Raw genomic sequence first — 139,045 nt, 5'->3', positions numbered from 1 at the left:
ATAGCACTAAGTGTCAGTCAAATCTGTCGAATTGTTTGCAGGACTCGCTTTTTTAAAAAGATTGATTTTTTTTCCATAGAGAAATCGTTTCTGACGTAGTGGAATGGTTAGAAGATGAGGTAGTTTGTTGAGTTTTTGGAAACATATACCAATTCTGGCAACCCAATCGTTTCAGCAGCAGTTGCCTAATGTTCTTCTTCCATACAAATATGATAAAGATACAAGTGTGCTGCGTCATCTCCAGCGCACATAAAGTATACCAAACTGTTAATAACGTTTCATTATGTGCCTTTTCATTAATCTCATTATCTTTACTCTCATCATAATATAAATTAATACTATACATAAACAATTTTATGCAAACGATAATAAATAGTACCCTTATTGCTTCCAAGTACAGATTAAACCTACAAAATAATTAAATAAAATAATTAAATGAAATAATTGAATTATTAAAAACAATAAATATTTTATATCTTCGAAGGTTATGGCAATTGATAAGTTTATAATTGAAAACATTCGAAGTTATTTATGTTTAACAAATATAAATATTTTCAAAAAATCATTTTTATCTCAGTTTTATATAAGTATCTTTAAATTATAGCAATAAATGCTATATATTAATCGAGTTAAAATTCAAAATTAATATAAGTTTAAAATTAAAAAAAGAGAAAAAAATAAAACAAAGAGAGAAAAGGAATAATCATGTTATTATTAAAAAATCTATAAAATTTGCAATATTATTGCTTCTATAAATAAAATGAGAAAAACATATTCACACCTTGAGTTTATTTTTGTTAAATTTACGCAAATTTTTCTGAAAAAATGATTAAAAGAGAGGTGACGATGTATACTTTTTTAAGATTAGATATAAAAACTATAAAAATTACCACACACAGAAATGCTCGTTCCAAATATTATGTATTATATATAATCATTTCAAAAACGGACATTATTGTGTGTAGTAATTTTTATAGTTTATTTTTTTTGTGATTAATACATATATATATATATATATATATATATCTTTTTCTATTGTTAAAAAGAATAATGTCATTGATTAATTATTTATTAATATTTCGGCACATATATGTCACTAATAAAATAAATTATCACACATCAATAAAAGATGTTGTTGATGTACCATTGCTTTTTATCATTGTAACGTCGGCCATCCGAATCTCTCAAACGATTAGCAATGTCCTTTTCATAATGCGCAATTTTTCGTGCTGTACAGATGGATAAGCAAATGCTACTGATTATGGAGATAACCACAACTGCTTAAAAATATAACTAAAAAATATGCTATACCGTCTGAAAATGTGATGTCAGAAATTAAATCTTTATATTAAATCGTTTTTTATATTAAATTATTTCTTATACATATATCTAAATTGTTTCTTATATTTGTGTTTTAATCTTCTTAATGATTAAGAATGCACGAAACATATTTTTAATTTTATCAAGAATATTTCAAGTTAAAGTTATATAATATATTGTGTCAACATTAATTAAATTATCTATTAATGTAGCATTCACTTACAAAACCGACACCCATTGACACCAATTTTTACAAGTCGGGTATAGTCCTTCGGTACAGGAATAAAATTTATAATGCTATAAATAATAGCAAGCATAAAGGGGCTTCCCCACGCGAAGACAGAATATCTAATTAACTTTCTTCGCTCTTGTTCCTCATTTCTTTGTGATGACAGACGCATTGTCTGAAAAACACAGTTTACACTTTACATTTAGGTAATAAAAATAGAAGAAATCGCAAATAAACATTCTTTTATTCTAGGTTTTTGAAAAAAATCTACCGTATATAAATAACTATAAAAATTTATTTTATCCAACATTACCACATGATAAAAATTATGTCTTCATAATGAGAAATACAAATAGAAAAAATGACTCTTAGAGGATGTCTATATTAGACATTTGTAGAAAAAATGGACAAATCTGTCTTCAACAAAATTATTATAGAAATTTTAGAATATATAAAAAATATTTATACGTATTGGCTTATAGAAAGTGCAGCCTATGATTTCTATAAGCGTGCATGTGCATGTGTATGTGTGTGTGTGTGTGTGTGTTATTTTGTCTAAAGTTTAGTATTAATTTACCCTTTCAAGCAAAAAATGAAATAATAGGATATATCTTATATCATTATATTAAAAATATTATGTTGTTTCCTGTTGCTATTTTTAAACATTGTTGCAAATACATATAATGTGAAGCATCTGTTTGAATATTATAATAAAAACGAATATAATGAGTGTATAAACATATATACAAATATATGTATTTGTTTATGTGAAACTTTAGAAAGCTGGACCCAATCTCAATTAGCTATATATTGTGAAGGTCATTGTTCTAAGTATCCTCCAAAAGGTTTTAAGAGCGTTGATTGTTTATTAAAAAGCTATTATCAAAATTTTCATGAATTATATGTAATTTGTAGATATTATGTACATTTTAAAATGTATTCTTAGCATATTTATCCATACATGTGTATTTATATATATATGGCCATTGAGGCTAGATTTGTTTTCCTAAAGTTTTACCATACGTTGTTATATTGTATAATATGAATCAGTTTTATAAAAATTTATATTATAAATAAAATATAATATGAAATAGTCAGTTGGTAGTTTACCTAAATGCAAGCCACATGTAAAAACACATTACATTTAATCAGAACCAGCTTCCCAAAAAGAAATAGTATTTGACATAGGTTGAAATAATAAAGAATAAAGAACGTGTAAATTAGTATATTTCTTTTAAATGCTGATCAAATTCAGCTATATTATGTACATTTATGATTATAAAAATAACTCTACATGGACTGTATATACAGGATGTCCTGTAATTTGTGAAAAACCTGCTAATAGCAGATTCTTGAGGTCATTTGGAGACGATTTTTTCTCAGCGAAAATGTCGAGGCGTCAATAATTTTTGAGTTATAAACGATTGAAAGAAGGCGTTTTTAACAAATTAAATATTTTGGAGTTAAAAAATTAAAACTACATTCTTTAGTTAACTTCAGATAAAGTTTACACTAATAGAATTTTAATTTAAGGCTTAATTACAAAGATGTATAATGACAAAAATTGAAAACTTGCAAAAAATGTTGTCGCCTCTCGATATTTTTGCTGAGGAAAAACCGACTTCAAATGATCTCAAGAATGTGCCATTAGCAGGTTTCTCACCAATTACAGGACACCCTGTATATACACATACAGACACACACACACACAATTTTCGGTACTGCTAAATAAAAAGTCTTAATATTTAAGAAGTATATATTAATATTAAATTTAATGATTTTTTTAAATTTAAGATATAATTTTGCAAAATTTTGATATCATAAAAAATATGTAGATAATTTTAATTTGATGTTAAAGTATACAAATATTTTATTAACTCTTTTCAAAGTTATAAATTACATTATTCAATTTTATCAAAAAGTTATTAACCCGTATCGATAAACGCGAATAATTCTAACAGATTTAGATGTTACACTACATTCTTTGTTATACAATTTGAATATACTGTTCCAGATGCGACACAAAGACCAGAGTTGCTCAAAACATTTTTCCCGATTATTATGTCCATCAATTCGATCGCGTGCCCGACGACTAACAAGCCGCTGTATTTATGCACTATGGAGCCATATATATTACGGAGTTTGGACACTATGGAGTATACTATGAATATTATCAGCGACAACAACATTGGCACTAGTGAATAATATATACTAATAATAGTAAGTGTCAATGAAATTTCGAGTTGAGTATTTATCTCGTTAACCTGACTATCTGAGTTTTCATTAGAAAAGGTTTCATTGAGCATACTTATTGCTTTATTACAAACGGCAAATTTCACAGTAAATTCATTTTCAGCATTACTGAAGCAATACGATGTTGAGTTAATAATTTGTTTGTCATCATACAGATACAAAGAACTATTAGCTTATAATGATATGTTTTTGTCCGCCTTAAACTGATATCCAGTCTCTTGACACGGATTGTCAATGATAAAAAGAAATTGTTTGTTTACACTCTTTTGCGACCAATTAGTATATGCATACACGTTTTCAAACCGATAATTAAATTTATACACATCTTGGAGAATCAAGTTATCATGTTTGGCAATGCATTTTCTTTGAAACAGGCGATTACCAAAAGGATAGCATAATTTAATGTAGCTAATATTGTCACATGTTTTGTACGAATTGATATTATTTTCATTATTATCACTATTGAAATTTGTGGAGAAATCGTGTGACGTAAAATTGTCCTTGCGTTTTATCCTCTCCAAGATTTTATTTGTATTACTCTGATTTGCATTTTTACTAGGAATTATAATTTTATTCATGATTTCTCCGGCAATTTCAACGCAAACCTTCGCAGCAAATTGATTTTGTTCCACAACAACGATGCAATAAGTATTTGTTTCAATGATTGTGGTGTAATCACGTAGATATAAAGCGCTGTTAATGAGAAACTTAATGTCATAGGTATGAAACAAATAGTATCCATTCTCTGGACACGGATCGTGAACAACCAGAAGAAATAGTTCGTCGACCTTTTTACTTTCGTTTCGCAATAAATCATTAATGTATCCGTTTATGTTTTTTAGGTAAATAAAGTTACCTTGTTTTGCAATGCATTTTTCGTTAAAAAGATAACTACCGTAAGGACAGCATAAACGAATGCAGGTAATATTGTCGCATATCTCGTAAAGAACGATACTGTCATTTCTATTGAAATCTTGTAAGGAATCGTGCGATGTACAATTGTCCTTGTCTTTGCTCCTCTTGAAGTTTTTATTTGTATATCTGTGATTTCTAATTCGAATTGCCTTCTTAATATGATGTGTTGGACGAGGATGATTTTTTCTGCGAGCATTTTTTTTTCTTGATGGTGTCGTGGTTAATGGAAGTATATTCTTAACGCAAACCTTTGCAGCAAACATGTTTTGCTCCACAATAGCGAGGCAATAGGATTTCTCAATCATATTATAATCAGGTACATATAAAGATCCGTTGACGAATAACGTGCTGTTGTAGAAATTAATAAAGTAAGAATTAATATATTCCCAAGGATAAATAGCCTTTTGACACGGATCTTCAACGATCAAAAGAAACTGCTCTATCTTTATATTTCCGTTTTGCAACGAATTAGTAACGTATCCATTTATATTTGGCAAAAAAATAAATTCTTCCTTTTTGGCAATGCATGTTCCGTTAATCAGATATCTACCGAAAGGACAGCATAACCGAATGCGGGGAATATTGTTTTTATTATTATCGCTATTGCAATTTTTTGAGGAATCGTACGTCATAATACCATTCTCGTTTCTCATGGTGCTTGTGACGTCGTTATATGACTCCGTCGAATGTTTTTCTTTGTCGTCCCTTGTGGAACTTGTGTAATGTTTTGTAGTTGTAACAATAAATGGAATCATACACCAAAGCGCGAGATTTTTTCCATACATTGTCAATTATTTGACGTGTTGAATTTGCTTAAGAAAAAAACTTGATATTGATAAGCGGATATATTGATAATTCAAATTTTTGAACGTAATATCTTGACAAATATCTTTATTAGTCTCAACTTTTGATTTATATATTTTTAAAAATTTTTAGCCTTTCTTAATTCGATACATCCATTATCAGTTTATTTAATAGTAGTTGCGAGTTTAAATATTACAAACATGCTTTATCTGTCAAATAAATTTATTTCACACTCTTATTTTCTTTGATGTAGCATAGGTAAAAATTTTGAAGATTTAACATATTTAACGTAATTAAAATAATTAAGCGATCAAAAATCAATTGTACTTAGTTATTATCTCATCATTAATTATTACGTACGTCTCAAATATTTAAAATAATATGCAATTGGACAAGTTTAGCTTTATTTTGTGCGTATTTATATTTTAGTTATTTTAATTAAATGAAAGAAGCTATACTAAACGCACATGTTTAAGGGCAACAAAGTTAAATTGTTGTATGTTATTTTAATGAATCATTTAAATATGAAAACTTAAATTAGAATCATTACATACGTGGTACATAAACACTTACGAGAGGAATATTGTAGTGAATTTCTAGCTTTCTCACTGAACTTAAAGAAATCGATAATGTTAACAATTTTGTCACAATTTTTATCTTCGAGATGTACGGAAGAAGATCGTATGAAAGACACAGTAAGACTGTTAGAAAGTGAAAGAATCGATTATCTGCTACTATAAGCTATGTATGCAGGGTGAGTCAAACAAAAAGTTTTATTAACAAACTTCTACAGATAGTATCTTGATTAATCACGTGATAAAATAATTTAAAAAGAATTTTTTTATTTAGACATTTAGTCCTACAGTAAGTGCAACATTTTTTAAAAATAATAGTAGGTAATTAAAAATAGATTTACATGCAGCAGTTAACTATCATTCAAAGGGAATAAAATTTTTTGTTTGATACTTATACACAATCAAAAAAGTTGTCTGGAAAAGCAAAAAATCAATTATACAATAAATACAGCAAACATTTTATTTTTTTTTTCGGCAACAAGTTTTTCTCAATTTTAGTTATTATCTTTTTGGTCTACAAAAGGAATACAACATTCAAAGATAAAATTATGTCGGCTGTTCTCCTTAAAATGTATATGTTCCGATTTTGAAAAATTTTATAGGCATATAACTTATATTAAATATAGTCAAATGCCACAAGAGTAAATATTACAGATGCGACGTGTAGTTTCTGAGAGATTTAAACTTAAATTATCTGACTAAATAAAGAATTTTTAAAATTTTTATATAAAAATGAGATTATGTAATTTTTCGTCTTTTTTTTTAATAAATGATATTTTGTCTCGTTGAAGTTTACGTTTTGTAACATATTAATAAAATAAAAAAAAAAATATTTTTAAATTTCAATATTTTTTATGTGAAAAATTGTTTATTTAGTCAAATAATTTAAGTTTGAATGTGTCGGAAACTAAAGATTGTTGCACATTTGCACTTATTGCATTTGACTACATTTAATAAGTACTACGTGCCTTTAAAATTTCATTAAAATTGGAGTATGGACGTTTTTGAAAGTTTTGCCATTATTTTGAATATATCGTTTTATTCATTAATACTTTTATTGCACTCTATTGATAATGCTGCTTACTAGTATAAAACCTGATAAAGGAATATGTAAAAACCCGTTTGTATTCTGAAGTGTTTATGATTACGTCGTTAATATTAATAGACATAGCAGTGTCTCCCACCGAATCACAATGACAAAGAAGGAATAAACCAAATAGTATATTATATTTTATTTGATCCTGACCTTCGTAAAAAACACCCGATTGCCTTGAACTATTTGAAGTGTGGCAAGACAAATGTTAGTGATTAATCGTTCCAGAAGATATAGCATATAATTACACTTATAATCACAGAAATGTAAAAACTGTGTGTCTACGACTGATTCATGTCTATATGATTTATGTTCTATTTATATTCTATTTATATTTTATATTATTCAAAGGATTAAATAAATATATAGATATGTTTTACAATATAAAAATATTTATTTTGTGTTATAATACGTGTCTATAGTATATATATAATAAAAAATGTTTTTGTTTTAAATATTAAAATATTAAATTGTATATAATACACTAATTTTTAAGAATAATAATATAATAAAGTAATAGAATATCTATTCTTTTTTCTTTCTCTCTCTCTCTTTCTCTTTCTTTCTCTGATAGAAAAAGACGAACACACATGTAATATATAGGAATAATTAAATAGATACGACGAAAGAGAGAGAAAATATTTATTTAATGTAATATGATAAATTTCTATAATAGCATAGAGTTATACTTACAATTAGTTTAATTTAGTAAATGTATTTATAATAGTAAATTTCTACATATTTTTCACTATTAATTTACATTTAGTTATGTCTAATAAATATGTGCATGTGTGTCTAACAGAGATTTTTATTTTTTATAAATAATCGTTAATAGTATTATATAACTTTCATTACAATGAATGAATGATTTATTATAATAAATATAATAAAGATAATATAGAATTGTTGTATAGTTATAAAATTGCTTTGGTTAAAGTACGCGTTATATTTTGTAATCGCTTTTCACGTACTTTAGAAAACGCGTTAAATATGTCAAATAATATCATTTTAGTTCCGGAATTTTACGTGTTTTAAAATCGTTTCATGTACATATTTTAACGTGTCAAGTTTTATCATGAAGTATGTGCGTATTTGTATTGTTTTGGCGCGAGGAGAAATAGAGGGCACATTCTTCCTTCTCCTTGACGTCATCATGTAACGTAGTAAGAGGTGGAAGGGATATTAGCGCAGCGCGTGAGCAGCTGTGACGTCCATTCATTCCGATTCTGACGGGCGTAGTGATAACACGTGCTCTCCGGCGTGTCGAAGACGCGCGCTCGGTCAAACGTCAAAGTCACCTTAAAGTCGAGCGCGCCGTACGATACACATTCTTTCTTTCTCGTTACGATAATACATACGCAACAAATCTAAACGCGTTAAAATACGTAACAAACGATATCGAAATACATAAAATAATAATATGCATGGCTTGTTTAAAGAATTGAGGTTGAAGCGATGAATGGAATCATACAACACCAAAGCACAAAATTTTTTCCACACATTGTCAATTCTTTGATGTGTTGAATTTACTTAAGAAAAATACTCGATGTTGATAAGTGACTATTTGATAATTCAAATTTTGGAGCTTAACATCTTGACAAATCTCTGTAAGTCTCATTTTTCAATTTATTTAGTTTTAAAAGTTTTAGTTTTTTAGCGTTTTTTTTAAGTCGGTACATCAATTTACTGTTGGTTTGTTTAATAGTATTTGTGAGTTTAAACACATGCTTTATCTCTCAAATATATTTATTCCACACTTTTATTTTCAATGCAGCGTAGTTTAAAAGTTTTGATTATACATATTTAATGTATTAAAATAATTAAGAAATCAAAAATCAATAATACTTGGTCTTATTATAACTATATCATTAATTATTAGGTATGTCTCAAATATTATGCAGTTTGAAAGTTTTACATTTACGTTATGCATATTTATATTTTAATTGTGTTAAGTTATATCAAGTGTAAATATATGAGCGCAACAAAGTCAAGTTGTTGCACTATTGTTTCTTTATTCTAATGAATCATTAAAGTATGAAAGATTTTTTTAATGAAATTTAGAATCATTACAAGTGTGAAACATTAACAAAACGTTAAAACTTATCTGCTACTATAAAGCTATTTACAGAGTGGTTTAAACAAAAAGCTTTATTAAATTACAAATAGTATTTTAATTAATCCAGCGATAAAATAATTTAAAAAATGTTGTTATTTAAACATTTAATCCGATAAATATAATGGTGTTTTCGAAAAAACTACAGAAAGAAACTAAAAATAGATCAACATACAGCGATTAGCTAACGTTCAAAGGGAGAAAATTTTTTATTTAAATAAGATACTTATACACGACTAAAAAACTTTTCTGGAAAAGTAAAAAGTTAAATTTTCTTCTCAACACATGTTGTGAAATATAACGAGAGAGTAAACAGCATAATTAAAACAATTGTTAAACAATTATAATCAATTATGCAAATAATATTCATGTATTCAAAACTAATTGTAAGATATTATTTATATAAATGTTGATTAGAGAGAAAAATATAATAATAAACGTTCATCTTTTCAAATAGAACGTTATATCACTACCTTACAGAAAGTAATTCTGAATATATCTATTTATCATCATAATTATAATATAATAATAAATAATATATAAATTAATTTAATACAAAATAGAAAAACAGCAAGTGCAAGGAAAAAAAGAAAATAGTAATATCGTTTACTTAATTAACATTAAAATTATTTAAACTGCAAAACAGTCAACATCGTAAAATTTAAATATTTTCAGATTAATTAAAAGAAAAACATCATGAAATATTGTATATAAATGTACATATGTATTATGTTATACATCGAATTATATATGTATACTAACTAACAATAAATATTTTGAAAAATGTTAAATAAATTTGACGAAGACAATATATATATATATATATATATAAGACTGATCTCATTAAATAAATTCTTTGTGCCATGGTACGCTTTTCCGTAATTGATATTTTTCCACAGAAAGATTATTTCTGACGATGATGCGACTGTTCAAGTTTGTAACAATTCCTGCGTTTCGAAGTTTTGGAATCAGATCTGCGATTCTGAGAGAATCGCTTTAGTAGCAGCTGCATAATTGTCTTCTTACACACGAATATGATGAAACTACCTATATTATTCATAGTGCTAATCACAAATGAAGTATAAAGAATGTTTAGTTGCGCATAATGATCATTTACCAGCCAAAAATATATTAATAATATCCAATTTATAGCCTTTAAGATAAACTGCATGATATATAATTTTCGATACAAATTGAACCTGCAAGTAAATATATATATAAATATTTTTTTTTTTTGTATTTCCTGAAATAAGAATATAATTGTAATTATAAAAGTGATGTTAAAACAAACATATTGTAAGTAACTGATGCTGTACATAAAGATAAATAATTTTTTCGACAAATCATAATTATTTTATATTTTCAGATATAAACAATAATAAAATAAATATTATTATTTAAGTTAAATTAAAATTATAATCAAATAAATTTCAAACTTAAAAAAAGAGAGAGAGAGAGAATAAAAGATAACATTTTTTTGAACAAAATTTTAAGAAAAGTAATTTTCATGTTAAAAGAATTAATAAAAATTAAAGCATTTATGTGCACTTTTTTTCATTCAATGTCATTTTTCTGAGAATAGCAAACAACACTCTTGAGAAAATGCATGCGCAATTCAACAACGATTATGTTTTTGTACAAGAAATCTCGTCATTTTGAAAGCACACTGTCAAAAGGAAAAAGTCTAAAAACAATCATCATTCTGTCTCGTGTCTGAAGTGACTGAAAACGATTAATTTTGCAATGCCAAATGTATACAGAGACATAACTTATTAACAACATAGACTATATACATCGGTATAAAGATGTTTGTACGAACCATTGCTTGTTGTCATTATAACATCGGCTCTCTGAATTTTTCAGATGACGAGCTGTATTTTTCTCGTAGCGCGCGATCTTCAATGCTGTACAGATAGATAAGCAAATGCTACTAATAACACAGATATTACTAGGCGTATTATAATACAATTCAAACGCCACGTACGCTAAAAAAAATAAACTTTTTACATTACATCATATGTTGCAAATATACAAAAAACATATTTTAACATGACTTCTCCGATAAGTTAATCATAATTGTATTGTTAATAAAATTATATTAAGTGCCATACGTTCATCAAACCAACAAGCATTTACAAATCCTGGTCGGATCAAGTTTTTCGACACGCTGGGAACGAAATCCATGATAACACAGATGATAGTGAGAATGAAGGGGCCTCCCCAGGCAAAAACAGAATACATTAATTTCTTTCTCTCTTCTTGTTTCATATTTCTTCGTAAGGGACGAAAGTCTCTGCAAAAGAACGCAGTTTAAACTATTTAACTAATATAAATGATACAATACCAATTTCGATTTAGCATTTGAATAAAACAATTAGAAATCAATTTTTTATATTATTAATCAATACGATACGACGTAATAATATATTTATTCAATTAATGCAAAATCACGATATTAGCCACACTTTTATTTTAAATTATTTACATTGTTACAGTAATTTGTACTGAAAAAACCATACGTCTGTATTTATATAGATGAATAATTTATTGTAACGTGATCTGCCATAATATAAATCAGATTCTTCTACAAATTCATGTTATAGTTAAAATATTAATACATATTATAGATAAAATATAGCGTGAGAAATATGAAAATTTACCTAAACGTACACCACATGTCAAAACTCATTACACTTAACCAGAATGAGCTTGCCATACCACAAAAATATCTGACTAAACCTGCAACAATGAAACAAGCAACATCAATAATAATAATAATTATTAATAATTAACTATAAATTAATTAAGTAAAAATAGTAAATTTTAAAACGTTATTATGTCAAATACTACTGTATCTCTCTCTACAAAGAAAAAAGAACAGATTTATTTTAATACATATTTTACACTAAGAATTATAAGAAGAAACAATATAATTAATAAATACTTATTAATATTACAATAAATTGAATAATGTTTCAATTTAAGAAAGACATAACTCTACAAAATTTTAATAACACAAATAAAAAGGTATTTATTCGAATAACCTAAATTTTATAATTGTATGTTACAGTGTATACAAAATTTTAATTTTATTATTAATCCTTATGTCTCTAAAATTTGTAAAACAAATTGTACATTCACACAATTGTATATTTTATCGGTATGAGAATACATTAATAAGCAGTCAATGTTGAGACTGAAATATTACATGATTTGACTATACCTCCCATAATACAGATGAAATTTATCTGACTTGTTGGTTTGATTATTTTTAGATATGTCATAACATTGATCGTAGTTGTGATAAACGACATACTGCTATATCTGCGTAACGTAAAGCCATGTATAGTACGAAGTTCTGGCAATATAGAGTATATTAGAAATGTTGTCGCTAAACACAACATAGACACTATACGACACCAGAAAAGTATAATGTAAAGTTTTATAAAAAGCTCATTAAAAATATCCTGTGCTTGATTGTTCATAAAATCAAGTAATATTTCATTTATTTTGTTCATAGTTTCCAAACAGACGATCGCTTCAAACTGATTATGATTTGCGACAGTCAAACAATAGGATGTTGGTTCGACGAATATGTCTAGTTCGAAATCAGGAAAATACAAAGAGCCATTTGTGAGATATATGTACTGCTCGTCGTGTAGAAAGTAACTCGAATAAAACGATAAGTGTTCAGTTTCCTTGCACGGATCTCGAACGGTCAATTGAAAAAATTCGTCTACTGTTTTATTTTCGCTTTGCAAATCATCCGAGTTGTTATACACTTTTGGGAAATCATATTCATCTGTTCCAGAAATGCAATCATTGTCAACCAAGCGATCGCCAAGAGGACAACAAACTGAATGCAAATAATATTATTACTCATCTCATATGGAATAATATAATTTTTATTTTCATTTGCATTATTACTGGAATTCTCCTGGATCTTTGTCAAATTCACACGAAACTCCATCAACATTTGATTACCTTTTTCAGGATAATTTAAGAAATGCGTATTAAATTCATTCTGCACTGACAATAAGTCATTATCTTCGTGATTGTTATTTCTGAAATTAATGCAAAACGTTTATCGTTGTTTTTAAAGAAATTTTCTTGCAAATCATACCTTATGAATTTCATCTCGTCGTCATGATTCCTAATAGGGTTTGCGTGATATTTTCCCGTCGAATTGTCGTTCTGCTTGTTCTCATGCATGGAATTCCGTAGAGATTTTGAGGATGAAATGAAAAGCAGAAGTGCACAACACCAAAGAGCGAGATTCTCATCACACATCATCAATTTGTGCAACAAACTTAGTTCTTTTCTGCAATAAATTTTTAATCTAGTATTTTACAGCTACGAGTTTTCAAAAACGATAATACGTGATATTTTTTATTTGCAAATATATAGTTATAATAACACTCTTTCCAGCAAAGGACAAAATTGCTACTTTAAGAATGTATGACAAGAAAACGTATGTAGTTACGCAAGCTATAAGAGAAGATTATTGTTGACAACAAATTATCATTAATGAAGAAGAAGTAATTTAACTATAATATGTAATTAATATATACTTAAAGTAGCAATTTTGTTTTTTGCTGGAAAAAGAGTGTTATATGTGTATATGTATATGTGTATATATATATATATATATATATATATATATATATATATATATATATATATATATACTTTAAAGCCCTTGTTTTATTATATTTATGTGTATATATATATATATATATATATATATATATATATATATATATATATATATATATACACATAAATATAATAAAACAAGGGCTTTAAAGAGTAACTGACTAAAGTATAAATAAATAAATATAGTTAAAATTTAAAAACAAAATTCTATTAATTAAATTTAATCCGTTTTCACTACAAGAAATTTTTACTACTATAAAATAAAATTAAAAAATCATAAACAATTTCCTTCTAGGTGACTTTATTGTGACTCTTTGTTTTTTTGTCAATTTTTGTCACAACTTTGTTGGTGGATATTTGAATGTTGAATTGATGTGATTTGCTAGTGGAAAGATTCTACGTTATTAATAACTAACGTCACGATTTAACTGACATTAGAGATTTTAATTTTTTATATTTTATTTAACTTTGTTAATCATATCATATTCTATTATTAATTTATCATTATATAATTTGTCACTGAAGAGAGTCCAGTCAAAGACCGAAACGTTTGTGCTTTAATTTTTTATTACATAGGTTTTTTGTATTTTTTATGTTTGTTTTTAATCTACGTTGTCCCCTCTTTTGTATTTGCGATTATTTCTATTTAATTTTCTTCGCATATTTATAACTGAGTTTTATGTATTTTTAATATTTTTATAAATTTATAATATTTCAATACATTAAATTTTGCGTTTGTTTTAGTTTTTAAATTATAACTGTATTTACTTATTTATACTTTAGACATTTGTTTCTGAAAGCCCTTGTATATCTTGAATAATTTATTTTTTGGGAAATTTTGTATGTACAGAGTTTTGTACGTATATAGTGCTGAAAAAACTTTATTGATAAGTTTCTATAAACTGAAAAATAGATCAATCTTGTATTATCGTAAATTAGACTTATTGTTAACTGTTTTAAAAACTAGAATTATTTTCGAGAGTATTATATAGTATCTAACAATAAGAAGAGTTTTACAGAGCAATTAGATAATAAATAATGCAGATTTTTTTATCTATATTAAATATAAAGTCGAAGAATTTATTTTAGAAAGCAACTAATCAAGTATAGTTATAAGAAAAATCTTATCCATTCTTTTGCTTCATTTAACAGATGTGCTGGAATTCTACACAAAATCCGGTTTGTAGTTACTCGTGTATTTCGCATTATGTATCAAAGAATTCATTCACACTTATTTTTTACGAGATATCAAAGATAGCAACGGCTTAAATGTGTGTGACGCCAATATATTCTAGGTTCAAGTTTGATTTAATTTTTCTATATATATATATATATATATATATATATATATATATATATATGTGTATGCATATTGTTATGTCAATCTCAAAATATGTATATCGAACGTGCGTGACGTCACTCGCGTGCCGCGTTAAATAAGAGAAAGACTTTTTAAAAGACTAATAACTTTAATAAAGAACACACAACACAATACACAGCAGATATTCGTGGAGCTGTCAAAAAAACGATTACTCCGCTTGACAGCTGATGTTCGAATATCCGATCTCTGATGTCTGCTCTTGTTTTTTAAAAGACTTGCACATCACCTGGGCGACAATCTTCTTATTATACCGTAACGAGTAGTATAACATCGCGGAACAGGAATAAGGATGTGACAATATATGTATATGTGTATATATTGTGACGTGTTGACGCCATCCCCCTCGTCCATCCGTGTGGGGAGGATAAACATCTAGACACCGTTGATTTCCCTACGTATTAATTACGTTGAAAAAATCTTTTTTCTTTCAAAAATCTGCAAATTAATTTATAAAAAATATTATTATGAAAATAATTAAAATTGTTTATAAACTTCATGTGCAATGGAACTATATTATAGGTGCATATGTATATTGTGATGAGACCGATGGTTAATTAATCGATTTTTAATAACTAGTACCATGCACGCGCGCATCCACCGTGGGAAGGAAAAAATAGACGCGCGCGTACGAAGTAGTTATTAATAATCGATTAATTAGTCATCGGTTTTATCGTCGCAATATATACATATGTACCTATGTATATATACACCTATAATATAGCTCCATTAAGTTTATGAATTTTAATCATTTTCATAATTAATATTTTTTATAATTTATATTTTCTATATCATCTTTTTCATAATTAATATTTTTTATAAATTAATTTAAACATTAAAAAAAAGATTCTTTTAAAGTAATTAATACGTAGCGAGGTCAATGGTGCCCACAGACGTTTATTGAGCAGAATCAAGACGAGGATAATTATATTTGTAATTTTTTTTATTTGCATGTTTTAATTAATATCTATATACATATATGTTCATGTCGAAAAACTATCAGATAACGGATGTAAAAAATTTTCATTTTTTTATTTTGCATTATTGATGATAATATGTCGACATACTAAGATAGAAGTTGATATTAAGATAGAAATAGTAGAAATAGTAGAAATCAAATATAATTTTAAAAGTAACGTTGGTAATGCGTTAAAAATGTATAAAATTTACAAAATGACATTTATATTATAAAGAATATTAAAGAAAAGTTTATAAACAATATTGAAAAATTAAAAATTACAAAATAAAAAAAGTGAAAGATAGACATGCCTTTTCTATCTGAAATTTTGAGCTAACAATAGTGAAGATTAAAATAAAAAAAGATTAGTGCATGATAATATAAAGTTAATCCTTAACTTGAAAAGTTACACTAGAATTACTTGCTGATTAATAGCCAACTCTTGATCTACAATACAATTTGATTTGCGCATTGTAACATTAAAGCTTATTGTTAAGTTCACATTGAAATATATCTTGTAAAAATTCGTTTTCCCATAAGAACATATCTTTTGCAGCATCGGTATACCTTCTGACATGGTGATGCCGGTGGATGCATGAGGATGTTGCGTGTACATGTCGAGTTTCCGAAAACAGAATGCATTTTTGACAGCCAAATTGCTTCAGCAGTAGCTGCATAATTGTTTTATTATACACAACTATAAGAAAGATAGTAAAATTTATTGAGAAATTCAGTACATAAATAATACATTTCTTGATTTTTCTATAATATTGATCATACTAATACTTTTGACCATGACTGTATATTTAGCATTATAATTATGTTATATGAATAAACAATATATGAACTAATTTAATACAGAATACAACTGAAAGGAAAAAAATATCATAATACTATTATTTAATTTAATTTTAAATTAATATTAATTTATTCAAGATGCAAGCAGTTGATATCATAAACTTTGACAGTTTTCAAATTAATTGTAAAATTAAAAGAAAAAAAGCGCATAATGAGATGCGAGGTATATAAGATATATACATGTTGTACATAAATGTACATACACATTGTGTTATATGCATCGAATTAAATATGTGTATTAACTAACTATGTGTATTAATTAACAATAAGTACCTTCAAAAAAGTTAAATAAACTTGACAAGGACAAATATATATATGTATATATATATATATATATATATATATGTATATAAGACGGGTCTCATTAAACAAATTTTTTGTGCAACGGTATTTCGCAATCGTGCAATTGATATTTTTCCACAGAAAGATTATCTCTGATGACGTCGTAGCTGTTCAAATCTGTACCAATTGCTACTTTCCGAAGTTTTGGAAGCAGATCTGCGATTCTGACAGACTCGCTTTAGTAGCAGTCGTATGATTGTTTTCTTACACACGAACATGATGAAAATACCTAGGTTTTTTATAGTGGTTATAAAAAATGTAGTATAAAGGATATACATCTGTTGCATAAAAGTATTATTTGACTGCCAAAAGTATGTTGATAATATCCAATTTAAGGCCATTAGAATAAACAGCACGATAAACAATTTCAGATACACCTTGAACCTGCAAGTATGTAAATATATCTTTTTTATATTTCCTAAAATAAAAATATAATTGATTATAAAAATTTTGCTAAATAACTGATACTTTATAAGATAAATATTTTCTTCGAAAAATTATAATTATTTTATATTTTTAGATGTAAGGTATATAAACAATATTAAAATAAATGCTATTAATTAATAAAAGTTAAATTAAAATAATATAATGCAAGTTTCAAGCTTAAAGAAAGAACAAGAGAGAAAGAAAGAAAAACAGAGAGATAATGAGACGTAGCATTTTCCTGAAAAAAAATTTCAAGAAAAATGATTTTTAAATTGTTATTTGTAAAATTGTTAAAAGTATTAATAAGAATTAAAGCATTTATCTTAACTTTAGTTTTATTGGTTGTTATTTTCTTGAGAATCACAGACAACTCTTGAGAAAATGCATGCACGATTCTACAGCGACTACGTGTTTGTACAACTGATCTTGTAATTTTGAAATCACATTGCCGCAAGTAAAAAATCCAATAATAATCATCACTTTGTCTCTTGTCAAAAGTGACCAAAAGCGATTAAATTTGCTTTAAATGCTTTAATTCTTATTAATACTTTTAACATAAAAATCACTTTTCTTGAAATTTTTTTTTCAGGAAGATGCTACGTCTCATTATCTTTCTGTTTTTCTTTCTTTCTCTCTTGCTCTTTCTTTAAGCTTGAAACTTGCATTGTCACTGATAAATGTATACAGAGACACATATCTTATTATATTACACACCGAGACTATACATCGATATAAAGATGTTTTTACGAACCACTTTTTGTTGTCATTATAACATCGACTTTCTGAATTTCTTAGATGACGAGCTGTATCTTTTTCGTAACGCGTGATCTTCAATGCTGTACAAATAGATAAACAAATACTACTAATAACACAGATACTATAGGGCGCATAATAATACAATAGATATGCTGTGTGTCCTGAAAGAAAAAATGAACTACTCATATTACACCATACGGTGCAAGTATTGTATAAAAAAATATACTTAACTTTTAATATGAATTCTCTCATAAAGGCTATAGCCGGATAAGTATACGAAAAATACCTCCGACGAGTTTTCAAATAACATTTGGCCTGTCATGTCCTCACTATAAAAAAAAAATCTTTCTCAAAATTTCAGCTCCCTAACTCTATTATTTTCTGAATTATCGAGACAAACGTCGTTTTCAGTTTTTACTTTTCTTTTTTGTAAATATTTGAGATGATCCCATATCGATTTTTTTCTAAACATTTATCAACAAAAGACAGAAAAAAATATTTTTTTATTAATCTCAAATAAAAACTCGATTTTTTAAAAAAGAATATAAAAATGGCTTTTTTAACATGTTCATTTCGAGGTTCAATCACCAAATTTTTATAGAATACTATTTTTATATGTCCCAATACTCTCAAATTTTTCGAGTTGGTGCAATATGATAAAAAAATAGAAAATCTTTTTTTTTTTTTTATTTAATATTTTTTGATAATAGGATGAAAAATTATTTATTTTTTTTGTAATAAGGAAATGACAGGTCAAATATTATTTGAAAACTCGTCGGAGGCATTTTTTGTATACTTCTCCGGCTATAGCCTTAATCATAATTGTATTGTTAATAAAGTTATGTTAAGTGCCATACCTTTACCAAACAACAAGCATCTACGAATCCCGGTCGAATCAAGTTTTTCGACACATTGGAAGTAAAATCCATAATAACACAGATGATAGTTAGAATGAAGGGGCCTCCCCAGGCAAAAATAGAATACATCAATTTCTTTCTCTTTTCTTGTTTCACATTTCTTCGTTCTCGTAAGGAACGAAAGTCTCTGTAAATTTTAATTTAATTTAAAGTTTAAATTTTAAAATTAGTTATTAACAAATAGAATAAAAAGCGATACAAATGCACACTAAGCCAAATATACTTTTAGACAAAGTCCTTGAAAGTTTGTAACTATAAAATGTTTTACGTCATATAACGTCTCAACACGATAAAATGAATAATTATATATATATATTATAACTAACAAAGTACACTAATTTTGATTTAGCAGAACGTTTGAATAAAAAATTAGAAATCAATTTTTTTATACTCTCAATCAATACGACACGACATAATAATATATTCAACTAACGCAAATTATCATGACACTATCCATTTTTATTTTACATTATTTACATTATTGTTGTAATCTAAAAAAAGGCATACATTTATATAGATGAATATATAAACTCTCTTCACACAATTAGAAGACCACCTGAATTTTTTTAAAAACTAGACAAAACCAGCTGTAACTTCTTTAAAAATAAACAAAATTTAAATTTAAAAAAAGAATTTTAAAACTTGAAACCTCTACTTTTGAAAACTTATCAATATTTATGTTTCTGTGAGTTTGGTAATTTTTACATGTAGAAAACGACGAGCTGCGACAAAATGAGAAATTTTTTTTTCATTTTATGGGCCTGTCACGTATCTAAAAAAAATCTGCGAAAATTTTAAATTTTAAATTTTCTAATGTGAAAGCTTAAAATCTTTTTTTTTAATTTGTCTACGATTTTTTTACTGACAATGAGTTATCATCGATCAAATAAAAAAATAAGCCTTTTGACTTTGATACTCATAACTTCGTCAAAAATCATCGTACCGCTATGAGCAAAAAAACTGAAACTTTGCTCCATCAAATGATACAATTGTCAAATTTTTTTAACAAACATGTAAACATACTACAATGCATAAAGATAAAATAAAAATTATCGATTTTTTCTTTTTTATTTTGATCTAGAAAACAATTGTGTGGAATAATAAAAAAATTAGTTCTTCACGTTTTTTTATTCTTTGAAGTACACTGAATTTGACAAAAAATTGTTAAAATAACAAATAATTTTTTTTTTCATTGTGACCACTATGTTTTATGGGACAAAATGTACAAAAAATTGTGAAATTGCTTAATTTCAATAAGAAAAAAATGGGAAAAAAGTCAATTAAAGTAAGACACTTTTTTTAAATTTAAATTTCGTTTATTTTTAAAGAAGTTACAGCATTTTTAAGAAAATTACAGCTAGTTGAAATTTATCTATTTTTGTTAAGAAAATTCAAGTGTTCCTCTAATTGTTGTGAGAAGTTTAGTTTATCATAACGTGATCAGTTATAATATAAATTACATTATAAAAAAATTTATATTATATATAGATAAGTATAGCGTGAAAAATTGGCAATTTACCTAAATGTCCACCACATGTCAAAACTCATTACACTGAACCAGAAGGAGCTTGACAAAAGAGAGAAATATCTGACTAAAGCTGCAACAATGAAAGAAACAACATTAATAGTAATAATTAAGTAAAAATAGTAAATTTTAAAAAGTTATTATTGACAAATACTGCTATATCTCTGTCTATAAAGAGCAAAAAACAGATTTATTTCAATATTTTACACTAAGAATTTATAACAAGAAATAATATAATTAATAAATACATGTTAATATTAAATTGATTAATGTTTCGATTTAAGAGAGACGTAACTCTACAAAATGTTGATAAAACAAACAAAAAGATATTTATTCAAATAAACTAAATTGTATAATTGCACGTTATATAAAATATACACACTTGTATAATTGTACGTTATATAAAGTATAAACAAAATTTCAATTATATTCATTTCTAAAATTTGTAAAACAAATTGTACATTCACATTTATCGGTAGATAAATAATTAATAAAAATATTGACTGCTTATATATTGGTCCATTTTTCTATTAATTACTATTAATTACTATATGCTATGATTGAGACTGTAATATTACATGGTTTGACTGTACATTGTACATACCTCCCGTAACACAGATGATATTCATCTGATTTGTTGCTTTGATTATTTTTAGATATTTCATAATGTAGATCATATATGATCATATATAAACAACATACTGCTATATCTGCATAACATAAAACCATGTATATTACGAAGCTCTGGCAGTATAGAGTATATCAAAAACATTATCAACAAACATAGCATAGACACTATACGGCAACAGCAAACTATAATTTGAAATTTATTAGCAATTCTTTTAACAGTCTCATTTATATCATTTATAAAATCATTTAGTGTTTCATTTATTTTGTTCATAGTTTCCAAACAGACGATCGCCTCAAACTGACTATCGTTTGCGACAGCGAGGCAATAGGACGTTGGTTCGACGAATATGTCTAATTCGAAATCAAAAAAATACAAAGAGCCGTTTGTGAGATATACGTATTCCTCTTCTTCCAGAAAGTAGTTTGAATAAAATGATAAGTGTTCAGTTCCCTGACATGGATCTCGAACAATCAACTGAAAAATTTCGTCTACCGTCTTATTTTCGCTTTCCAAATCATCGAAGTTAAGTTTATACACTTCTGGGAAATCATATTCATCTGCTCCAGAAATGCAAGTATTATCAACCAAGCGATCGCCAAGAGGACAACAGAGCTGAATGCAAGTAATATTATCACACATCTCATATGAAACGATATGATTTTTATTGTCATTTGTATTATTGGCATCATTCTCAATCTTTGTAAAATTTGCAAGAAACTCCAACATTTGATTATCTCCTTCAGGATATTTTAAGAAATGCGCATAAAATTTATTCTACACTGAGTCGTCATCTTCATGATTGTTATTTCTAAAATTAGTATAAAACATAATCGTTATCTTTAATAGAATTTTTTTGCAAATCATACCTTATGAATTTCATCTCGTTGTCATGATTCTTAATAGGATTTGTGTGATATCTTTTCGTCGAATTGTCGTCTTGCTTGTTCTCATGCATGGAATTCCGTAGAGATTTTGAGGATGAAACGAAAAGCAAAAGTGCACAACACCAAAGGGCGAGATTCGCATCACCCATCATCAACACTTTGCGGAATAAATTTAATTTCTTTCTGCAGCAATTTTTTAATCTGATATTTTACAGCTACGAATTTTTGAAAACGATATATTAAACATAATATTGTTTGTTTGCGATGGTTTAGTTATAACAACTCTTTTTTCCAGCAAAATCGCTACTCATAAATGCATAACGGGAAAACACATGTACTGGCGCAAGCGATAAGACGAGATTACTGTCGACAATGAATTATCAATGTTGAATTATAATGCTGAGGAAGTAATTTATCTGCTAGAAAATTTTACATATACAGAAAGCTATAAAGAAATAACTTCACTGGTAAATTTTTATGAACTAAAAATAAATCAATTTTATATTATCGTAAATTATGGTTATTGTCAGTTGTTTAAAAAAATCTTTAGTAGAGAATCATTACGTTTTCGAGAGTACTATAGTATCTAAGAACAGTTTTACAGAGCATTAGATAACAGATAAATAATGCAAATTTTTTATCTATACTATATATAATATATACTCAAAAGATTTATCTCAAAAAGCAATCAAATATGGATATAAAAAAAATCTTATTCAATCTTTTATTTCAGTTTATATATGTATGAGAGAAGCTTTGGAATTTTACGCAAAATCTGATTTGTAATTATTTTTACATTTTGCATTGTGCGCATCAAAGAATTTATTAACAATTATTTTTTACAAGATATCAAAAATAGCAAATGCTTAAATATATGTGACATCAATATATTCTAATTCAAGTTTAATTTTTATTTTTCTCCTGAAAAGAACTCTTTCAATCGCAATAGATTTTTCGAAATAGCGCTAATCATATATCAAAAATTAAATTGTATTAGAAAGTGTATTATCTAATTTTAGATGTATAAGAGTTGCAAGATTTAGAAAAACGTACACTTACCGTAGGTTTATACCTATTGTATTAAATAAATAGGTATTGCTACCTATTTATTTATATTAAATTTTAAAAGGCGAAATTGATAGCATGTATTTTATTTTAATTATGAATTTTAATAATGATTACTTGTAATGTAGATCGAGAGGCAGAAAGCGTCTTCTCATGTACATAAATCGTTGCTCTTTTTTTTAATTTTATTGTAATAATCTTAATATACTGATGTCACAAATCACTTTAACAGGTATTTAAAAAAACAGATGCGTGATGCAAAAGATAATTCCAAAATTTTACATAACTATAAAACAATTCTATCGCATCATTAATCATTATCTTCCACGTTTTGCTAACAAGTTTTTTAATTCCAGAAGCATTATTAAAGTAAAATTGCAATTTTATCATATAAAATCCTGTATATAACGTTGTAATCTTGTATATAATATATAAACAAAAAATATATAAATTAATTTAATGTAGGATAAAATAACAGTAAGTAAAGGAAAAAGAAAGAAAATACTAGTGTTTAATTTAATTTAATGTTGAATTAACATTAAAATTATTCAAACTGCAATACAGTCAAATATAATAAAATTAGTTTTCAGATTAATTGTAAAATTAAGAAAAAGAAACACATGAAAAGATACGTCATACATAAGATATATGTATATATATATTGTATATATATTATACATGAATGTATACATATGCATTATGTTATGGGCATCGAATTAAAATAAGTACCTTCAAAAATGTTAAATAAATTTGACAAAAACAAATATATATAAGATTAATTTTATTAAACAAACTCTTTGTGCAACGGTTCGCTTTCCCGTAATTGATATTTTTCCGCAGAAAAATTATGTTGTACTCTCTAACATGGTACAATCGCTACGTTTCGAAGTTATGGAAACAGATCCTCGATTTGGACAGAATCGTTTTAGTAGCAGTCGCATGGTGGTCTTTTTGCACACGAAAATGATGAAAATACCTATATTTTGTATAGTGGTCATTAAAAATGTACTATAAAAGATGTACCTCTGTAGCATATAATTAGTATCATTCATCTGCCAGAATTCTAATCCTGTTGATACTATCCAATTTATGGTCATTAGGATGAATAGCATGATAAACAATTTTAGATACAAATTAAACCTGCAAGTATAATATATAAATATATTTCTTTTATATTTCCTGAAATAAGAATATAATTGATTATAAAAATTATGTTAAAACAAACATATTGTAACTGTATAAGATCGTAATGCTGTATAAGAAGATATATATTTTCTTCGAAAAATCATGATTATTTTACATTTGTAAGATATATGAACAATGTAAAAATAAGTACTATTATAATTAAGATAAATTAAAATTATATAATCATGTAAGAGTCAAGCTTAAAGATATATATATATAGAAGCATAAGAGAATGAGACGTAGCATTTTTCTGACAAATAATTTTAAGAAATGTGACCTTTATGTTAAAAGAATTCAAACATTCATCTTGACTTTATTTTCATTGTTCGTTATTTTTTTGAACCTTAGTCACTCTTGAGAAAATACCTACACGATTCAAGCAATGTATTTGTACAAGAGATCTCGTAATTTTGAAAGCACATTACCACAAGTAAAAAAGTCTAATCATCCCTTTGTTTTGTGTCGGAAATAACCAAAAACGACTAATTTTGCAATGCCATTGACAAATGGATATAGATATATATATTTTGATTAACAAAATATATTATACATCGATATAAAGATATTTGTGTACGAACCATTGCTTATTGTCATTATAACAACGGCTCTCTGAATTTCTTAAATGACGAACTGTGGCTTTCTCGTAGCGCACAATCTTCAATGCTGTATAGATAGATAAGCAAATACTGCTAATAATACAGATACTTTCAGGCCCATAATAATACGTTTGATACGACTCTTCATCTGAACGAAAAAAATGAACTTTTCACATTATATCATATGTTGCAAGTGTACAAAAAATATACTTTAACTTTTAACATGAATTCTCCGATAAATTAACCATAATTAAATGTGTTATTAATAAAGTTATGTTAACAATGCCATATACCCACTAGCAAACCAACAACCATCTATAAAACCCGGTCTAATCAAATCTTTCGACACGCTGGGAACGAAATCCATGATAACACAGATGATAGTGAGAATGAAAGGGCCTCCCCAGGCAAAAATAGAATACATCAATTTCTTTCTTTCTTGTTGTTTTACATTTCTTTGTAAGGAACGAAAGTCTCTGCAAAACACAGATTAAACTTAGTAATCAATAACAAATAGAAAAAATTGCGATGCAAATGCATATTAAAATAAATATGTTTTCAGGCAAGGTTCTTGAAAATCTATAGCTATATGTATAAAACGTTTTACGTCATACAGCATACAATTTAACACGATAAACGATTTACATTTATATACGGTAATTGGTGGAAAACCTGTTAATGGCAGATTCTTGAAATCATTTGGAGTCGATTTTAATCTCAGCGAAAATATCGAGACTCGTCATCATTTTTTGCAAATTTCCAATTTTTATCATTATATACCTTTGCAATTAAAATTCTATTACAATAAACTCTATTTAAAATTAACTCAAGAATGTAATTTTTAATTTTTTAACTTCAAAAAGTTTGATTTGCGAAAAGCGCCTTTTCTTCAATCGCTTATAACTCGAAAATTATTGATGTCTCGACATTTTCGCTAAAAAAAAATTGTTTTTAAATGATCTCAAGAATCTGTCATTAGCAAGTTTTTTAATAATTACCGGACACCCTGTATATTTGTATCTAACATAAACATATAACTAATGTAATACCAATTTTGATTTAGCAGACTGTTTAATTAAAAAAATAGAAATCAATTTTTTATACAATCGACACTACAGAACATAATAATATATTTATTAATTAACGTAAAATATTATGACATTATTCATTTTCATTTTACGTTACTCATTTTTAATAACCTTGCTGTCTAATCTGAGAAAAAGGCACGCGTTTATATGAAATAGTTAACTGTAACGTAATTGGCCATAATATCGACCATAATATAAAATCAATTTTTTATACTATCAATCAACACAACACGACATAATAATATATTTATTCAATTAATTTGAAACATCATGATATTATCTACACTTTTATTTTACAATACTTACGTTACTGTAATTTATAATAGAAAAAAGACATACGTCTATATTTACATTGATGAATATTTTATAGTAACGTGATCGGTCATATATAAATCATATTCTTATAAAAGTGAATTCATATTATGGATAAAATATAGCGTAAAAAATAATGGCAATTTACCTAAACGTCCACCACATGTCAAAACTCATTACACTTAACCAGAAGGAGCTTGCCATACCACAAAAATATCTGACTAAACCTGCAACAATGAAACAAGCAACATCAACAATAATAATAATTATTAATAATTAACTATAAATTAATTTAGTAAAAATAGTAAATTTTAAAACGTTATTATTGTCAAATACTACTGTATCTTTCTCTACAAAGAAAAAAGAACAGATTTATTTTAACACAATACATATTTTACACTAAGAATTATAAGAAGAAACAATAAAATTAATAAATACTTATTAATATTAAATTGAATAATGTTTCGACTTAAGAGAGACATAACTCTACAAAATTTTAATGACACAAATAAGAAGATATTTATTCAAATAACCAAAGTTGTATATAATTGAACGTTAAAGTACACAAAATTTCAATTTTATTCAGTATTAATTCTTATGTTTCTAAAATTTGCAAAACAAATTGTACATTCACATTTTATCAGTAGATAAGTAATTAATATGACAATACATCAATAAACAGTGAATGTATTGAGAATGTAATATTATTATACATGATAGGCCTATACTGTACCTTCTGTAACACAGATGAAATTTATGTGATATATTTCTACGACTATATTTAAATATCTTATAAAGTATATTATATACGCAATTAACAACATACTACTGTATCTGCGCAATATAATAGTATGTAAATTACGAAGCTCTGGCAGTAAAGAGTATATTAAAAACATTATGAACAAACACAACGTAGACACTGTATGGCAAAATATAATGTATGATGTATTAATATCATGTGCGTTTATATAATCAATTATAGTTTCATTTATTTTGTTCATAGTTTCCAAGCAGACAATCGCCTCAAACTGATTATGATTTACAACAGCAAGGCAATAAGATGTTGGTTCGACGAATATGTCATATAAATCAGGAAAATACAAAGAGCCGTTTGTGAGATATACGTATTTCTCTCCTTCCAAAAAGTAGTTTGAATAAAATAATAAATGTTCAGTTCCATGACATGGATCTCGAACAATCAACTGAAAAATTTCGTCTACCGTCTTATTTTCGCTTTCCAAATCATCGGAGTTAAATTTATACACTTCTGGGAAATTATATTTATTTGCTCCAAAAATGCAATCATTGTCAACCAAGCGATCGCCAAGAGGACAACAGAGCTGAATGCAAGTAATATTATCACACATCTCGTATGGAACGATATGATTTTTATTGTCATTTGTATTGTTACTGGAATTATCCACAATCTTTGTAAAATTTGCTTGAAATTCCGTTGACATTTTATTATTTTCTTTAGGATATTTTAAGAAATATGCACGAAATTCATTCGGCAATGAATTATTGTCTTCGCTATTTCTGAAATAAATACAGAACATTATTGTTATTCTTCATAAAATTTTCTCACAAATCATACCGTATGAATTCCATCTCGTTGTCATGATTCGTAATGGAATTTGCGTAAAACTTATATCTTGCCAATAAATTATCGTTCTGCTTGTTTTCATGCATAGAATTCTGTAGAGATTCTGAAGATAAAACGAAAATCAAAAATGCACAACACCAAAATGTGAAATTTCCATCACACATTATCAACAATTGACCGAATGGTTCCTTTGTGCAGAAATATTTTAATCTGATATTTTACAGCTATGAATTTTCAAACACTATAATACACATGATATTGTTTGTCTATAATGGAGTTAATCATAACAAAAAACGACACTCTTTTTTCTGCAAAGAATAAAATCACTACTAACGAAATGCATAACGGAAAAACATATATATATGGCACAAACGATAAGGCGAGATTACTGTCGACAACGAAATATCAATAATGCTGAGGAAGTAATTTAGCTGCTAGAAAATTTTTGTATACAGAATGCTACGAAAGAAAACTATTAGTAAATTTCTATAAAATAATAAAATTAAATTTATTTTGTATTATATATTATATTTATTGTTAGTTGCTTAAAAAAATAACTCTTTAGTAGAAAACTATTACATTTTTGAAAGTATACTATACTATTCAAGAACAGTTTTACAGAACAATTACATAATAAATAAAGAATGCAAGTTTTTTTACTTATATTAAATATATACTCCATGAATTTATCTGGAAAAGCAATAATTCAAGGAATTAATTGTAAATTTATTTTATTTTGCATATTTTAACTAGTATGTATATACATGCACATCTACATATAAAAACAATTAATTAGATACAATTATAAAAAAAATTTATTTTGCATTATAGACGATAATATATCTACATATTAAAATAGAAGCTGATAATGGAAACCGTTATGCAAAATTTGGTTTACAATTGTTCGCATCTTTTCATATTGCTCAAAGAATATGTACGTATTAATAGCTTGTTCAAACTGTAAAGAAGATTTAAAAAAAAGCTTATTATAAGTAATTTATAAAGAATAAAACTCAAATTAAAAAATCGAGAAAGACGTTCGTTATATAAAGATCTGAAACACTACTGTTTTAAAACCCTAAACTCAAAGACCAATGCACAAGAATTTAATATTAATGTTCAAATGGAAAATTAATTTACAATATATTAATTTACAATTTAATCGTTGATTCTTACTCTACGATAGAATCTTTTTGTTGCGTATTCATTAGCAATAAAGAATAAAAAGTTAAAATTCAGTTGAATGGAACAAATCATTTGGGCGACAGTTTCACTTGTCTGCTAAAACTCATCTTATGTTGCATTAATATCCGTTTTAACATACTAGTAAATACTAGAGCAAGCTGCAACTGTTGTTTACTAACTGAGTTTTTCAAAAAGATAACGGAATTATGTTTGAGTATTGCAACACCTTGCAACTTTTAATTTGATTGAAACCCCTGAAGGGACATGTTCATCAAATTACCGCGAGATACTGTATTTTATATCATTTTTTAGTTTTTAAGTATATATATTCTTAAATTTAATACGTTATAAAGTATACTTTTTTAATATTTTGTATTATAATAAAAAATTTGCGTTCTAATTACCGCTAAGCTCTCATTTGTTTTCACTTGGTAATCATTACTTAAATTTTTTTAAATTGCAAAATTATTGTGTTAATAATTAATATATTAAGCCTTATATAGTACATAGTTTTAAAAAAATAAAGAATTTTATTTAAAAAGTAAAATTCTATTATACAAGTACTTGCTTCTCAATACAAAATTGTAAAATATGACAAAAGAGTAAACAGAAAACAACTTTGATAATTACAATCAATTATGCTTATGCAATAATGTTTATGCATTAAAAAGATATATTTTTTATGTAAATGCTGATAAGAAAGAAAAAAATAAACGTCCATCTCTTCGAACAGAATGTTGTATTACTATCTCGCAAAAAGCAATTCTAAAAATACATTTATCATCATAATTGTAGTATATAAATAAATAATATAAAAATTAATTTAATGCAAAATCAAAAAAATAGCAAGTGAAAGAAGAAGACAGAAAATAGTAATTTAATTTAATTTAATTTAATGTTAAAGTAACATTAAAATATTCAAACTGCAAAACAGTCAACACCATAAAATATAAAACTTTTCAGATTAATTGTGAAATTAAAAGAAAAAGAGACACATGATAATGTACGAGATATATACATATTGTACGAGATGTATACATATAAGACATATATATACATATTGTACATAAATGTACATATGCATTATGTTATGTGCATCGAATTAGATATGCGTGTTAACTAATAATAAGTACCTTCAAAAATGTTAAATAAATTTGACAAAAATAAATGTATATAAGATTAGTCTTATTAAACAAACTCTTTGTGCAACGGTCTGCTTTCCCGTAATTGATATTTTTCCACAGAAAAATTATGTTGTACCCTCTAACATGGTACAATCGCTACGTTTCAAAGTTATGGAAACAGATCCTCGATTTGGACAGAATCGCTTTAGTAGCAATCGCATTGTTGTCTTTTTACACACGAAAATGATGAAAATACCTATATTTTGTATAGTAGTCATTAAAAATGTACTATAAAAGATGTACATCTGTTGCATAAAATTAGTCTCATTCATCTCCCAAAATTCTACTCCTGTTGATACTATCCAATTTATGGTCATTAGGATGAATAGCATGATAAACAATTTTAGATACAAATTAAACCTGCAAGTATAATATATAAATATATTTCTTTTATATTTCCTGAAACAAGAATATAATTGATTATAAAAATTATGCTAAAACAAACATATCGTAACTAATGCTGTACAGAAAGATAAATATTTTCTTTGAAAAATCATGATTATTCTACATTTGTAAGATATATAAACAATAAAATAAATATTATTAATTAAGATAAATGAAAATTATATAATCATGTAAGTTTCAAGCTTAAATATATATAGAAATAGAAAGAAAATGAGACATAGCATTTTTCTGACAAATAATTTTAAGAAATGTGACCTTCATGTTAAAAGAATTCAAGCATTCATTTTGACTTTATTTTCATTGTTAGTTATTTTTTGAGAATTAATCACTCTTGAGAAAATATTTGCACGATTCAAGCTATGTATTTGTACAAAAGATCTCGTAATTTTGAAAGCACATTACTACAAGTAAAAAAGTCTAATCATCCCTTTGTTTTGTGTCGGAAATAACCAAAAGCGACTAATTTTGCAATGCCATTGACAAATGTATACAGAGACATATATTTGATTAACAATATAGACTATACGTCGATATAAAGATATTTGTATGCGTACGAACCATTGCTTATTGTCATTATAACAGCGGCTTTCTGAATTTCTTAGATGACGAGCTGTGGCCTTCTCGTAACGCACAATCTTTAATGCTGTATAGATGGATAAGCAAATGCTGCTAATAATACAGATACTTTCGGGCCCATAATAATACAATTGATACGCCACTTCATCTGAACGAAAAAAATGAACTTTTCACATTATATCATATGTTGCAAGTGTACAAAAAATATACTTTAACTTTTAACATAAATTCTCCGATAAATTAACTATAATTAAATATGTTATTAATAAAGTAATGTTAACAATGCCATATACTAACTATCAAACCAACAACCATCTATAAAACCCGGTCTAATCAAATCTTTCGACACGCTAGGAACGAAATCCATGATAACACAGATGATAGTGAGAATGAAAGGGCCTCCCCAGGCAAAAATAGAATACATCAATTTCTTTCTTTCTTGTTGTTTTACATTTCTTTGTAAAGAACGAAAATGTCTGCAAAAACACAGTTTAAACTTTAAAATTATTTAATAATCAGTAACATATAGAAAAAATTGCGATGCAAATGCATATTAAAATAAATATGTTTTTAAATAAAGTTCTTGAAAATCTGTAACTATATGTATAAAATGTTTTACGTCATACAACGTACAACTTAACACGATAAACTACTTACATTTATACATATATATTTATATCTAACATAAACATATAGTTAATATAATATCAATTTTGATTTAGCAGAGTGTTTAATTAAAAAAATAGAAATCAATTTTTTATGCAATTAACACTACAGAACATAATAATATATTTAAAAATTCAATTAATTTAAAATATCATAACATCATCCACACTTTTATTTTACATTATTTATGATGTTACTATAATTTAAACAAAAGACACGTCTATATTTATAAATAAATAAGTTATCGTAACATGATTGGTTATAATATGTAACATATTCTTATAAAAATTAATTCATATTATAGATAAAATATAGCGTGAAAAATATGGCAATTTACCTAAATGTACACCACATGTCAAAACTCATTACACTTAACCAAAAAGAGCTTGCCAAATCACAGAAATATCTGACTAAAGCTGCAACAATGAAATAAACAATATCAACAGTAATAATTAAGTAAGAATTAATTAGATAAATTTTAAAAATGTTATTATTGGTAAATATTAGTATATCCCTGTATATAAAAAAAGCAGATTTATTTTAATACATATTTTACACTAAGAATTTAAAACAAGAAACAATATAATTAAAAAATACTTGTTAATATTAAATTAAATAATGTTTTAATTTAAGAGGCACATAACTTTACAAAATTTTAATGACACATACAAAAATATATTTATTCAAATAACCTAGATTGTATAGTTTTAATGACACATACAAAAATATATTTATTCAAATAACCTAGATTGTATAGTACACAAAATTTTAATTTTATTCATTATTAATTCTTATGATTCTAAAGTTTCTAAAACAAATTGTACATTTACATTTTATCGGTAGATAAGTAAAATTAATATGAGAATATATCAATAAGCAGTCAATGTATTAAGAATGCAATATTACATGATATGACTATACTGTACCTGTTGCAACACAGATCCAATTTTTCTGACTTGTTGCTACCATTATATTTTGATATCCCATAAAGTAGATTGTATACGCAATTAACAACATACTACTGTATCTGCGCAATATAAAACTATGTATATTACGAAGCTCTGGCAGTATAGAGTATATCAAAAACATTGTCAACACACATAGCATAGATACTATATGGCAGCAGGAAATTATAATGTAAAATCTATTAATAATCTTATCCCAATCGTTTAGCAAATTAATTAGTGTTTCATTTATTTTGTTCATAGTTTTTAAGCAGACGATCGCCTCAAAATGACTATGGTTTGTGACAGCCAGGCAATAGAATGGTGGTTCGACGAATATGTCTAATCCCAAATCAAAAAAATACAAAGAGCCGTTTGTGAGATATATGTACTGTTCGTCGTGCAGAAAGTAGTTCGAATAAAACGATAAGTGTTCAGTTCCCTGGCACGGATCTCGAACGGTCAATTGAAAAAATTCGTCTACTGTCTTATTTTCGCTTTGCAAATCATTCGAGTTGTTATACACTTTTGGGAAATCATATTCATCTGTTCCAGAAATGCAATCATTGTCAACCAAGCGATCGCCGAGAGGACAACAGAGCTGAATGCAAGTAATATTATCACACATCTCGTTTGGAACGATATTATTTTTATTGTCATTTGCATTGTTACTGGAATTATTCTCGATCTTTGTAAAATTCGCTTGAAACTCCGTCGACATTTCATTATCTTCCTTAGAATATTTTAAGAAATGTGCACGAAATTCATTCGGCAATGAATTATTGTCTTCGGTATTTCTGAAATAAATACAAAACATTATTGTTATCCTTAATAAAATTTTCTCACAAATCATACCTTATGAATTTCATCTCGTCGTCATGATTCCTAATGGAGTTTGCGTAAAGCTTATATCTTGCCATCAAATTATCGTTCTGTTTGTTTTCATGCATGGAATTTTGTAGAGATTCTGAAGATAAAACGAAAAGCAAAAATGCACAACACCAAAGTGTGAAATTTCTCTCACACATTATCAACAATTTACCGAATGGTTCCTTTGTGCAGAAATTTTTTAATTTGATATTTTACAGCTATGAATTTTCAAAAACTATAATACACATGATATTGTTTGTCTGCGATGGAGTTAAGCATAACATAAAGCGACACTTTTTTCTGCAAAGAATAAAATCACTACTAACGGAATGCATAACGGAAAAACATATATATTGGCATAAACGATAAGACGAGGTTACTGTCGACAACGAAATATCAATAAAGCTGAGGAAGTAATTTATCTGCTAGCAAATTTTGTATATACAGAGTGCTACGAAAGAAAACTTTATTGATAAATTTTTATAAATTATTAAAAATAGATCTATTTTGCATCGTATATTTCGCTTATTATTAGCTGTTTAAAAGAAAAACTCTTTAGTAGAAAATTATTTCATTTTCGAGAGTATACTATACTATCTAAGAACAGTTTTACAGAACAATTAGATAATAAATAAATAATACAAGTTTTTTTACTTATATTAAATATATACTCCATGAATTTATCTGGAAAAGCAATAATTCAAGGAATTAATTGTAAATTTATTTTATTTTGCATATTTTAACTAGTATGTTTATTCATGCACAATTACATATAAAAATAATTAATTAGATACAAATGTAAAAAAAATTTATTTTGCATTATAGACGATAATATATCTACATATTAAAATAGAAGTTGATAATGGAAATCGTTATGCAAAATTTGGTTTACAATTGTTCGCGTCTTTTCATATTGTTCAAAGAATATGTACGTATTAATATCTTGTTCAAACTGTATAGGAGATTTAAAAAAAAGCTTATTATAAGTAATTTATAAAGAATAAAACTCAAATTAAAAAATCGAGAAAGACATTCGCTATATAAAGATTTGAAACACTACTGTTTTAAAACCCTAAACTCAAAGACCAATGCACAAGAATTTAATATTAATGTTTAAATGGAAAATTAATTTACAATTTAATCGTTGATTCTTACTCTACGATAGAATCTTTTTGTTGCGTATACATTAGCAATAAAGAATAAAAAGTTAAAATTCAGTTGAATAGAACAAATTGTTTGGGCGACAGTTTCACTTATTTGCTCAAACTCATCTTATGTTGCATTAATATCCGTTTTAACATACCAGTAAGTACCAGAGCAAGCTGCAAATGTTGTTTACTGACTGAGTTTTTCAAAAAGATAACGGAATTATGTTTGAGTATTGCAACACCTTGCAACTTTTAATTTGATTGAAACCCCTGAAGGGACATGTTCATCAAATTACCGCGAGATACTGTATTTTATATCATTTTTTAGTTTTTAAGTATATATATTCTTAAATTTAATTTGTCATAAAGTATATTTTTTTAATATTTTGTATTATAATAAAAAATTTGCGTTCTGATTACCGTTAAGCTCTCATTTATTTTCACTTGGTAATCATTACTTAAATTTTTTTAAATTACAAAATTATTGTGTTAATAATTAATATATTAAGCCTTATATAGTACATAGAATAGTTTTAAAAAAATAAAGAATTTCATTTAAAAAGTAAAATTTTATTACAAGTACTTGCTTCTCAATACAAAATTGTAAAATATGACGAAAGAGTAAACAGAAAACAACTTAGATAATTACAATCAATTATGCTTATGCAATAATGTTTATACATCAAAAAGATATGTTTTTTATGTAAATGCTGATAAGAAAGAAAAAAATAAACGTCCATCTCTTCGAACAGAATGTTGTATTACTATCTCGCAAAAAGCAATTTTGAAAATACATTTATCATCATAATTGTAGCATATAAATAAATAATATTAAAATTAATTTAATACAAAATCAAAAAAATAGCAAGTGAAGGAAAAAGATAGAAAATAGTAATTTAATTTAATTTAATTTAATGTTAAAGTAACAATAAATTATTCAAACTGCAAAGCAGCCAACACCATAAAATATAAAACTTTTCAGATTAATTGTGAAATTAAAAGAAAAAGAGACACATGATAATGTACGAGATATATACATATTGTACGAGATATATACATATAAGACATATACATATATACATATTGTACATAAATGTATATATGCATTATGTTATGTGCATCGAATTAGATATGCGTGTTAATAATAAGTACCTTCAAAAATGTTAAATAAATTTGACAAAAATAAATATATATAAGATTAGTCTTATTAAACAAACTTTTTGTGCAACGGTCCGCTTTCCCGTAATTGATATTTTTCTACAGAAAAATTATGTTGTACCCTCTAACATGGTACAATCGCTACGTTTCAAAGTTATGGAAAGAGATCCTCGATTTGGACAGAATCGCTTTAATAGCGGTCGCATGGTTGTCTTTTTACACACAAAAATGATGAAAATACCTATATTTTGTATAGTGGTCATTAAAAATGTACTATAAAAGATGTACCTCTGTAGCTTATAGTTAGTCTCATTCGTCTGCCAAAATTCTACTCCTGTTGATACTATCCAATTTATGGTCATTAGGATGAATAGCATGATAAACAATTTTAGATACAAATTAAACCTGCAAGTATAATATATAAATATATCTTTTTTATATTTCCTGAAATAAGAATATAATTGATTATAAAAATTATGTTAAAACAAACATATTGTAACTGTATAAGATCGTAATGGTGTATAAGAAGATACATATTTTCTTCGAAAAATCATGATTATTTTACATTTGTAAGATATGAACAAGGTAAAAATAAGTAGTATTAATTAAGATAAATTAAAGTAATATAATCATGTAAGTTTCAAGCTTAAATATATATATAGAAGTAGAAAGAGAATGAGACAGCATTTTTCTGTCAAATAATTTTAAGAAATGTGACCATGTTAAAAGAATTCAAGCATTCATTTTGACTTTATTTTCATTGTTAGTTTTTGAGAATTAGTCACTCTTGAGAAAATATTTGCACGATTCAAGCTATGTATTTGTACAAAAGATCTCGTTATTTTGAAAGCACATTACCACAAGTAAGAAAGTCTAATCATTCCTTTGTTTTGTGTCGGAAATAACCAAAAGCGACTAATTTTGCAATGCCATTGACAAATGTATACAGAAACATATATTTGATTAACAATATAGACTATACGTCGATATAAAGATATTTGTATGCGTACAAACCATTGCTTATTGTCATTATAACAGCGGCTTTCTGAATTTCTTAGATGACCAGCTGTGGCCTTCTCGTAGCGCACAATCTTTAATGCTGTATAGATGGATAAGCAAATGCTGCTAATAATACAGATACTTTCGGGCCCATAATAATACAATTGATACGCCACTTCATCTGAACGAAAAAAATGAACTTTTCACATTATATCATATGTTGCAAGTGTACAAAAAATATACTTTAACTTTTAACATGAATTCTCCGATAAATTAACCATAATTAAATATGTTATTAATAAAGTAATGTTAACAATGCCATATACTAACTATCAAACCAACAACCATCTATAAAACCCGGTCTAATCAAATCTTTCGACACGCTGGGAACGAAATCCATGATAACACAGATGATAGTGAGAATGAAAGGGCCTCCCCAGGCAAAAATAGAATACATCAATTTCTTTCTTTCTTGTTGTTTTACATTTCTTTGTAAAGAACGAAAGTGTCTGCAAAAACACAGTTTAAACTTTAAAATTATTTAGTAATCACTAACATATAGAAAAAATTGCGATGCAAATGCATATTAAAATAAATATGTTATTAAATAAAGTTCTTGAAAATCTGTAACTATATGTATAAAATGTTTTACGTCATACAACGTACAACTTAACACGATAAACTATTTACATTTATACATATATATTTATATCTAACATCAACATATAGTTAATATAATACCAATTTTGATTTAGCAGAGTGTTTAATTAAAAAAATAGAAATTAATTTTTTATGCAATCAACACTACAGAACATAATAATATATTTAAAAATTTAATTAATTTAAAATATCATAACATCATCCACACTTTTATTTTACATTATTTATAATGTTACTATAATTTAAACAAAAGACACGTCTATATTTATAAATAAATAATTTATTGTAACATGATTGGTTATAATATGTAACATATTCTTATAAAAATTAATTCATATTATAGATAAAATATAGCGTGAAAAATATGGCAATTTACCTAAACGTACACCACATGTCAAAACTCATTACACTTAACCAAAAAGAGCTTGCCAAATCACAGAAATATCTGACTAAAGCTGCAACAATGAAATAAACAATATCAACAGTAATAATTAAGTAAAAATTAATTAAATAAATTTTAAAAACGTTATTATTGGTAAATATTAGTATATCCCTGTATATAAAAAAAGCAGATTTATTTTAATACATATTTTACACTAAGAATTTAAAACAAGAAACAATATAATTAAAAAATACTTGTTAATATTAAATTAAATAATGTTTTAATTTAAGAGACACATAACTTTACAAAATTTTAATGACACAAACAAAAATATATTTATTCAAATAACCTAGATTGTATAGTACACAAAATTTTAATTTTATTCATTATTAATTCTTATGATTCTAAAGTTTCTAAAACAAATTGTACATTTACATTTTATCGGTAGATAAGTAAAATTAATATGAGAATACATCAATAAGCAGTAAATGTATTAAGAATGCAATATTACATGATATGACTATACTGTACCTGTTGCAACACAGATCAAATTTTCCAGACTTGTGCTTACCACTATATTTTGATATTCAATAAAGAAGATTATATACGCGATTAACAACATACTACTGTATCTGCGCAATATAAAACTATGTATATTACGAAGCTCTGGCAGTATAGAGTATATCAAAAACATTGTCAACAAACATAGCATAGATACTATATGGCAGCAGCAAAGTATAATATAAAAACTACTAATCTTATCCACAGCGTTTAGCAAATTAATTAGTGTTTCATTTATTTTGTTCATAGTTTCTAAGCAGACGATCGGCTCAAAATGACTATGGTTTGTGACAGCCAGGCAATAGAATGGTGGTTCGACGAATATGTCTAATTCTAAATGAAAAAGATACATAGAGCCGTTTGTGAGATATATGAAATCTTCCTCGTTCATAAAGTAGTCCGAATAAAACGATAAGTGTTCAGTTCCCTGGCACGGATCTCGAACGGTCAATTGAAAAAATTCGTCTACTGTCTTATTTTCGCTTTGCAAATCATTCGAATTGTTATACACTTTTGGGAAATCATATTCATCTGTTCCAGAAATGCAATCATTGTCAACCAAGCGATCGCCGAGAGAACAACAGAGCTGAATGCAAGTAATATTATCACACATCTCGTTTGGAACGATATTATTTTTATTGTCATTTGCATTGTTACTGGAATTATTCTCGATCTTTGTAAAATTCGCTTGAAACTCCGTCGACATTTCATTATCTTCCTTAGGGTATTTTAAGAAATGTGCACGAAATTCATTTGGCAATGAATTATTGTCTTCGGTATTTCTGAAATAAATACAAAACATTATTGTTATCCTTAATAAAATTTTCTCACAAATCATACCTTATGAATTTCATCTCGTCGTCATGATTCCTAATGGAGTTTGCGTAAAGCTTATATCTTGCCATCAAATTATCGTTCTGTTTGTTTTCATGCATGGAATTTTGTAGAGATTCTGAAGATAAAACGAAAAGCAAAAATGCACAACACCAAAGTGTGAAATTTCTCTCACACATTATCAACAATTTACCGAATGGTTCCTTTGTGCAGAAATTTTTTAATCTGATATTTTACAGCTATGAATTTTCAAAAACTATAATACACATGATATTGTTTGTCTGCGATGGAGTTAAGCATAACATAAAGCGACACTTTTTTCTGCAAAGAATAAAATCACTACTAACGGAATGCATAACGGAAAAACATATATATTGGCATAAACGATAAGACGAGGTTACTGTCGACAACGAAATATCAATAAAGCTGAGGAAGTAATTTATCTGCTAGCAAATTTTGTATATACAGAGTGCTACGAAAGAAAACTTTATTGATAAATTTTTATAAATTATTAAAAATAGATCTATTTTGCATCGTATATTACGCTTATTATTAGCTGTTTAAAAGAATAACTCTTTAGTAGAAAATTATTTCATTTTCGAGAGTATACTATACTATCTAAGAACAGTTTTACAGAACAATTAGATAATAAATAAATAATACAAGTTTTTTTACTTATATTAAATATATACTCCATGAATTTATCTGGAAAAGCAATAATTCAAGGAATTAATTGTAAATTTATTTTATTTTGCATATTTTAACTAGTATGTTTATACATGCACATTTACATATAAAAATAATTAATTAGATACAAATGTAAAAAAAATTTATTTTGCATTATAGACGCTAATATATCTACATATTAAGATAGAAGCTGATAATGGAAAATGTTATGCAAAATCCGGTTTACATTTGTTCCCATCTTATCACATTGAGAGTCTCAAGTAATATGTACGTATTAATATCTCATTCAAACTGTAAAAAAGATTGAATAAAATGCCTATAAAATGCTTATAAATAATTTTTAAAGAATGAAACTCAAAAAGTCAAGAAAGACATGCTTTCACTATGTAAAGATAATTATTATTATAAAACCCTAAACACAGAGATCAATGCACAAGAATTTAATATTAATTTTCAAATGAAAGATTAATTTACAATATATTAATTTACAATTTAATCGTTTATTCTTACTCTACGATAGAATCTTTTTGGTGCGTATTCTTTAGCACTAATCTCTAATCTAAATAAAAAATATCTACAAAAATGTAATCTCTAAGCTACAAAAAATAAATGTGATTAAAAGATAAAATTACATTGAATTAGTTCACAGTATTTATTATCGTTTATCAAAATTTGTATTCCACTCTGCTATGATGATGTCTCCTAAAAATCGTTTCAAACTATTTGTGTTTTATATAATTTCCTCAAGACTAATAATTACATCATGATTATTTATTTAGAACTTAAAAATTGTTAAAGTTATATATCGCCGAAAAGATTTAATTTTATTCTCGATTTTGAATTTTGATAAGAAAAGGACATCTTTTCCAAAAGATTGCATTGAATTTCTTGAAGTAATGTGAAACTAATATTAAAAATTAAATTATATGAAAGGAATATATATGATTTTTGCATTATCATTAAATTTAAAGTTAAAAGACAATTGTAAAATAATTGTAGCATATAATTGATTCATATATTCATTTATTTACATTAGCTTATCACGGGCGAAAAATTTCTCCAGAAAAACAAAAAATTTATATTATAAATACAGCAGATATTTTATTTTTTCTTTCGGCATTAAGTTTTTCTCAATTTTAATTATTATATTTTTGATCTACAAACTTAATACATAATAACATAATCTTATTTCATATTCGATTTTCATTACATATAAAAGAAACATTGTACTAAATTTTTTGAAATATATTACAACTAATGTATATTAAACCTAATGATTTAATCGTATTAGAAGATATAGCAAATAGTTGCACTGATAATTATAGACATTGTGTGTGTAAAAATATCAAACATACGATTAATTCATGTGATTGATGTTTTATTTTTACTTATATCAGTTAAAGAAAAGTAATAGATATTTTTATAATATAATAATATTTAGAAGAGATGTCGTTTATGATTATAATAGTTATATATTAATTTATTTTATATTATAATTTGTATATATATATATATTAATCGCTCTCTCTTTCTATCTCTCTCTGTGTGTGTGTGTGTGTGTGTGTGTGTGTGTGTGTGTGTGTGTTTATGTGTGTAGATTTGTGAATTACAGTGATAGAATATATATAAGTAAATAAATAAATATATAAATATATAATAAATGAATAAATAAAAAAAACCGCTATTTATTATAGCGGAAGTATAGTATCCAAAATAATTAGACTGAACCAATTGAACTGAAGAAAATATCACAAGTAATCGTCCTTTTTAGGTCGATTGTTTTCTGATTCGTCCGATCCGTCATATCGCTCGATTTTATTAAATCTATTAAAAAAAAAGAATTTTTTCGCTAGTCAGTTTTGTCTTGCAAGATCTAATTCAGACCTATCTAGTATTCAGACATAAGTTGATCTCTGTGCTGGATCATAAGCAAAACAAAATTTAAAAAAAATTTCTTTTCCTTTTTTTAAAATAGATTTAGTAATAGTTTATGTATAAGTAATTTTTGAAGAATAAAAATTATAAAGAAGAAGAGGAGAGAAGATATGTTTTCGCTAAAGATCTAAAGAATCACTATTCAAATTAAAAATTAATTCACAATATTATAATTTAATAGTTAATTCTATAATAATCTACGATAAAATTTTTTGTCGCGTTTATATATTATACAATTATAATAATAATATTAAAATTCAGTCGAATCGAACGATTTGTTTGCATAGCTTGCTTGCCTGCAAGAATTTGTCTTATCCATGGATATCTCTTCTAACGTAGTAATAGAGGTACCCGAAAATGTTGCTTGTCGAGTTTTGGTAACGCAATTCTTGCAGCCAAAGCGTTGCAGCAGCAGGAGTTTGATCTTTTTTTTCCATACAAATATGATAAAGATACAAAGGTTCTGCATAATGTCTGTCAAATAGGCAGGATACAAGACGTAGAGCAATGCATTCTCGAACATCGATGATGCTATCACCAAGGTCCAATTTATGCCCATAGTAATAAACATTACGATGAAGAGCTTTAGATACAAGTTGAACCTACAAATATATATATATTTACTTCTATATTACCTATATTTATGATAATTTATTATTGTGATTACTATTATATATACATTTTGAAACCAATAAATCAAATAAAAAAATGATAGATAAAAATATTTGAAACAATTAAGTAGTTTTATGAAAATTAATGCTTTTTAAAAATCGTAATTATCTTATTTTCAAATATCTTTAAGTAACAATAATAAATAGTATTAATAATATTAGTAATAATAATAGTATTAATTAAATTAATATTGGAAAATAATCAAATAAATTTCAAAAAAAAAAAGAAAGAAAGAGAGCTACAAATTTTTCTTCAGAAATGTAATATTCAATTATTATAAAAAAAAAGGATCATTTACTTTGATTTTATACTGTTTATCTTTTTGAGAATCGCAAACGAATAGTAAAAGCAAACACATGATTAAAATAATGACGATATTTATCTCTTTAAGGAATTATGAAAGCACTTTACACGTAGAAATTTTTATTATATGCTTAATAATTATTTTTTCTCTCTTTCTTTCTTTTCTCTTTTATTAAGAAGACAAGAAAAATCATCATTATACGGATGATCAATATTATGTTTCAAATATATTATGTTGACATCTCATTAAAAAAATAATTTATTTCAAATTGATACGAAAATACTTATACACAAACCATTGCTTGTTGCTATTATGCCGCCGGCTTTCCAAATTTCTTATTTGTTGAACTGATTTTTTCTCATGGCGAGTAATCATCAATGCCGTATAGATGGACAAACAAATGCTACTAATACTGTTAATACTCATAGGTACGTAGCAATACAACATAATTGCCATATCCTCTGAAAATGTGATGTGAAAGTTAATTTCTTATCACATTATATTATATATAAAATTTTGTAAGTGCGTTAAATATAATTTTAATTTTGATAATAAATTTTAGGTCTTTAATCATATACAATTTATAATAAAATGTGTTAGAGCTAATAAAGTTATCTCTCAAATGATATTCACTTACCATTGAACCAACAATACTCGACACCGAATTTCGGCCGGATCAGGTCCTCTGACATATTGGGAACGAATTCCATGATAGCACAAATAACGACGAGGATGAGAGGAGTTCCCCATGCATAAATCGAATATAATACAATTCTCTTTCTCTCTTCTTGTTTCACATTTCTTTGTAACGGACGCAATTTTCTGTAATATATTGTTTGCATTTTATAAAGAGCAAATAAAAGAGATCATCAAGTTTAATATAAAAAATTTGGCTATCTACCTAAATGTCTGCCACATGTCGAAACTCATTACATTTAACCAAGAATAACTTGCCAATAAAGAGAAATAGGTGACAAAGGCTGAAACAGTCGAATAAATAAAATCAAATAGCCGATAAAATTCAGTTACTATTGTGCTTAATAATACAAGAACAAGTTATTACAGTTATTTGCATTGGCATTATTTGTAACAAAGAACAGTAAACCTGTAATGAGTGAATGCCAATATTAAATAAAAAAAATGTTTTAATTTTAAGTAATTATAATTTTACTAAAATTTGTTTAGATATATTAAAGAAAATATTTAGCTGAATTTATTGTGTTATTTAAGATGCAAAATATAAATTTAATGTATTAATAATTGTTTTAAATAATTTATGGATTCCAGTAATTTTATATGTACATATATGTATTATTCAATATTGCAAATACACAATAATTAACTAATGAAAAATATATATATGTTTTATTAGCTGCATTGTTAAATGGTACCCAATACGAAGCAGGCGGAATTTCCAATATCCGGAATTTCAATGAGTTGAATCACCAAATAGCACGTTCCTCCGATAAACATCGATCCTACATATCTACGTAACATATAGCTATGAATAGTCCAAAGCTCTGGCAATATCGAGTACACCACGAAAGTCGTCAGAAGAAACAGTAGAGACACAATATTGAATATAATGAATATAACAGCCTGCTTAATTAACCACTCTTCTAGACTCTCATTTGTCATTTCGTTGATACTCCATGTACTCTCGTTCATGGCCTCGTTTATGGTTTCGTTCATAGTATCGTTGCAAATGATCACATCGAATGTATCACGATGCACGACAGCGAGACAATAGGACGTTGATCGGGTGAATTTGTCATGATACGGCTGATATAAAGAGCCATTGGCCAGGAGTATATAGTCATGGTCCGGATAATTGTTGGAATTAAGCACAAAATGCCCAGTCTTCTGGCACGGATCGTGGACGACCAGTTGAAATAGCTCGTCCGCTCTCTTATTCTCGTTCTGTTGCGAAGTAGCGTTTGTGATATATTCATACACATTGGGAAAAAAGTATTTATCCTTTTCAGCTACGCACTTTTCGTCAATCAAACGATCGCCAAGACCACAACAAAGCTGAATACAAGTAACGTTGTTATGGCACATTTTGTATGAAACGATGGTGCTTTTTTTTTTATTATCGTCGCTATTGAAAGTTTGATGGAGATCGTACAACGTGGAGTTCTTGAGCTTTATTGGCATTTGATTGTCATCTTCGTGATTCTTTATAAAATCCATGAATAATTCATGCTGTTCCGAGTCATCTTCGTTAATTGTGGAGTTTGTGAAGACCTCGTGTCGTGAAAATAACACACCGTCGTTATTCTTGACGTAATTTTGGTGTAAAGTATGCCGCTTCAATCTCACCTTGACGTCATGGTCCTTCATGGAATTTAAATGAAATTTGTGTCGCGTCGTCAAATTGTCAACCTGCTCATCAATCGTACAATTTAAATGAGACTCTAAGAATGGAGCGACGAGAAGAAGAAGCGCGCAATGCCAGAATGTATAATTTTTTTCGCACATCTTCAAGTTTTTGATGCGGTGAATTTATACTTGAAAGAAAAACGTATTTGATTTTTTTTTTTTCAAGTAGCTTTATAATCAGATGTTCGATCACAGTAATATGCGAACTGAAAAAATATACTAGTCTGCGATAATTTGTTCGTGATAACCCACTTTTGTCTTAGTTCTCAAAATCGAAGAAGCTGCTTTCGCAGAATCTATTTTCACGAAGTCAAGTAGAAAATTAATGCTGATAAAATAGTACCTCGATAAAACAAGTCACTGAGAGATCAAAACGATTATTTGACGACAGAGTCTATCGTTAAATGCTTTTAACGATATTGTTTTATTTCTTTCTAAAACGTGTAGTTTGAAAAATAAATGACATAGAATGAACAGATGAATGCTTGATTTATATTTTATTTATAAATTTTTAATAGGTTTATAATCTAACACACACATTATTTGGGTCTCACTTTATATAATAATTAAGAATGGTCACGCCTAAATCTCGGAAAAATATTTCCACTCTTATAAGTATTGATTTTTTTATCACTGACACACCCATGTTCATTTTGATAGAATCTGCAATATAAAGAACTCTGATAATCTAAGGATATACTTTTAAGGGAATTAGATTTTTAATAATAACAAAATTTCCTACTAAATTTATGCATACCATTGTGTTAGTTATTAGTAATAAAAGAAATATATGTGTTAATTAAGTGTAAATATAATAAGATAAATTATTATATTTTTTTTTCTTCTTCCTCGATAAAATCTCGAAAAATCGATCTGGTTCTATTTTAGTACTCTATCGTCGTTGACAATTACGGTCAATTTTTAATTTTCTCACTAAATTCAATAAAACTAAATGCTACGTCCGGTTTCGATTCTCTTTTCAAGACAAATCAGAGAAAGAATGCGCAAGAAATGTGTTCGCACGGATGAAGAGAGGAAACTATCGAGGACAACAAGTCATCGCTATCTTTAAGCTATCTATCTACTATAAAACTACTACTATAATACATATATAACTGTTACATACACAAGGTCAAAAAGAATAACTTGATTGGCAAAATTCTAGATGGAGCTTGATCAATTGAACAGTGAAATCAAAATAAGTTTTTTTTTAAATATTTTATATATAAATGGAGAACCATTATATTTTTAAGAATATTATTAAGTAGAAAATATATTTATAAGCAGCAATAAAAAAATTTTTTTTAGTTTTTATATGATTTTTTAAAATTTATATATTATATTAGAGATTTTTGTTTAAATATTTGCACATAAAAAAATTTTCTTTCAAAAGCAATTACTCGATATAGCACATATAAAAAAATATTTTATTTGTTCCACTAACTTTTTAAATCTTTATTTAATCTTAGGCTATAAAAAAGTACATGTGATCAAAAGACGAAATTACATTGATCATATTAAATTTATCATTATGTCTCAAAACTTGTACTATATATGGTGATGACTTTGTAATATAAAAGACCAACAAAATATCATTCAAAAACCGGTTTAATCTTATTCGCGTTTTAAATACTTTTATGCCATGACTATTTATTTGATTGGAAATTAAAAATAGCTATAAGTTATCTAGTTATATCATGACTATTTATGTATTTGACTATAAATTTAAAAATAACTTAAAGTCAGATGGCCGATACGATTTAATTTTATACTCGATCCTGAATTTTGACGAATAAAAGATATCTTTCGCAAAAATTGCATTAAATTCCTTAAAATAACGCAAACTAATACTAAGAATTAAATTATATTAGGGAAAGTAATACGATTTTTGTAATATTATTAATCTTAAAGATAAGGTAACACGTGCAAAAAAAATTGTACACACATATATGATTGTTTCATGTGGTATTTATGTTAATTAAAATTATAAATGTGTGATATATAACATTATTTTCTCTCTTTTTGTACATATATATTTTTTATCATATAAATTACAAAGTAAAATATGTACATATAGCTATTCTATTAATATTTTAAATAAAATGAAAGCAGAAGATAATCAAGAAACTAAGAGGAAAAGGAGATTTTTAAGAATGCCTAAGGAAATTGTTTTTGAATACTTTTGCGAAAAAAAACTAAAAAGTTTCTTTTTATCTTAAAAGAAACTTAAAAAATTATTTATTATATTTATAATTTGTTCAAAAGCTATCTTTGTGAGCAGAATTAAAAATATTAAATATTAAAATAAAAATATTAAGTTTCCGTCTCTGTAGAATTTTTTCATTTTTTAAAGTGTTATTTAAATCATTAGCAATATTAATTAATGTTTATATAATTTTATAACCATTTGGTAGAAAAGTTATTATAGAGTGTATATAAATGTCTTGTATATAAATACTTATTTAGACAAGATATATTATCATATTTTCAGGAACATTATACGAAAAATCGGGATATTTTTTGAAATATTGATGTTAGCGGTTCGTCAGAAATGCGTTTTTCTTCACACATGCGTATTAAACGTAGCCTTATTGAAGTTCCAAATTCGTAATAAAAAGGGGGACTTTTAGATCCTTTAATCTTTAATCCTAAAAAGAATTTAAAAATACTATAAAAATCAATAAAATATATATACATCAAAATAGATATTAAATAATTGCAATTTTTCTTTTAGATTTACAATATGGGTCGCTTTCTATATTAAATAGTATTAAAAATATTAGGATTTTCGCGCTTATTCGTTGCATGCATCTCATCCCTGGACCTCACTGTTATCTGTCATTGCATCATTTTCTGCGCGTGCGCGAGAAAATGCGTCTCTGAGACAATTCTGATCGTGAGTAGGGTGTGAGTGTGTGTATGTGTACACTTTTTTTACTGTAATACAAAAAATTCGTCGAATTTGCGTCGGATTTTAATTCGACGATCTGTAATATCAATCTGTGTTTACGAAAGGATTGTTTAGATGAGTTCCACCAGTTCCTTGCATCTGGCAAAAGGTAAATAATCTTTTCAGCAATCAAACCTCTATCGAGAGAACGTCTTTTTACACGGATTTTATTATTTACAAAATTGACAACGCCTATTACATGTATCATACTTTCCTCTTCTCGCAAAAATTTTTATTTTATCACATTAACAGTGGCTCTGTAACTTTTATCTAGGTTAACAACTCTCTGTCGTAGATTTAGCAGACTTATATTCCTATTATATGTTGTAGTGTTTTATCAGATTTGCTTAATGGTGATCGTGTTTTCATATCAGTTAGCAATAAATCGTCTAATTAAAGGACGTTTGTTCTTTCTTCCTATAGAATAAAAAGAATAATCATATGTATAAACAATTTATATTGGCATTAAACTACAAGTTGCCAAATATCTCAGCTCTTGTTGTGCAAAGGACATGAGTGAGATTTAGAGACACAAGTTTTCACATAAAAAAAAAAAAAAAAAAAATAACTTCTCCTGAACTCATATTTAATGCACTGAGAAAATCTAATAAGACATTTTTTATTAAGAAACACAACATTTCCTTTTCAGGAAGAAGAATTATTGGTAGAATGAAGAATGCAATGAGATATATAATAGAAGGAAAAAGCATTAGCTACTTTTCAAAGAAATCCTTTATTCAATAATTACTTGGAACTGAAGAAAGCAGAAGTTTTTGCAAAATGTATTTTTAGAAAGGCCAAAAAACAAAGTTGAACATTTTTCTGTAGCTCTCGCATTCATTACCTCTTTTTCATATGTTTGGAAAGTCATCAAAGGTTTTAAACAGATATGTAGGATCTATTCTTTCTTCGATGAATTCTAATCACAAAATTCCAACAAATATTAACAGCATCATGGATTCTGTGCGCTCTCTCTTACACTATTATATAAAAGATTTTCTCAAGAGTATAATACATTAGAGATTTCAGACATATTAGAGATTTCTCAAGTATATATACATGTGAAATCTTTGAGAAAGCTTTTATTTTAAAAGAAATTAAATCTGTTATTAAATCAAGACCAAATCTTCTTCAGGAATTTTTCAAATAGATTACAAGATCATCTATTTACTGTCAGATCAATATACATTTCAATGTTACTTAATGTTCTTAATTCTAGAGGAGAAAATTTTCTGAATTCTAGCATCACTCCATGGTATTTGTAAATCTAAAAAATACTTCAGGAAAATTCCGATCAATATTTCCCACTTATTATATCTCTTGCTATTGTCTTTTAAAAATTCTTGAAAAACTGATTTTATCTGATCTCAATTGATGGATTGAATGTAAATGTTCTTCGGCTGTCACATCATCTATGATGTAAAGTTTACTTTTTCTGCAGCGGATGAAATAAGAAATTCCTCAGTTGATTCTTTTCTTATTATAATATTTTATGGAGAACCATAAGATATTTTATACATGGATGCCTCAAAAATGGAAACAAGATACTAGGTCAATTTACAATCTACTTTTCTTCCCTGCAAATGTTAGGCTCTCTTCATATGCCTTTGTATACACTGCCAAAGCTCTAGTCATTCTACATTGTATAAAAATCATTGTCTCTAAAGATATCACAAAATTTGTCATCTTTATGGATTCCTGCGTATAGTGATGAGATGTTAGCCTCTGCAGATCTCATCAAAGAATAAAATTGTTGTATCTTACATTTTATATGCAAGATATGTATTCTTTATGAAAACAAACTGGAAATGTTATCTCTAAGAGAGATCAAGATTGGATATTCACACATGTTGAGAATTCTAAACAAAGCTTTCTAAAGTTGCACTTTCTTTAAACTTAAAAAAATACTATGAAACACAGTATTTGTGTACACTTTTTTTCAGCGTCTTGTTCATAGCTTTACAACTTATTTGTGGCTGTGTGGACAAAAGTCTCAGTGCCAATAAAAGAGAAGAAGAAGAAGAATAATATTTATCACAGCAAAGGCACATATTACAATATATTGAATTTTCTTCTAATTTTTGTTTCAGGCTCCAAAAAGCCAGAGGCAGTAAAGGATCAAGGACGTTTGTACAGTATGAAATATTGTCCTTTTGCTCATAGAGTACAACTCATACTCACTTTAAAACAGATTCCTCATGAGGTTGTTAATATTAACTTGCAGAATAAGCCAGATTGGTATTTCGAAGTATGTATCCCATCATTTTTAATTAACAAATAGTTTTTTTTTTCTTGTTATTTATACAAGGATGTTTTCGTTTTATAGATTCATCCAGAGGGCAAAGTGCCAGCTTATGTAGACACCGATGGTACAATAGTAACAGACTCTCTTGCAATAGCAAACTACTTGGATCAAAAATATCCTTTACCTCAATTACACAGTTATACAACAGAAAGTCGAGATTTAGAACTAATAAATCATTTTTCTAAGGTATTAATAATAATATTAACTTAATTTTTTTTCGAGGAGCTAAACAAATCAATTTTTTAATAATTGTTTTGTTTTTTTTTTTTTTAAAGATTATAGACACTTTCTCAAATTGCATACATGACAAGGATAAAAGACAATTTGAAGAAATTATTGTCGAGGCAATGGACAATTTACAAGAATTTGAAGAAGAGCTTGGTATACGTAAGACACCATTTTTTGTAGGTATGTATAACTCTATCTTTCTTTTCTTTTTTCGAACATCTCTTAAAATTATTAGTTCGTGTTTTTCATTAATTAATTTTTTTGTTTTTTGATTCATTATTAGAATTTGAACTCTGAACAATAAGTAAAATTTATATATATATATATATATATATATATATATATATATAAAATTATATATATATAAAATTTATTATATCTTATAAAATATATTACTGTGTATGTTTTAATTTTTATTTTATAAAATGTTCGTTTTAGGAAATAAGCCTGGTATGTTGGACATTCTAATGTGGCCCTGGTTTGAACGTGCAAAAGCTCTGACTATACTTTATAAACAACGTGCAAGTCTTGACAGAGAGAGATTTCCTAATCTTGTAAGGATACATCTGATATAATTTTTTATATTTATCAAAAGTTGAATAAACATTTATTATAGTTTGATGTTGAAAACTTGCTCTGAATACAAGCAATATTTTTCTCAAAGCTTTAATATTATATAATATTATGAATAAATTCTTTATTTACATGGAAATAAATTGTTAATGTTATTAAAATTAATCGTCTATAAATAATAAATTTGTTAACAAGAAATTTCATTTTTCTAACATCAGATCTATTTGGATTACAATTTTTGCTTCTGACACAAAATTATATTAACGGATTTTTTCACTCACACTTGATAGAAAATTAATTATCTCTTAATCTTACTGTTTGCTCAATTACAGATGGATTGGTTGGATGAAATGAGAGGTCAGTGGTTTGTTGAGAAACACAAATGCTCATATGAAAAGTTTGCAAAGTTTATAGAAGCTACAAAAACGGGAAACGTTGATTATGACAATATTTAAACGTATTTGCGTAATATCTCGTAAAATGCCGCAAGAATAAACAGAATTGCTTAATGTGAATGATATTAACAGTATTAACATTCCAATGGTACTAATATCGATAATATAAAAGTAGTATTAACATCGAATACTTCTCCTTATCTCATGATTGAGTCGTATGTGTTCAATTTTGTAAGTTTAATATAATTAATACTTAATATTTTTATACTCTTTATTATTGTTTTAAATATATTGTACTGTGCATACCGTATATATAGCAATGCTTTTTATAATTTATTTATAACTGTTACAATACAAAATTGCTGAAGTCTAATTTAATAAATTTAATATTACATGTAATTAAATACGATACTTCATATATCAAAATGTAATTACATTCTGCATTTTAACAAGATACTAATAGAGCATATAATATAATTGTATTATAATTATTGCAATCACTGTTAATATAAAGTGTAAATCATAGCATTTATTATACTCGTTGATCTTTCATTATTTATTGTTCTTTAATCAATAATAAACTTCAACACACAATAATATAACTGTGATGTATATAAATACATTTCCTGTTTTTACATTTCGTTTTTTTTTACATTACACCGCTGTTTTAAATAATAAAAAAAATTTATGGTCTTTTTTTGTTTAAATATTTAGAATTAATGAGAATAATATAAATAAATTGAATTCTATCTCTACTGCGCGTGATTCGATGTATTTTAAAATTGTTCTAAATTGAACAATTGTCGCGAAAAGTTTGCTACTTCGATTATTTCGAGAATCGCAATAATAAATCTATTCTTAGCTGAATTAGTGCAGCCAGTAAAAAAGAACAGACCTTATATGTCTGTAATTTTCTTTTGAGAAAAATATATGTATTTAGTTAGTCAATATTGAATCTATATAATCTTATATCTATATATGTTTATATTCGAATCGTGTATTTTTCACGCATTATTAATGTTGAAAAGTGAACCTCTAACAAAAAATTATCACAAGCATACAGAATCAGAATTAGTCTGTTATATATTAAAACGTACACAATCGAATCCGTTTCTATAAATCGGATTCAGAATCGAAATTCTCACACTATATTACACGCCCTGTTATCTTCCTAATCAAAAAGTACGAGAAAAAAGACAATTGTCGCACAATCATTGCAGGTATGTTGTATCGTTTTATATAATTAATGTCATCGATATTTTATCATCTTCATTTTCATATTGTAATAAAATTAATACTCTGTAATTATTATATTGTAATTAAAACATATACCGTCGATTGACTATATATAATTTCTTATATTTGATTTAATAATTAATATTTAAAAAATCTTTTTTTTTTCATATTTGAAATGATACGGAAATGATATCTTGTATATTTTTTCTATTGTACATCTCTTTATCAAATAACATATCAACATTATTTTAATTAATGTATTTTAAATCTACAGTTAAATTTTTAAACAAAAAATGCATACTGACAATGCATAACATTACTGACAATCAATTATGTCAAAACCCTCGAATTCCGGCAATTTATTGTGTGAGCTTTTTATTGTGTGTATTATTTTGTCAATAATGCATCTAGCATAAATTACGAGTATATATACATTCAAAAGAACTTAGAAATTACATTAAAAAATTTTTAATAAAACCACAAATTTATTTCACACACACGCACAAATATTTTCTAATTTAAAATTAAAATTAAAATTTCTTACGCAGTTCTTGATTATTCTATATAATATACATTTGTTAGTTTGCAAATAATTTTATAATAAATTAACTATTTTTATAATAAAAATTGTATAATAATAATAAATCAAATTAAGTGTCAGGTGAATTGAAGAAAAAAGCACCACTTCGACATCTTCAAAATCTCATTTCAGACGATAAAATACGTATTTGTAACACCTCATATATCTAAAACCATACATATCCACGCTTTTTTTGCATCTTCTATTTTTTTTTCTACAAAAAAATATATACATATACTTAATCATCATATCATTGAAACATACCTCCTAAGAACACGCTTCGAGCTGAAAGCTTTACAAATCGTGCGTGTATATTAGAATTACCTAGCTATATGAAGCAATTTTTTTGAATCGTGATCAGATAAAATAGCTTGTAAAACAGTGTAATAACATCACATAATTTCTAGCATTTCTCAAACAGCATAACAGACTTATATGTCTCGAAAGATATTATCACATGCTATCGCGTCAAAAATTATTTAAGGCAAGATCTTAATTCGTTAGTGTCATTTTAATTTAAAAAGATATAATAAGATTTTATATACTTAATTTTAATTTACTTTCAAAGATTCAAGAATTAATTAATGTGACAGTAATCTTTGTCTTTGCTATTGAGATTTAAAATAATCAACTTCTACACTCTCGTATTTTGTGTGAAATTGAATAGATATTGAAGCAAAATTAAATTCCTGAATTATATATCAATTAGTAATAAAATCTGATTTTTTCAGTTTTTTTTTAAAGTAGATTTAATTATTGGAGCTTTAATTTATAACTCGGTTATTGAAATATCTACTACCTCGAAAATTGACAGAATTTTTTGATCAAAGAAATTACTGTTAATGCACATTCGGTTTGGTGTATCTTACTAGTATAAACAGCGAATTGACATTTCAAGCGAATATAACTTATTTATTCTCTGTAGCTAAAGCAGAGAGAATATACCAAAAATATATATATTGAGTATGTAATAATTTACATTTTTTTTATCTCAGTGATATCCGGCGTTATTAATAAAAAGTGAATTTGCCAAAAATTTAAAAAAATATTCAAGATGTATCACAGATTTCTATTATATTATATAGGTTTTACTCCTATATTTATATTTTTTTAGAGCACCAATATTAATACTATAGTTTTATCAATATTTTAATAACAGCATTAACTATACGCATTAATTAATAATTTCTTGCATTATATAATTGCTTATTATACACGTATACTATAAATCCAATTTTTGTTGATAACGCGTTCATATCATTAGATATTGCCAATCTATATATGTGTCTATGTGTTTATATCTTATATAAATTATTATAATTTATTATATAATTAATCGATGTAAATCTTTACAATTCGTTATAACTGGTTAACAATTCTTCACAAGTTCAATGTGACGTACACTTGATTTAAATTTATTATCTTTGTCTCAATGTTTTCTTCGTGGGCGAATATAATGACTTTTAGGCATCTATTTAACAATTCTATTTAATAATTAAATTTGAAGAGAAAAAATAATTATGACTCATAATCAAAGTTTTATATATTTTAATTGCAGTTTTTAATGAATTAAGTTTTATTAATTTCCACGTGAGAAACAAATATCTACATGCAATACTAATTCTTGCTATGAATTACGATTCTGAAACAATCTGCGGGATTCGTCTTAGTTACGGACAAGTTACGTTAACAAGCAAAGTGTAGGCGGTTTACTGCAGATCGACGTATTGACATATACTCACATATCAACGAATATAATTTATCACCAGACACTGCATTTATTAGGGGGGTTCATTTTTGTTCCAAATGGACAGCGAAACGCTTCCGCGAATGCTTGAGAATTCATCATTATACCGTTGATTCTGAAAATGTACAAATACCCCAATTATTTATACTTTATTCGTAATACCATTCGATTTTGATAACAAATCGAAAAAAGTTTCTTATACCTTTCTGGAGGTAGGCGATAGTCGGACTCAACGGAGGAGACATAGGTCTTGGCAGTCATATTAACGCAGTATACCTAAAAATAAAACGTCGATATAATGTTAATTTTTCATGCTATCCAAATAATATTTGATACATGAATTTAGATAAGAAAAAATAAAGTAAAGCTAATAAAAAAGAAGATATCAAGAGATGCAGTAATAAGTATCTCGATTAAAAATGTATACATATAAAAGTAAAGATTTTTTTTATTTTACTCTTATTTCTTTGACTTTATTTTTCTATTTGTTACATATACAGCTTTAGATATATTTTTAAAAAATTTTAAGAGTGTAAGATCATATATATTCTTATAATAAATTTATGGAATTGAGATAGAAAATGTCTTTATTTATGAAAATATGAAATAAAAATATAAAGATACAAAAAATGTATACGTATAAAAGTAAAGATTTTTTTATTTTATTCTTATTTCTTTGACTTTATTATTCTATTTGTTTTGCATATACAGCTTTAGATATCTCTCAAAAAAATTTTAAGAGTATAAGATCATATATATTCTCATAATAAATTTATGGGATTGAGATAGAAAATATCTTTATTTATGAAAATATGAAATAAAAATAAAAATTGAAAAAATCGTTACCTGAGCGGCACTTATAAAGAAAAGTTGGCTTGGACGAAGTCCTTCTAGTCCAGGGAGACTTCGATCCTTTCCGTTCGTCAAAGTGTGCCAAGTCCTGTGAGAAATTTGTAGAGCCCCAATATCCGCGACAATCTCGTTTCGCGTCATATTCCAATCAAACTGTGTAACATGTTAAATTCGAAAACGATATATTTCACTTATTTTTTACAAGCAACATCTTTGTTTTCTCCCGAGCATAAATTTATACGTACCTGTACAGCAACGTTACTTCCGTAAGACTGAACCTTACGCCAGAAACTCCTAGCGTAGAGTTTCGCGACGCACTCTATCTTGGTCTCCAATCGTTTCCAAGAGTCCGGCATGATCCAAAGCCAATCGTCATTATTTAATTCTGGATCTACGGGTGACTTTCGACGGTGAAAATCAAAGGCATGAAGAATCTCATGAGCGATGACTGATCCTAGCGTAGCGTGGACCGCATAAGCTGGTCCACCGTCCCATGACCATGTCCAGGATGTCATCATAACCAATGGAATTTCTTTCATGTTTTACAATAAGAATAACTTTACTAAAACTGTTCAATATTGACAGTGTATATGGAAAAAATTTTTCACATTAAATTTTAATGTAAATTTTACTATAAACCTTGCCATGTTTTTACAATTAGTAATTTTGAGACTTGGCATATAAATATTATAGATAGCTTCAGGGTAAAATATTTTCAGGCATTTCTTTATAAATATAGACTATACTTGTTTAAATATTAACAATTATGTTTTTATTACTTCGTATTTACTACACATTTTTTCTATTTAAAAAATAAAACTTTATAATTATATATATACTATACTATATAATATAATAATTATAATAAAATAGAGTAACTATACTACATAATTATAATTATAAATATGTAGCATAGTAATATATATATATATATATATATATATATATATATATAGTATAATAATATCCTATATAATTATACTTTATAATGACTGTACTAATTAATATTAATTTTGAAAAATGTTAAAGAGTAATTCTATAGTATAGTAATTATACTTTATAATAATATAGTAATTATAAAGTATAATTGCTATACTACTTAATTACTCTTTAACATTTTTCAAAATTAATATTAATTAGTAATAAATTATTAAAATTTTTTAATTTTATATATATGTGATATTTTATCAAAATATAACCCCGTGTGCATTTAATATTTTATTATACTACATATTGATAAATTAAAAAATTAAATAAAATATTTCAAAATCCATATTACCACGATTACTATAATTTTTTAAAAAATAAAAATAAAATTTTTCCGTATACCTATGTGTGTTTGTGTATAATAATAATACTTACTGATCGTGTTTGTTGAAGATTCGTAATAGGGATGCATAGAATAAGGATAATGGCTTCTGAAAATTTAAATCCATAATTTGTACAGGTAAACTAAAATCTTTAACAAATTCTTTGATTCTGTAATTCATAGAAGGGGAGATAAAAAATTAGAACAAAATTTTTTCACCTTTCTATCGCATTTTTTCGTAACGGACTTTGCTCCTCTGGTCTTCGAATTTGACGAAATCTTTTCAGGACAGTAGCAATAAAATCATCCGAATCAATCACAATCTGTAAAAAGACAATTTAAAGATATCGGTGCGAAATAGTAAAGAAAGTTTGTACAATTGTTCGTAAGCCATCAATCACAACGATAATTATCGATCATATTTCTTTTAACTGAACAACTATCTCCAAAAAGTCATCTCACCTCGGCCATCTCGTGATTCAACAAAGTGTCGTTGTAAAAAGCAGGTGACACTTGAAATCGAGCTCGTAAGGAATTCAGTTTTAGCAACGCCTGTGCCCTAGTCTCATCGTCCAGCCACGACTTTACTAATATTCGTTCGGCTATCGTTTCTTTCACGCGTTCGAATAGTACGGTCACCTGCAGATGATTTCGTTAAAACAAAATTTGCATGATAAAAAGAAAGGGAAAAAATTTATTATTTATTAATTAAGGAAATTATAACTTCTTAACTATTAAATATAAATATAATATTTGAAGAACACGAGTTAAAATAGACGTATAAGCATTTATTATTTTAAATTTCTTGAGAGGTAGCAATTAAAAAGTTAATTAAATCAAGGTTGAGAATATATTACCCTGTTAAACAAAGTCTCCAAATATCTTGGCTCATACTGTCGCACGTAGAGCGCACTAATCGCTTCGCTAAAAACGCTTCTGGTCAATTTGTAGCAGGAAGTCTCCCAATCTTTAATAGCGTTGACGTTCACGATATCGTGCAACGTGTCCACGGCGTAGAGTAACAGCAATCCATTATGAATAATCCTTCGTGATTTATCATAATTATGACCAAATAATTAATATAAGTGTATTATATATTTTATGAGATATAATTATAAAATGTAAAGTGTGTATATACATACATATCCCATATAGCACGTAATATAACATCAATATCACAGAAATATTGCAATATTGTGAGAATATTATGTATGTATTCTCACTATGTCAGTTTTGTAAACCTCTTCTTACAAGGAAAGGTTTGAAAGAGTCCCCCTATGATTTTAATGCACTTTGAATATGTGTAGTCTAGATCAAAATAGGAGACACGTATTTTTTTATATGTGCCCATATGGCCGTCAAGGAGGTGAAACACCCTCTTGAGAAAAATCGGTTTTTATATCTCTGAGCAAATACCGTCGAAATGGTAAGAGATATAAAAAAAGTTTTCAATAAAAGTTTTATAATTTTTAATGTACTTTAAAACTGCATAATCAGATTTTTCTAAAATGTCATATTTTTCGAAATCCCCCCTTCACCTGTCATTTTTTTTTAAATCTGATTACGCAGTTTTAAAGTACATTAAAAACCATAAAACTTTTATTCGAAACTTTTTTTTTATATCTCTTACCGTTTCGACGGTATTTGCTTAAAAATATAAAAACCGATTTTTCTCGAGAGGATGTTTCATCCCCTTAACGACCATATGGGCACATATAAAAAAATATGTGTCCCCTATTTTGACCTAGACTACACATATTCAAAGTGCATTAAAATCAGAGGGGGACACTTTCATACTTTTCCTTATTAGTCTCTCAACTAATTGATAGTGTTATCGATTTTCCTTAATACTAATTGTCAGCTAATTCCAATATATGGAAAAGTTTATATTTCATCTAATTTAATTTTAATTAAAATATATATTTAATTATGTGTATATTAAATTATACAATTTCGGTTTAAGATAATTAAAATTTATTTAATTAAGTTTATAATTAATTAATTTGAATTGAAATTTAAATGCATTAAATCGATTTAATTAAATTAAATTAATAATTATTCAGAACATTTTTGTACAACTTAATAAGATACGTGCCAATTGCGTTTTACATGAGAAAATACTGATTTGCTAAAGATCCGTACCGTTTAGAGGAACGATTCAATAACTTGCCGAGATTACGCAAGTAACGTGGGGCCGTGACATAGACATAGATCTGCTGATCCTCAGATGCCGGCGGTCCGAATACGTGATTCGTGTCGTTGTTATCACCGTGCGGATCGATACGCTGACGTAACGTTGTATTCAACAAAGATTTCCATCTTATCTACATTCCGGAATAAAATAAATCAAATCATTGTTTAATTTCAAGAAAAGGAAATTGTGAACTTAATGTAAGTAAATGTGCGTCGACAAGTGTCTGATTATGCTTTCCAATGAGATATTTATCGCATCTCTACTTCAGAAATTAAATTCGCACCTTTATTTTTTTTTCTCTCAATTACGTACGATTAATCCGTCATTCACTAATGGAAATGAAAATAGTAAAATACTGGTACGTACATAACTAAAGTTTTCTTGAAGATAAGACACATTATAGGCAACGTATACTCTCTGATCAACGTCCACCCAGTTGTATAAGTCTTTGTGCTTTGGATAAATCTGAAACGATGCAGTTTGCTCGCTATTTGATTCATTTATACGCGTATTATTACAAAGCTTTCTTTTATTTTATCTTCACCTTTTCTAGCGATAAACAAAACTGCAACAACAGATTGGTCTCCGACGATTGTTCTTTAAGACTCATATTTTTTGGCAAGAATCCTTGAACAATCTCTTGAATTCTACCTGATTTTGGTACATCTTGGTTTTTCTAAAAAAATTGTTTGTTTATACGTTTTTAGAATAAACAATTAAAAAATGGAAAAATTAAAAACGCAACATTTCATTAACTTTTTAGTAATAAACTCTATATATATTGGCGAATAATATTCACCTGATCTTCTGTGAGAAACTCGTGACTTTGATGCTTAGTAGGGAGATCAAGATATACGGATGACTTTGTGCGGTCGTAAAGATCTACGTCGACATGTAAGTCGAAGAGAGGCGCGCCGTTTACTTTTAGCAACGTGGAGATCAGAGAAGTGATATCATTCGGTATCGCGCTTTTCGGCGATAAATAGCCACCTAGTTCATCTAAAAGCTTATAAACTGAAACGAGACAAAGAGCATTTTTTTCTTATTGTTGTGTAAATTTAGGACATTTTCTAAAATGCAATATCATTAAGCGTATATTTGGGAGTAGTTAAAAATTTCTCATTTGCTAATTTTTTTTAAATTGCTCATAAAGAGACAAATTGAGAAATCGAGAAATTATCGAGAAATTTTTCAAATCCATCCTCATTCGATTAGTTTTGTGCAGTGTAAACATGCGTGATTCGTTTTACGCGTGTCTATCAAGATAACTATAAATAATAACCTACCGAGTGTAAAATTGACAGGTCTCTTCCTGAACTCTAGACAAACGTTATAAAATTGTCCAAGCTTTTCGAAGGCAGCGACCATTTGTCCTGTCTCGTTTGCCAACGTTTCTAAAACATACAGCAATATATATATATATATGTATAATCACGACCGGTGATTTTCCCTCAAAGAGGAAAACATTGCTATTTTTCCGCGAAAAAAGCTACGCTAAAATGTAAAGCAAAGTGGGTAAAGATCGCCTTCTAAATCTGATCTGATTAGTAAGCAAAGTAATTGCCGACCTTGAATCACGCGAATAGTATTTCGAAGGTTGCGTAAAACGCTAAAGAGTTAGGAGGTGTTCTAACGAGTAATAGGCAACCCGCGTAACACATACATACACGTCTAGTATATCGATTAACGTTGCATTATTTATAGTAACGGCAAGTCGGCCGTTCGATTTCTACTTCGCATAAGAGTGCGATAACTTTTCATCGGAAGCCGAAAACAGCTCAGTTCTTCACTTCCGTTCCGTTTGCGAGGCATCAAAATCAAGATGACGTTTGACGTTTGACGTTTGACGTTTGAGTAAACACGTGCGTTACATCACGTATTATTTTATCGATTTGATCCCCTGTGGATCGAGACCTATTCCTAGACTCCCCGATGTTTATCCAGCTCCCCTTTAAAAGTTTCGATCCCCCAAACACAGTTATATTATTTCCGGCGGCGATCTATATACGCGAGTATAGTTGGTGCCAGTCATCCGGCGCCAGCCACGCTGGCGACACACCACCCCCACTGTTATCCACGATAGATTCTTCGCCCAAATTGAGGTCGTGTTCTTTGTCAATTCTCTGTCCTTCTTTATATCTCTGTCGTTGAAGGTTAATAATATATTGCTGTTCATGCACGAATTCGATTCTCGTCTTTCCTTTCGTCGACGTGATGAAAGGGAACGTAAAGAAACGACGAAGTCGCGGAATATCATCGACATTTGAATATTCGATTTTTTTTAAACGATTGAACGTGCTTTGTCTCTTTTTTAGTAATAAATTTTCCACAAAGGATACGTAAAAATAGAATTAATTTATAGACAAGCTTCTTTCCAAGTCTACTAAATTGTATGATTCTTCGATATTTAAACTGGATTTTTTTTTCGCGAAAATTGAATTGCTTTTAATTTACATTATTAACCATGAATTAAATGTAGAATAATATTTTAATTGTGTGCGTAAAAGTAACACGTTATTTTCTCACGAAAACAACATTTCAACTGAAGTTCAGAGAGCAATATAATTATTCATAACTATTTATAGACATTACTAGTCTCCATTGCAGATGTGCTGGAAGTAGTTATAGATAAATAGCATTTCGCGTTCTAATGAGGTCGTATAAATATACCGGACAAGATTGAAATAAAATAGCAATGAAATGCAAATAGTTCTCGTCTCTTTGCGGACCGTATAATTTTGTTCGTTTCGAAGATTTCCGGAAGAAATTGTCAACATAAAACACTCACTGCGTATATGTTTGTCGGTCTGCGCTTGAAGCATGTTGAAACTCGCGCTCGGTTGATAGGGCCGTCGATCGCGAAAGCCGCCGCAAGCAAATTTATAAAAATCCTTGCAAGGATCAACACCTCGTTTCATAGAAGCTAAAATTCTCCTTGAAGCCTCTACGCAAGTATCAGTATTACAGACACCATCAGGCCCATCTCGCTCTCTGATACAAGCTTCATCCTGAAATTAATGTTACTTCAATAGATATGGTTTTTTTCGACCGTACTCGAATCTCAATTTATTGCACGACTATTTTTATTTAAAGATATTTACGCGAATATTTTTTTTTTATTCTATTATGTGATTTGTAATTTCAATTTTTAATTTTTTTCGAGTTTAAACACACTTTTGATATCTGTATCAAAGAATTAATTTAATTATAATATATAGTTTTATTATAATTAAATTATAGTTATCAATTCTATACATAAAATTAGTGTATTGTATATTTATTATTACATAAAAAGTGTATATATGTATATCTAATTAAATTAAAAAATTAACTCTATATTTTTTATGATAAATATATCTAATCTAAATATTTGCTGACTAATAAAATAATAATAAAATATAAATTCGGTTTTATAAAATTATATGATTTTTTTTAAATTCCTGATGTATTCTTGTTTCTCGTTAAATGGAGGATTAATATATTTCTAATTTATTAATATGACATCTTTATACATATTTAATATAAAATTTAAGTGTTTAAACACACGAAATAGAAGAATATAAATCTGAAGGTCAGGATAATGTATAAGGCCCTGACCTCAACTGAGGATGAGCTGTGTATATTCGCCTCGAAACCTTACCTACTAATACGGCTTCGCTTTGCATTCGTATGCATGTATACGACATATATCGCGAGTAATCGTAGGCTTATTGTTTAAGCGATAATTTTGCGATTTTTCGCACGCGAATAAAATTTGATTCAATTTGTCACCTTTCAAATTTTTTTCTCTTCTTTTTTAATTCAATCTATATTCGTTATCGTAAAGTTTGATTAAATTCATTGCGCGATTAAGCGTCGATTACAAGTATTCAAGTCACTCATAATTAAATACCGACTTTCTCTCCTTTTCTCCTCAAACTAAGTCTACGATCGATATAAATTACTCATGACTGCAAGCAACTTAATGTTTCCAAGCTACTTAATGTTTCATATCGTATAAGTAAGACGATTACTTATTCGCGTCACGTCATACGTTCTGCACATTTGCAAGCTATCTCGTGTATCAAGCTATCGTATTCAATGTCAGAGATTATATTAGGACGCGATGTCCAATATCTAATGGAATTAAAAAATTTTAAATTTTAAAATTCCAAAAAATTTCCTCTGTCTTGAAAACCATCAGTATAACAAAAAAAATCTAGAGAAAGAGAATAACAGAATAAAATACCCACCAACGATGCACAATTACGCGGTTGCTCTCCCTCGGGCAAGGTCGTGATGAGGAAGAGCACCGGGCTGGTGACCAGGAGGCTGGTGACCAGTAACATGGCAAAGGTGAGGAGCGCCTTGTGCACGGCCTTGCTCCTTCTCAGCCAGTAACAGGGCGCGCAGCATATCCATGTGCCCTGCTGGTGTCCCGACCTCTCCACGTGGACCATCGGCTCGTCCGGTAACCCGGAGTCTTCCGTGAGCGCGACACCGCCGCCGGCGCCGGTGGCAGCCAGGGTCGCGCCCCCGTGCACCCCGGGGCCGCGCGAACCGGCGGCCCCGGAAGCGCATAAATTGCGGGGGCTCAAGGGCAGCCGCGCGCTCGCCTCCCCCCGCCCCAACCTGCCACCGCCACCGCCACCAACACCAGCACCACCGGCACGGGCCCCGCGGGCCCCGTAACCCCGGCTCACCGTGCACAGAGCCACATTTGCCGGGTCCCGTCGTACGTCCTGTCCCTAAACCTCGAGCGTCTACTCGTCGTCGTCGTCGTCGTTGTTGTCCGATCGTCGTTCCCTCGCGCCTTTTCGCTCCGTCAAGCCCCGATCGCACCGGGATGCGGCGAGAATGCACGGCAGCTCTCACCGAGTGAGCAGCTCGGTCTGAAATATTGGACGGCAAGTTGTGATCCTGGGCGAAAAATCGCGCCCTCGATTTTATCGCGAAAGTTGTTCTGAAGATTGTAAGGGTGCGCGACTTTTTCTTAAAAACTAAACTTCGTATATTGATCGATTAAGGATATGATTACACGGAGTTTTACTGCAGATTATTTCTTTGATTTATCTAGAATAGATATTTTTTCAAATAATTTTTTGATTAATGATTGAAAATAACGCACCTCAAACAGTAAAGTTTAATTAGTAAGTTTCGGTCGAGAAAATTTAATTCAAATTTTATAAAAATATACAGACCATGTTAAAGATTGAAAAGGCACGATAAATTAAGATCTTTGTCGATATTTTTATTAAAGGGAAATTATTTTCTAGTTGATCGAAGAAATTATCTACCTATAATAATTTTAAAACAATCTTTATAAACTTTTACTAATGTTTTATTCTATCATACATCTCACGTAAAACTTGTATGTTAAAATGTTTGAGAAGACGCATTCTGTATTTCGATAAAAAAAAAATATTTCGCAATTCTAAAAAATTCTGAAATTTTTCATCGTGATTACATCAGAAATTACATAATAAAGTTACAAATTGTCGTAGACAAACTGGTTTGAATATTAACTAGTAGAAAAAAGTTTGTTTTACGTGAGAAATTTTGCAAAGAAAATCTAAAAAGTTGAAATGCAACTCAAGCGAAGATTGCATGCAGTTGCGCTTATTGATAAATAGAACCAATCAAGTCGAGAAGAAAGTCTAAGACAAAATGAGTTTTTTATTAAGTTGTTCCAAGAAACATTTTGTTTTCTCTTGCGATTCAATTTAATTTCAAATAAAATTATTAATTCACAATTTTTTCAAGAACTTGAGATTACTTCGAAACTACATACGTAATTTTATATATTTTCTTTCTTCCAGTTTTATTCTTGTTATTTTATAAATATGACAAATATTTCGCATCAACTTATTCACGATACATATTTATATATATATATTCTTTATAGAAAATTTTTACAATTTCAAAAATATTTAAATAAATAATACTCACGTGAATTTTCAACGAGGATCGAACATTCCGAGAATCAATTTCACTCGTCGCATTTCTTTGCACTTCGCTTTGAATCAAGCGCGAGGATTCGTAAAAACGAGACATGCACATGACGTGCTCGACGCGTCGACGTTCGAATAATAATCGACAAATATATTTTCGCGAAATGTACGGCCCTGACTGATCGACAACGCAATGCAACAACACGACTGACCTACGTTCTCCAAGAGCTGACAGTAACACGCGGCCTGTCGGACTGAACTCGAACGGCCACTCTCGCTCTAAAACCACCCCATTTCTCTACCCCTTCCTCTCCATCACGTTCCTCGCTATTCCCTCCTCGTTTTTTTCTTCGCGTGCATCCTCTTCCACGCGTCTGACGTTTAATTTCGCGCTTTGTTTAACACACATGTTTAGCACGACGAGCGTGCTTCTTTAAATTCAAATAACATCTATAAATGTTTTGCTTTTTAATATATATTTGTAATATATAATATATATTTGTATATAGATCAATAAACGTATCACTCCAAAGGTTGGAGTTTTTTTTTATATATAAATATATTTGCGCTTGTAACAGATTCTACGATTATTCTCGCAGTGTTATTCGTCTTACAATTGGCGATAGGGCACCAGATGACACCAAAGGGAAAAAGGACGGATGTCGGTAATCAGTCAGTAAATGATGTATCGAAGGTACACTAGATAAAAACGATGCCAGCCAAAAAATACAGATTTTATTCATCCACCTATAACGCATACACAATAAAGTCGATTAAATCCATTTTTCAACTTTAAGATATATATATGTATATATTTAATGAGATATACATATATAAAATACACAGAGCGTAAGACGTTTGACTTTATGACTTGGATTATTTCTACTACTCACGCAATTATCGAAAAATGTCTTGAACAAGAGAAATACTCTGCGCCATAAAGCTTAGAGGTGTCCAGTTCTGTATATAACATATACGTATAAGATGTATGTATATATATTTATAGATCATCGCTTTGCGTATTAATTCTTGACGGCGGATTCCTTAGATAATTTGGAGAAACGAAAATGTACGAAATAAATGTCAGAGCTACAATATTTTTGTCGAGTAAGAAGCGACCAAAATTATTATAAATCAAACTTTAGCCACTGTAATCACTTCACTTTATAATCGTTTGTCATTTATTAAAAATTTCAGAAACCGTCGACATTTTTTTCGTATTAAAATCTTCGTTTCAAAAACTTGTCCAAGAAATCTGTCGTATAATAATAACACACTCAGCGACCAGAGATATCCTTCCTATACACACATATACATATACATATACGCATATTTTATTTATATATATATATGCATTTATATTTATATAATTTAATGTAATGTTCACAAACTCTCTGTCCGCTAAGACTTCTAAGGTACATCATCTACACATGCGGATTCTGTAGCATCCGTATTTCGCGTTCTCGTGTTCGTCATAGACGTCCTCGCGCGTTTCTTTTCGTCGCTCGCTTTAAGTTGAAAATGAACGAACAAATTAAGATATTAAGTTTTTAAGCACACATGGATATATTTAAGCCCTAAGCATCGACAACGGATCATCCGGATGATATTCAGAGGGGAAAATCCGCGAGGTGACATCTCTCTATTCATTCGTTCAAGTTTGGATTACAGTGTGATCAAGTGATCGAAAATAAAGGGGAAGGAAAGAATATTGCCGTTACAATATTATTACGATGCCGTTAAAAAGTGTACATCTTACGAATAATCGCTCCTTCGAGATCACAAGTCTGGATTCGCGAGGACGGCAATAATCGACACGAAACTTTTGTTCCCGGTATACTTCTTCGCAGGCGTCGTCGATTCGATAACGTCCCGTTAAAGTTAATGCCTCGAATTTTACCGCTCCATCAAAAGAGTAATTTATTTCGCTATTGAGTAATACATAGTAAACTTCCTTCTTTTTGTTCCCCCAAATCGTTTAGTTTCGATCATCGACTTGAGAACTCTTCGGAAAGCTGTTAACGCGGACACAATTTTAATAAAATGATATTCTCTTGCCTGAACTTTGTAATAATAATAATGATGATAATAATAATAACAGCAATAATAATAATAAATAATAAATAAAAATTAATAAATAATAATTAATAAATAAAATAATAAATATATAATAATTTAAGTCGTTACGTGTGTAAATTAATTTATTTCTGATTTTTTTCTACTTATTGTTAATATCTGATTAAATATGATTAAATATTAATTTAGAATAAAGAAAAATCGTAAAGGATGAGACGAGATTAAAATAGTGCGTAATCTTATCAAATTTTGCAAAAGAAATTCACATCTCGCATTTTTTACTAGAATTTTTCAGAAAGATATAAACAAAACTATTCCTTTGACTAGATCACTGAGTGCTAATGAGTTAATTTTTTTTCTCGGTTGCGGATTAAAAAAAAAAAAAAAAAAGATTATACATAGAAATCTACATTCTTAATGATGTAAATTTTTGCTATAAACAACATGATATGTAATTATAGTTGACATCGTAATTAGACAAATGTGATTCCAGTGAAGAGTGAATCTACTTATTATTTATCTCAATACGAATAGGTGATTTAGCGTGTTTAAAATAACGAACGATGATGGAGATTGGCACGGGTGATGCGGCCGTCGCGCAACTGAATCGGAATATACATATTTGTTTCTTCAGTCGCGCGGCATGAAATCAAGAAAGCGGAAAGGGGAGCGCTCGCGTAAACATCTTTCGATCGGAATATTCCCATTTTCGTCGCCTAAATCGGCGATAATCGCGTTGGACCGTCGTGAGTGTCGTTAGATCGCGCTTAATCGCTCCTCGTGGGCCTTTTTGACAATCGCTAATTTCGAGTGAGGATCCGCCGCTGATAATCCCGTGTATGGTGGTTCCCTGGTACCGTGCAGCATCAACGTCCATTCCTTCAGCCATCCGTGTTGGGGCTTCTGCGTGTTGAAACTCACCTGGAAGATTCCAATGTTTAGCCTTCGCTTTCACGCAAATTACATGCGTCTGCGAAGTTTACCTCTAGCAGCCAAGTTCCCTGAGGATACTCGCCCCACGTGTGCGTCGTCATGAACGGCCACTTTGTAAACCCGTCCCTGTAATCGTCATCGTTCACTCTGCGACTCAGGATCATAGATCTGAAAGAGAGAGAGTATTACAGATATTTTTTTATTTATTTACAATCGTCGGTCTGATCGAGTTTAAAAAAAAAGAATTTATTATTATTAATATTAGAGAAAAAAGGCCAGAAGATTAAAAGATTATTGCGTACCTCGTACCCATCGGAGATGTAAGAAATAGCTCGAGATCACCGCGCCGAGTTGCATTTACGGTAATGACGGCTTGTACGTGTTCCAAATAATTGACAGCATACTCCGTGCCAGCACATGCATCGGTCTTAATCTTCACGAGGATGGATCGATCGCTCGTGACTTGCCTAGAAAATCAAATAGCTCGAGGAAATTGGATAGAGGATTCGAATTCAGATTTTTCTTAGGAAAAAGAATCGATTCTCTAGATTATCTAAAAAAATCTATCTTGTATACAGAAAAATACTAATTGAGAAATGAGTTGCTCTCATACAACTGTAAAATTGTAATAAAAAATTATTAAAATTATAATGTCGCAAATTGTGATAGATTCTCAATCTCATTAATCATCGATTTGAGATGACTACTCACTGCGTATCGATCATAGAGCCAGCTTCGCAGTGATATCTCGGTGGTACCGTCTTCCACTTTTTAGCCAAAGCCACCATAGCACCCGCATCCAAAACACCATATCCAAAGAGATGATTAAATTCGAGCCCAACACCGTTCATGGTCCAATGAAATCTGTCCTTCGCATCAAATAGAGAATTCCTTTTCGAAGTTAGGACGGTCAGATGTTGAATATCTCTCCAAGTCAGCTGTGAGCTAGAAATGAAAGTTTTTATAACTGACGCATGGAATTATAATGGAAGAATTTTTTTTACTGATCCAAATCTCTCTATTAATTTAATATCAATGTAATGATTAAATTTGCATGCATTTTAAAGTTTTCACATGTTTCTGACATTAAAACGAATCTAAAATACACTTACTTGGCTTCGAGAGCAAGCGCGAACACCCCCGCGGCTTCCGGTGCCGCGGCGGACGTTCCGCTATGAGTCGTCGTGCACTTTCCATACAGATCTGTAGTAGCCTATGGGAAGAATAATTAAAACAAAAATAATTAAAAAACTTTATTCATCTTATTTTTGTAAAGATAATTTTACGCAGAAGAGAGAAACATCGTTAAATAAAATGTTTCTGTGTCGTAATTTTCCTTAAGTTTATTTAACACATTAAATGCCACGTGTTTTTTTCTCGAATAAAATCCAAGAAAAAACTGTAACTAATCCTCTCCCTGATCCAAAATGGCAACTTACCACTCCTGTGTTAGGATCCTTGGCACCGTTGCTAAAGGTAGAAGCTAAGGTACTAGAACAGCTTTCATCGTAGTGGGCATTCTGACCGTCGTTAATGGCACTGTTGATGCTGATGGTCCACATACTGGCAGCGTATCCGTCGCAGTTGCAATCATCCTCCTCTCCACCGTCCCCAGAAGCCCAGACATAAATGTTACCCAGACCATTTCTGCCCTGATAAAAATATACACAAGCGATATAAAGCAATCATCTCACTCGATAAAATCCTTTTCAGTCATCTAACAGTAAAAAATAACGATAAAAGTTTTTTGAATTCCAATATCATATTTTCAATGGTCACATTTATTTATTTTTCTGCAAATAAAGTTAAAAATATTTGTCGCAAAATGTTTTTTTATTCCGTTTCAATATATTTTTCTTTCTTTTTTCACTTTTTAAAATAACGAAGTTTTTCTCGTTGATTCAATAATTACGCTGCTAAAAGGGATGCCAATTATATTAGAAATTCCATCAGCTTTAAAAATGCAAATATGCCTTTCGTGCACGAGTAATTAAAAAATACCTCATTAACGCCGCGTACAATGGCCCTCATGGTCGCGTTTCGCGGTCCGTCCACCGTCTTCCCGTCGTCCGTGGGTCCCCAGGAGGCGCTATAGATATCTATGAGATCGGGTTCGTGGCCCATACTATTCGCCTCGATCAGATCGGTCATGTAGGGTTGATCCAGCATCCGGATCCCGGCGATCTTGGAATCGTACGCCACCCCGACGCCGCAAACTCCGTTATCGCGTGCAGCCGCGACCTCCCCGGCGCATCTCGTACCGTGGCTTTGATAAAAGTACGTCGCGAAAAAAATTATTTTTAGCCACACTCTCGCCATCATTACGTAATTGATGATACGATTTCACGCGCAAAATGTGGGACGTGCTTTTGTTTTACTTTTCAACAAACAAACGCTTTTGTTTGTACTTTACGTTAAGAGCAATTGTTCCACTTTCACTCACCCGACTCATCGTTTATCTATCTCACATTTTAATTTAATTAACTTTTCTCGATATCCAATTTTTTTATCATGTATTTTTAAACAAATAATCTCGTTTAATTGAATTTTAATGTCTCTCTCTCTCGTTCGATTTTCCTTATTATTTACTTTCGAATAAGTAATTTTGTCTAATTTAATTAACTTTTCTCTGCGTTCAATTATTTAAATTTCCTTTAAATAAACACTTGTTCCGTTTCTACTTTATATTCGTTTGACTTTTATTCATCGACTCAATTATCCACCTCGTTTGATTAATACTTTTGATTCGATTTTTATACGCTTTTACCTGTTAAACCAATCGTCGGTGTATCTCGGATACGGATAAGGATCGTTACTGCTGAAGTCATAAGAAGCTTTAGCATTCTGAAACCGAACGGAAGCATCATTATTAATAATTCATAAGCTAATTCGTAATTAAATAATTGCTTATTTAGAGTTCGCAAAATTAAGTAGTTTCACCGTTTAAATTAAAATTCAACCCAACCACAGAATTCATTCTACTAATATGAATTATGAAAATTACAATGGAAAATTACTTTGATAGTAAACTTTGTGTAAAATATTTGTTACATAAACGTCAAAAAAAAGGCGAATAACTAAAAGTTTTTGTTCTCTTTTTCGAGTACCATAAGGCCTAATCTACAATGTGCTCTTTGTTTCCTGTTTCTTAGAAATTAATCCAATCCTGTTCGATTATTCTTCTTAAAATCAACTACAATTGGTTAATTTCTAAAGAAACAAGAAGCAAAGAGCACATTGTAGATTAGACTTAAATAATTATTAATTTCTGTTCGCTCGGCCCACGGGTCACCTATTATTCTCTGATTTTGAATTCCCGACATGTTTGCATGTAAACTGCATCGAGAATGGCATTTGTGCGAAACTACGAAAGGAATGTTTAAAATTCTCTCTCTCTCTCTCTCTCTCTCTTTCTCTCTCTCTCTATCTATCTATCTTTCTCTCTCTAGGTAGCGTGACGTAAAGTTATTAATATTGAATTAATTACATTTACAAATTTATACAGAAAAAATACAACTGATAACATACATATTAGTTCTGTATTCATATATGCAGTTTCATGTAATTTTTTTCCGTCATCACTATAATAGATATTAAATTAACGCATATGCAATTAGTTAAATCGATGCAAAATATTTATCGTCTTTGTTAAATAAAATTGAAAATAAAATTACGATATTATAGTCAAATTTTTTATCAATCAGAATGATCATTGTTAGTTTAAATATAATTTTTTTTTAAATCTTGATCTCTTGGCTTTATTTAAAATAACAATTTTTATACAGATTTAATATCAAAACGATTAAGAAGACTTACATAATTATACTTGAGATCCGGATGCATATAATCCACACCTGCAATAAAACATATTGTGGTTAGTACGTATGTATCAAGGATTTATGTCAGCGGTGACAAGAGGAGATCCTTATGTGCTGTCATGTGCACCGTGTGTAATGGGAAACACAAAAGCTCGTTGAAAAAAGAAAAAAACTGGCAATTTCAAAGGAAACTGTCAATTTCGTTCTTTCGTTAAGGAAAAGTCGGAATCATTAAAAAAACTCGGTTACGACGGTCTTATTGTACTTCTCGTTGGGCTGCAGTTACGCGCAGACGAGTCAGATGAAAATACATCTCGTTTCTCGGTGAAATGAGAGAGGGTTGCGTAACTCGTCCCTCAGCGATATCGATTCAAACCGCCGCTGGTTCGCAAAACTTGCATTCAAGCGTGTGTAATTTAACTCTGTTTTGACTTCGGAATAACTCCGGTCGCGAGAGATCTCGTTTATTCGACGAAAATAAAACAGGAAAAAAAACGAAAAAAATTTCTTTTTACGTACCATCGTCCATGATAGCCGTCGTCACATTTTTTCCCGTAACACCCTGAGCCCACGCAGCCTCGACGTTCAGATCCAGCTTTGGTTTACCGCCGTTCTGCCCGACATTTTTCAAATACCACTGGTACTTGAAAAAGGGATCTGTCGGGTCTTTGCTTCCAGGATTCATCGGATTTTTAATTTCGTGCAAAGGTACAAGGTTGTCCACACTCAAGGGTTTATAGCCCCTTTTTACTCTCTTGAAACCAGGCTCTTGTATCGCTGTGGCAACCTGAGTTATTATTATATTTTGACTCTTCCCTATCTCTCTGTTTTTCTCTCTTTTCAAGTCCGTATTTTAGATGAAAATATATAATTTGTCATAAAAATTCAAGGCATACATATAATCCTATTTATAATTCTATTTATAACTTTAATTAGACCGCATATCCTAAAATATGAGCGTATTCTGACATATTTGATACATGCATGTATTCTTCAAATATTTCTTATATTATATCATGTATAAAATTATAAATAAAATTGTTTCGAATTTTATCACAAATTATGAATCTATTTAGAACAGGCTTTAAGGTTTTAGAACAGGATACCAATGTTTTTAAATGCATTTTTAATACATTAAGAGATTAATAAGGATCTATGTAAAAAAAAAAAAAACAAAGTTTTGATTAAAAGCCAAACGCGGATGATAGTGCATTAGTTTCATAGAAAAATAATTTTTCTATTGAATTATATTAAATAAAATTGAGTAGTGTGCACAGGACGAATATTATTTAGTCCTTGTACAAGTTTAAATAAATGTCAATTTGATTTCTATATCTCTCTTTATCCTCTTGAAAAAGCGTGGGCGGCAAAACATCGAGGCAAAATCACTGAAATTAGGAATCGAGCTCGAGTCTTTTGCTTGTCAGGAGATTCTCGGTTCAGGTTCGCCGAAATTTCACCCTGATGTTTTTCTCGCCTACGCTTTTCAATAGGGTAAAGAAGAATGTATTAGAATCTTGAATCAAGATATATTTAGACTTGGTATAAGGACCAAGTAATATTCATGTCCTGTGCATATTAAATCAGTTTTATAGAGAGAAAATTGTTCTATTAAAAATAATTTTATATAAATATTTTATAATTTTATAAATATATTTTATTTTTCATTGAAAAAATATTTTCTATGAACTATTATCCGCTTAGTATTTAATAGCTGAGAAACTTTGAATTTACATTTCTAATATTTCGAATGTAAAAATAACGAATAAAAAAACAAATTTTAAGTGTATTCTTTTGCCTCATTAAAATTTTCAAATTTCATGTTTTTCAAAAAGACGAGGAATTGGAACAACTCTAATTTTCTAAATTAACATTTTGATAACTTTCCCTTTGTAATCCGTAATGGCAATCGTTGCATAGATCTAGCGAGAAAGATATCAACTTACCAGGGGATCGACCTTTAATTTTCGCGTGTGTGGCACGGATCGTTTGCTTCGTACATGAGGTAAAGCTCTATGTACGAAATGATATTCCGTCTGACTGCCCAAAACCTTGAACAGAGAACAGAGTTTGTGTTGTGAAACGGAAGAAAATTTTTCCCTTTTTGTTTTCGCGATATTGAAATTTTGAAATATTGATATTTTACTTCAATTCAAAAGAAAATAAAAATATTTTATTTCTCGAGATTTGATAGAGACGTAACAATAACTAGCACATTAATTCTCAAGGTAGAATAATAGAAGAATGATAACACACACACAGCACGCGCGAAATAAAACAATAGAATAAAATAAGCTTTACATCTTTATAAAGATAATAAGGAGAAAAGTAAACGAGAGAGAAAAGCAATATCTGAAAGCGCAATTTCTATCAATATATATATATATATATATATATATATATATATATATATATATATATATATATATAAACTAAAAACTCGATGAGCAATATATCTTTAACCCTCTGCCACCGGGTCACCATATGACCCATATCCCAAAACTGTTTTTAAAGCTTACACGATACAATCGAGACGGATATTTCATGTGTACGTTTTCACAAAATTAGGATAAACATAATTAATTTTTTTTTTTTTTTTTTTATTTTAAAAGTAAATGTCTCTTAAAAATATTTTTTCCCTTCAATTACCTACATTGTGTACAAGTAGCATTAAAAAAAAAGGATTTTATATATATATATGTATTTATATATAATATACGTTTTATATGTAATAACGATAAAATCCAATATAAAAAATTTATTCAGAAAAAAATTGTATTATAGAGGCCAAAATTTATCCAGGCATTGTACGCATGTTCATCACACAGTTCGAGCTTAATCTCAATTTTCCCGATACACCCACATTGGTAAATAAAGAATGTTATTGAGATAACATAATTAAATTTTCTAAACCGTTGCGAAAAATGAAGATTGTCTCGCATAAGATGTCATTTACGTGAATCCTCGTTGCGGCTTATCATCCCCTAACTATTTGTCACGAAATAATAAGAAAAAAACAGAGAAAGAAGAAAGGTCAATCCTGTGCATTTTTTTATCTTAAATAACTTTTCTCTATTTTTTCATTGGTCATTCTTTTTCTGTTACAAATATTGGAATACATATGTTTCTTGCTGTTTCTTTTCATTTGCAAAATTAACTATCATATTCGCGATATAATTGGCGAAACGAAAGGAAACAATCAATCCAATAATTTTTGTTAAACTGCAACAAGATCTCTTAATCTATCACATCAGTTGTTATCTTGTTATCCAAGATAAAATCAGTCACTGCCAATATATGGCAGAATTAATCGCGTCACAGTGGAAGCGATCGATCGCCGATAATTTAGCCTCATATCCTATGGTGGTTAATCGTACGAGACGGGCAGGAAACAGTTTTAATCGGAAGAAACTACGTCACTACCGATAAATAGTACTTATGAGATATCAATTTCCTACACTGGCAAAATTGCATCTTGGTTATCCAATTTATTGCGGTTAAATTATATAAAGTTACTGACTCTATATGTAAAAAAAATTAAATCAAAAAGATAAAAATTGTATTTTCAAGAAAGAAAAATGTAAAATATTATAAAAGATTAGCAATAAGTATCTAAGCAATATGTTCTAAACTTGCATAACTTTTAATGGCACTGTGTGTGTCAAAATCAATTAATTTGTTTCAATAACAATTCTCTATTAGACAGAAAAAATACAATAATTTTAAGAAATTAAATAAATAATTTTGTTATATTTTATAAATAACTCGCTTTCAGTAACTTTAATTATCTGTTATTTTTTGCAATTAAAATATTGGTTTTAAATTTAGTTTATCACTTTTAATAACCGCTATTGTAATATTGGATTTAGAAGTTACAAGATGGCAAAATTTATTTTATTTAAGCTCTTAAAAAAGATATATAATTTTAAGTTTTAAAATTAATTAAAAAAAATAAAAAAAAAAGCCTTTTAAAAATGTTATCCTACATTTTTGCGATACTTCGTGTAAAATTATTATCTTCTTGATTAAACCATCAATTTCACTATGTATACTTGTCTCGACTTCCTTGCGTGCTACGATTTTTAAGACCAATCTCATCATTTTCTCGAGTATTGATCTCAGTAGCCTTACGCCTCGTCTCGATACAGAGGACTAGACTATCTTAGGTTCAATCAAACTTGGCCAGTGATAGCTCGCGTCAACCATTGATTTATGATTAGTGTTTAAATTAGCACAATTAATAAATTATCCTTGTTAATTTTTTCAATCCATAATTATTTTTTAATCTATAATTTTATAAAAAATTTTAGTTAATCCTTTTTATCTTTTTTATTTATGTATACAATTTTTGCGCGATATATATAGGAACCTAAAAAATTTTTTTTAAATGTCTCAATCGCATAAAAAGACATGACAATCTCAATTAAAAAAATTTTCTATTCAATGACTTTTTTTTGTAAAAAAAGTAACTCGACAACTTTCTATAAACAATAGTCAGATAAATGTCTTTTAACTAATGCATACCATTCCTCTCAATCATTGACAAACTTTTCGTGTAACATAAATTCTTTTTCTATTATTCATAAACAGAGGTATTGCCTCGACGCAAGCGGAAAAAAGAACGCAACTTGCGCAAATGATTTAAATTCACCTTATGCGAAGCGAAACATTCGAGAGAAGAATATTTTGCGCTCTTTGTTTTCCTTAAACTTAATCGCGAATTAAATACTGTTTTCATATTCAGTGAAGTGTGTCAAGGCACAGACGTGGCACTAAATCTGACGCGTGTCGTATCATCAGAAATTAATTTTCAAAACATTTAATTCTTTAACGGCCAAACATGCATGCAAAATAATTGCAAGTGAAATTGCTAGTATTTAAAGATACATTGCACGGATTGCAACACGCATTAGCCGGATTTATTCATTTTATCGACGGGAAATATCATCATAACAGCACAAAAACACTTAAATGCTAATCTGCTGCAAATATCTGTAGAATTTTCGCTGAGTGTAAATATATTAATGAAAATGTACTTTTACAGTACACATATGTAAATAATACCAGTAATAAGTGATAATTTATCACTCTCTCTCTCTTCTCTTTCTGTAAATAATTATAAAAATTATAAAATTCAAGTCGGAAAAAACTATTTACTTATTTTGACATATATTTATTTATTTATTTTAATCTTTGATTTTTGAAAAATATACAGATATAAAAAGATGGTGAAGCAGCGCAATTATATGAATGGACATGAGGCGTCAATAAACATTGTAGTAACACATATGCTGGAAAAAAAAGTTAAAAACACAGAATAAATCTGTTAATTAAGCACGCAATAAAAACAGCAATCTTACAACTTGCAAACGTATGGTACAACAAAAATATTCTGCCCTTTACACCGTATTTATGTACATCGATAATCAATCAGATTTAAATAATAAAACATTGTTAATAAAATATTATTACCAAAACTGATAATAACATTATTATAATATTCATATAGATATCTGTCATTATGATATCTGCAAATCGAGTAGGTATGTAAAAGGAATATTTATCGAAGAACCTACTTCAAACAATAGCCTGTGTAATGAATATCTATTATTAACCGACATCACACGACAAAGTTCAAAGATATAATTAGAGTACAATCGCTGAATGAACAGCCTGAAATGGAAAAGGTTCACGTGTCAAACTGTCGTGACGTTAAAGACGAAAAAGAACTCAATAAAATGTTGCTGGTCACTGCAATCCGATCGTTACGCGTTCTTACATTCACCTGGACCTCCGCGTCTCGAATGTCGCGATTATTCGCGATTTCATTCGCGTGCGTGGCAGTTCGAGCTTATGTCGATAAAAATAATAAGACCTATTTCTTTTTCTTTAAAATAAAAATGATATAAAATGCAAATTATAATATATATTATTAAAATAATATACATATATATATATATATATATATATATATATATATATAATTAATATATAATACAAATATATAGTTGATAAAATAATACAATTTAGACGTGAAAAGAAAAAAGAAAATTGAATAACAGTGCAATTAAAAGGAATAAAACGTAACTTCATAATTAAGAAATAATAAAATCCGCATATTGCACTCATGTTTTTCGCTCTCCGACAGGCATCGGAGTCCGCGATTTTCGAGCGGGCTCGAATAAATAGTAGCCACTGTCGTCACTCACCGATCCTAGATTGACGAAGCCATTTCTCAGCGCTACACGATCGGCTACATGCCTCTCCGCTGGCTGCCGCATCCTTACCAGGAACGTATTGGTAAAGACCTCGGCGGTGGTCGAGCCGGCGAGGAGGAAGAGCGCGATCACCGCGAGTGGTAGCATCGTGACGAGAGGCGGCCGGCGAAATACGTCCAGGTCGTACTTCGCATTCGCGGATTCGGGGATACTGGACTACACTCCAGGTACTCGGTTACTCGAGGGTACGCGACGGTACTACGATCTTCGTGGTGGCGGTGGCGGTGGTGGCGGCGTCGGCGTCGGCGTCGACGGTCGCGGAGGTGGCAGTTGGCTCACGGATAGCGCGGACGACGTGGATCGACAAAAAGGGTAGATTTTTATTCTCGAACAGACTATAAATTCTCCCTCTCTTCTTTTTTTTTTTTTTTTTTGTTTTGCGACGATGATCACTGATGGTGGAATACGTAAATCCGCGACGCTACAACACGGTATATTCGTCCAGGGGAAAAAACACGTGACACCATGGACGTATGACAGGAGACACTGAATCCATACCGTTCGCGATGAAAAGAGAGAGTTTAGATACAGCAAGTATCACACGTAAAAAATAGAAAAAACAGAACGTGTGTAATGCGTGGACGCACGCGAAACTAAACTTTTTTTTTTTTTTTTTTTTTTTTTTTTTTTTTTTTGAGAAAGAAATCTCTACGAACACACAAAGGAAAAAGCTTTCTTTTTTCGTATTTTTTTTTCGCAGATAAGAATATTATTGTCACGTGTATTCAAGTAAAGATCGAGAGAATATAACTGTCAAAAAAAATAGCGTGCAGAAAGAGATTCGAAGTGCGTACCCGTGTCGCGTAGAACAACGAAGCGGGCAGGTGAAAACCCTTTGCATGACGTCATCCGATATATTGATTAAAGTGACGTCGTGTGCGACAATTTGATAGTCGCGCGTGCGCGAATCTCAAGGATAATCGCCTAAGAGTATATCGGCCTGATAATTCAGTATTTTACGACAAAGCTGGGCATTATCCATTTGAATGATAATAAATAATAAATGACAGTTGTATAGATTTCTTTGCAATTTTTCACAAAAACGTGTCATTTTATTTAATAATATCTATAACTTAAAAAAATTAGCGTCTTGTGAAAAATTAAGTATACAATCTTTTTTTATGTGTGTCTTTTTTAATAATATATATTTATAATAATAATAAATAATAATTTTTAAACATAATTTCTTATATATATATAAATATTATAAAATTTTATTTTTTTTCTTATACATGTATATACATATTATAAAATTTTACCCTAACGATTGAAGAAAATTATATTACAAAAAAGGTTCTATTTTTTCCACATTGTTTTCTTAAATAAATGCATTTCTTCTCACGTGTATAAATATTACATCCTATGTTTTATTTAGTAAATATGTCCTGAAAAAATTTTAACAAAAATGACAAATTAGTTACAAGAGATTGTAATATTACAATACATATACATATACACATATATATATATATATATATATATATATATATATATATAATACATATATATGTCAATTGTTAAAGTTAATGATGTACAAAACACATATATCCGAAATAAGAAACTCTACTCTCAAAACAAGAGGAAAAGTAAAATGGATAAGGGAAAAAATATAAACCTTAATTATATCTATACACAAATGTATTAAAAATTTTTATAAAATGAATCTAATAATCGAGCCTCGCAAACATAAAAGAAAATGGAACATAAAAAGCTAAACGTTATTACCGACAATATGGCGCACATTTCCACACATACAATCTGTGTATTATCAGAGTGTATATACATATGTATGTGTATACATATACATATGTATATAAAAATGATTTTCGTGTTTTTTTGTTGAACTATGTATACACATACATATGTATATAGGATCAAAATTACATATATGAACAAAACATACATAGTTCAACAAAAAAAAAACACACAAGAAAGAAAAACCATTTTTCGTAGTCTTTTTAATGCTGATTTCGACTTTTAAATTGCTACATCACAATTTTTGAAAAATTTGTGCTTAAAGTTGTGAAAATGGACTACTTTAACTTGTTACAGCTACGGCGATATCTATGCGACGTTCGCAAAAGTTTTGTTGTAATCAAAGTTTATGTTAGAACTTTCAACCCTCAATAGAAATATGTTATGTCGGTTATTTGCGAAAATATACTTATTGTTAAATATGTATGGAGTCTCTATTACAGGAAAAGTCGCAAATTGGATCTATTCAGTATTTATCAAATAATTTTCATGTTTATTCAGACTTGAAAATTTTTTGAAATATTTACTGAATACAAATCTGATTTCATAATTAACAAATTTAAAATAGCGGAATTAATATGATAGATGATACAGCAAATTAAACATGTTCAAATTTTTGGAAAAATACATTTTCACATCAAATAAATCTCAATTTTGATATTTTAGATTCATTAAAAAAAATTAATGATTTAAAAAATGTTTAAATTTAAATAAACACAATTGAAAACCATTCAGCATTAAAAAGTCATAAAAAATAATTACTCTCTTTCTTTCCGTATTTTTTGTTGAATTATGTTATATATATATTTTTTTTTACTTCATAATGTAAGTATATAAGTGAGTTTTCTTTTGATACATCTATCCCAAGTGACACCATAAAATCGTATAACAAATTTCACAAAGTTCTAAAATAATTCGTTTATATCGCAATTTTAATATATCAGATTATATGTTTAAAGAATGATCCATTATTGGTTATACGTACAAGTTGACAAAATTATACATACAGTTAAAATAAAAAAACATTCAATCTTGTCAAATAATCAACATTCTAAAAAAATATTAGATGATTGAAGTGATAAAAAAAATTATTCTTTTTTTTCCTATTTTTAGATGCAAAATTCTTTGTTCTTATTCGTATCTGCATTTATAATGTAAATTATAATTTTATAATTTATGATTATTTTAAAGTATAATATAGAAAAAAATTTTTTAATAAAAATTATTAATGACGCTAAAAACCTCTCCCGCGATCGCGCAATCATATAGGAACAAAAAACGTTTTAAGAAACATGTATTATTATATCCTTGAAATTTTTCAAGATAGTAATATATCAGTATATATCAAATATATATGTATATCACTCAAATGTATATTTCTACAATTATTATAAATGATATTGTTGTGATTATATAAATATATTTGTGCAACTCTTTTTAAAATATTTTGTACAATATAACAATGATGGTTATGATGAATATGATAACAATGACGATCACAGAATGAGAATAGTTTTGTCGACCAAACGATATACAGGATTATACGTAGTTAAGAAAATCGTATATCACTTTAAAATAATGAGTAGGCCATAAAAGATAAAGGCACTTATTTTTCACCTATTAATGTTATTTGCAATCTTCAATTCAGCATACAGTTTTTTTTTCGCTTGGAGCTTCATTAAAGCCTGCAATCTCTTTCTTTCGATCTCTTCTGGAGTACATCGAGTCGGCTGTGAACCAGTTTTTGCTACTTCTTTATCGTTTTTCATATTACCAGTGGAATGATGCCTAACGAAACGATTACCATCTTCTTTTACTGTGCACCTGTTAACATCATCGGACCCATGCGTTCGATCCGCACCGCGCGTTAACGAAATTGTACTATTCTCGACTTTACAGTCATTTGTAACAATCGGATTTGTACTTACGGAGGTACGCATGACACTTGTTATTGTCGAGCTTTTGGTCGAGTTCAGATGTAGCATGGGTCTCGTCGGGTTTGCTTTATTCTTAACATTTATAATAGTGTTCTGATTTATGTATTGGTCAGATAAACTTTTGGTCTTAAAAAACTTTTTGTCCACTGGCAAGTTAGACGTATCACCCTTCGCTGTAGATTTAAAAGAGTTGGCTTCCAATTTTAATGGTGCACGAGTCAAACTTTCATAATTAGCTTCAGATTTCACAATATCATTTCTACATTCTGCTGGTAATAATTTTTCCTCCTCGATACAGGCTGCTAAACAATCGTCAAAAGAATCATCAAAAAAATCAAGTGATTTTGTAACTTTATTTTTCGATAATTTCTTATTGTCATATGGAGGTCTGATATTGGAATGTATCATATTGTTGTTGCTCAGATACGATTTATACAAGTTTTTATCTGTCTGTCCCGTAATATGTATACTAGAATCCGAATCCCTTCTCAACTTTGAATATGTCTTTAATGTGTTGTTATTATCTGTATTTCTGTGAAAAATATTTTTAGTTGAGAATTCTTGAAAACTTTCATTAAACGTAGACTGTATAGTATTTTTATCGGATGCATTATTCGTACAAGATGTTTGAGACAATTTTTCTTTCTTAACACTTGGCTCTAAATTTCCTTTGTCCACAATTGAATTTAATTTCTCCTCTATCTCTTGAGTACATCTAATCATATCATCATCTATCGAATCATCAAATAAATCATCATAATTTACTTCTTTCTTATTATTAACATCATCATGGTCATTGATTTTTCCAATAGAATTCTGCTCATTATCTTCATTTGCTGACCTCTCTTCTTTGTAGCTTGTATCTGCCAAAATCGGCTCTTCTTTCTCAACCTGATTATTCAAAGGATCCTGGTCGTTGTGTTTTATAACACTCATCTTTTTGGTTAATGCTTGCAGCTCAGCTGCAAATTGTCCAATGTTTTCTATATTTTCCATATTAATGGTCTTTCTTTTGAGTGGCTTGTACAACAAAGGTGAATCCGAGCTCCTTTTCTTATGCAATAATTTAGTTCCTTTAGGTGTTTCACAGACATCATGTCCTTTACTCCTACTTTCAGGAGTTTTCTTCAGAGAAGTCTGCCAATCCCACGCAACCTCATTACCACCCTCTTGCGTACATGGAGGTAGGATTGGACTTTGGTAATGATCAGATTCTAGTGATTCTTCGGCATTGTTGGGATTTTGTTTGCTTGTAACTGGTGTGCTATGATTGGAAATTGCACTTTTATCTTTTTGAGGAGAGTTGTCATTATCATCTACTTTCTCATTCATCGACACGTTTTCTGCAACTATATTAATAATTGTAATGAATTATATACATATATCTAATTATATGTATATTAACAATAGAAGAAGAGATGTAAAAATAATATAAAATATAAGAGATTAATATAATCGAAGGGGAAAATGATTAGAAAATTACCTTTTCTCGCATTCCAATGCGGTCTTTTATCACTTTGAAATCTTACACATCTCATCATCAATTTTTTTATAAGGCTGTTGTATAATTTTTAAATTCCACAACAATAAAATTCTTTGTGTAGATCATCAATCCTAACCTATACTGTAGCCGACACAAAGACTGACAAAAAAACTTGCTTTGAAAACGAGTTTAACAAATGTAGCTTGATAATAGTTAAATTCACTTGAATAAGTTTAATTAATATCGATTGTACGTGTTTAAGAAGCGGAAATGGGTTATTTCATTTCACCGTACTTGACATTACAAGCATTGCTATATAGGAAATTACGCACATGCGCAGTAGCGCAAACTCCAAAAAAATGGGTTGCGCAAAGTGCATTTGCTATTTTTGTCATATATACATTTTGTTACTATGAAAAATTGTTTGATCTCTTATAAAAAGAAAATAGGAAATATTAAATATATTAATATATATATATATATATATATATAATAATAATTTAATAATAATTATTATATATATAATAATTTAATAATAATGTAATAATATTATTTATTTTATATGTACATTATATATATATATATATAAAATATATAAAATATATTTATTTATATTTACATATACTCTATATATTTAATATGTAACATATTATATATATTATTAATATATAATATTTACTGTTGTGTATTATTATTGTATAAGTATTATAATAAAAAATAGTGACAATGATTAGTTCACAGTTATGTACGAAATTCTATCGAAAATATTTGTATATACCTCTATTATGATGTTCCTGTTTGTTAAATGTTTAACAATAATTATTTAGAAATCAGTAATTCGCTGTATAAAGTCCGAATTAAAAATATTATTCGAGAAAAATATATGTTAACTTATATAAAACTCATGATAACTTATCAAAAAACTTTTTTACGCTCACAATGGCCTATTCAAATCATCACGTTTCTGTTGTATCAATTTGTACCATCGCGCATGCGCGGAAATTCTAGAGATCTCAAGCTGTTATTACAATTGTCGATAAGCTTTTTGTTGGACGTATTGATTGGTTACTGTAGCAAGAAACTTTCGAAACTCTAGATATTCTCTATTCAATAGCCAATCAAATAATATTGATAAATAATGCTGACAAGCTCGTAGCTCGTAGAACAAATATTTATGGCACTTTCACAATAACAGAATGTATGAGAACAGTCAGCGCATAAATTCGTATCATCGCGATATGCGTGTTGCTGTTTAAATGTATTCAGTAAATAGAAATACATAGAGGTTATGTATCCGTGAGAGATTATCAGATTATAGTATTTAGAGTTTCACATTTTAAATCTTACGTGTACATTTATGTGCACATAAACGACGTAAATAATGGAGGTAACTTGTTTGAGTAAGTATGCGATAATACTGATGAATTTTTTCTACTTACGAGAATTACTTTTCCTTAATTCAACGTAATGTCCGTAGACTTTCAAGACGTACTATCGGAATTAGATAGTATCATAGAGAATGCTACTTTTCTCAGTATCGATGGTGAATTCACCGGCCTTAATTCAGGCCCAGATGCTAGTCCCTTTGACACACCGGCTGAATATTATGCCAAACTCCGAGCAGGATCGATGGATTTCTTATTGGTACAGTTTGGTTTATCCATTTTCACATATGACTCGCAAACTGACAAGTAAGATATTATCTATTAATAATATTACCAATTTAGTGAAACTGAGTTGATAAACACGAATATATAATCTAAAAAAACAATTATACATATAGGAATGAAATTGATAAAGAGATATTTTTTTCCTTTCAGATATTCTCAGCGTTCTTATAATTTTTATGTGTTTTCCAAACCGATGAATCGTCTCGCACCAGATTGCAGATTTATGTGTCAAACATCTTCAATAGCCTTTCTTGCAAATCAAGACTTTGATTTTAACAAACTTTTCAAGTATGGAATACCATATCTCAGGGCGAATGAAGAAGAGAGACTTACTAAACGTTTGGAAGAGAAACAAAAAATCAGAGAAGAGTACAGTCAAGATTTAATTCTAATATCAGACAATGACAAACCGCAAATAGAAGAGATATGGTAACTATTTTTTTTAATACGATTTAAAGAATATGTGATATTAAAATTGCGACTATTACGTATTTAACAAGTATTTAATAACATATAAATTTCAGTTCTAGAATAGAGAATTTTCTTGCCTCGGATGCAAAAGAAATAACGATAGACAAATGTAATGCTTTTATGAGAAGATTGGTATACCAAGAGGCCAGAATTAGGTGGCCTAACAAAGTGAGAGTTGAAAGTAAAGTTGAAAATACTTGGCTCTGTCTTTCTATACAGAAAGCAGGTACCAAAGAGGAAGAAGAACAAAAAGAAAATCAAAGACGCGAGAGGGAGAAATTGGAAATCAAACAAGCTGTAGGACTCAGCAATCTTTTGAAAAAAATCGTAGAATCTGTAAGCATATGTCCATATAGGATATGTTTAATTTAAATATGGATATGCGGAATTATTTTTTAAGCAATTAATGAAAAAATTGTCCATACAAAAATTATTTTATTTACAAGGTGATGTTATATGATAGTTTTGTGCAAAGCAACTTTTGTGTAAATAATTCTTTTCATATTTTAAGTTGCTTCTAAAATAATTCTACATATCTACTTAAGTCAGACACATTGCATATCTACAAAATTTGTTACTGTTGTCATGTTTTTTTTCCATTTTTTTATATACAACTTTTTTATATTTCTTAAAAAAAAGAGATGTTTGAGAAAGATATAAAAGACATATAACTATCCTTGTTATTTGTAATTTTGTTTAAATACGTTTCAATTTCTTTATTTCAGGGAAAGATAATAGTAGGTCATAACATGTTACTAGATCTGTGTCATATTGTACATCAATTTTTTACACCTTTACCAGATGATTATCTAGAATTCAAGACTTTGATTCATAATTTATTTCCTAGGTAAGAGATACATGTTTATTTCCATTTATATCGCTATTAAATCGGAAAGAGAGATGTGTTTTTTAACACTTTGAATATTATTTACTGGTTTTTAGTATCTAGAGATGTTTATGTATGTGTGTGAAATTTATTGGAAGAATTTTTTTTCTTTAAGTTTACTGGATACAAAAGTCATCTGCCAATCACAACAATTTAAAGAGCACATAATATCATCGAATTTGAACGTATTATTAGACATTGTGAGCAAGTCCCCGTTCTCTATTCCTGATGTGGAACCTGTAGAAGGATGTAGTTATTCACTATCAACGGAAAAATCACATGAAGCAGGATACGATGCGTACATTACTGGACTATGCTTTATTGCATTATCCAATTATCTTGGTCAGTAACTACATCACATACAAATTTTAATGAGTAATATTTTTTTATCAATATTGCTCATTTGTGAAAATAATCGTATCAAGTAGAAAGAATATATTTTTGTAAAGCAAAAAAGTATGTTTCTTGACTTTTCAATAAATATATGTTGGACTATTGTCTTTTTATAGGCACATTGCAGAAATTTGAAAATGCTACAGTATTAGCAAACTCTCCTTTGCTTAATCCTTTCCTCAATAAGTGAGTATTACATATCGGAAGCTCTGAGTAGTTTTTCATATTTTTATTCTTAAAAATATCATCAATTGTTTTATTGGTTTACTTATAATTTACTTATTTTCTCGGTTTCTTCTTTTTGCAGACTTCCAATTGCAAGGCTGAAAGACCTTCCATATGTGAATTTAGTAGGAAAAGATCGTAAATATATCTCATTAAAAAAATTGATATTAGAATATTATTATGTGCGTGTATATATATATAGACTTTCTTTATTATTCAAATCAAAAGTATTACTTAAATCAATAAAAAAATGAAAGAGAGTGGAAGGCAATTTATCAAATATTACTTATTAATAATATAATTCCTTTTTTTTTCTCGTAGCAAATCCTAGTAGAGATCACGTATTTCACATAACATTCCCTAAAGAATGGAAATATACGGATATAAGTCAACTTTTTAATCCATTTGGTGAGTATGGTATCGATACAAATAAAACTAGAATTGACACAGAGTACGTGTGTCCTCGATGTATGTATTTTTAGTTAACAATTTTTTTAACTATCTAACGACTTTTGTTTACAGGTGGTGGTTATGTGTCATGGTTATCGGATACATCCGCATACATAGGTTTAAACCGTCGTGATCAGGCTGGCGCTGTAATGCAGAGTTTAGCCAAGGGGACCGTCTGCAAAGTACAAAAATATTCAAACTATCAGGCTTCTTTGCAGACCAACGTTTCTCTCGAAGATCGTAAACGGAAACTGTCATCGCCTGAGTGAGTTATAACAATATATTGCATCATAGATTTTCATACAAAACTTTTGGCACACGACAAATTGAAATTACCGATTTCTTCCATGAATACGTCGGTGCAGTTTTATTGAACAAAATTAACATTTTTAAATGTGACTCTCTTTCTGCACTGCTTAGCCCGCGGTTGCAAATCGCAGTTAACTATTTTCTAATGTTTAGAAGTACCGATTTATACACTTTGAATCGTATAAAACCTCTGAGATAAATAAATGTGTACGTTTGCAAAATGTGCAATCTCGAAAATCGCACGCATTGGAACAAAAATGAATAGTCTCCGTCGGAATTTATTTTCTGCCGCGAGCTATCACGCTCAGTGCGAGATATATTAAACGCACGGATGAATAACGCGTTACAGCTCCGGTATGATCTTCTCAAGGCGAAAAAGAGAGAGAGAAAGGGATAAGACCCTAGGCGGCCTCTCCTAGGATTTCCTGTACACGAGAGATTTGCATAGGGCTGTAGACCTTGTTCTGAATTAATGCACGCGACGCTCGCTACAGGCCTATCTCCTCTTCTTGTTCTTCTCCTTTTCCCTTTCCCCTTCTGCTTCCCTTCATACTTCCTTCGTTTCTTCCTCCTCTTTTCCCCTGGTCCGGTTTACGCGAAGTACCGCCGTCCTGCGCGTAACTGATATCTTTTATGGAAATTACATTAAACGATGCGCAAGTCTAAGTCGTTTAAAATTTTTTTATTTATACTATTTGTTTAATTTATTTAATCAAATTTTCATTTATTCATTTTTCATTTATTTTACATATTAAGAGCTAAACATATATATATATATATATGAGCAATAAATAGCTAATCATGCATCTAAAGTAGCGTTTATGAGAGAAAACGGGGTGGCTGCAGTGATCAATATATGTACCTATAGGTACATGTTCCAATCAGCTGTCGTTAGTTGCGGTCTTCGTTTATTGAACACGGCACGTATATTTTTTGTAAGAGACTATACAGTCTTCGACCACATTGTAGTTACAACATTGCTCGGTCTCACCGGATAACATGATATTAATGAATCACCCATGTGCTCGTAATTACCGCGCTCGTAAATTCTCCTTGCTGTGTCGCATGTATTTTCATGTGATACGAATGTCGAATGATAAGAAGCTGAGAGCGGTCACCTGAGACAAATGATATTTCTAGGAACAGCAGAATAGTCACTTTAAAGACGCAAAATGTATATTACACTAACTTAAATCGATACATAAATTCATTGATATAAACCTATAAAATTAAACAATAATAAAATCATATAAAAAATTACCTTAATTTATAAGCTATATTACATATATGTATATCTTATTAAAATAACAAATTATAATTTTGTCTTTTTTTAATATTAGCATTAATAGAACAAAATTATTAAAGAATTATTAAAAGTGCAAAATTTTTTTAAACAAATATTTAAATTTTAATTAATTTTTCTTTCCAGAAAGGAAAGCTATTTGCAGTGCACATTATTCTTTAACTGCGCAGTTGAGGAGAATAAAATACATTTCAACTGGTGGCGAAATAAATTTAAATCTAACGAAGAGAATGGAAATCTTCGATATCGATGAAAGCACATAAACTCGGGAAAGAGAGAGGTTCCGATCGGTTGTGCATTATTGAACATTCTCGTACATTATTCTCGAGAGAAATTTACTCGGTGCGCGTGTATCCGAGTTCGCGGAACTATCACCGCGTGTCTCGCACTTTATGAATATGTAGCATTTCATTTGTGCATGCGTATACACGTGTATACTCGTTAAATATAGAACCAATTGGAATAAAAAAGTTAGTAGGGATAATCCCCGTGAATGAGACTCAAATTTGTCACGCGCGCGATTGTTGACATCAACAAATTGATTAAGCGTATATGAAATAAATATTATTATATATAATATTTATATTTATCGTGTGTGCACTAAAATGAAATTCATTCCCGTGATAAAAAAAATGTATCGTTTTATAGGAGCACAGGTGTGGAAGATAATGGAAAATCGACTAACGGAGCGGATGTACCTGAGGACGACGGATGGAAAATTGCTACTGGTAGGTGTTACATACTTTTTATTTTGTTTTATTTTTAAATTAATCAGTTCTTCGATTCATTTTATGTATAAAAGGCAAAAGGCGCAAGAAACGCAAGGATCAAGCGGCAGCAGGTGGGACAACCGAAAAAAAGGCTTTCGCGGAGAATAATTCTTGGAATTAGCACAGGAGGGGAATTTCGACTATATGATTAAGGAAAATGACATCAAATGTATACACAAACATTCAAGAATGTCGAGATGTGCTGAATATCAAAAAATATTTCGATTTTATTCACCAACAGCTTTTTATTTAAACAAATGTGTATACCATTGAAATATTTATAAATGACAAAGAAAGATATAAATAAATCATATATTTCTTTGGTAAAACGTATTGGACACCTTATCTACTGATATATACTACATATTACATTTTTTGTATATATTAGCTGAAAGAGAAAAACAATTAATGTAATTTATGATTTTTTAATAATTCCTGCTAAATTGCTTTCCATTCTTTTGTCTTATTTCATTCTTTATTTCATGATTTTTCCTTTTATAAAATTTAGCAATGACAAAAATCGTTATATTTGTAATAAATTTATATAATTTTTCATAAATATATGAATATTGATTATTCTTTAAGTTTCTATTTTTATTTACTTGACTATACAAAATGATCTCATTTATTCGGCAGAGCAACCTTGTAATGTTATACTTCCTACCTTATAACGGAATTCTAACCAGTAATTCTAACAATAAATGATGTATTGACAGTTTTTCAACTAGCACTTGTTGGCGTTCAACAATACACAAGTTTTGGCTGAGACGCTTCAGTAGATAAATAGAATCAATGTGGTGTGCGTCGTTTGGCCAAAGTCATAAGGTAATATCTTAGCAAAAGAAATGAGACAACGTGATACATTATTTACGTGCAAAACTAAAATATAAAATGAGCTGTTTTAGAATTTTTAAACTTTAAAGTCGTTAAGAAAACTTTATCCCTGCATAAGAGAGAAATCAAATCTATTCTTAAAATATTATTTCTTAAAAGCCCAAGTTCTTCAATTAATAAAAAATGTTTGTAATTAATAGTTTTTAATGATATAATGTTGTAAGAATTTTTAAATTAATAGTTTTGTGCGAATTATATTAAATGCATTATATAAATGATTCATATTTTATTAGAATATCAGATGACTTAGAATATAAATGAGTTTATATTATAGATTTAAGTTTATATCTTTCGGCTTGAATCTAATACGAATTGTAATATTAATATAAATTAATACGTCAGTCAATATATATTTCTCCAGGAATTTAGTATCCATTGTATGCAACACGCAGTAATATTTTTTGTCAAATATTTTTTATATATTTCTCTTATTTTCGCTAAAAAAAGTTGAATAATGCAGTTATGAGAAAATTAGTAACAATAGGTTTTTTTATATTGTAGAAAGATGAATAGATTGCTGGATTTTGAAGAACAGAATCAAGATGCATCCAATGACACCCCCTTGCGCGGATATCAACAGAGATTTCGCAGAACCGAGCTGCTGGATATTACAAAACCGGTGAGTCCAATAGTACCATCTTACTCGTAAATCCCTTCTCCAAGCTGGTGCGATGTGTTGGACTCCTTTGGGATTTCCAAGGGCATTGCGTTCATTACATATCAAGGCACATGCCGCATAGAAACCCCAAAGTTGCCTCAACAAATTAGTCTGCATCTCATATTTGGCTATCAATTTTTAAATCGGTATTAAATTTGGTCAGTATTTTGAATGTATTTAATTTTCCAACAAATTTTATAACACGTCATGACGTAAAAAAACAATGTGTTCTATAAATAATAGCGAAGTGTAAAAATAAAAAAGCCATTAAATTTTAAATAACATTTAAAAAGCGAGTCATACAATTAATTACCGTATTCGCTGATTACTATAGTGATCAATAATAATTAGGTTTATTCTTCAAGCTTTTTCGTTAAACAGTTCAAACCATATTTGCATATATATAATCACAATTTTAATAATTAATTTTTGTTAATAAATCTATATGACTGTTAATTTAAGTTGATTTAAAACGATCCTTGCACATTTTTGTTTCGAAAAAAAATTCAATTTTACTTTAGAGAAATCCCAAAGTGCAAATAAATTGACAAATCCGAGTAGGACGGTTAGGAAACGCGGGGATTGACGGTTAATAATTGCTCTGTGAATTATTAAATACGATTAGATTTATTATATATGTCAGTATTTTACCTTTAATCGTCTGTAATCGCTGTAAGTGATCGATTATATATTATATGTATTATATACATATGCATGACTAAACGTATATATTAAAGGATGGTTGAACTCAAGCGAGATGAGAGAGATTAATTTTAAAATATTATTTAAGAATCGTAAAATTAACGTATATATAACTTTCTTCTCTTATGTATTTATGTATACTTTTTACTATTTTCATATATTAAGAAATTTTATTTTATATTCTATATTTCGTTACAATTGGTCGAATGAGTTTTGTAAATTAATATTGTATAAATGAGAAGACTGATAAGAGTGCGGCACTCTTCAAAGACAAATCATTTGTTATGATTATAAAAATTCAAAATGGATATCTTTCTCAGTTATGACACTCTCATTCCCAAGATGTGACACGTGACACGAGAGAGCGACTTTAATAGCCTACAGAGGTGGACGTATATTTATTGCGTAATTAAAGGGCTTATAAGTTACCGTCGTTCATCTTTCTCAGAGAGATGGATGTCTCGCTTTTTAAGAGTTAATCGAATATTCCGTCGACGTTCCTTTTTGATCGGTGAGAGAGGTGCACATCATCTCGCTTACGCCGGGAATAACTTGGGACTTAGCAGGCCAGTAGGATTCAAACGCAGCCACCACAGGACCACTAAGGCCCAAACCATCCCCAACATCTTCATCTCTTACATCCGTCGCGCGAGACATGGCATCTGAAAAATATTCCAAAAGCAATTATTTACTCATTTTTTACTACTCACAAAATATATTTTCAGGGATTTTGTTACGCGTGTCATTTTTTTCATACAGTTGTAATTATATATAGGGTTGCAATTAGAAGTATTGAAACTATTCATAGCTATTATAGAACAAACGAGTAAAATGAAAAAATCGAATTATTTTAAATACAAGAAACCTATCGATATTTTATTAACATACAGTACAAAAATAGGAAACACTTTGTTAAATAAATTTTATATTTAAAAATAAAAGTAAAAATGGTAGAAGGCAAAATTGACAGTTGCTTTTAAAATCGTTTAATTTTGTTTCAATTCTATCCATGTATTTTCAAATAATAGCCGAATTATTTCAACAATTTTCTAATTATCGTTGACTTATATATATATATATATATATATATATATATATATATATATATATATATATGTATAATTTTATTAATTTTAAAGGTTTATATATATATATATATATATATATATTAGGTATCCCAAAACCACCGAATGTCTTTTAATAACAGATATTCTACCAATGTTGAGACGATTTTTAATTAATGAAAATGTCGAGGGAAGTCATCATGTTTTGCTATTTGTAATTAAATCTTAAAATTCCATTAAAGTAAATTCCTCCTGAAATTAACTAAAGAACATGTAATTTTCGTTAATCTATTAATATTACAAAATTTAGTTTGTAAAAACGCTCTTCTTTATCAATTATTTATAACTCGGAAATTATTGATATTTTACTTAGGAAAAATCGTCCCTAGTCCTTAAATTGATCAAAGAATCTGTTATTAAAAAAACACCAATAATTTTTAAGATATCCTGTATTTATACATAATATAATTATGTAATTATATAATTTCTTTTTTTTATAGAATTATTTTTTATTCTAGATTTTATGAAAACTTGTAAAATTATTTGATACCATTTATATTATATATCATTAAGCTTTTACAAGTCTCTATAAAAATTACGGTATATTTGGCAAACAAATTTTTTTGAGAAATCTTCAGAGTGAAAAATTCAGCCATTTTTTTAACATAATTTTCTTTTTCTTTTATTTCCGTGAAACGGGACGTTTTTGCTGATTTATTATGTATTTAAATATGTCGGAAACGTTTAACAACTGTCCGTCGGCCTCGAGACTCTGTTCACCTCATTCATTACGTTAAGTACCAGAAGTGCATCTAGTCATCCTCAGTGATTTTATGCACGCTACGAAATAACGGGTGTGCCGGAAGTGTTGTCGAGAAAACGAGATAAAAGGTTGAAGCTGCACGTGAGATATTCGTGATCGTTGTTTGTGTAAGAAACCTAAACGGAAATATTCAGTTCTAGTTTCTTGTGTCATTACAATCTCATTGCCAAACAATACATAAAAGATTGAATGGACGATATATCGCTCATGCGTTGAATCTTTTGCGTATCAATTAAACAAATAATTCACATGCATTTTCTCAATATTTTTTTTCCACTTATTCATACGATTTTTAATAAATATATTAAATATATATTTATTTTAAAATTTATGATTCATTATTTGTATTCTAAATTCGTTTATTGTGATGCCAAACAATTGTCGTCTATTCAGCTCACAACAGTATTTCATTCAAATTAACATCATATATATTTAAATTATCACTCGGTACGCAAGAAACAAAAAAAGTTAGAACAAAAATTAACCAGTTTTGCTGTTGAACAAGCCTATATATGTATGTGTTTAAAGTTTTTGTATTTATAAAAGTTTTAAATTTAAATTTTATTCTAAACATTAATTTACAAAATTATGCAAAGAATAGGGATCTGAAAGCATTAGTTGACTTTTACAAAGATTTATAAAAATTTTTAGTATAAAGTATTCAAAGTATTAACAAGAGTTAGGCCAAGTTGCACCAACATTGTTTTGGCTTTAAGCGAGATTTAAATATGTGTCTATCTTCATTTTTCTTTCTAAATAAATAAAAACAGACACATATTTAAATCTCGCTTAAAGCCAAAATAACTTTAGAAAAATCAGACTTTAAAAACATAAAATAATGTCGTGTATCGTGCACTTTACGAATTTATAAAATAATCTTTAAATAATGATGAAACTTATGCTTTTATGCACTTTAGATTTATATTAATAAACTCCATCTATTATAAAAAAAAAAAAAAAAAAAAAAAAAAAAAACATTTATCCCGAAAAATATTTAAAATGTTTTAGTTAAGCGAATCATTTGGTACACTCAATCTCTAATGGGCACAATTAAAATGAGCTTGATGTTTTCCGCCATTTTGTGGGCTAAATTTGTGGCAACTTTTTTATTCTTGAGTCCGATAAATTTATCGAAAGGTATATTCGAGATACTCCAGTTGAGCGAATGACAGGAAACATCACGAGCGGACGAGTCAAGGGATTAATTTCTGAGATCACCTATCCCGCGTGTACGATCGAATTTCAAAATTAGTGTGTAAATGGGACGGGCAAATCGATGCCGGAGCGGCGTATCGGTTCGCATTCCCGACGGATAATGGTCGGCGCGGTGATTCGCGTGGGCGTCTCGTGCGAAGGAAGGGTCGCGCGCGCATAATGTATCCATGTGGGCTACCGTGCGACTCTTTCGCGCATTTACAATTCAATTTATACGACACGCGGGACGAGTACTTTGGAAACCGGAATTAGTCCGGCGAAATCGTTCCCGAGGGAATACATAATACTGCGGCGTTACACAATTGGCTCTATCAGAACATTACAACATAATACCGTTTTCGATGAAATAAGCGACAATCCTGCGTAAAGTGGTGTAAAGTAAACCGGGCTCCATCCCTCGGCTTACGATGTCTTTGACGTACGAGCGAGCGGAAAAAAAATTGTGCGTCGATTCGACGTGGCATCTGCGCTCGACGAGGCCGGCCAGAGTATCGCGTTCTCGCGTTAAAAAGCGAGACTTTTGATCCGTTCGATGCGTTCGTCGCGTTTCTATACTCACTCGCTCTCCTCTCCTCTCCTCTCCTCTCCTCTCCTGGCTGCGCCGTGGCGCGTGCACGTGCGATGCATCGACGTGCTTCTGCGTTTTGTACGCAGGTGCGAGGCGCGCATCGCCGAGCTCTCATTTCGTCGTCGTGCTCGACGCTCGATGCTCGACGTCGCTCCCGCGACGTCGCACGAGACGAAGGAAACGACAGGCGGAAGTAAGGGGCGGGGGAGGGGGTTGGGTAGAAGAGAAGAAGAAACTCGCGCGGATTTGCGTACACGAGATATGTTAAAACCTGGACGAGCGCGAGAAACGAGACGCGATTTCTCTCCTCGCGCGGAGAGACACGCACACCACTGATTCCGGGGCCGGAACTTTTTCGACGCCGCGCCGCGCGCCACGCACGCACAATATTTTTGCGCCACACGCACCGCCGGCCGCGTGCGTGCGTGCGTACGTGCGTGCATGCGTGCGTACTGTCCGTCTCTTTTTTCGACCTCTCCCGATGATGGAGGGAGAGAGCGGAAAATCGATCGAGCTACGACCCTTCTTCTTTTACCGAGCCTCGATAGCAGAAAAGTGGCGGACCACACCCTACGACCTATCGTGACGCTTTGCCGATCGACCGACCAGTCAGGCTTCGTCTTTCCGGACCTAAGGGTGGACCCTTCGCCCTTTGTGAATTTATGCCGCACGGTTCGGGGGTTGAGAACCGGAGGAGGCATGGTTACGCGCCGCGTAAAGGGAAGAAAGACGAGGGCCGGAGATTAACCCCCTTTTTCCCGCATAATCTTCCTCTCTAATCGAAAGTATCGTTGTTTGCCGAAAAGGAGGGATTTCGAGTTTTTATTTCGTACAGGGCGCAACCGAATGGAAAAACACTAGCTCTGGATCAGATTTAATTTTGAACAAAAAGAGGCTTTTAATAAACGTATGTTTGGCGATGCTTTTTTTTTTTGAAGAATAATTATTGTGTCAAAAAGCGTATTTCTCAAGTGTCGTATTATTTCTCCGTATGTACAGTGTAATCGAATTTGTATTTTCTGCACACAATTACAGTCAATAAATATATACAAATATATAAAAATTTTAATACGAAAAACAAGACAACGTTCGAGAATCGTTAAATACAAATTAGCAATAATTTTTATAGAAATTCCTTAAAATATGCGTTTCGCAAAATGTTTTTTCTCCTAAAAGTTTTATTTTTTTGTCCAGTTATTGTCCTTTTGTTCGAAAAAAAATACTTCAAACAAGCGTTTCGATAAAGGTTCGGTAGAGGCAAACTGCACACATTTTCGCGAGAAAAAATTCTCAAAAATTCAAACTTGTGATTGCTAATTTCTGATTAGATGAATTACACTTGTAATTAAATAAATCGATCCTTCTCCGGATAATATTATTAACGAATAAATTATTGGAATGTATAAGATTATTGTTTCGGTTTAAGATTTAAAACATTAAATTTATCCCTCTATTAATAATGGCCTTTAAAATATTTGAGATTAGTCTATATTTATATATAATATTTTAACAAATTTTATATTTCTCTTGGATGTTAAAACATAATGTGATTCTTGTTAGTTTTTTTTCCATACAATCACATAGAAAAAAATTTTGTAATTTCGTTTATTATAAATTACAAAGTTACAAGCCCACTCTAGATATCAATCTATAAGTATAACGCGAGATAAAATTCAAGTTAGAAATCTATCTATAATTTTATGTTCTGCGTATTTTTAATTGTGAAATTATATGCAAATCTATCTTTATATTCTTTTTTTCTTCAACACTGGGTTAACATATTCAAATAATAATTTTTTCTCATATATGTTCAGCATATTGATCGATGCTTTTTACTGAGTAAGCTCTTTCTGAATTTTAACTATGGTTTGAATAAAATTAATTTTTTTTTCAATAATAATCGTTCGATTTTTAATAATTTACGATTATGTTTATATAATTTAATCATTCAATTTACGTTCGTAAATTATAATTTACAATTTTTTTAAATTGAATGATTAAATTATAGGTGCTTAATTGTTGATTAGATTTTTAAAAAATGATAACAATTAAATTAGTAGTTTCAGAAAAAAAATACATAAAAATTGAAAAATATAATTTTATAGGGAAGCATCTCAAAGATTCGGTTTAAGACATCAAATTTGTTCCTCTATTATCAATATATAATGGCTTTTAAAATATTTGAGATTATTCTATATTTAATATTTTAACAAATTTTATATTTCCTTTAGATGTTAAAACATAATGTAATTCTTGTTAGTTTTTCCACACAATCACATACAAAAAAATTTTGTAATTTCGCTTATTGTAAATTACAAAATTACAAGCTCACTTTAGATATTATCAATCTATATAACGCAAGACAAAATTCAAGTTAGAAATCTATCTATAATTTTAACGTCATTTTTTAATATGTTCAATATTTTTTTAGTCATAAAATTTTCTTATTGTTAGACTTATTGTATCCAAAAATAATTGTACATAGTTTAACATTTTATCTATTTTTTAAAATAAAAGTTTAGATATTTTTAAATGCCCGTTTTTATAAAACTATATATTATATATAAGTATATATTTACAATTTATAATTATAAATAGGTAATTATATATATAATAGATAAAAATTTATCACGCGTATTATAAATCGATAATGGATTTTTATTATATAAAACGTACTTCTAAAGGCATAAAAGGAGTGTAATGGAGTCCGTGCGGTATATACGGGAGGTATAAATTTCGCGATTCGACCTGAGGTAGCACGATTACACAAATCGCGATTTGCAAGTCTACATTCTGAAACTGGTTCATCGTACTTGAACGAGAGGGGTGGCGCGGGTTAAACCGTCAGGATCGCGTGCAAACGTTTGGACAGATTCCATTTCATTTGCCCCGTTCGCTCCGCTCGCTTCTTTTTTTACCTTTTTTTACGCGTTCGCGAGCGATGCCGCGAGATCGCCGATGGTTAGAAACAATGGTATGCTCATACCACGCGGTTGCGATCGTTGAGCTTGCGTCAAGCCGCACCATGTATCGCGTATTATCTCTGGCGTGCCAGAGGGGCAGAGCGAGTCGGACGAATTATCATGGTAATCACAGAACGGTAGCCGCCGGTTACCGAGAGGTCAGACCGATGCCACGAGATTACCGGTGCGCAGAGAAAAGGTACGTCGAGGTGGACACTATCCAACGCCACGGGTATCTGGTCTTGGATCTCCATTTCGAGCTAGAATTCGATTTAGCTCGCGCGCAATTATTTCTCGCCCTGCAATAAGATTCTATAATAAAGGTCGAGTTGATCGATGAAAAAAAATTCGGCGCACAATTGTCGTTATAGTCCATCGTTTGTTAGTAGATTTTTCTTTTGATTATTTGTCTTTATATACGATTGTATTTGATTGATTCGATTGCAAAGTTCTATTTCTTAATCCGCAGATAACCGAATCAAAAGTTTGTTTCTTTTATTTTCAATTTTCAGTATAACTCATACTTTAAACAGTCAGATTTTTAATTTATAATTTTATTCGAAAGCTCTTCTTTTAAACCTATAACTAGAAAATTGCATTGAGATACAAAATTGAAGTTTAATTTCTATATAAATTAAGCCTATTGGAATTTTTAATAGAATCCAAAAAATGTAAAAAAAAATTAAAAATAAAAGGAAAATTTCGATTTAGGCTGGTAAAATTTATGTTCGAAGGATGATATACATAGTTATATATATATATCATAATAAATTTTGAGTGCCAGTATTATCACTGACTTTTTTTTGGTTAAAATTAATTTCTACATTTCGGACATTTATCTTTCTAAAATCCAAACTTAAATTTATTTTAGATGATCTATATAATTCGCGACACAGAATTCTATTTATAATTTTATATATCGCGTATTTTTTTACGTGTATTTTAATACATATTTTACATATATGTGTGTTTATTTTACTTCAAATGTTTCCTGTATTACGTGACACACATGAAACTTTAATACTTCAAAGTCCACGCTTCGCGTAAAGTATAATAATGCTATTTGACTCAAATTGAGTTTGTAATACTGTTTTTAGCCTTTTTTTACATAAATATTAAATATAAAAGTACTTATTAATTTTATTAATTTTTATTATTGATTAAGATTAGAGAAGACATTTTGATTTTTGTATCGTAAAGTTCACGTTTTTCTTTCTTATCAATAAAGTTTTAACTTTTGCAATTACAATATACTTTTTTACATCATCGGCGATCTAACCGTTAAGTGTTAAATAGAATTTGTCACGAATTATATCGTTTAAAGAGTGGGTTTCAGTCGCTTTACCGGCTTTTCGTCCAACACGTTTCATTGTGCAAAATATAATCGGGCGAGTCGAGAACCACTGTGCGCCTCTCGAGATAAGAGAGTCGTGATCCCGAGAGTAGCGCAGAGTACGAAAGAGATACGCATCTAGTATGCTCTGAATTAATAAATAATAATGCAATATTTTGCTGTGCTCGTGCACGAACAGGTTCGACCTACCGGTCAACTGCTTACCGGATCGGTCGCGCTTAGATGATACGTGCCTCTTACATCTCGTGTAAGATCATATCGACCGAATATCAACCCGAAGAAGATCATTATGCAAAAGGTCTTATGAATTCGGTGTCATAAAATTTTTCGACTTTTAATTTTTCTTTCCGCCTGAAAAATATTCTGCGGCGTTTAATCGAGAAAAAATTTATGAAAACAAAACTTTTTCTCCTACTTTTAATCTTCCAATTTTTACTTTAATTTCTTTTAATTAGATCATCCTCTTTTGAAAATATTTGACAATATTTGATCTTTACTGTTTTGCCAGAAATTCCTTTTTTAAACTTTCAAGTGGAAAATTGTTCGTTTATTGCCTATTTAAAGTACAGAAAATAGAAACTCGTCAATTTCTGTACAAATTAACATCTTCTATCAAGATTCTTTAAAATTCTTAAACATCTTAATAATTTGATTAAATTAAAACGTGTTAATTTATTTTAGTTTTATCTTAGAATCCATAAAGGTGGGAAAATTGCGGTTGAAAATAGATGCAAATTTTTTAGCGCGTTTCTTCTTTTAGAAAAAAATGAAAAACATGCAGATCCGTGAAAAATTACATTAGCTACATTGCTTTTTCGGAAATCAATTAAAGATCGTTGAGGTAAAATTCGCACCGACGATCTAATATAATAATATCTCCTCTCTCATATAAATTCTCCTCCGCATTTTCTCGATGATCGTAATGTGCGCCACGCTGTACGGACGAAATATTCTCGAGGCGATAAAACGCGTGTTCCATCCAACATCCGAACGTAATATTCTAGAGTGGTATCGTGACGGCTATTCTCTGATCAGGTTTCCTTGAGGATCCCACTAGAATGTATCTGCGACGATCGGCATTATACTTTCCAGGATTTGCCGACTACATATCAAGAGATCGTTCTCTCGTAAATGCAATAAGTGCATTATCACTGTAAAACGATGAATAGTCACTTGATGTCTGACAGTTACAAATACAACATTGCAAATCTTGTCGAAGGAACCAGTTTGGTGATCGTGGCTGCTTCAATTAATGATATTTTAAAATGCATCTTATAATATTATACATATGTATATGAAATAAATTTATAGCAATATGTATTTCACTATTTTTAGAAACCTCTATACATAATATATGGAATATAACTAATATTGAAAAATTCAAAATTATAAAAATATATGTATTTATAATTTTGAATTTATGAGTATTAGTTATATAGTGTTTCATTTCAGATATTATGTATAGGGATTTTTAAAAATAGTGAAATAAATGGAAAAAGTTTAAAAGTTTTAAAAGTTATATCTTGTAAATATAATATATAATATACACTATTATTTATTTTTTAATAATCTGTCATAATTAGTAAAATATAAAATTAGTGAAATTTAAAATAGACAAGTAAAAAATGTCAGTGATCTTAAATCAAAGTGTCAGTTCACTGATCTTTAGTGAAATTTTGTATCGCTTTGATCAATGACATTTTCACTTAAAAGAGTACTGAACTTTTTTGTTGTACACGCTCTTTAGAATTAACGCTACGGTTCAACGATTTTATTGACGAATGTGCAATCGCAGATCTTTGATAACACGATGCAAGTATTTAAAAATAGCTATGCTCATTGTTATTATCAATTTTCTATAAAGTATTTCTATAAAACGTCATTTAAATTTATTTCCACGAATTTTTATTCCAATAACATTTTTTCTAGAATTAATATTAAAAGAGAAATTAATGTGAAATTAATATACTTTTATATTTTGTTATGAGAGTTATCCTATAGCGGGATTCTTTACGTTTTTTATATTCTGTTGTATCTTTGAAGGAAATCGTTTCGCCCTCTGACCGGTTTTCTCTTTGTTCTGGCGGTATTATTGATCTTTTTATCAATTAAATCGCGATCGAATCGGTGCTGATCGAGAGTGATTGATAAAATTAATTCGCTGCTTGACATTCGCTTTTCTCTCTTATTCCCATCCTTTAAATCAGCTCTGTTTCTCCATTTTATTTCTACTTCATTTGATAGATCTAGATATGCAATCTAATATTATCTATTTTATACTCATATATTATCTAAATTATATTGATTTTATTTTACAATTAAGAATAATTATTTTATAATTATGACTTGAGTTATATCTCTCACTATATTCTTTATTATTTTCACATATAATCATTCATTCGCATGTTGAAAATATATTTATTATTATATTTGCACTATTATCGAGCGTACTCAGTTTTTATATAATTCTTTTTTAATAAATTAAATATAGTAAAATTTCAGGCATAAAAATATCTCGATATCTCGCTCGATATGCATTTTTTATTTATATTTTTATTGTGTGCTATATTCTCTCTCTCTCTCTCTCTCTCTTTTCGTGTACCCAATAAAGTTATTATTATTATTATTATTATGTAAAAGCAACTACGTTTCGATAGCGTTCACGTGCAAGGAATATCGAAGCTTTCTCTTGTGGATCCTCTTAAGCTTGACAACGTGACGTGTGGCTTCTGAATGTATTACAAACGCAAGAGTGAGAGCGCTATATAAATGTACATAAACATCTGCGACCGACTATATTTAGTGGAGAAGAAAAACGAACTCGTCTCTCTCTTTCTTTCTCAAACAAATCGCGAGAGTATCGTATATTTGTTATCTCAGCTACTATCTTCTATCGCCTTATCTTAACTACCCATCAAAAGTATATTCGTGCGTTCTTTTTCTTACGTTTTACGCTTTATATATTTCCAAGGGTGATACTTGAATCAGCATCAGGAGAACGTACATTATCGTACGTATGAATGAAATGCGTGCAGGCAAATATTGCGTTCGGAAAAAGGTAATCTACGAAGCAAGTATACGAGAACTGGTTTCTGAAACATCCTTTTGTATTCTTGTTTAATATAAAACGATTATAGCACACAAACGATAATTAAGTTAAATGAAACGCATAGCTTTATCGCAAATATTCGTCGGTTCAGGTGCGTCGCGTGCATATCGAGGGGCGATAAATGGCAAAGGGCTCCGCCCATGCTTGACTACATCTACCGTGTGGAAGCCGCGTAGTGAATTATGACTGCTCCAGGTGAATTATAACGCGTATAGCGCATACCAGAATCCACACGTGTGTACCGCCGTGCGCACCATTAAGGTGCGCTTGCGGCTCTTAAAAGTGACACAATGTAGTTCCTCTCTTGGATATCCTTTCAATTCAACACTGTAGAGCGTTTTATCGCGATAATCTCTCGCGAGTGCGAAATGTCGCGCTAGAAGATCACTTGAATCACGTTGCATCATTCTTAATGATCTCCTTTTCGAGAAGGAAATCTGAGGAAATTTTTTCCTACCTTCGATCGCAATTTTTAATCTACTTTGATACTTTAAGCACTCAGTTCACTCTCTACTGAGACTATTTAATTAATAGTTTTGTCTAAATTTCCAACTCAAAATTCTCTAGAATCCATAATGTGAAAAATTAAGGACTGACAGTAGGAGCAAAATTTGGGAGACTTTTTATCGTTTTCGATAAAAAGATTCATTTGTGTATAAAAAAAAAATTAAAATATAATTTTCTCAAGTCTCTTTTCAGCGAGTCTTGATCGCAAATTTCAGATATTCGTAAGAGGTTATTAACGCAAGGAGAGGCTGTAGGTTGCCGTAAACATACGTACCCGACAGCCATATATCAAAATCAGCGACACGACACGATGCAGCACGTTGGACCGAGAGGTCACGAGTCGACCAGGCGAGTCGTCTTGGCGTAGCTTAATCCGGTTAACCGTGGAGGACCTATATACGGGCTTGTGACAGACAAGCGGGACGGAGTTTGTCATAATTATTGACCACGCTTTCTCAGCGTGCATTGGCGGCGCATTAGCACTCAGTTGTATAAATAAAATAGTGATAATTATTACATTTATAATAATTTTAACAAAGGTAATGTAAAACAAAAAAGCGCGTCTATCCTTTGTACAATTAATCCTCTATTTTAATCATCTCTATCCGCGAGAAAATTTTTCTCCTATTTTCAACTTCAATTTTCTCACGTTTGGATTCTGGAATAATAGGTATAAAAAATATTACAGACTAACGTGAACAATAAATGTAATGTCATTATCGATTTTACACTTATTTTAATTTAATTATATATTTTATTTTAATTTATATAGAAAATAAGCTCCTACTTTGTATCTTAAGGAGACAGTAATAAAAAATAAATGTTTAAAGGCTTAAAAAAAGAGCTTTTAATAAAAAATACAAGTTAAATAATTTCAGAAGATAATCTGATTGCTTAAAGTATAGTACAGTAGTTAAGTTAGGTGTTAAACTGAGAATTGAAATCGGAAGTATACAAAGTAAGAGAATGACTGGAAATCGAGAAGACGGAATCTCGCAGCCGTGAAACGCTCGTTGCCCTATGACACTCGAATGGCGGTACTATTGCATTATCAGAGAGAATAGTTATAGGATCGAAGGATGATTGAGGGGCAGCCCTAGGGTGCCTTTTGCGCAGGCACGCCTGACAAGATGGAGTTTGTTGTTCAACAACTCCCTCCTTTCCTGCGAGGAAAGACGCGAGACGTATAATCTGGTGAAATCACGTTAGATTGATTCCTGACATTGACCGTTCGTCGATTCAACCGCTCGAGTCTGCCGCTTAATAGAAAGAACCCGCGGGTAGAGTTTGACGTAGGTAATCGGACCGTTCAATGCATGATCGAATCATTGATCGAATGAAAGACAAACGGGATCTCACGTAATTTTCTTGCTTTAACACACAATCCCTTTTCACGACGGAAAAAAATTTATTTTTTGAAAAAAAAATATTTATTCTTTTGAAAATTGCATCTCGTTGAAAAATAATCTGCATATTCCACTAAATCGCTCCCATTTCTTACTCGACCGAGAACATCTTACGTGTCGACTGGGTATCGTTTTCCGGTAAAATATTTACAATAATAATCGTAAGATACCGGAATGCGTGTCGCGACATTCCATTAAGAGTCGCTCCTCGAGCTCTTTTATGTTCATGTTTGCACCACGCCCGATGCTGAAAATCGAGACTCGACGTGACACTCGATACACTACGGTAAACGAACACCCACAATCAAGTGTCACGATGCCAAGTATCGCCGTCGTTAATTATGCAATTAATTACCACCTAATTACAAGTGTCTCCTCTCCGTAGCCTGTATGTTTCGTACCTGCCTGATTGCACTGTTATAAAGCGTCCCGCTGTCTCTTCTACCTCCACAGCCGGAAAATAAACGACTCTGTATAAAAACGGCCATTTTATACAGGGTGTCCCATATAAATCAGTTTTGTCAAAAAATAAGTATATTTTTTTTGTTTTTGCAAATTTCCAAAAATGCATTGTTTTCGAAACATGTATCTTGGTTTTCAATCGTGTCATTTTCTTGTTGCAAAGATCTAATCACGTCAATTATATAATATAAAAAAACGTCTATTCTATATCAAAGCTGAAAAACACACTTTGCTGACAAAAAAATTATTTTATGTCAGTTCGAATAAAATTTCTTCAAATTTCTTCAAATGTTTTATTTTAAAAATGTAAATTAGACTTTATTATAACGGAATTGCCAAAATTTTTACGAAGAATCAGCAAACCTACTGTGTTGATAAAAAATAAGATATCTCGAAAATGAGGATGAAAATATTTCCAGAAATTTTTGCAAATGTTGACGTTTATTTTTTTTTAAAGCAATATTGATGATGGGTCCCTTTTAGGCAATAGTTTTTCTATTCTTTCTTCGAAAACATTCTCTTTATCTCTCTCTACAGTCGAGATTTAATCGGAATAGACTGTCTAAAAATCCTCGACTGCCTAAAAATCTGAACATCCTTGACGGTGTGTCAAAATTCCAAGTTTCTAACTCGTTGCAATTTCATGTACAAAGCGTTATATCTTTTTGCGAATAATGTCAGCGCAACCGCTACTTGGAAATTTATCTGACCATCACCCGATATAAAGTGCCGCGTTGGCGCGAGTAATGCGAACCTATTTACTCGTCATGCAGATGACCGGTAGCTGCCTCATCTTTCCTTTTTTTTTCAGGCCGAGTTTCATTACAGCGATAAATTACGCGGAGACGAGAAGCGAGGAATTCTTTCGAATGGGGGAGACGAAGCAAGTCGTTGTCTGTCATGTACGTGTTAGTATACAAGCGTATTAAAATCATGGTATTCCTGGATTTTTAATCGTTGGATAGTTGTCATGCAAGAAACTTACCCTATAAAGATACAAGAACGTGCTTCAACACTCTTGAATGCGCGCGATGAATGTGAGAAATTCCAGGGTCATATAAAGTAAAATTTATCATTACGCAATAAAACGTTTATTTTTAACGTGATATTAGAGTAAAATCTTTTCGCGTGCAATGTACTTTTAGAAAAGCGAGCTAAAGAGAGCTAAAAAATTAATTGCGTTGGTTCCGTACAAGCACGTTTACTTTACGTGTCTGAAACCAGGAAACAGTATCGCATTTCTTAGATCTCTACTCATTCAGGCGGAACGAGACCGCGTGTGTATTCGGGTGCGAGAGCAATTAGCAATTAAGAATTGCGGTGACACGATCGTAAGTCTATTCGTTACAACAAATACCTAATGAGCGCAATGACAGTTGTTAGCGCAATTGATTAATTGTGCGTTTATCAAACTTCTTGTGCGGGGTATTGATAGGCTGTTTTCTTCCTTCATTAATATTTTTCTCAAAGAAAAAGATTCTATGTATTATATGTATATACACATATATATATATATATATATATTCAGAAGATTATATATATATATATATATATATATATATATACATGTATGAATATGTCATTAAAAAGAAACAGCTGATGATTGTCATAAGTGATTCTCGTAATAATTTACAAGCTCGAGTTCTAATTAATCCTTTTGATTCTTTAATTTTATATCGGAGAATCTTTTTCATCTTCCGCGTATCATTTGATGATGAAAATTGCTAAATCAAAGCGGTGCGTGATAATTAATGATGCCGGTTAGATACATATACATGCGCACACTCGCAGTAAATCACGCGTAAAATATTACATCGTGCATAAATAATCAACATTGTAATTTACATCGCGCGAGAGGCCAGATAAATATACTGTAAAAAAAAATATGTAAAATTACATAAACGATAAGTGTAAAATCGGTAATAATATTACATTTATTGTTCACGTCAGTGTGTAAGATTTTTTTACAGTATACAAAATGTTCGAAGAGCGATTGAACTTATGGATCACCACTTCGCCAGACGGAGTTTCTTCGCGATTAACCTCGGCTTTTAACCGAGACCCGGCTACGCCTCGCAACTTCCTACACATCGTAGAGAGCAATCTGAACTCTGTGACGCGGCACGACGGATATTTTCTTAATCGTCGACGATATTAACTCGGATCAAATTATATATTTTATACTCGCAGCGCCAATAAAATATAACGTACGTGAGCTTGCGAGCATTTTTCGTCTATTCTTCTCTGAGATGACGAGGGTGGGGAAAAGAATCGCGAAACCCGCTCGCAGTATTGATCCGAAATACGTATACGCTCTCTGAATCTTTTATGGGAGGCGTTCGCCACGTGTATTGAAGATTTTGAAATTTAATTCCATGAATAAATATGATAATGAATCGGACTAAAAACTCATAGCAATTTTTTGGAAGATCGAGAGAGAATATCTCGTTGTCGAAGCTTGCGCCCTTGATAACATCAACGTAACGGTTATTAACCGAGGCAATTAGTAGTATCGCTGGTAAAATGTCAAAATGTCAGTTTGCTCACCATGATATCGCGAAATATGATTGGCATTAGTCTTACCGACGTTATTCTGATTTTTGCTATATTTCCGATGCATGTTGCCCTCATCGCGAATTAAAACAAGTTCAAGGAATTTTATTAAAAAAAAAATATTTATTATCTATTTTTGAATTAATAAAAAATACACTAATACATCTAGCTTTGAAATAATACAAATATAATATATTAATTTGCGAGAAGTCGTTCGTTAATTCGCGTTATTTTTACAATTCAAGGCAAAACTCTGTTCTTTTCAAAGAACAATTTTTCTCAAAGATTATACCTATGTTTTATAATATTTATTATCGGTTGTCATCTCATAGTTTAAAAACGATTCATGTACACGCGTTTGGAGTATACTATTGAATGTAAAGGAAGAAAGTACATACTACGCATACGACATTCGCGACGCTCTTCGACGAGCCTCTGATGAAGCCGTAACGTATAAAACGAGAGGCTGTTCTGACTTTTACGAGTGGCTCGTTGTTTGCCCAAGAAATTATCAGGCAAATGCACCTTTGATCGCTTATCCTGTACGACCTGTCTCGATAATTCAATTACAACCGCTCATCAAAGAGGAACGTCAATTGACTGTTGAACATACGTTAGAAGATTAAAGCAAGTCAATACGGTCAGGAAAAAGTCGAAAAAATAACCACTTAATTTGAAAATTCTGTGAAAATGTATTAGATTTAGATATTAGAGTAGAGATTAGTAGAGTTTAGCTATTAAGTATTAGAGTACAAGGTATTGATTAATTTGTATGATACCAGAGACATGATGTAAATTAATCATCTGTCATTACATGAAATCTATTTAAGAACTCATTGAACAGGAAGATATGTTTCTCATATAATGGTGTTTTAAAGATATTTAGTTATGTACAATAAAAATTCATTACATATAATATTAATTTTGATAAAATATATATAAATTTAATAAAAAATACAAAAAGAGAAAATTTCTCTCTTTCCATTATTTATTGATTTTAGTGCCTAGAAACTATCATGGTTAACAGAAATTTAATTAACTAAATTTTCTAATCGCATAATATGCGGCTTCTGACCGATGTTACGTTTGTAAAAAAAAGCAGTTTTTTTCATATTTAAAATTTATAATTTTTATCTTTTTTTTAAATTACATTTTTTATCATTAAAAATGTTTAATTATTAAGTTTATAAAATTTTTATATTATTATTTATATAATATGACATATTTTATATATACATACATGAAGAAAATTTTATATTTAAAAATTACTAGTGTGTAATAATTGTGGACCTTTTATTAGGATCATTCTAAGTTAAAGTGGTATGTAAAAATTGCGTAAATTGAATCGTAATTAGTCTTTATGATCTGCAACTACTATACACCATAGTAATTTTTGATATAAAATTTTCCTCGTGTATCATAATCTGAAATATTTTAATGATTTTTAAATAATAAAAGATTAATAAATAAATTTTAATACATTAATAGCATTATATGATACGTATAATAATTTATACATATATATATATATATATTATATAATTTTTTAAATTTATAATTGAATATATTAGCTAAATTATCACTAATTTTTATTAATCATTCTTTTAATTTAAAAATTTAACATAAAGATTAAACATATATAGTGTATAATAATTAATAAAGTATTTAATAATAATTAAATATTACTTGTAAATTCTCACTACATTACGAATTATTCGGCCCAAAAGTTAGACTTTACGTCGTTCGCGCGATATATCGTTAATATAATAACGCGACGCGGTTGGAGGGGCGGAAGATATCGCGTGACTGCCGGAGAGAGAGTCGGTTGCATCGCTTGCATTTTTATCAGTCGCGCTACTGCAACTAACTTTGTGAGCGAGTAACTTGCCGGCCGTAATTCTGCGTGTTGTCGGGTCTGCGTTATTAGCGTCCATCGACTGGTTTTCTTCGTGGTCGGCGCGCGGACCGGTTCGTTATTTAAAAAAGCGGATAACTCGTTATCAGTCGAGAGTTTCGTGATCGGCGTGCGACTTTTTCAATGCGGCATCTCATCGCATGTAACGCAGCTTCCCGCGATATCGGACCGAAGGTCGAAGCAGAAAACATTCGCGAACGCATTCGTCTGCTCGAATCGTGTAAATTCAATATATCAGAAAAAATTGATGCTGTTTCAGCAATAAATGACGATTTTTATGCTAATCAATCCTTTCGTTAGGTGCCTATTATTTCAGGCGAGATGTAGATGAATGCTTCCAGATAGATCTTCATCAACTGTATATTAAATAATAATTATATATGTTAATTCAGGAAAATTCATCTCTCTTTTTTTAACGCAACTTGATTTTTCATTACAAGATATAAATTCGCGATAACGATGCGCGACCCAATCGACACATAACTCTTTTCGATCTCGTGCGCTTCGTGACGCCGCTCCGGCCACTCACATCTCGCGGGTCCATTTTTATAACGGATTCGACCCGACCAGTCGGTACTCGGCCAAGGCTGGTCCGATGCTGGGCCGGCGCTCAGCTGTTCGTTGCGCCTGTAGGGCAACACGAAACCGGTGGATGTGGGAAAAAAAGGCGTAAGAGAGAAAAAGGTCGAGCTTGCACCTGTCGTGACGCGGTCGTACAAGGCCGACCCCCGAAGAAACACGAGGCAAGGAGAAGCGATAAACAGGATTCGAGTCTCGCCTTAAGCGCGACCGAAATTGCGAACCCATCGATATTCTTCGATCGACTTTTGTCGTCACATCGTTAATTAACGCAAGGACGTGATCGTGGAAAATGGTCATCATTTTTCTTGTCTCTCGCTCCAATTCTATCATGTCAGTTAATTGAGCGTACAACGAAAACCGCTTGTCGTTATCAGAGTGAAACATGCATAAAAAAATATTAATTTCATATACTAATACTTTTTTTAATGTATTAGTTTTCATCACGTTATTGAAGATCTGAGATTGCATTCGTCAATAAAATTAATCGAATCATAGCGTTTATTCTAAAGAATATGCGTGTAACAAAAAAACAAGTTCTAATGCTTTTTTAAATTAAATCAGCAAAAACGTCAAAACCAAATTTTAACGAAAATCAGTGAGTATTTAATTGATACTTCTCAATTTTTGTTTCACTAATTATGACAGAGTTCACTAAAAAATCAATAATAATTATACAATATATTTGCAAGATGTAACTTTTAAAATTTCTTCTATTAATTTTACTATTTTTGAGAAAAGCTCCCACACACATATTTAGAATAAAACAATATATAATATTCAAAAAATTATATATATTACATTTTGTATTCTCAAAATGTCATAGACTTACAACATATAAACAAAACTCTTGATTTTAAAAAAACTCGGATTTTTTAAAAGTAAAAAATATTCTTATTTTATTTCAGTGAGATTTCATTGATTTTACTATTATATAACTGAGATCATCAATGACTATCCGCTGTTTGATAACACACCGATTTCATTTAAAAGAATTTTTATTTCGGGTATCTTCTAGAATTCTTTCTTCAAGTCAAACAATCGCGCGATCTTCTCTATTTTGTAAATAGACTCTGCAAAAGTATCGTCACGAGAGTACGAGATACAAAATACCCAGCATGGCGGCGAGTATCTCGCAGTTTATTAGCAACCGGTCGCGCGCGATAAAAGCATAATCTCTGTAATTTATATTAGCAGCAGTAAAACAAGCTGCGAGTGAAGTGAAAATTAAAATATATAGCCGTGTTTTTCGTCGATCGGCCGGTTCTGCAAAATTTATTGGACTTTTTGCGACGCGCCGACCAGTATTCCGTGGTGGACCGGTCCAATAACAATATTAACGTCAGTCCGGAGATCTTACGGAACACTCGGTGACACGCGGTGTTAACCGCGTTAATGTCACACGCTCACCGAGAGCCAACCTCGGCGGTCTTGGAATGCGCGTAATATCGCGCAAAATTCGTTTGGATGCACTCTCATGCACTAACCGAAGGAATGCGCAATTCTGACATAATTCGCTTGACGAGGTTTCAGAATTTGTGTTTTACCGAAAGGGTGACAATATATGTATATCGTTTAATGTATGTCGAATTGATTTGCAACTATAAGCACATTATAGGTAAAGCGAGATATTCTTCGAAAATTATCTTGTGTACAAAAGAATAGATAGGATGGATAGGGAGGAGTGCTACAATATTTCTTGTTAAAATATAAGTTTTTTTTCGTTTGATAACATTTCTAAAAATATATTATTTTTGAGATATCTCATTTTCTAATACGTCAACACAGTATATTTCCTATCAATTTGATTATTCGTATAAACGAATTTTCGAGTAAAAATTTTAATAATTTTGATATAATTAAATCTGAGAGAGAGAGAGAGAGAGAGAGAGAGAGAGAAATTTAAATTTTTATAAACTTGTGAAACTTGAAGAAATTTTATTTCAATTGACAAAATAAGTTCCCTTGTTCCCCGGAATTATGTTTCCGATTGATATAAACAAAGTAGACGTTATTTATATAATTTTTTTTGCTTTTTTTCATTATTCCGTGTTTAACTATCACTTTTCTTAAATCACTCAATGACTATTCACATTTTTTCAGTAATAAAATAAATTTTATTATTGAAAATCATTTGATAGTCTCATCAGTTACAAGAGAGTAGTACTATAAATCAATGAAATTTTACTGAAAAAATTGGTACTAGTGGCGGTTTTGATCAATGATCGATTAGTAATATTTTAAAACGCGTCTTATATGTTATTAATAATATATATTAGTTACATTTATTGAGCAATATATATTTTGTTCAAAAATATATTTCGGTTTTTAAACCAAGAGTTTTATTAATCTTTTATAGATTTATCATATTTTAAGAATAAAAAAGAGTGTAATATATATATGTATATAATTCTGAATTTGAATAATTATATCTATTATAGTTATTTTAGATATATGTATCTATAGATTTCTACAAAAATAGCAATCTAAATATAAAATAAATAGGATATAATTATAAATAAATAACAAAAAAAGTGACGTTTTGCAAATATGTAAGATTAATGATTTTCGATAAAACTTTACGATCATAATCAATAAGATATAAGAGGAAAGAGCAAGTCTAACATAAGTATTTTCACTTGAAGATTGGTAATATAATTACTCAAATCAATGAAGTAGTCACTAATCTTCAATGAAATTTTATATTATTATTTTAGTGATCATATTATTTTAGTCAGGACATTTTTACTAATTCAGATTAATTGTAAGAAAATACGGAATGAATATGCGAAAAATATTTCAATGTATATATATGCTGTATGCATGAATGTTTATAGCTTTGAAGAAGTATTATAGAGAATATCGATACACGTATTGCGATATTATATACAAAAGTAAGATACCTCGAAAATGAATTATCAGAAACATTGCCAATGGAAAAAATGCTTATTATTTTTAACAAAGAATACGGTAGTACTCTGTATTCTACTTATATAGGACACCCGGTATATACGGGGCGATATATTCTCTGAGAATCATCTTGTATGTATATACCGCGACATGGTATTTGCGGCTATGTCCTACGCGAACGATCGCGAAGCTCGCTTCTTGGGTGGCTCCTCGGGCTCCCCAGGGGGTGCCTTCCTCCTTTATTCCTCCCCTGAACCGCTTCCTCTTTCTATCTCTCTCTCTCCTTTTTTCTCGTGAAAACACTGCGACATGACGTATTCTAATGATAGTACCACGCCTGGACGTGTTTCTCATCCTTCGTGGCCGCTTGATCAAGGAACGAAATTATTCTTAGATCCGCGATGAAACGCCTTTTGTACCCCGCGACGTTACGTTCGAACTACCGGCGTCATCACGCCTGCTTAAGAAGTCCGTATATAATTAACTTTCCTCTCTCGATTACGTCGCAGATTACGGGGAACCGTTTTATTTCACTAATCCTTGTTACACATCATATTCTAGCCAGGCCTCGTCGAAGAGGGCATCCGATTTAATCTATCGACAGTGGGGAAAAAAAAAACTCTGATAAATCCAATCAGATCGGCTGTCGACGTGCGCGCGGGGGGTTTTTTTCCCCCGCGTCTTCCAGTTCCAGTCTCGGTGTAAACTAGTTTTGTGAGACGGGTAAAGAGAGGAGGAGTGCATCCTCCAGTGATCACATAATCGTACGTTCACCTCCCGAGGGCCTTCCACCTTCTTCTCTCCCGCTTCTTCCTCTCCGCGTTTCTTCTTCTTCTTTTTCTTCCTCTCCTCAACCTTCTTCTTCTTCTTCTTCTTCTTCTTCTTCTTCTCTTCGGTCTTCCTCGTCTTCTTCCTCCTTTTCCCTTTTCTCTCCCTTTTCTTCGACCTTCGTCGAGTTTCTATCTCGCCATGCCAATCTACTATCGAGCATTCTTCTAAGGTCGATCGAATCGTCTCTCGCGCTACCTTACACGATATGCTGCCTCAGAGGGACTCGCGTTCGCACAATGTTGCGGTCGTCGGATTATCTGTATAGCGCGAGCATATATAGCCATTTCTCTATCTACTTATCTATCTCGGCGAGGAGAAATTTTTAAATAAGGTCTCCTTCTCTTGGAATTTCTATGGCGAGACTCGAATTTATCTGGAATAATTGCAATCTTATCGTTTATTCCGGGCGTGTCAGACACAATTTCCTCGTCCGCACCTAAACCAGGGTATAACGGATCGTAATTGCATAAGGCTATTTATCGATAAAATTTCGAGAAACGGAGTCACGATTCTTCTCACCGCTTAATGAACGACGTCGACACGTTCGAATTGGCAACGGATACAGGCTAGAGAGCGCAAATATATAAAATATCGCGGCGCGATATTTATTCGGGGAATGCGATCGGATGTGAGGCATCTTCTCCGATAGACGGAATAGGGTAAACTCGGGTAAGAGGGCCATAGTTTTTTAAAATGCAAAAAACATATACTTTTATTTTTGTTATTTTTTAACAATGTTTGACATATTATCTTCACTGAAGCTTAAATTACGTAATATAATCGAAATTAAAAGGAAAATATTTAATAGAAATTTTATATTATCAAAATAGTACAACATAACCATTGGCCACCTTACTCAACTTTTAAGGAAAAGATGACCACAGTGGCGGAAAGACGGCCATAATATTTATAAAAAAAATAGTGAAAACGAAAATAAAAATTATAGGCCATATAACAATGTACATATCTTTATAATATGTCTAACGTCGATTACGATATAGCTTAACTGTAATTTATTCGACGTTATAACAGTTTTTAGTGGACAAATGAAAAAGTTTGCAGGTAGTCAGAAGTAAAAATATGATACAAGATTCACAATATCGTTATTTCGAACAATGTATGCACATAAACTACTGTAAAAATCGATTATCTTAATGATTAAAAAAGCGCACTAGGTAGCGATTATTGAAAAAATTACACAGCTTATGGCCATCATACCCTAGTTTACCCTACAGAATTCGACGGCAAGATCCTCCTTATCATCTAATTGCACGCCTCGACGTGCGCCAGTCGTGAGTGGCGAGAGTCGAGGCGCATTTCTTCGCGTCTGACGCACGCGATTCGATTCCCTACCGTTCGATGAAGGCTCTTATTCCGTGATTGTGAATGGAAACGCAACACGCGGGCTGGTATATCGTTCACGTGAGGCGGCCAACAAACAACGGGTCCGACAGGTGCTTATTGATGGAGATAGAGGCGTTCGGTTAGTCCGTGAACCGAAGCTGGTTGCTTCATATCGTGGCCAGGCGATGAACGATTGCCGGCGATCCGCGATTGAGCAAGAGCAATTATCGATGGTTGTCGCTTAATGCGATTAATCGAATTGATTTGAGGGAGGTAGCGATCGTGACGGCGGCAGCTGCCTCGATGGTATTTCGCTGATCTCGCCGCGGAACCCGACACGTTTTCCACTTCGCCTTGGATTCTTCTCTCTTTTCTACACGATAACTCGCCTCCGATGTAATTATTAACGTAAATAGTGCACACTGCAATAGTGCTTTTACTTTATAGAAACGAATTATAAGATTGCGCACTTAATTCAATATCTTAAAAAAATATATTGTTTTATTTCCACGATAGAGCGGAATAAATGAGGAAAGACTCGAACGAATGGAACCGTAAAAGCTTACTCGATCACGTGCATATCAAGCCACTGGAATGCACGGCGCGTACCTGCGCCTTAATGCACGATTTCACGCGTAATGGCGCAATGAACTTGTATCAATCCGCTCACGCGAGCTCGACGCGAGTCTTGCCATTATTTCAGGACGACACGATAAAAATAATGCGATACGCGCGACAGAATATAAAATTCTTTCGGCATTATAAAAATCTTAGCATGAATATAAAATTGCAGTATACAAGAAACGATTTATCTTTATTTCGATGAGGGGAATGATCTGTTTAAACATTGTAGAAAAAAATCATAAACGTTAAGAGAGAAGTTGCCAAATTTTTACGAATCGATCAATTTATTTTAATCAAGTGACTATCAGAAAAAATATAATAAATTAATTATAATAATGTTAATAAATTAAATGAAATTAATGATAATGAATAATTATGTCATAAACAAAATTTATTAATAAATTACATTAATTTTGACATTTGATATTTTACATCATTCTCTCTATATATATATTTTGGGAAAAATAAAAAGATCTTGATATATTTTATGTATCTGCTATACAACCTTCTAAAGAATAATTCATAAATGTCACACGTAGGTGTGTAACATTTTTAGTTAAGAGTTAATTAATTTATCGAAGCATGAAGAAATATACGAGTAAAGATTGTGCAATATAAATATCGGAGGTTTTACGAGGAGAACGAGATATATAACCGTTTATGACAAAGACACGACAGGAACGCTATCGCCGCATGCGCGCATAACTGTGCACTTGGTACAACAGATCGATCATCGTGACGTATCGTCAAGGGAAGGGCGTCCCTCGCGTTATTCGTGAGCTCTTCGAGCTATCGGAAATTTTCGGGGACCTCCTACGACGACGAAATGCATCTCGTCGATGACATATCGCGGCGTGAAATTTTTCAAGAAAATCAATCTCAACTCCGTTCTAGACACATGATTCATAATTCGTGACAAAATTCGGGACAAGATATATGTTTGATACATAAAATATTAGGAAAGTATAAGTTCCGAAGTTGTGTAAATATATAGTCATAGCGTTTGACATATTAATTTCATAATTACTGTAATATAATTGTTATGTAATTTTTTTTAAAGAAAGATAAAAAAGTTTAAAATAAAATATATAATATTTTTTATCTCTCTCTCTCTCTCTCTCTCTCTATATATATATATATATATATATATATTATTTTATCTATATAATTATCTATATAAATTAAAAATATAATATACATATAATATATATACATACATACAGACATATATATATATATATATATATATATATATATATATATATATTATTATCTATAAATATCGCTTTATACTTGATCAAAAAATTCGGCATTTCCTTTGATTCACGTGACTCGATATCGAGTTAGATTGCTAAAACGGGTTAATGTTTCGAAAAGCGGAATGAGATAGCGATACGTTATCAGCGTGCATAGAAAGCGCAAAATTATTGCGTAGTTAAGCGGTTAAAGCTATGTTCTAAATCGCGGTATTTGAAACTAGTTGGGCCCATCGAAGCGGCTCGGCTCCTGGCACGGCTCGCGGATCCTCAGTCGGGTCCCCCGTCGCGGACGAGGGGAGAAAAACGGGGTCCAGGGGGACCCTCGCCGTGTGCCTTCGCGCCGAGCTACTCCAATCGAGACGCGCCGCTACAATCGGCGAGGAGGAGGAGCGCAAGTAGGTGGAGAAAGAGTTGTGAAATCGTGTGTAGACCTCGCGTAGGTTGTTGCCTGCGACGACGACTTGTTAGGTCGTCGCAGGCAGAGAGAAGCGACGAAGTCGCTGCAGAAAGTTATTGCCGTAGTTAACTCCATAACCGAGCGAGTTTGGCGTTGCCCGTCATGTTATAACCGCGATAACGAGCTCGCGAATGCATAGCGAGAAAATTCCTCGCGAGAATTCAATTACTCTAGATTCTAACGAAATAATACAGAATATATGAGCAGATAAAATATCTCTTATTACGTATAAACAGATGGAAGTATCTCCTTTTTTTTTTGCCACAAATATATTGCGCACTATGACGCAGTGCGAGATTTTTCTCTCACTTTGTTTTCCGCCCACTCGTTGACGTCAACATCAAAACATGAGTCCGTTTTATAGACAGATAAGTTACACTTTGTGAGAGAAGATTCTATAATATTTTATTATATTATATATAATCATTTACTATATAATTTTATTATGTAATTATTAATTTATTATTACATAATTTTATATTTTAATTTTTTTCTCTTTTCGTATAATACAGAGAGAGAGAGAGAGAGAGAGAGAGAGAGAGAGAGAGAGAGAGAGAGAGAGAGAGAATATATTTGAAAAAGAACAAAATACATGGACGTATGTGACACATAAAATTATAAATAAAATTCTGCTTTAGCTTTGTAGAAAATTATAAAAATCTAAAGCCTTTTAGATATTTTTCTCATATGATTAAATTAAACAAATTTTTTTTTACCGTTTCAATTCTCAATCTACGTATATCTATTTGCAAATTTGAAAATTTTAAAGGCATTGGCATCAACGAGGATGAAACTCGATTTCCGACAACAATATTTTGTGTTGTACCAAGTTATTCTGTGAAATTAAGAACGTGATTGTCGAGAGATTCGTGTTCTAGAAGAGGGTCAAAATTTATTAACGTCTTCGTAATGACTGTACTTCGCGTCTCATGGACTTGCGTGATATGTCAGAGGTGTCTGAAATCGGTTTGAAATCCTGTGTATTCGATCAGAGTGTTTCGCTAGAGAAAAATTACTGAGCCCCTAAATTTAAATTCTATTACTAATACTTTTACCGTCCTTATTCCTTATCTTCGTATTTATTTTTCAATTTTTTGTTACGTACTTTTAATATAATCTTCTGATATTTATCCTTTTTGTTTATCAAACTGTTGTAAATAGATATTACAAAACTTATTTTCGTAAATAACAGCTATACGAAAAAAAAACATCAATTCTTTCCACTTTTGGAGGAAGACTAATAACGTATGTAATGATAATTAAACAAATTCTTGCTAGAAGAGGTAATAAAATAAAATCATATTGTCGATCCACTGTCGCGATTGATTCAAAATAATAGTTCGAAAGTTTTTACTATCTAGAAAAATTATCTAAAAAGATGACTTTAACAGGGAAAAAATAGGCGGAAAATTATTATATCGTTAAAGGGATCCTTAAACTAAAACGTTATGTCAAAACGCATTTAATTTAAAAATTTCAAGTTTTTTGATATCTCTTTTCTGATATCTGTTATTCTCTTTGTGATTTATACAAGATAAATTTATATCATATAAATGTACGCAAAATATTTTATCATCAATTTAATAATCATATTAATCTGATGATTTCTCCTGAATTGATCGAGAGAGCGAATAAATTTTGGCGCAAATCGCGATGTATTGACTTACCAACGATGTTCCTGTGCACGCGTCGAAATCTCTAGGGAGGTTTCCTTCTCCTCGGCAAAGGCGGTGCGAAACCCGCGTTTGTGCGTGCTTTCGGAGGAATGACGTATGTTTTATCATTCTTTCACTTGCCGCGCTCGTAAGTCAGATTCCTTACGGCTCGCGCGTTCATCTGAATCTGTCGCTCCTGAATTCTCTCCGAACAGACTCTTCATATATAAATGCCCTTTTAATACAGCTGAATTTATATGGCACTATTCTTCGTGTCGAGATGATTCTTCCGCTTGGCCGGGTGGATGATGGATCGGCTGATGCTTGCGGTCTCTTTTTGGGATTGCACGAGAAAAACATGGAACTTGGAGGTCCAAAAATTCGATACGTTTGCATGACAATCTTATATGCTCGCTCGCGGTCGAGGAAAGATCTGTTTATCGATCGGAGCATGCGAGATGCTTGCGAAGTAGCCTTTCTCTCACGTTCTAAACTCGCAGGAAGTTGGCAAATCCTTCTTTTTTTATCGGCCTCTCCTCTTTTCTCTTCTACGTGCTTTTTGTCGTTGCTTTTTCCCCCCATAAAAACATACAATTCACAAAAAATTCCTAGAAAATAATTCCTATCTGAAGCGTTTCGATGAAATACAACTCTTTTCGTTGCAGCAAATAAAATTATAAGTTACCACGAGAATTTCGATTCCTCTGAAAAGCGCGATGAGTTTTTTATGCAACTGCATCCATCTTGCAAAATCTTATTTCACCAAATATTCAGTTTACAATCAATTTTGTGCGACATTTATAGAAATAGACAGAGAAAAGAAAGATATAGAAAGAGGGACGGCAAATGTTAAAAGATCTAACTGTATCTCTCGCAAGAATTCGAAAAATCATTGCACGGAGATCAATGATCCTTGATCCTTGTAACGACGCTGAGGCCTCCGGGATCCTCGTTTGCCGGAATGATTTTTTGCCTTTCCGCTCGATCGATTCCGACCGGCGCGGTGCGGCGATCACAGCCGACTCCCACTTCCTCGATCACTTCGTCGAGTAAAACCCCCGCGGCGTAATCCAACTCTCGAGCTCGGCACGCACGTCGGAATCCGAACGCACTATGTACGCGGTGAATCGCGAAACCGTGATCGCGAGGCGACGATGACGAGTCAGCGGATCGTCTTCCGCGTGATATTCGACGGATTATGATCCATAACGATCGCGAATGTACACGAACCACGCCTCATCGCGGTTAACATAGGCGCCGAGTCGTATATTTTTCACCAAGACGTCTTGCCCAAGAGCATACGTCATATCGATTTTCAAAGTGTTATTCGGAGATATGTACATACATTTGTCCGTACAATAAATTCCCATCCTCTTATATTTTTTTTTTAACGTGCGCCTCTTTATTTATGAGGTATTATTTCATGTAAAGTGTATTCCTTTTGCGATGAACATGATTGGCTAAATTTTGTATTTTCTCGAGGAAAGAAAAAGATAAGAAGTATCTTCATTTATATCAAATCGTCCTCTTCAATGTTGATGACTTGATTATTTCAAGGATGACAAAGTAATAATAAAATAAAAAGTGACATAGTAAAGTTCCACTGATTAACCGACATCGACAATCCATAATAATTGTCATTGTCAATGTCATAATGTTCAGTTCAGATCGTCAATTAATTCTTTAAAGTAAGTTGTTGATTAAGAATCAAAATGTACAAAAATTAGAATTCAAAGGTACAAGGAGTATCGATTATCACATCGATCTTGCTGTCTCACGCAACTGCGGAGAGAGAAAACTCATCTCGGACTTTTCTCTCTTCGTCTTTTCGACCACTATAAGTAGCAGTATATAAGTTCGAGTATCCTCGATGATTATTCACGGTGATCATCCTCGACAACTATCTCGACTATGCTCTCCGCTGATCACTGAGACGAGAATATACGGTATATTCGATTCGCGAACGTGAACGATATATTATCGTCTATCTCCCTCTCAAAAAAAAAAGAAAAAAAAAAAAAACAAAAAAAAACAAAATACAAAAAAATGACGAGCAGCAAATCACGACGAACCCTGTCCTATATATATATATATATATAAATATATATATAAATATATATATATAAATATATATATATATATATAAATATATATATAAATATATATATATATATATATATATATATATATATATATATATAAAAGGATAACTCGACACTCCTACTCGTCCAAGCATCAGCGAGCGACTGAGGGCTGCAGACAGCGGGCCCAGAAACGGGGCCCGCCACGCCACGGCCCCGGGGGCCCTCTCGAGCCCCCCGCGCCGTGTTCCAGGACCAGTTCGGTCGCTTCGCCGCCGCTGCTGCTGCTGCTGTTGCTTCGAAGGAAGGATACACGCTGTGCTCTCCGCGAGGACTCCCCACTCCTGCGGCGACCTATGTCCTACGTCGCGCATTCCGCGTCCTACGCCCCGAGAGACGTATCTTCTCCACCTGATCTCAGCGCACGCATTTCGCGCCCTCAAGATCAACACGTCCGGGAAAATTGCATCTTTCGGCGCGTGACTTACGCACCGCGCGAGATGTCAATTTGTAAGAATAAGAGCGTGTTTTATCCGGAGTTTGTTTTTGCACATCCTTCTCTCTCTCTCTCTCTCTCTCTCTCTCTCTTCTCAAGTACAGATTAATCCGAAAAAGATTAAACTTTGAAGAATTTGCAGAAAATATATTTATGGAGAAAATCTTGAATACAATATATAAAAATCAGCTGTTTTTCATAATATAAAAAATGTTTAATTTTGAATATTATAAAGTGGATTTAATTGAAAATTAGTTCTCCAATTATATTAATTTAAAATTAATCTCGAATCTCAACATATAATAAGCTATTGATTATAATCTCGTATGATTAATCACAATGTCTAAAATAATTGAAGTACAAAATAGTTAAACAAGAAGAGCAAGAATATATGGCATATTCGAGATTTTCCCTCCTTTTTTCTTGTAGTTAGTAAAATAATTAAATAAATTTAAAATATTGACATGTTTAGAAAATCCTAGATCTAGTGAACCTATAATGGATTAATTACTTAATTTAGAGTGGATTTTTCGTTAATGATTCTGACAAACGTATTTTTTGTTCCTGACAAAAATATCTCGACCTTCAAACCGATTGAATCGCAATGTCGTAATAATCTCAATTGACCTTATGAATCAGATCGATGGGAGTCAATTAATTAATTAACAGTGTTATAAATGAAACAAGTTTGTAAATAAGGGAACTGATGAATAGGCGTAATAATTCATTTATAGTGAAGCTGTGGATTCGCTAACTCGTTTGTCCCCTTCCTCCAGGGCTATTCCTACTGCCAATAGCATCATGTACCCCCTGATGGTCCACCTGGCCCAACCTCTTCGCGTCCGACGGGAGCCAATCGCGTGTCTAACATACGATCTAATACCTTCGCTCGTAACGGGTGTCGAAAGTGGAAGGGAGATCGTCACGCGCTTACGAATCGCTTGGGTCCGAGAACGATTTAGATTGTTGTCGCGTCGTATCTCGCGCGCTTGCGTCTTCATTCATTCGGTGCCTCAAATAACAAATCGGAATTCCGTCTCTTTAGAACTTCTCTATTCTCGAAACATTCAGGAAGAAACAATACACTTGAATGTTTTGTATTTTAAATTTTCGCACACGTATAAAGAGACCGAATAAATACAAGCGCGAGAATTGCTTGAATCTTTTATTTAGATTTGATAAGATATAGAGGATATATTTAATTACATTTGTACCCACGTATATACTTAAAATTTTTACCTTCTTTCATAGACAAGAGATTCTGAACTATAATAAACAAAAAGAAAAATAAAAAATTTTAAACTATAATATTGTAAAAAAATATTATGACATTTAATTACATAGAATAAAATATTATTTATATTTGCCAGCGCGTACAAGCAGATAAAATATTTTTGTTCCTCTAGACTAGACAAATTTCACGCTGTGCGACAGTGCAGGTGTGCGATATCTCATAAGCTCGTTTAATCTTATAAATTAAAATTTTATAAGACACGAAAACACAAATACACGCACGAACGCACAGACATGCGCGAACGCACGGGAGCATTTTTCGAGTGTACGTGAGTTTGGTCCAGCTACGGGAATCAGGTTCGGTAACTTGTCCCATCCATCACTAACCCGGACAGCCAGATGTTCGCAGGGGGTACAATGGTCGTATAAGGTATTACCCCTTCGTGCATAATGCCGCTAGCAGAAATTATCCAGCAGCACCCTCCGCACGGCCGCACAGACGTAGAAAATTTTGGATTTTACGTCTGGGGTGTGTGCCGGGATCCTTTCTCTCCTTCCTGTAACGCAGCACAGCCGTCTGCGTTGCAGAAGACGCATCGCGGAAACTGCATCTGCGATTCGCAAACCGAGCATAAAGCAAGAAACTTTATTAAACGAGGGATCAGAGAATCAATTCAATTGCATTCTCGTGGTTGACTAAATTTCTTGCGCTTGATGATTTCAATGATTGATTTTTTCTTATTTAATTTCATTAAAAAAAAATATATATATATATGTGTGTTATTAATTAAATTATCAGATTATAATTAAGTAAGAATATTATAAATAATTATATTTATATTTAATAATAATTTAATTACATATATATATATACTTAAAAAAAATATATATATACATTAGGAATGATTAGAATATATATATTAAAATTGTTAAAAAAAAAAAAATAAATAGATGAAAGAATTTTCCAAACATTTTGAGCTATAGGTACACGTGTAACACATCGTTGAGAAAAGTGCTATTTAGATACGACAGCTAACAATAAGATCGCTGTATTTCTTTCTCGAGTCTCCTTTTGAGAATATATCATCTTTTACCTCGAGAAGTATCCCCTGTAGAGTTTTGCCGCAGGTGGTACGGCCCACGAACGCAGCGGCGGCGTTTTCGCATCGCATGCGTCGTTTCGCTGACCGGTTCGAGCCAAGCCTCGTCGAGCCCCACCGTGTGCCCCGCTCATTCACAATACAAATGAAGCTTTCGATTAGCCGCAATATCATATCAGGTTTTAAATATATATATGAATGTCTCTGAAAAGTCACCCGCTCTTGCGTTGTAGAAATAAGTTGAGGAAATTCGACACATCTTTTCCAGATGATCTATTGGGAAAATCTATTGGGACCCCTGATTCTTTTATTCTCGCTCTACGAAATCACTGCAACTGTCACTTAATTTGTTCAGAAAAATCTTTCTCTCGTAATTACACAAATTATATTCGCTGCCTCTATATTAATTTTCATGTCTTCCATTAAAAGAGAAATTAACACGATATATATATATATATATATATAGTATGTACATAACGTTCGTGAATTTCGCTCAGAATGTTCCACGAAAATGGTTCCTGGCGTCTACCTTTCAAGCGGGTCTCACGGAGAATCCCGAGGAACGTAACACGCAAAACTTTTCGAATTCGTTGAACGATACGAAAGTTAAGGCATGTCCGTTTATGCCGAGGCAAACCTATTCGGGGGATAGATTCATACCATGCCGTCGCGGTTACAGTTTCGAAGCGGCTCAATGTCTATTGAGGAAAGAATTCAAGGACCCAGAGGAGATTCCGACGATAGACATTCATAAACAGGTACGAAAAACGTTATAAACTATCTAAAAAGTAGTTTATCCAATTATGTAATCGCATTTTGATTCTCTCCAGCTCGATTTGCTGCATGTTACGCATGAACGCGAAGCTCTGCACGCGATGATGACAGAAAAGGCTGTTATACCGGGTAATCTTTACATTATAAAATGAAAAAAAAAATATATATATATATATAAATAGAGAGAGAGAGAGAGAGAGAGAGAGAGAGAGAGAGAGAGAGAAAACGAAGTAAAAAAAGCCCGCAATATTTTTCTATTAGTTTGTTTTCTAAATAAAAGAGATCTAAAAAAAGTTATCCTTGTTTGGAATTTTTTTAAGTTTTATATATAATACAACAAAATTTTTTATTTTCTATTCTAAGCGTAAATTAAAATATTTATGTAAATGAATATGCTTGTTTAGGTTTAAATCAAACCAAGATTCTACACTATAGCAATTTAACAACGCAGTCTCAAAATCCGCGACGTACAGGATCCACGAAGGAAGGAAGCTGGAAGTGCATACCGCGCAAGAAAACTTTGATAGGAAGCATAGATAAAATATTATGCATGTCTGATTCTTCGGAGGGTATGATATCGCGATATCAATTTAAGTCAGTCAAAAAATGTAATTTACTATTAATCCAATAGTCTCTTTTAATAATAGAAGATGACAATATCAATCTAGTCGACTGGAGCTGCAATGATATGATTAGCATTAGCAGTCGAAATTTCGTGAAGGTATATAGTAATGATCGCACAATGTTGACGACGTGGGAGCAAAAGGACCATCCCTTAACGATAAAAGTCATTAAATGGAGCAACGACGGTAAATATATAAAATATATGGTAAAAAATTTATCGCGTCAACATTCGTTATCTTAAATAATTCAATACTAAAAACATGAAATATCTCTATATTTTTTTTACAAAAAATACACAGACCTAGTCTTTACAAAAGAGCTATGTATCTTTAAAGATAACGCTTTCAATGTTTTTTTTTTAATTTAAGAATTTATATTCATATTAAAGAACTTTTATGATTCTCTTTTGTCTTTTTTTAACAAACTTCAGAAATTCAAAAAGCGATAAAGCATAGAAGCTCCTATTATTTTATTGTTAATATCTAAAGATAAACAAAAAATAATTATAAACACACATCCTATTTTAATATCGATAGTAACGCGAATCCGAATATTATTTTAGGTAATAAACTGGCGGTATGTACAGATTTCAAGATCATATTGTACAATTTAGAGAGGAAAAAATCTATATGGAAATCTTCTTGTAAATGTTTAATGGGGGTGACTCATAATTTCTGTGTCCTTCGTTGCATCTGCTGGTCTTTTGGCGATCGTCACATCGTTACGTAAGTATCGACTTTATTCCTTTAAATTGAATCAGTGAGAATGTCAATGATTCCATTTAAGTTGGAAATATATTAATCAGGTGCAAATGACGGATTTTTGAATCAAACTCTGGCCTTTCACTTTCCGTATTCTATCGCTAAGCTACTTTATAATTCTATTTGTCGTCAGAACTATTGATTGCATTAATTAATTAAAATAACGAGTTTGACAATCTAAATACAGATAATCGAGAAAGACTACGTTAAAATAAATAACAATTATAATTATGAAATAATAAAAAAGTAATAAGTGAAAAATAATATTGTCCTTCTCTTCCCCGCAGTGGATGTCTAGGTTCGATATCGGTATACGCATCTAATACAGGTAAGTTGATTAACACCAACGTCAGACACGTGGCTCGCATCTTGTCCCTAAATTTTTCGCCAAATTTCAAATATCTCGTATCAACCGCTGAGGACAAAACTGTCGGAGTATTTATTTGGCCGGATATAACTCCTTGTTATCACATCAAATTTCCTAAAAACGTAAAGGTAGGTTGCAATAAATACAATAGTTTTTGAGATATTTTATTCTTTGATACGCCATATAATGCATTTTCTATATTTCTTGATTTTTCATATAAAAATTTTAGTAATTCTGATTTAATTCATATTTTTATAAAATGAAATACTTGAAGAAATTTTATTTGAATTGACAAATTATGGAACTAAAATGTGCTTTCCGGCTATTGTATAAATAAAATAAATATTAATATTTATAATATTAGACTTAATTATAACAAAATAGGCAAAATTTTCCCATAAAAAATCAAGAAATATCAATTGCATTGTATCAAACTATTAAAAAGTGAGATATCTCGAAAACATGCATTTCCCACAATTTTTTGATAAAAAATACCATATTATCGAGCTGTATCCTATTCATATAGGACATGTATGATAAAAAGTCAATTTCAATACTCTCTTAGTATATTACAAAAAATAGTGTCAAATATCTTGATCGAATTTTTATCTCACGAATTTTTTATTATTCAATATAATATAGATTGATTTTTCAAACAATTATTATTTTTTTGCGACAATCTATTTCTCGATTTCGTTTGCAATCATACAGATATTGATATTATCATCTATGATTTTATAAAAGTATAAAATATTCGTACTCTGTCTTGACAGGTAGTTGCCTGGCATCCGCAGGTGTCTAACACACTTTGTGTAGGCGACGGCAACAGCGGATCGTTGTCGTTATGGAACATCGACAAGAAGGCAATGATAGCCAATGTGTGCGTCAAATCTCACAGACCTCGCGTGGAAAACTTTGCATGGAACAAGTTAAGTGGCGAGTTGGTTGTACATTGGACCTACTCTGTAGACAACAAACGATATACAATCATCCCAGTGCTCGCCAGTTTCGATCGAATCGTCGATGCATTGCCGTTGAGCAAAGAAGCGCACATATCCTTCTTGAAATTCAACGCCACGCACGAAGAGCTGAGTATGTAAATTTTTTTCTTTCTTCTCTCTTTAAGAATATTCCAAATGTAAAACATTCCGTTAAATTTATTTTATAATAATATAGCATATTTTATTAAATTATCGGGTTTTTTAAGTTTAAAAAAATGTCTAATCTTAACTTTAGAGAAATAAAAACGAAATTTTATATAAAAAATGTTAAATTATTTTCCATTATTCAAGAAACAATCACTATTTTATTTAGAAACAACATATTATTCAATTAATAAAAAAATTGAATAATGTTTTTAACTCGATACTTCTTTTTACTTAAAAATAAGAATGTGAACAATCCATCTAAATATCTAATGTTATCAAATCGTTTGATGCTTCTCTTCGACTATTTCAAGTTAGATATTTGTTATAGTAACATATGGTAACGAGGTCTTTTCGACATGGAAATTTTTTGGCAACGAGAAATTCCAGTACAAACGACAAGTACCTCTCTATAATTCGATACGACGGAGACAAGGAGTTCTCATCCATAATCCAATTCGATAATTATATGCTTATTTTATATAATAAAATAAAAGCTTGAAGAAATATTAGCATTAATTTGTGAGGCATTAGCATTAAATTAATTTTTTTTACCAATTTTTTTGCGCAAAAGTTACTCGATTGTCATATATGTATATGAAAAAATGCCAAATACCTCGTAAATCCAAATATTAAATTTTAAAGCATACAGAAAAATGATACCGTTTTACCCCATTGATTAAACTTTTAAAATGTTTAACTCTCAGATAGTGTGATTCACGTAAAAAATATTATCTTTTATGATTTATGATATCAACGGTATCATATAAATTTTATCGAATACCTTAAGATCAGAAATGTTAGCATAAAATTAGGAGCAAATATGAAAAATTAAAGATATAAAAAAAACTGTCTTCGAGTAACTGGAGACCATTTCTGTTACATTTAACGCAACATACGGTGCGGATAATTTTCCAGTTCATTAAAATTAATGGCGCTAAAATTCATTTAGATTGATTTAGTGTTTGATTTAACAACATTCGTAAATGATTATGAGCTTATCTCGCTATCTAGATCGGTAAAGCTCATGCGCCGAGAATTTAAGTTGCTATTGGTATGCAAAAAAAAAAAAAAAAAATAAAATAAAGAAAAAATTGAACTAGAATCGTCTGGTTTTCCTTGGCCAATTTTCCGGAATTTTTCAAGTCGCGCAATGATAGATTTACTAGAATATATTGCATGCAATATATAATATCAATTTTATAAATGGAAATATTTTAAAGATTGTAAAATAAAAACATGAAGTCTTTCACGTATAAACGGCATAACAGAATTTTACAAACTGTAGATTTTATTATTATAATTAATATCTCTGTACATATTCATATTATAATTAATATTTTTTAATACATGTTTTATTATTAATTTATATTTATTCTATTTTAATTTATTATATCAATTCTACTATACAATTATATTATAAAATATACAGTTTGAAATATAATCTTAATTAATACATTTAAAAATGTGAAAGAATAAGATGGTATAAACAAGATGTTATATGTTATTGTTTTTGCAGGTTATATATTCTAATATTAACTAATATTATACTTATATTATATATATTTCAATATAATATATTTATTCTGTTTGGCTCTTAATTGCCTGTGTAATTTAAACTGTATTTTTCACGAGAAAGTTGTTTTAATTTTTTAGTAATTATTCTGATTATATAATAGTACAATTATACAAAATACATTAGCTTGCAATATAATGTTAATACATAGATATATCAAAATTAAAAGAAGATAATAAAATAAAATATGCAACTTTTTTATGTGTAAGTAATATTATAAACAAGGTGCTGTACAAAACTGTTAGTACGATCTTTTAAGTTTTATAGATTAAAAGAAGACAGAATTATTAGGCATGAAAGGTTTCGTATTTTAATTTTACTATCTTCTTTTAAATGCTTATATGATTATTTAACATTATATCACAGGCTGACTCTAATATAACTATAGTGTTGCACAATTAAAGTAAATATGTTTTCTGTGTTATAAGAGAGGAAGCATGATTGTACAATTTCTTTATTCCTAATGCATAAAAAGTGAAAATCACAAAGAATTATATAATATTTTATTTCTTGTACAATTAATGTACTATATTTTATATAAATTATAATTTATTTTATACGCATATACAAGCATATTTATTTACAAGTCGTCTGCAAAATGATTAATTTTCCTACGTTGTCTAACATCCTTTGTTCGGTGTAATCTTCAAAAATTTTCGTCAACATTCGTCAACACTTTGTCAACTTCCTAAGACACGCATTCGAAAACGCGCGAGCGCATCAATGACTACTACGTGCACGTTGACCATCATCGGCGTCCGGCCACCTACACGTTGACACGCGTGAGGTATACACGCGACACGCCACAGGGAGCGCGCGCGATTTCGCAACGCGCGAAGAATGCCGCGAGTGCAGCAGCTGCGGGTCGCTCGGCATCCGGATTCCAACGGACGGAAACCCCGAGAAAGCGAATCGGATAAGCCGTCGGGGTCGACGAGCCACGCATACGTAACACGCACGCATACACATACGAGGGATCAAAAGTGAGAGAGAGACAGATAAAAGAATTTCCGAATTTGATTGCGTGGAGAAAAAAAAAAAAAAAAAAAAAAAAAAAAAAAAGACCGGAATTCGGTATATAATAACGGTATAAATACTATCAGGAAACGGAGATGTAGGCGGGCGCGTCCTTGATCCGCGACGATAGCGATCGAGAGACTCCTCGTCCTCACCCGAGACCGACGTTCACTCGTCCTCTCCGCCAGATCGTCCTCCGCCTGATTGGGCCGCGACGGAACTGGATTGCAGGACCGGTCGCGCAGTCACGTGTCGATGACTTTAGCAGGAATCGATGACCGGATGGAAGTCAGTACCCTCCTCTCCGTTGAGCGGGAAGAAAAAAATCTCGAAACTCTCTCGCGCGCGCGATATACATTCTGCATTTCTCTCTTTATATGTATATGTGCGGGTTTGATTTTTCAAATATTATTCATATGGTATATGTATAAAATTATAAATAAAATCCTATCGTTCGAATTCGATCACGAATTCTGAAAAATGACTGATAGCCCGTCGTGTACAAATCGCGATAAGAGCCGTAAATAATAATTCACGTCGTTAATAATCTTACTGACAAACTGGCGCTAGTATATAAAACGCTCTTGGCCGGATACAACATCGATCATCCCTATACATTACGAAAGACCGACAAATTATTGTCCAACGTAATGTATCGTTTATATTTATCACTTATTATAATGCAATGTATCATTCGCAGCATTCGATTGAATTGTTCAAGATAAATAAGTAGTTTCTTTTTTCAAATTAACTTTCGATCTTTCACAAGTGTTAAAAAACACAAAAATTAGGAAAATAAAAATTTATTTAAAAAATTAATTAATTAATTAAAATAACAAAAGTAGACTGCCTGGTTTCTTGGTGTAAGTTCATACAATGATATTTATGTGTGTGTGTGTGTGTGTGTGTGTGTGTGTATTTATTATAAAATTCTCTTAAATGAAAAAATGAAGATTATGTGAACCTATGTATATAATAATCATAAAATTAAAATATTCTATATATGTGTAGATAAGATATCCTTGTCTTCCTAGATACCAGACAAATTTCACAGTCTCATGGTCTTCGTGTACCTACATTCGTGCAGAGAGTGTAGGGATCGTGTCGCGATACTGTAAATTTACGACGGTCACCGAGTGAATCCATTTGTTTCATCTGCATCTGCTTAGCACGCTAATGTCGCTTTCTTCGTATTCCTTGCCTCGCCTCGCCTCGTTCAATTCCTTCCCTTCCCCCTTCCGCCTCTCGAACGGAAACCCCGAACAAATTCTTTCAACATTATATTCACATTATGTTTATTGAACTAAAAGCAGATGTATCGAAAGCTCTGTGAAATCTTGGTGAAATTATATCGAAATCATGCCTAGAATCTATATCGCGTTAAGAGAATCTAATAAGAATAATTATATGTTCGAAAATATCAGTTTATTCAAATTTTTAGAAGAGGCACATCTTTCATTCAAGTCAGTCATTTTATTCAATATTTATTGAAGTCATGATTTGAAAAAATAATTAATATCAAAATCACGTTAACAGTTTCATATATAAAGAAAAAAAACCTGAAAAATAATGAATGGAGAGACAGAAAGTGAGATGTGTTTCTAAGACAATAAATTTTACCGAAAAGTTCATCAATATATTTAAAAATATTCACTTACTACATATGTTACGTGTTCTATTTACAAATATAATTTACGAGAAGAAAGAGTAGAAAACATTGAGAGTATGTCGGTTCGGATTCGCGTTGGGGAAGTAATTTTTAATTTAGTTTTCATTCGCTCAAGTTTTGTAAAACTTTTTTTTGGAGAAAGGCCCAGTCGGGATAAAATCTGACGTAGCAAGATCGGACGCACTAATGGCAGATACGATAGCAAACATTCCAGCCATGCTATCGTCTATCGATGTTCGTTAGTACGGAACATAGTTAACGTTCCTCGGTTGATCTTTGTCTAGCCTTTTATAATTAAAGGAACGTCGGTTCATTCTTCCTGGTAACGATTATTCATAAGAAATATCTTTGCCACCATTTTGCATTCTATATCTTCCTGTGAATACTTAATGAAAAAATTATTGCTTTCTAATGTTACATATCTAATAGATACGATTTCTCATTTTTAGGCAAAAGTCAGAGACAGAAAGTTGAAAAAGTGTTTTTTTTTTCAAAAAATTGACAAAAAATTATCTTCTCTATCAAACATTATATATATATATATATATATATATGTATATGTGCGCGTGTTTTTTGTGTTATGTTCATATATATGATAATTTTTACTTATTCTTAATTGAAAAAAATATTTGCATGCAATAAAAAGAGTTTGCTATAAAAATCGTTAAATCCTCGCTATCATATTTGAATTTTCGCGATTAATAATTATAATTACATATGATTCCGTAACTTTCCGGGTATCGTTCACAGACACCATCTTTGCCGACCGCTTTGGATGAAAGTAATTCGTCATTTCGAATCTCGGCGCGAGCAAACACTGTCTTTACATTCTGTAACACCGATCGAGTCTGTTACATCGACGTCATAGTAATATAGCCGCCCGGTTGAAAATCCGTTCGAGAGAGAGCTTAGAAGAATTGCCGACGATATATAAAAAATGTTTAAAATCTCGAACAATAGAAATGATTATTCAACAGGTCGCTTTGAAACCACTTTGAATGTGCTCTATTTGGGCCTAAAAAAATTTTTTGAAAATCAAAATCGACGAGTAGATGACGTTGTATTATTCGCGATGGAAAAATTCGCGTCAGGTTTTTATAAAATATACTTCTTGATTTTACAGAAATTATTTATAAAGAAACATTTAATATAAAGGAGAATTGTGTGTGAAAGGTGCACGAGGGCGTGGTCGGCCATTCACGGTTGACCACTGGCCCAGTGGGTCCAGTTTACGGTCGAGCGATTGCGACATCGTCGTATCGACAACGCCAGCCAACTGGTTCGACCACTGGCGATTATTCGATATCCGCCAGCCTCGTTCTCGTAATTTTCTGACTTTGTGCAACTCGCCCCGTTCCCTTGTCCTTTCAATTGAAAATCGAGCTCGCTTGAGCAGACTTAAGTCTCTGCCTTATTATAACCTTCGTGAGTTCTTGAAAAAATTCGCGAAAATCGCGAGAAAGGCAATGCGATAATTCCAAGGGGATGTAAACGCAAAATTTTATTGGCGTTTTAATATATATCGTTTAAAATTTTATATAAATTAAAATTTTATATAAATTAAAATTTTATATACATTAAAATTTTATATAAATTAAAATTTTATATACATTAAAATTTTATATAAATTAAATTACAAAACTGTTTAAGCAATAAACATCATGTAAATTTAAATCCAATTAAATTTATTATCTAGATTTTTATCTCTTGCACATTATTAATGATTCTCGATCTTCGTAGATTTTCTGTGACATTTTTACATCCTTCTGGTATAGAATTATTATACCACTGTGTGCGACGTGTTTACGTCTTTAATGATGTACTTTGCATAGCATATCATGTAGATATTTATATCACTTATTTATAAGCCAGTTACAGATTATAAAATTAGAGTCTGGAGTCGCGCATGTCATCGAACGCTACCGATACGATCCGTTTCGTAACCGATTAGTTTCAACGGCATTGTATCGCGCATCGTTTATCAACCGTGCGTTATAAATCACAAACTCTAAATACGAATTACGACACGTCAAAAGACGTTAAAAAATCGTAAAAAAAAAGAAATCAAATATTGTTTTTTGTTTATTAAAACAAACTGGTGTAAAACGCCGACACTCGCAAAGGTAAAAGAGAGAGTTAAATTTCAATTCGTCATGATATCTAGAAAATGCAAAACCGATTAGCACATACAGTGTCTTAAAACAATCAGATATTCTTCTAATGACAAATTCTCTGACCAATTTAAAGATTTTTCTTTACTAAAAAACTGGAGAAAAGTCATTATTTTTTTTCATTATATCTTTATAAAAAAATAAGCCTCAAATTAAAATTTTCTTAAAATAATTTTACTCGAAATAAAAAAATGCAGTTTTGTTAATCTTTTAACTCTACAAAATTTAGTAAATTTGACAAAAATTTTTTCTCTTTCAATGGCTTATAATTCGGAAATTGTTGATATCTCAGATATTTTCATTAAGGAAAAATCATCCATAAATCGACCAAAGAATCTGTTATTAAATGAGCATTCGCTGGCTTTAAGACACCCCGTATAAATTTAATGTCGCTCGATTTCAATAACGCATTCCCGACTCTGAATGCCAGACAAATGTCAGTTGCCATGCTTGTTTTGGAAAAAAAATCTGAGATAGCGAGATAACTATATATAATTCGCATAACAGATTCCGCGTGCGCAACGATATGCGTGTATCTACCGATCGATCGGAGCATCGACCGTCGTGAATACTTTAAATCCTTAGAACTCGGATGAAAGCGCTCTCCTCTCCATAAATTATTTCACCGGCTTGTCTATCATGATAAATATCGGTCTATTCGTCAGCTACTCTCTTATCGAAATGTTATCTCAGTTTATTTGCACTCTAGTAAGGTATAATCGAAATCAATGTGTGGCTGAGATGTATTTTTTTTTTTTCTTTCAATAAGTAATTGCTAACAGATTTATTCCTAGACAAAATGTGTAAAAAAACTAATATCATAATATAATAATATAATAATAAAAAACACTATGAAACTAGTAAATTAATATTTTCGATATAATATTTTAACTCAATTATTCTTGATTTATGTATTATTGAATCTGTGAAAAATTCGGCTTAGAAATTTCCCAAGATTTTTCCAGAATTTTGATTAGAATCCTCAAATTTATTCAAAACATATTATATTAGTGACAATAAATAGAAATAAAGAAAAATATTTAATCCGGTTTTCGATTTAAAATCAAAATAGAAATATGAAAATTTGCGTCTTCTTTTGGTTAAATAATATCGATATTTTTATATGGAATCAGATGGAAAATCTAATTTTTATACTAGTTATTGAATTTCTACAATAGAATAAAAAACCAAAGTATATAAAAATTTCTTCATTTACCACTACACTTATACATATCGAATTTCTCGTATTTAAATTTCTTCGCGGGTTATGTATAAAGCCTTTAAAGCACGTTGCTAAAAATGCAAATATTTATTCTTATCATCTTAAAATATGATTTTATCTTAATAACAAGATAATAAAGTTAGAATGTAGAATGTGTGATTAATTTCTTGATTAATCTCTATTTGTGTGATTGACTCAGAGAAAAATTAAATATCAGTCAATGCTATATATTTCCGTTATAAATTTCTATCTTGGCAAAGCATTTAATAAAAATATTTCTCTAATTATATAAAATTGTGAAATTAAAAAATCATATAAAAGTTTTTAGAAATACATTAAAAGAAAACAATATATAGATTCGCTACCCGTGATTTATAATTTCTTTAAACAACATATGACTTGATTTAAATTGCAAAAACTTTCTACATGCGATTACTTACAATGCCGCGATATTTTAACACTGACCATATACGACCATATACAGCGAAGTAAAATGTTGTTACAAATTGCTTATCGCGAGAGAAATCACTTCCGGCACTTTTTTTTTCTACTCTTCGGATGCGCTCCGTCAATTCGCTATTTCAGATAGATATGACATTATTGAAGCGAGCTATCTCTAGGCGCGCTACCAACATAACTCATACAGGTATATATACCCGGAAACACGCAAATATCACCGTATTCTGAATGCAGGACAGGTTGCATAAGAGAGTACGCGATAGTAGCTAATAATCGCGCAAAATAACTGCCGCCGTCGCGGCTTCAAGTTATTTCACGCTCCGTCGAATCGCGCGCTTTATTATGACGAAAAATATGCTTTTGCGCTTTACGATTGATAATTTTTCGACGGCGCGATCGACGGCGTACCAAACTCTCCAAATTAAATGTGTGTATTATCGCGCGCATTCACCCAAAATATCTTGCACCGCAATCTGCGGTGAGTCCTTCACCTTGAAATGATGGACGTTCTTGAACGAATCAGTATTAAAACGACGCGCAAACGTTCTAACAAGCAATGGAAATGACGAAAGGATCTTTCCAAGGAAATTTCGACGTTTGCTTAAATTCTCGAAAACCGGTCCGATCCTTGACCGATATTTTTGCAAATTGTAAACATACCTGTGTAAACATATACGCATATTATAATACGACCATGTCGAGACAAGAATGTCACTGTATCTGTCCGAATTTATAATCTTTTTCTTTCTCTCTCTGTTTACGAATCGAATTGCTTGATATGTCCCTCGCATAATCGAAGAGAAACTGGTTGTTTCTGGCCTGTCGCGAGTGAAACGCATGTAAGCGGAGCCTATTGAAATTCGGTTCACCTCTCGAAAAGAAAGGACGTAAGCGTCGATGCCAGGTGTGATTATTCACGCGGCAGTTCGATAAATGATCAATTTGCTCTGCTCTGCGACAAATGAATGTTAAAATTATAACGCAAACAAATGATAAATGCTCGTAGAACAAACATTAATTTCGATAACACATTGCATTTTCTTATCATTACAGCAATGTTGGAATTACTTTCATCATGTTGAATAATATTCTCGTCGCGTGTGTGTTCGCTTAACTTTGTTGCCAAACCTCCCATTTCATTTCCATGATATTAGATACCGAACGCAACACCGATAACAATTACAAGGACGTGCACGGTATCAACATACGAGACTCGAGACTTTACAACGGATCGTCGAGTCGGTGACAATTAAGTAACGAGTAATTTGTTTGTAAGAATTCGTTTGTTTATACTTAGTTTTATCACAGAAACGACGATCAAATAATTAACGGAAAAAAACAACGACATAACCATGCAAAATACAGTGTCACCATATAATTCTTTTCCTACTTAAACACAACTTTTTCA

General features: G+C 30.3%; 12 protein-coding genes across 25 annotated transcripts; 3 read left to right on the top strand and 9 right to left on the bottom strand.

Moving 5' to 3' along the window:
* Positions 1–11,008: 11,008 nt before the first annotated feature.
* Positions 11,009–16,910, bottom strand: LOC140665886 (G-protein coupled receptor Mth2-like). Its single transcript, XM_072892472.1, is given in 7 exon segments — positions 11,009–11,309; positions 11,382–11,595; positions 11,963–12,087; positions 12,521–13,161; positions 13,164–13,366; positions 13,426–13,623; positions 16,705–16,910. Coding segments are annotated over 7 exon segments (1,809 nt in total). The 3' UTR covers positions 11,009–11,087.
* Positions 16,911–17,453: 543 nt separating this feature from the next.
* On the bottom strand, positions 17,454–22,927 carry LOC140665885 (probable G-protein coupled receptor Mth-like 10). Its single transcript, XM_072892471.1, has 7 exons — positions 22,616–22,927; positions 21,810–22,557; positions 21,723–21,777; positions 21,113–21,191; positions 19,522–19,720; positions 18,672–18,991; positions 17,454–17,878 (listed from the first exon to the last, which is right to left on the bottom strand). The coding sequence occupies exons 2-7, from the start codon at positions 22,473–22,475 to the stop codon at positions 17,581–17,583; spliced, it is 1,617 nt and encodes a 538-aa protein (XP_072748572.1). The 5' UTR covers positions 22,476–22,557; positions 22,616–22,927; the 3' UTR covers positions 17,454–17,580.
* Positions 22,928–24,410: 1,483 nt separating this feature from the next.
* Positions 24,411–40,545, bottom strand: LOC140666022 (G-protein coupled receptor Mth-like). Of its 3 annotated transcripts, none has more exons than XM_072892723.1 (7): positions 40,248–40,545; positions 28,474–28,585; positions 27,613–28,415; positions 27,028–27,106; positions 25,777–25,955; positions 25,462–25,627; positions 24,411–24,838 (listed from the first exon to the last, which is right to left on the bottom strand). In XM_072892723.1, the coding sequence occupies exons 2-7, from the start codon at positions 28,566–28,568 to the stop codon at positions 24,544–24,546; spliced, it is 1,617 nt and encodes a 538-aa protein (XP_072748824.1). In that variant the 5' UTR covers positions 28,569–28,585; positions 40,248–40,545; the 3' UTR covers positions 24,411–24,543. The 3 variants fall into 3 exon arrangements, with proteins under 3 accessions (XP_072748824.1, XP_072748823.1, XP_072748822.1); XM_072892722.1 differs by lacking the exon at positions 40,248–40,545 and adding an exon at positions 28,661–28,909; XM_072892721.1 differs by lacking the exon at positions 40,248–40,545 and having other exon boundaries at positions 28,474–28,911.
* On the bottom strand, positions 30,765–34,644 carry LOC140666020 (G-protein coupled receptor Mth2-like). The gene is made up of 6 exons (XM_072892719.1): positions 34,298–34,644; positions 33,425–34,239; positions 32,836–32,914; positions 32,130–32,308; positions 31,815–31,980; positions 30,765–31,211 (listed from the first exon to the last, which is right to left on the bottom strand). Exons 1-6 carry the CDS (start codon positions 34,468–34,470, stop codon positions 30,917–30,919), a joined length of 1,707 nt encoding a protein of 568 aa, XP_072748820.1. The 5' UTR covers positions 34,471–34,644; the 3' UTR covers positions 30,765–30,916.
* Positions 36,585–40,255, bottom strand: LOC140666021 (probable G-protein coupled receptor Mth-like 12). The gene is made up of 6 exons (XM_072892720.1): positions 40,061–40,255; positions 39,191–40,002; positions 38,654–38,732; positions 37,948–38,126; positions 37,633–37,798; positions 36,585–37,023 (listed from the first exon to the last, which is right to left on the bottom strand). Exons 1-6 carry the CDS (start codon positions 40,231–40,233, stop codon positions 36,729–36,731), a joined length of 1,704 nt encoding a protein of 567 aa, XP_072748821.1. The 5' UTR covers positions 40,234–40,255; the 3' UTR covers positions 36,585–36,728.
* A 1,720-nt stretch (positions 40,546–42,265) lies between the features above and the next one.
* Positions 42,266–47,225, bottom strand: LOC140666016 (G-protein coupled receptor Mth2-like). Of its 9 annotated transcripts, none has more exons than XM_072892711.1 (7): positions 46,792–47,225; positions 46,378–46,697; positions 45,044–46,037; positions 44,554–44,632; positions 44,290–44,474; positions 43,948–44,113; positions 42,266–43,278 (listed from the first exon to the last, which is right to left on the bottom strand). In XM_072892711.1, exons 3-7 carry the CDS (start codon positions 45,993–45,995, stop codon positions 42,927–42,929), a joined length of 1,734 nt encoding a protein of 577 aa, XP_072748812.1. In that variant the 5' UTR covers positions 45,996–46,037; positions 46,378–46,697; positions 46,792–47,225; the 3' UTR covers positions 42,266–42,926. The 9 variants fall into 9 exon arrangements, with proteins under 9 accessions (XP_072748812.1, XP_072748813.1, XP_072748814.1 ...); XM_072892712.1 differs by having other exon boundaries at positions 46,573–46,697; XM_072892713.1 differs by having other exon boundaries at positions 46,589–46,697.
* A 1,684-nt stretch (positions 47,226–48,909) lies between these two features.
* LOC140666378 (pyrimidodiazepine synthase) lies at positions 48,910–52,709 on the top strand. Its single transcript, XM_072893506.1, has 6 exons — positions 48,910–49,093; positions 51,075–51,232; positions 51,311–51,475; positions 51,565–51,697; positions 51,956–52,071; positions 52,423–52,709. Exons 1-6 carry the CDS (start codon positions 49,060–49,062, stop codon positions 52,543–52,545), a joined length of 729 nt encoding a protein of 242 aa, XP_072749607.1. The 5' UTR covers positions 48,910–49,059; the 3' UTR covers positions 52,546–52,709.
* A 3,334-nt stretch (positions 52,710–56,043) lies between these two features.
* On the bottom strand, positions 56,044–66,633 carry LOC140666372 (neprilysin-1). The gene is made up of 16 exons (XM_072893497.1): positions 66,332–66,633; positions 64,636–65,274; positions 63,192–63,411; positions 61,690–61,797; positions 61,203–61,417; positions 60,948–61,079; positions 60,770–60,868; positions 60,352–60,533; positions 59,067–59,253; positions 58,672–58,848; positions 58,429–58,532; positions 58,263–58,318; positions 57,146–57,432; positions 56,895–57,053; positions 56,251–56,324; positions 56,044–56,163 (listed from the first exon to the last, which is right to left on the bottom strand). The coding sequence occupies exons 2-16, from the start codon at positions 64,840–64,842 to the stop codon at positions 56,064–56,066; spliced, it is 2,307 nt and encodes a 768-aa protein (XP_072749598.1). The 5' UTR covers positions 64,843–65,274; positions 66,332–66,633; the 3' UTR covers positions 56,044–56,063.
* Positions 66,634–67,037: 404 nt separating this feature from the next.
* Positions 67,038–80,300, bottom strand: Amon (prohormone processing protease amontillado). The gene is made up of 12 exons (XM_072893498.1): positions 79,370–80,300; positions 75,107–75,211; positions 73,680–73,947; positions 73,159–73,196; positions 72,110–72,186; positions 71,344–71,608; positions 70,782–70,994; positions 70,455–70,555; positions 70,054–70,287; positions 69,645–69,809; positions 69,393–69,510; positions 67,038–69,330 (listed from the first exon to the last, which is right to left on the bottom strand). Exons 1-12 carry the CDS (start codon positions 79,523–79,525, stop codon positions 69,166–69,168), a joined length of 1,905 nt encoding a protein of 634 aa, XP_072749599.1. The 5' UTR covers positions 79,526–80,300; the 3' UTR covers positions 67,038–69,165.
* A 378-nt stretch (positions 80,301–80,678) lies between these two features.
* LOC140666375 (uncharacterized) lies at positions 80,679–84,949 on the bottom strand. 2 transcript variants are annotated; one of them, XM_072893499.1, is made up of 3 exons: positions 84,614–84,949; positions 82,811–84,479; positions 80,679–80,823 (listed from the first exon to the last, which is right to left on the bottom strand). In XM_072893499.1, exons 1-3 carry the CDS (start codon positions 84,669–84,671, stop codon positions 80,799–80,801), a joined length of 1,752 nt encoding a protein of 583 aa, XP_072749600.1. In that variant the 5' UTR covers positions 84,672–84,949; the 3' UTR covers positions 80,679–80,798. The 2 variants fall into 2 exon arrangements, with proteins under 2 accessions (XP_072749600.1, XP_072749601.1); XM_072893500.1 differs by lacking the exon at positions 80,679–80,823 and having other exon boundaries at positions 82,843–83,017; positions 83,122–84,479.
* Positions 84,950–85,803: 854 nt separating this feature from the next.
* On the top strand, positions 85,804–91,249 carry LOC140666376 (poly(A)-specific ribonuclease PARN). Of its 2 annotated transcripts, none has more exons than XM_072893501.1 (12): positions 85,804–86,013; positions 86,091–86,304; positions 86,434–86,712; positions 86,808–87,090; positions 87,480–87,601; positions 87,756–87,982; positions 88,150–88,219; positions 88,341–88,396; positions 88,580–88,666; positions 88,781–88,973; positions 90,969–91,048; positions 91,096–91,249. In XM_072893501.1, exons 1-12 carry the CDS (start codon positions 85,995–85,997, stop codon positions 91,209–91,211), a joined length of 1,746 nt encoding a protein of 581 aa, XP_072749602.1. In that variant the 5' UTR covers positions 85,804–85,994; the 3' UTR covers positions 91,212–91,249. The 2 variants fall into 2 exon arrangements, with proteins under 2 accessions (XP_072749602.1, XP_072749603.1); XM_072893502.1 differs by having other exon boundaries at positions 85,805–86,013; positions 91,123–91,249.
* Positions 91,250–91,788: 539 nt separating this feature from the next.
* On the top strand, positions 91,789–130,859 carry LOC140666377 (protein cortex). Of its 2 annotated transcripts, none has more exons than XM_072893505.1 (10): positions 91,789–91,915; positions 92,486–92,603; positions 126,350–126,610; positions 126,683–126,755; positions 127,031–127,195; positions 127,277–127,435; positions 127,813–127,975; positions 128,299–128,510; positions 129,156–129,470; positions 129,855–130,859. In XM_072893505.1, the coding sequence occupies exons 2-10, from the start codon at positions 92,490–92,492 to the stop codon at positions 129,986–129,988; spliced, it is 1,596 nt and encodes a 531-aa protein (XP_072749606.1). In that variant the 5' UTR covers positions 91,789–91,915; positions 92,486–92,489; the 3' UTR covers positions 129,989–130,859. The 2 variants fall into 2 exon arrangements, with proteins under 2 accessions (XP_072749606.1, XP_072749605.1); XM_072893504.1 differs by having other exon boundaries at positions 91,790–91,915; positions 127,274–127,435; positions 129,855–130,858.
* Positions 130,860–139,045: the final 8,186 nt, after the last annotated feature.

This window comes from Anoplolepis gracilipes, chromosome 5, assembly GCF_047496725.1.
Source record: "Anoplolepis gracilipes chromosome 5, ASM4749672v1, whole genome shotgun sequence".
In the NCBI taxonomy this organism is placed as follows: Eukaryota; Metazoa; Arthropoda; class Insecta; order Hymenoptera; family Formicidae; genus Anoplolepis; species Anoplolepis gracilipes.
The sequence above is the reverse complement of the archived record's forward strand: the minus strand, read 5'-3'. Positions and strand labels throughout refer to the sequence as shown.

What these genes read in the sequence shown, in the direction of transcription:
- LOC140665885 (XM_072892471.1), bottom strand. Translation starts at nt 22,475, where the DNA reads ATGTTGGAGTTTCTTGCAAATTTTACAAAGATTGAGAATGATGCCAAT. An exon ending in TATCATCTGTGTTACGGGAG is followed by an intron (nt 21,192 to 21,722) that starts GTATGTACAATG and finishes TCATTGTTGCAG; the next exon opens with CTTTAGTCAGATATTTCTCT. An exon ending in GACATGTGGTGGACATTTAG is followed by an intron (nt 19,721 to 21,112) that starts GTAAATTGCCAA and finishes TAAAATTTACAG; the next exon opens with AGACTTTCGTTCCTTACGAG.
- LOC140666022 (XM_072892721.1), bottom strand. Translation starts at nt 28,646, where the DNA reads ATGTGTGATGGAAATTTCACATTTTGGTGTTGTGCATTTTTGATTTTC. An exon ending in AGATGGTTGTTGGTTTGCTA is followed by an intron (nt 25,628 to 25,776) that starts GTGGGTATATGG and finishes TTTTTCGTTCAG; the next exon opens with ATGAAGAGTCGTATCAAACG. An exon ending in TATAATGACAATAAGCAATG is followed by an intron (nt 24,839 to 25,461) that starts GTTCGTACACAA and finishes TTATACTTGCAG; the next exon opens with GTTTAATTTGTATCTAAAAT.
- LOC140666020 (XM_072892719.1), bottom strand. Translation starts at nt 34,470, where the DNA reads ATGTGTGAGAGAAATTTCACACTTTGGTGTTGTGCATTTTTGCTTTTC. An exon ending in GACGAGATGAAATTCATAAG is followed by an intron (nt 34,240 to 34,297) that starts GTATGATTTGTG and finishes TATTTATTTCAG; the next exon opens with AAATACCGAAGACAATAATT. An exon ending in TTGGATCTGTGTTGCAACAG is followed by an intron (nt 32,915 to 33,424) that starts GTACAGTATAGT and finishes TCATTGTTGCAG; the next exon opens with CTTTAGTCAGATATTTCTGT.
- LOC140666021 (XM_072892720.1), bottom strand. Translation starts at nt 40,233, where the DNA reads ATGTGTGAGAGAAATTTCACACTTTGGTGTTGTGCATTTTTGCTTTTC. An exon ending in GACATGTGGTGTACGTTTAG is followed by an intron (nt 38,127 to 38,653) that starts GTAAATTGCCAT and finishes GTGTTTTTGCAG; the next exon opens with ACACTTTCGTTCTTTACAAA. An exon ending in TATAATGACAATAAGCAATG is followed by an intron (nt 37,024 to 37,632) that starts GTTTGTACGCAT and finishes TTATACTTGCAG; the next exon opens with GTTTAATTTGTATCTAAAAT.
- LOC140666016 (XM_072892706.1), bottom strand. Translation starts at nt 46,133, where the DNA reads ATGTGCGAAAAAAATTATACATTCTGGCATTGCGCGCTTCTTCTTCTC. An exon ending in GACATGTGGCAGACATTTAG is followed by an intron (nt 44,475 to 44,553) that starts GTAGATAGCCAA and finishes AATATATTACAG; the next exon opens with AAAATTGCGTCCGTTACAAA. An exon ending in CATAATAGCAACAAGCAATG is followed by an intron (nt 43,279 to 43,947) that starts GTTTGTGTATAA and finishes ATATATTTGTAG; the next exon opens with GTTCAACTTGTATCTAAAGC.
- LOC140666378 (XM_072893506.1), top strand. Translation starts at nt 49,060, where the DNA reads ATGAGTTCCACCAGTTCCTTGCATCTGGCAAAAG. An exon ending in TTCCTTGCATCTGGCAAAAG is followed by an intron (nt 49,094 to 51,074) that starts GTAAATAATCTT and finishes TTTTTGTTTCAG; the next exon opens with GCTCCAAAAAGCCAGAGGCA. An exon ending in TAAGACACCATTTTTTGTAG is followed by an intron (nt 51,698 to 51,955) that starts GTATGTATAACT and finishes TGTTCGTTTTAG; the next exon opens with GAAATAAGCCTGGTATGTTG.
- LOC140666372 (XM_072893497.1), bottom strand. Translation starts at nt 64,842, where the DNA reads ATGGTCCACGTGGAGAGGTCGGGACACCAGCAGGGCACATGGATATGC. An exon ending in TTTGTTTATCGCTAGAAAAG is followed by an intron (nt 60,869 to 60,947) that starts GTGAAGATAAAA and finishes GCATCGTTTCAG; the next exon opens with ATTTATCCAAAGCACAAAGA. An exon ending in ATCTTCAACAAACACGATCA is followed by an intron (nt 57,433 to 58,262) that starts GTAAGTATTATT and finishes AAAACATGAAAG; the next exon opens with AAATTCCATTGGTTATGATG.
- Amon (XM_072893498.1), bottom strand. Translation starts at nt 79,525, where the DNA reads ATGCTACCACTCGCGGTGATCGCGCTCTTCCTCCTCGCCGGCTCGACC. An exon ending in GCTTCGTCAATCTAGGATCG is followed by an intron (nt 75,212 to 79,369) that starts GTGAGTGACGAC and finishes TCTCTGTTCAAG; the next exon opens with GTTTTGGGCAGTCAGACGGA. An exon ending in ACATCTCCGATGGGTACGAG is followed by an intron (nt 69,511 to 69,644) that starts GTACGCAATAAT and finishes TCTCTCTTTCAG; the next exon opens with ATCTATGATCCTGAGTCGCA.
- LOC140666375 (XM_072893499.1), bottom strand. Translation starts at nt 84,671, where the DNA reads ATGATGAGATGTGTAAGATTTCAAAGTGATAAAAGACCGCATTGGAAT. An exon ending in GCATTGGAATGCGAGAAAAG is followed by an intron (nt 84,480 to 84,613) that starts GTAATTTTCTAA and finishes TTATTAATATAG; the next exon opens with TTGCAGAAAACGTGTCGATG. An exon ending in ATTGCAAATAACATTAATAG is followed by an intron (nt 80,824 to 82,810) that starts GTGAAAAATAAG and finishes AAATTTTTTCAG; the next exon opens with GACATATTTACTAAATAAAA.
- LOC140666376 (XM_072893501.1), top strand. An exon ending in ATTCATAATTTATTTCCTAG is followed by an intron (nt 87,602 to 87,755) that starts GTAAGAGATACA and finishes TTTTTCTTTAAG; the next exon opens with TTTACTGGATACAAAAGTCA. An exon ending in TCAACTTTTTAATCCATTTG is followed by an intron (nt 88,667 to 88,780) that starts GTGAGTATGGTA and finishes TTTTGTTTACAG; the next exon opens with GTGGTGGTTATGTGTCATGG.
- LOC140666377 (XM_072893504.1), top strand. Translation starts at nt 92,490, where the DNA reads ATGAATAGATTGCTGGATTTTGAAGAACAGAATCAAGATGCATCCAAT. An exon ending in CGATAGACATTCATAAACAG is followed by an intron (nt 126,611 to 126,682) that starts GTACGAAAAACG and finishes GATTCTCTCCAG; the next exon opens with CTCGATTTGCTGCATGTTAC. An exon ending in AGAAAAGGCTGTTATACCGG is followed by an intron (nt 126,756 to 127,030) that starts GTAATCTTTACA and finishes ATGCTTGTTTAG; the next exon opens with GTTTAAATCAAACCAAGATT.